The sequence below is a fragment of the Azolla caroliniana genome, unplaced genomic scaffold (assembly GCF_043228905.1).
Source record: "Azolla caroliniana isolate FFs.n. ecotype wild unplaced genomic scaffold, voAzoCaro1.0.p SCAF_2, whole genome shotgun sequence".
Classification (NCBI taxonomy): Eukaryota; Viridiplantae; Streptophyta; class Polypodiopsida; order Salviniales; family Salviniaceae; genus Azolla; species Azolla caroliniana.
Genome location: NW_028230437.1, coordinates 21,898,485 through 22,042,663, shown reverse-complemented (window position 1 = coordinate 22,042,663; position 144,179 = coordinate 21,898,485). Strand labels below are relative to the sequence as shown.

General features: G+C 40.5%; 5 protein-coding genes, 1 non-coding gene and 2 pseudogenes across 9 annotated transcripts; 5 read left to right on the top strand and 3 right to left on the bottom strand.

The window, feature by feature from the left end:
• The first annotated feature begins 8,074 nt into the window (after positions 1-8,074).
• LOC147867596 (dynein regulatory complex subunit 2-like) lies at positions 8,075-18,699 on the top strand. 4 transcript variants are annotated; one of them, XM_087315369.1, is made up of 17 exons: positions 8,075-8,136; positions 8,533-8,577; positions 9,522-9,590; positions 9,688-9,747; positions 9,837-9,968; positions 10,060-10,194; positions 10,411-10,509; positions 11,432-11,527; positions 11,616-11,705; positions 11,812-11,966; positions 12,896-13,016; positions 14,630-14,725; positions 14,846-14,957; positions 15,700-15,753; positions 16,250-16,395; positions 16,471-16,614; positions 18,338-18,699. In XM_087315369.1, exons 2-17 carry the CDS (start codon positions 8,563-8,565, stop codon positions 18,449-18,451), a joined length of 1,638 nt encoding a protein of 545 aa, XP_087171495.1. In that variant the 5' UTR covers positions 8,075-8,136; positions 8,533-8,562; the 3' UTR covers positions 18,452-18,699. The 4 variants fall into 4 exon arrangements, with proteins under 4 accessions (XP_087171495.1, XP_087171496.1, XP_087171497.1 ...); XM_087315370.1 differs by lacking the exon at positions 15,700-15,753; XM_087315371.1 differs by lacking the exons at positions 8,075-8,136; positions 9,522-9,590 and having other exon boundaries at positions 8,540-8,577.
• A 17,919-nt stretch (positions 18,700-36,618) lies between these two features.
• Positions 36,619-38,731, bottom strand: LOC147867595 (putative polyol transporter 6 pseudogene; annotated as a pseudogene).
• A 30,095-nt stretch (positions 38,732-68,826) lies between these two features.
• LOC147867594 (tubulin-tyrosine ligase) lies at positions 68,827-90,671 on the top strand. The gene is made up of 15 exons (XM_087315368.1): positions 68,827-69,220; positions 76,393-76,623; positions 76,708-76,832; positions 77,739-77,943; positions 78,279-78,404; positions 79,020-79,276; positions 79,953-80,060; positions 80,289-80,430; positions 82,319-82,487; positions 82,686-82,843; positions 83,081-83,404; positions 86,231-86,305; positions 86,376-86,445; positions 90,099-90,256; positions 90,339-90,671. Exons 1-15 carry the CDS (start codon positions 68,903-68,905, stop codon positions 90,486-90,488), a joined length of 2,616 nt encoding a protein of 871 aa, XP_087171494.1. The 5' UTR covers positions 68,827-68,902; the 3' UTR covers positions 90,489-90,671.
• A 9,792-nt stretch (positions 90,672-100,463) lies between these two features.
• Positions 100,464-102,432, bottom strand: LOC147867593 (OVARIAN TUMOR DOMAIN-containing deubiquitinating enzyme 5 pseudogene; annotated as a pseudogene).
• Positions 102,433-103,252: 820 nt separating this feature from the next.
• On the top strand, positions 103,253-104,122 carry LOC147867592 (uncharacterized). The gene has a single exon (XM_087315725.1). It carries the CDS (start codon positions 103,253-103,255, stop codon positions 104,120-104,122), a length of 870 nt encoding a protein of 289 aa, XP_087171851.1.
• Positions 104,123-123,804: 19,682 nt separating this feature from the next.
• TRNAQ-CUG (transfer RNA glutamine (anticodon CUG)) lies at positions 123,805-123,876 on the bottom strand. Its single transcript has one exon. It is a non-coding gene; the product is annotated as a tRNA-Gln (tRNA).
• Positions 123,877-133,026: 9,150 nt separating this feature from the next.
• LOC147867590 (homeobox-leucine zipper protein PROTODERMAL FACTOR 2-like) lies at positions 133,027-137,582 on the top strand. The gene is made up of 11 exons (XM_087315367.1): positions 133,027-133,301; positions 133,550-133,770; positions 133,910-134,027; positions 134,140-134,328; positions 134,447-134,917; positions 135,022-135,123; positions 135,258-135,464; positions 135,591-135,762; positions 135,864-136,138; positions 136,218-136,313; positions 136,447-137,582. The coding sequence occupies exons 1-11, from the start codon at positions 133,101-133,103 to the stop codon at positions 136,837-136,839; spliced, it is 2,445 nt and encodes an 814-aa protein (XP_087171493.1). The 5' UTR covers positions 133,027-133,100; the 3' UTR covers positions 136,840-137,582.
• A 2,526-nt stretch (positions 137,583-140,108) lies between these two features.
• Positions 140,109-143,798, top strand: LOC147867589 (pentatricopeptide repeat-containing protein At1g03540-like). The gene is made up of 2 exons (XM_087315365.1): positions 140,109-143,113; positions 143,168-143,798. The coding sequence occupies exons 1-2, from the start codon at positions 140,182-140,184 to the stop codon at positions 143,185-143,187; spliced, it is 2,952 nt and encodes a 983-aa protein (XP_087171491.1). The 5' UTR covers positions 140,109-140,181; the 3' UTR covers positions 143,188-143,798.
• The last annotated feature ends 381 nt before the right edge of the window (positions 143,799-144,179 follow it).

Sequence of the window (144,179 nt, the reverse complement as noted above, 5' to 3'; positions counted from 1 at the left end):
TTTTTTAGAAACATATCCAGTTTCCAAGTATTTCACACATAATTACATTGTGCTTCCCATCCTTATGTAGTGATGAGGAAGTCTTAGTAATCCATGCTTTTTCTCTAACTATAGACCCCATGCTTTTCCTATAGATAGACTATATGCTTTATCTAAAGTGATCATGCTTTTTTCTAACTTGTGCGTTTTTTATCATGCACGCTAAATGTGTATGTGTAGCTTTTTCTTTTGTTATGCGTTTTTCTAATGTTTATCCTAGCGTGAATTTACCTTTCTATGTGGGACATCTATGCTTTAACACTAATGAAATGCTAGTGTAATAGTAAGACATTACATTATTAACATGGAGGTGCAAGGTTCGAATCTTGCCCTATGCATGTTCCATTTATTTTGCTATTTTCTTCTATTTCTTCATTTTTTATTGAATCTAATACTATATACGTTTTTCACGTAGTGTACAAAATACACTACGACACTCACCCCCTCCAAACCCGCACATCCTCCGGTATGTGCCGAAGTTGTTGGTGTTTGTTAGTCTCCTCCGTCCGGTCTCTACCCGATTGGTTTCGTTGCCGGCTCGTAGTACCCTCGACTTCTCTTGTTATGTTGACTTTGTCTCTCCATTTGGAGCACATCCATTCTTTCCACCCGAACCATTGTCGACATCCGATCCACCATAGTCTTCGTTCGCTTTTTGCATGGCCCGCTTGGTCCTTGTCATCCGCGGTAGTATCTTTTCTTGCCCTCTTTCTTTTCTTCATCAATCTCGACTTCTTTTCGGATTTTCGGTTTAGTCGGATTAGCTTACTTCCGATTCGGTCTCGTCGGATCGTCTTTCGTTTAGTTCGGCTTCCTTTCCGATTTGTATTCGGTCGATCCGGACTCGGTTGATCGGTTTTTACCGATTCAGTGCTCTTTCGGGTCGGTTTCTTTTCTTTTCTTTTCGTCCGGATTTGCTTTCTTTTCTTCGTTTTCACCTGCCTTGTCCGGTTCGACGTTTGGCACTTCTTTCCGTTGTTCGCTACGTAGGTCCTCCGATATGTGCTCGTTGTTCGGTCCTCGTGTGGTTGTAATGCATGCTTCTTTTCTCGCCGTAGCGCGTGCTTCTTTATTCGCCATAACACGCGTTTCTTTATTCGCCGTAGAGCGTGCTCTGTATTACGCGCTTCTCCCGTCGTAGTCCCGACCTCCGCATTGTCGCACGTTCTTTTAGATTGGAATTTCGGATGGATCATTTTCCATCCGAACCGACTTCCGACTTTACCTTCCTCGCCGCCATCTCCCGTCTCTCCGGTCTCACGTTGGTTCTCGGACACAACCGCCGAAGTCTCTAGATATTGTTGGCATGAATCCTCGGTATTACCTTCTTTCGTAGTTTCACCCTTAGCATTCTTCTCGGCTATCTCTTCATCGTATTCGTCGGCTTCGACATTCGTTTTCTCTCCGCCACCTTCCGTCTCTTCGGTCTCACGTTGCCTTTCGATCGCAACCGCCGGAGTCTCTGGAATCAGTGGTGGGGAAGTCTCGATATGGCAATCCGCCATTGATTCGTCCATAGCCACCTCCGATTCGATTTCGTCTTTTGTGGCTACCTCCTTAATCACATCCGCTTCACACTCTTTATCTGCATCAATTATGCAAACATCTATTATGCTTACCCCTTTTTGACCCGATGTCTCAGGCACTTGTATCCCGAAATTTCCTTCTACACTTGAATTATCGGCCTTATCCTTCGCCATCGTTCTTTCACAAGACGAGTGGGTGTCTTGTTCCACTCTTTCTCCCGTGGTACCATCATGTTGTATTTCGGCCTTCATATTGGCTTCATCGTTTTTCCTCAATCGACCATCCTTCATGGGCCATGTCGTTGTTGACGAGATTCTCAGCTTCCTTTCATCATGTCTTCGGCATACCCTTTCGACTTTGGCCCAATCCTCGGTAAGACCGTTCGCACCGTCATCATCTTCGAGTTCGATCCCGATGTCCATCCTTTCTTTTCGATCGATCGATCTTACGAACATTAAGACTTTATCTTCTCCCACCAATCTTCGTTCCCGCTCCGAGAGTCGAGCAAAACGATGCTCGAACTCTAGGAACGCTTGCGTTGCACTTCGGTGAGTCTTCTCCGACGCCACCCATTCGTCGAATTCTCATCGATCTCGTCCCGTCCATCTCTCATAGTCATATGCCTCCCGTAAAGCTTCTTCAAAGGACTCCCATGTCGAGTTTTGTTGTTGTATCTTGTGGATTCTCTCTTGTAGTTCGTCCGAGGCCACCCGACTAAAGGATATCACTTGCAATCCTTCCGGTATCCGATATTGCATCATCTCCGCCTTATATTCACGTAGGTAGCGTGACACACCCTTACCGTTGAATTCCCCGTTTCGTTGTACGAGCCGCTCTACTGCCGCCTTCATCTCCGACATCGCACGTTGTTCTTGTTGCATCCGCTCAAACATTATCATCATCATGTTCATCGCCTCTTGTTGATTCTCCATCTCCTTGCCACCCGCCTTCACGTCGGGTTCACCAACTTGTGTCGTGCCTTTCGGCGCCAGATCGTTGCGTGAGTCAGGTGGGAACCGCAAGGGTTTTGGACTAGGAAGAGGAGAGTTTTAAGGCTAATAAGAATATAAATATGTTGTAAGAAAGAGTTATAGCAAACTCGTGAATCCCACGAGTGTATTGTATTAGATTAATCAATATGAATATAAGAATATAAACTTCGGTTGAAAGAGAATGATATAGAATTCTCGTGAATCCCACGAGTATAGTTTATTAATTGGTGTTTTTTAGAAACATATCCAGTTTCCAAGTATTTCACACATAATTACATTGTGCTTCCCATCCTTATGTAGTGATGAGGAAGTCTTAGTAATCCATGCTTTTTCTCTAACTATAGACCCCATGCTTTTCCTATAGATAGACTATATGCTTTATCTAAAGTGATCATGCTTTTTTCTAACTTGTGCGTTTTTTATCATGCACGCTAAATGTGTATGTGTAGCTTTTTCTTTTGTTATGCGTTTTTCTAATGTTTATCCTAGCGTGAATTTACCTTTCTATGTGGGACATCTATGCTTTAACACTAATGAAATGCTAGTGTAATAGTAAGACATTACATTATTAACATGGAGGTGCAAGGTTCGAATCTTGCCCTATGCATGTTCCATTTATTTTGCTATTTTCTTCTATTTCTTCATTTTTTATTGAATCTAATACTATATACGTTTTTCACGTAGTGTACAAAATACACTACGACACCGGTATTATGTGATATTCATCAACGACTTCTCCATGCACACCTGGATCTACCATATGCGGTAGAAGAGCAAAGTGTTCAGACGGTGGCAAGGATCTACCATATGCGGTAGAAGAGGAAACTATTCATCCGGAGCGAATCGAGAGGACATCTATTCATCATAATTTATCTGCACGACTTGGTCATTGGAGGAGAGCGCATTGGCAATATCGAGCATACCAAGAAGCTACTCGCCGGCCGATTCTAAATGAAAGACATGAAGGAGCTTCATTACTTTCTAGGGATAGAAGTAATTCGAACTCCTGACGGCATCATGATCTCCCAATGACACTATATCCTCAATCTTCTTTACAAGTTTGGGATGACAGAGTGTAAGCCCATCGCTACCCCTCTCAGTCGAAACCTAAAGCTAGATGTCGATTCTGACACAGAAGAGTGTGAGCCAACTTTCCATCGTTAGCTAGTCGGAAGCCTAATCTACCTCACTATTACTCGACCCGACCTCAACTATCCAGTTGGCCTCGTTAGCCAGTTCATGTAGAATCCACGTGACATTCATCTCGACTGTGTTGAGCGAGTACTAAGGTATGTGAGTGGGACCATGGATTTCAGCATCCTCTACAGAACATCCATAACGATTCGGCTCCAATGGTACACCGATGCCAATTGGGCAGGTTACAAAGCCGACAAACGATCAACATCAGGATTCATATTCTCCCTCAGTACCGGAGCCATATCTTGGACCAGTAAGAAGCAGCTGACAGTCGCACTATCGAGCACAGAAGCCGAATACAAGGGCGCGGTTGTCGCTGCATGTGAAGTTGTTTGGCTTAAGAGAATATTAAAGGATCTGGGTGTTCCCATTAAGGATTTGATTCTCCTATATTGCAACAACATGAGCATCATCCACTTGGCCTGAAACCCAATTTTCCACGCTCGGACTAAGCACATTGAGGTGCACTATCATTTCATCTGAGAACGTGTCTTCGCCGGAGACATCGACCTACAACACATCAGCACAAATCTGCAAATGGTCGACATATTCACAAAGCCCATTGGGATCGACAAGCTGTTGCAGTTCACGACGAACCTAGGTCTCTCAACCGCTAACCAGTCGAGCTTGAGGGGGAGTATGGAACTGTCCTACACGACGTTGACCGTTGCAGAGTTACCAATCCGAAGCCGGCCATCCAAAGACAAAGCCAACCCGAAGACCAGTTGGAACCAACTATTCGACAAGTGGAAGTTGCGTTTGAGGGGGCGTGTTGAGAATCAAACTCAACTTCCCTAGTGTGGGAACACACCGTAGTATACTCAAGTGTGAACGCCCCACCTCCTAATATAGTAACTAGTGTGTCATAGAACCTTAAAGTTCTATGACACATATTTAGTGTAGTTAAGTCTCCACCACTCTTTAGTAAGTGGTGGTTGTATAGAGAGAAGGTGACTACATTAGCACCTCTCTCCTCCTATTTGTAATAGTTGGTTCATTCTTGTTCTTGTGAATACAGTTTTTCGGTTGTTTTCTATATATATTGTGTTCTCTCTCTCTCTCTCTCTCTCTCTCTCTCTCTCTCTCTCTCTCTCTCTCTCTCTCTCTCGACGACACACACACACATCTCTTCCGCTGCACAGAATCATATCTTATTCTTTACACTTAGCCAAGAATGCATGCAAGAATTTGAGGTGGAATTCCTTTGAACTATTTTGGCAACATGATACAACCAAATAGGTCTTTATAGAAAGTCAAAAGAGTTATTTATTTAATGTTTGTCTAGTTCAAAATAGCTTGATGTCACATATCCATGATTTTGTAGCTCAAACAATATTGGAAGCAAATACTAGTTTATTTGTGGAAATACAAGTCAAAGGATGGTCTCCTCATGACATGTTCTGGTAGCCAAAGAATTAACAATGTTGTCAACATAGGGGCCCCATGCATCCTTGAGATTTGTTCACTTCTTTTAATAGCTAATAATGAGCTCACTTCTTTTTACAACTTTCAAGAGCTCATTTGACAAATAAAAGTAGAATGGCAAGCACCACCACTTCTCCCTAGATGGTCACTTAGCTTCCACAATTATTATATCATAGTTTCGCATTTACATGTTACAACAAGATGAATTCTCGTCTTTTGCAATTGTATATCTTTTACCCTATGATCCTTCTAATCTGCATTGAACTCATAACACTTTTGTTCAAGTAAAGTTAGCTCTTACCATTTGGGCTATGTTTGATTGTCACTTTAATATGCAACTCACAAGTTCCAAGTAAAGTTAACTCTCATAATTTGGGCTTTTTCTTGATTCTTTCACTTTATACCATGGAATACTCTACCTATGGATCATGAGCCAACACAAGAAGAAATGACACTTTCACATTTTCAAATTCACTCATTCACTCTAGTCACAATAGTATGCAACTCACTCATGTTCCATGTAAAATTAGCTTTCATAATTTGCGCATTTTCTTGGTTCTTTGACTTTATACCATGGAATACTACTACCTATGGATCATCAACCAACACAAGAAGAAATGACACAATAACACATTCACATTTTCAAACTTGTAGGAAGCATTGGACACCACTTGGAATTTCCAAGGTTAAATTGACATAGCAAACAACTACTAAAGAGTACCAAAAACATTGGCACCTATAACATTTCAATTCCACATGAAAGATTCCATATTAGCGTGTAAAAATAAATTTCCATACATACATCTCCCTAGAGTACCAGTATCAATATATTACTACACAGTAGAAACACTAGAATTGTGTTCATTCCACCACCAGAGCAATACTAACGTGATTGAAACAATGAATCTAAGGTAAAAGAAACTATTGTGTTCAATATACCCATTATATGCCAATTTCATGGAAGATTGCAACTAATATGGTTGATATAGTCTTGAACTTCTACCAGTATTAGTTTCATTACCATGTCCATGTCTCTGAGACTATAACCCATGATCGAAACTCCGGTGATCTCTGTATGGAGCAAAGCTTGTGATAACTTTCAACTACGAGGTCCTTGATAAGGAATCAACAACCTCTACTAGTGTCATTAGAAGGTTTCTATATTCCGCACCACACCATCGATCTGCATCATCTCGCAATACTTCATTCAACCTCCCTTCAAGTTTTCCAACCCCTTTCCTCATCATAGCTGCAAACTCATCATAGTTGATTCTTCCATCCTGAAAATGCAATATAACCTACCATATTCACAAATCCATGTTATCAAGACAAAAACATCCTGTACCTTACATTTCATATCTAATATCGAATTATGTTATATATATAACATGAATTTGAGTATCAATGGTTTTTCTTTTACCCAAAAAAACAATTTTGCAAAAATAAATTGGAGTTCAATAATAGTAATAACTAATTTTATCAAATTATCGTCTAAATTTGTCAAGATAACTTAGAATTAGTTCCTTTATAGTTTTATTCCAAAACATCTTGACATTTGGAAGTTCCCTAAACCCTTCAAAAGTTACATGTGCTTTTCCAAATATTGAAGTGCAAATGATACTGCAATGTGGGTGCTTCCAAATACTACCTCCTGAGTCCTAGGACAACACTCAATGTTCATAAGTGAAAACTTGGGGTTACTTATTACAATACGAATTAAAATAAAAGAAATAGAATCTAAATTACACTATATTATACCTCGTGTTCTTTGAGTAAGCATTATTGCCTTGTCATTATCTTCAATCATGTTCCCACCTTTGTGAAGCATCAATAACTTTGTGAGCTCAAGTTACTAATAGGATTAACTTCTATATGTGTATTGTTCACACCTGCAACTATTCAGGTCATCATCTCCACATTGTCCAACTTGCAAATGATTATATGATCCTTGCTTGCAAAACTTGGTGTTTTTTATTCCTTGCCAAAATTTTCCCAAAAAACTGCATTCACAAAGGTTCCATTTGAGCCTATATGAAGTGAATAATCAAAGAATGTTGTTGATGATGAGAATCAAACTCAACTTCCCATGTGTGGGAACACACTCTAGGATACTCAGGTGTGTGACCATCCCACCTCCTTGTATAGTAACTAGTGTGTCATAGAAGTTAATATCCTATGACACATATTCTTTAAGTAATTAAGACTCGACCTCTTTCCCAAGAGGCGCCTCTAGTGAGAGATGCTAGAGAGAAGTGACTACAACTTCTACCTGAACCAAAAATAAATAAATGAAGAGAGGGTGGAAAACAAAAGAAGAGAGAAATACCTGACTGACAGAATCATTAGCAACAACCTAAACCTTAAAACCCTAAACCAACTGTTAGGGTTTCAATTTGCACAATCATGTTCTCTATTTTCCCCGCCCTCGCTCAACATAGAAATAAAATTTCAAAATTCTCTTCCCACACCACAATCTATATATATATATGGGTCAGAGTCGGGCTCCTACCTCAGGTAAGTCGAGCTCCTCGGTCTACTACCTTAGGTGAGTCGGGCTCCTCAGGCTCCTGCTTCAGTTGGGTCAGTCTGCTTGGGCTCCTGCTATAGTTGAGTTGGGCTCCTAGGGCCCTTGCCTTTAGTTGAGTTGGGCTCCTCTGGCTCCCCATAAAGTGAAATTTTGAGCGTGCTCTTTTTTTTATATCCACATCGGACAATGCAAATCGCACGCGAGGGACCTGCACCGTCCGTTCCCTCTTTAATATTTGGTAGTAGTTAGACACGTCGATATATACACACACACACATATGTATGTATGTATATACATATGTATATATATATACATATGTATGTATATATACATATATACATATATACATACATTACATATACATACGTATATAAATAACTGTCTCTGTCTCTGCTACAGCGTTCTCTCCCGAGAAGACGACGTGCAGGTAACGCTCCCTCTCTCTCTCTCTCCTCAAAATATATGAATAAAAAGTAAATTCTTGTAGATATATGGGAGAGGTAAATTCTTTCAGCCCATGGCCTCTCTCATAGGATGATGATGTATGGCATCAGTACAGTCAGTGATTTTCGTGGGGAATTGTGCTCGATCTTGGGCAATTCATCATTTGATGCATGCACCATCTTCTATGTGATCATCTGCATACCAAAAGTGTCTGGAATGAGACAAATAAATAGTTGGGTCAAGAAATATCCTTCTACTTGCCAGCTATCTTAAGAATCTAGAGTCAACATGGCATATCAATGTTGAGGAAGCTCCCATATCCTATGAAGAAAGAGAGAGATTCAGATTGGTTTATTGATTGATTTTTGGTGATTTCAGGGTGTTCTCTAGTTAATCTTTTGGACAGAAGCTATGGCCTCCAAAAAGGTGTGTAATGTCTAAGCTTAAATATATCTGCAGATTTGAGTACTTGCATCAGCATTTATACATGATAAGAAAATACAAAATCTAACATCTGTACTAATCACCAGGATTTAGAGATGAACAAATAAATGATGTAGCTATCTTTGGGCAGAATTCATGAAAATTTAATATACGTTTGGGGCAATAACAATCTTGACATATCAGCGAACTTGGAATTGATTATGCAAAACAATTTATCATTGCATCCTGCCATCTCCTGGTACATGTGAAAGCAGGGAATAGTCCTGAGTTGACCAGCATTTTGCATGGGGAAAAGTAGCTAATAAGTAATCTACAAGAGTTTAAGGCTTAATATCCCTTAATAGCACATAAGCAAGGTAGCAAAATGAGAATTTAGTAGGTTTCAATTGCAAGCCTTTGCAATTGAAAGACAATGTATGGCAGCTCCTCTGGCAACAATTTGGTAGGTTGACATTTCTGAGTAGCAGCTACACATTCTTTTATATCCCAGTGGATCATAAATTCTAGCCAAGAGTGGAGCTTTCCATTGAGAATGATCCTCTCATGATATATAATAAAACTTGCTTCCTAACCCCTGGTTCAATAGTGTTTGAATATTTTTTCTAAAACCTCCTTTGTATTCATTCCATTGAAGATATAAATAGTGTGCAGAATGTTTGCATCAATAGAAACCTACATGTCTTTGTCTTGTAGTGGCAAGTTTGCATTTTCTAGATGTTCCCTAATTTTGAATGATGTTTGATGTTTGATGGAAATATGCACAACAATATAATTAGCTGTATTTTGAGGCAATCATCTGTGCTCTACACAATTTTTATCTATTCTTATCAAGAATATCATTAACTTACAGGACGTTAATGACGTTATGAACAGTTGCATCCATAATGTCTCCATTAATTGATTTACATTATATATTGTAGTCAAAGGAGAAGAAAGATGCCAAGGAGCTTACACCAGAAGAGAAAAAGGCTAAAGCTGATGCCCTTGCTCTTAAGGTAGGAAATATAATAGACAATTAGCATTTTGGATTGTTTTTCATAGCCTGGTTTTGATATCTTTATGTTACTGATGTTCTTGTATTGTTTTTCACAGGCAGAGGAAGCTAGGAAGAAAAAACAAACAGCGAACAGAACTCGCATCCAACAACTCAAGGTCTGATATCGCAGCATTTTATGTCTGGAATAATGAAATTGATGTCAATATCATACTGTGATGTTCACCACTTATATATTGTGTTTCAGGATACAGAAGAGAAGTATAGTAAGGAAAATTTACAAAAAATTCATGACACATGGCGTAAAATTATGCGAGCTGCTAAAACTGCAGAATTGCACAAAGACATAGAGGCGATCTCAGAATGTTATGAGCATGAGGTATTCTGAAGCAGCTGTTGGAGATGTTTTTATGGGCTGTCACAATCTGGATCTGTATTTGATTCTTTGTTTTCCAGTTTTTTCAAATCAGGTAAAACGCAAGGATGGAATTATTGCTAACATGATGGAGCAGTTATCCGAAGCAGAAAAGCAGCGTGAGCTGGCCTTCAGCAAGCATCTTTCTATTCTTGATGGGTTGATGAATACACATCGTACTAGGATGAAGGTGTAAAATGGGGAAAACCTCAGTTCATAAAATAAGAATTTATGCTAATATTTTAGCTCTCGTTTTAAGAAATTGTGTGTGTTTGAGTACGAATGTGTAGAAAATGTAGTTTTTAGAAGCCAGTCACAATCCATTGAGCATGAATATTAGTATATATTTATAACAAGGAAATGAAATAAAAAAATTGTATTTTAATTTTTGAGTGCTTAATATCAGGATATGGAAGAAGAATTCCAAGGTAATTTACAAAGACTGAAGAGTTCTTTTGAGCTGGAAAGACAACAGATCGCCGTAGCTCATGAGAAGCAGAAAAAGGTATTCACCATACCCTGACAATATACTTGGTTTACAGCTAGAGAGAACTGTAACATAAGTAATCAGGTAAATTATATCAGTATCGCTATGTATGATTTTCACTTCTGAAGACCAATGGTCTGGATAAAACAACATCCTGTTTTAGATCTGATGCAAAAGATGAACCATTTCTAACAAATAATGGGTATAAGGTGACTGTATATCACTGAGCCTTAAGGTGGGGGAGATCATAAAATGCATACTCAGCTTAGGTTACTGCGAAAACATGGATGTACTGCTATATACACACGAAATCTTGTCATGCCTGACATTTTTCATGCAGGATTGGATAGCACAGATTTTCATGTATGTTTAGTGTTCTTTCAGGTAAGTTCTCACTTTTTGTGTTTCTAGGTTAGCCAAGGATTCTTACATAACACCATTAGCACAAGCCTTTGAAGTTTATACGGTTATTAACCTTGGAAGATTCTCCCTCTTTTGTTTATAGCTCTCTGATCCTACCTGAGCAGCACTTCAGGCTGCCTAGTGCAGAGGAAAATGTGGAGGAATTTTGTGTTAAAGCCCAAGGCTGTTGGGGATAGTTGATAACATAAATCTTGAGTAGAATTGCAACAGCTGACAACGTACAGTTATATGGATAGATTATTCATGTATAATACTTTTATGTGGATTTTTTAGGTTCTATCGCATTGTAACGATACATTTATAATAGCTCCTTTTCTACATTAAAACTCATGCACCACAAAACCTTAGCATCCCATGCATTTATGGTTGCCATCAGGAAATGTTTGTTCACAGTTTCCACTTTGTAAAAAATCTGGCACTGTATTAATATGAATGAGAAGACCGTTTTAATTGTTCCTATCTAAATCATTGATGCATGTAATAGGAACTGAATAATGAAGTCAACTCATTTTTATAGGAATTGAATGATATGGTTCATGCCATGGAAAATGAATGCAAGGAGGCAGAAAATGATTTGCGTCAAGAATTTGAAGCATCACGGGAAGAGATTAAGGTTGTAAAAATGTTTTACATTTTAACTGACTCCTCAAGGATCCTTATTACGACCAAAACTTAAAGTAAAACTTTCTGGTCAAACTTAGAACAAGAACACCGAAGAGTACAACGTGTTGAAAATTTCCTTAGAGAGATCAATTGAAGGCCTTGAAAACAAAATTGAGGAAACACATCAGGTAACGGAACCAAACAACGGTTATCAGTCAAAATGATGCCTATAAAATTCTCCCTTATACCGGAAATACTTCTCTTGATATGAGCAATATTGAACATATATTTTAGGCTTACTTGGAAAGTACGGACTCCAAGACGCAAGCCTTCAAGCAGATGATGGAGAAGGACAAGATTACTGCTCGGTTAATTGAACAAAGGATGAGAAAACTTCTCCATTTGCATGAGAATATTGCGTATAGAAGAGCAAAAATAGCCACTGACAGGTCTGAATCCATGGTTGAAGCAAATTTATGACAAGAAATATGCATATATTTGTTGTTATTTTTATCATTGTTGACAGTATGCACATGAGTCACCATGATTCACCATTTTTTCCCTTATTATTCTTGATGTTTAACAAGCGTAATGTATCCTTGTTTTTCTGATTGGTGAATGTACATCAAGTCTTCAAATTCCTGTTATGGCAGATACTGACCTCACATTGGACATCTCCCTCTCTTTTAACTAGTTTTTATGCACTCTTGTGTTCTGCTTGTTGAGGTTGCAGCAAACTTTCAAATTGCAATGTATGAAACGGGTTTAGTTTCTGATTAAATTATTCTAACTACTATAAACATTATCTTTAAAGTTTGAGGAAGAAGTGGTACTTGTTTTAGCTTGTTGATATGCATATCAAGAAAAAGAAATCTTCTAGTACCCAATAAGAAAATTTATTCCAAAATACAAATAGAGCCCCCTGTCACACGAAAGGATATCTTGAATTCAAGGAGGTGTGCTCTGATCAAATCGGCTCAAACAACACTGGTAAACTGAGCTTAATCTTTGTCTCGATGGATGAGGTTTTGTAGGATAAGTCCATTGGGAAGTCAACCGACATGGAAAACAAGATGGTGGAGGTAGTGACAAATAGTAGCTTGCTAATGAACTCACAGTTCTGTTGAACGAATGAGGATAACCCTCTATAGCTAGACTAACTTCTGGGAAAAGCATTCAAGCTTGTTTGGATTTGTTTTCATTATTTCATAACATATCCTATCCTTTTCTTCTGATCACATTCTTCAGAAATTTTTTCTGCTTAAATAAAACCATAGTATATGTCATTTTTCTAGATGTTTGTGTCACATGTGATTAAGCAAAATAGAAAAACAAATTCTCATCTTCTATCTCTGACAACTTAAGGGTGATGTCTCAGCCGTGAATGGGATTCTAGAAACAAGGCTATGAAAGAACAGAAAGATGGAATGAATAAACATTATCAAGTTCTCAAAAGAAAAATAGCCAACCTTCGAATTGATGCACACCAGGAACTAAAGGTAATTGTGTCCAACTGGTACAATAATACTGTCATTGTTTTCGCAAAACACAATATGTGATCTAATTATATAGATAAGATAATGGCGCAGCTCCAGCCAAGTGTGATGCTCCTGCTCAAACACATTTGGAATCTCACAAAATTAGTGGGATCATGTGTTTGGATGATAAAAAAGGGAAGGATGAGGAAATATTATACTAAAACACTTCCAAGGACAGTGGATGTGTAACCCAAGAAAAAGCTTGCCTGTTATTTGTGAACTACAGACACATGATCTCAGTTAATCTCTCTTCGTAGAGACTATATCTAAGAACAGGAACTAATAATAGGCAAAGAAAGGACAAAAACCATGGTACAACGAAAAAGTCGCAACCATGTTAATGAGGTTGAAGATTTAGGTGGGGTACCTTGTCATTTGCTGAAAGATTTTCTGCCTGCTTTGGGAGACAGAGTTTGTTTATGTTAGATTGGGAAGTCATCATGGATTATCAGACTTAAAGTTGACAGAGTAAGGGGGAAAGCAGGTCTACTCTATGTATATTTGTCTTCCATCTCATGCCATACTTCTTGCATCTCTAAAGAACACCAAATTTCTACGTGTAGACGACGTGGGTCTTTTGAAGGATTTGTCTTTCAAAAAGTTGTAGCTAATCACCAATTCAAAGGTAAAGTTTTGAACATGTATGTTAACATAAATGTGGATGTCCTTAGGCAATTGCTAGGACTATAAAATCTCTCACAACCGATTTTTCTTTTGCCTATCAACTGGTGGGTAATGATTCTTTTTTATGTATCATACATGTTACTAAAAATTGTTCCTATCCCCATACTTGGTATTTTCGAATCATCTACCTTATGATGGATTTCTATTATTTGTGAATGGGTTAGGTGTAGTGGTTTGCACTTGCACTAGATTTTGCACTCTTGCTCTGCTTCTGACATTTATGAGCTGCTACTCCTTTTCCTGTGTGCTTTGCGCCTGTGATTCTGGCAACCGATGCATTTTGCAGTATATCAATGGGGGAGGTAAAGAAGTTTAGGTAATTGTTAATTTCCTACTATGTGCACACTCAATCGCAAATAATTATTGGATAATTATTGGCTTGTTATGTCCCACTATGTGCACTCTATTCAGAAATTCTGCAATTGCTATTAGTTACCCAAAATTAGGTCTCAATGGCATATGCAGTTTTCATTGTGAAGAATTGTTGGTCTGTACACACATACATTATGATTTTTAAACGAGCTGGTAAATATTTTATTTTCGGATTTGATCTAATAATACAAATAAATACCTGCGCATGTGCCAGAACATGGATCTACTGGGGTCTGACCAATGATGGCATATTTCTTGAAGTAGAGAGAAAGCTGAGAAACATTTCTGCCCCTCAAGCTTTTAAAATCTGATTTTAAATGTCTGAGGACTCACATCCCAGTCATCATAATCTTTCATTTAAAGATCAGAAGGCAATATCTAATTTTGATAGCAAATATATTATTACCCTGAGTGAATAGAGTAGAAAGAGTACCATGCATTGTAGTATTGTTTATTTTCACAATCCAAATATAGCGCCTCATTGGTAACGGAAGAGTTATGTATGTTTGAAATTACAGGCTATTTCAAAACTAAGTGAAGAGATTCAAGCTGACCTACGGAAGAAACTGAATACAGCTGAAAATATTTTGAAGCTAGGAAATGTTAACAGCAAGGTGAAAATGTTCCTAAGCCTAACCAGGTTAAGCTGACAAATTTTATTTAGCATTGAAGTATTTGTATTTGATTCTATAGCTTTACCTATCAATTCTGAGCGTAATTTGTTTTCACTGCAGCTGGAATTGGAGCAAGAAAAAATATTTCCATTTGATCCATTACATCTATCCTCTTTACCTTCAACCCTGGTAAATATAATGAGCTTCAAACCAGATTCACTTGGAGAAAAAGGTGAACAACCCTTCAAACTTCGATGGAACTTCTGAGAACCTTGTTCTGGATTCCAAGGAAAGTGTATGAACGGGTGGAAAATGAAATGTGCAAATGCAACCATAGATTTAATGTTCAATACTTTCAATACTCATAAAACATAACCTTTACTGATCATACGGAAAGTGACTATCACTTCAATTTACACACAAACTTGTAAAAAGTTTGGAACATAGTAAAAATGAATGACTGACCTGCCCTATCGCATTGATAGGGGTCAGCTATCAATGCACATTAATGACATTTTGGATGTTGAGGGTATGCCTGGGATGTGGACGTATCTGGGTTGTTACGTTGCAATAAGATATTAAATGACTTGTACAACATGCTAGGAGACGAGGTTATGAATTAGTAATGTCTGTCAAACAAATAAGCTAGTGTTAAAAGCATCCTTTTTTTTGAGTTTGTGATGCTCCCTATTAAAAGCACATGATTCCTTCAGCCCTTCAAACATTCAAAAAAGTAGGATTTCAGTAAAGTTGGAACTAGCAGGTTAAGTTTCATGGCTGCATCCAAGCTGTGTGGCATGTTCCCCAGAATTACCTTGCTTGTTTGTTTGTGTTTGTGTTTGTGTTTGCGTTTGCATGTGTGTGTGCGTGTGTGTGTGTGTGCACGCTTATGCATTATCTGTTCTGAGGACTTCTTTTTTCACTTTTGCTTCAAATAATACAGTATGCTATCTAAGCAGGTTTCTTGAATATAGGTTCAAAGCAGGAAAATATGAAGGAAGGCGCAAAGCCTGAAAGTCCTGAAGAGGGTAGGTCTCATGTTATTCTGGTGATAGGTTTCCTTTTGCTCTGTTAAAGACAAATTATTCATTAACCCATCAAACATCCAACAGAGTAAGATTTCATCAAAATCCAATCTAGCAAGCAGGTTGAGGTCCATGGCTGTACTAGAGTATGTGGGACATGTACCCCAGAACAAGCTTTTTTTTTGTTTGTTTCTGTGTGCATGCATCTATCTGTATCTTAATATTTCGTTATTCTCTTTTGTAATTGTTTAGGCCATTTTGGCTTCTTAAAAGACGTAAATAATATTTCTTTCTTTCTATCTTTCTTTTGTGGCTCTAAATAAGTCGGTGTGCTATTGAAGCAGTTTTCTTAAGGTTCAAGAGAGGAAAATATTTATCTGTCAAATAGGTCAGCATGCTATCTAAACAGGTTTCTTGGATGTTAGGTTCAAAGTGGAAACAAAATATTGGTCTATAAAATAAGGCAGTATGCTATCTGAACAGGTTTCTTGTATATTAGGTTCAAAGGAAGAAGATATGAAGGAAAGCTTAAAGCATGAAAATCCTGAAGCGGGTAAGCCTCAAGTTATCCTTGTGACAGATGAGACAGGAAAGGAAGTGGAAGAGTTTGAGTACCTGTCCAGGTTTCATAACAAATTCAATAAGGTACGCTAGCACCTGGTATTAATAGTAAAGCAAACTTTTCCAGAAAGCTTATATTCTCTTTCATTATCATTGTAGGTACTGCTGGATAAAATGGCTCTAGATACCCAAAAGAAATCCCTTACCTCAGAAGTTGAAAATTTGAAATTTTCACTCAAACAGATTCTGGAAGGGCTCAATGGATGTGATGACCAAATGACTAGGAAGCTTAAAGTCCTTCTGGTTAGTCTTTCTCTCACACACAGAGGCCATTTTTGGTCTCTAGTAGACGTTAATATAGTATTCTTTCTTCTTTCTCTCTGTGCGTGCAGTTTCCTTCAACATGGGAATATTTCTATATGAGAGTTTGCCAAGCTCATGGACTTTTTTTATATTTCTTTCTTGAAGATCAATAATAAGGCACTGACATATTGCATCATCTGTCTTATAAACCTAAGAAATTACGTTTGAGATTTTCAATATCCTTAATTTGTTTAAATATGCTGCTTTAGTTGGTCTACACTGAGTTCTTTGAAGAGTAGTATCCAATGAACTGCATATTTTTGTAGAAAAAATTGACATACAAGATCATTTAGAGTTTAATTTTTGAGATGCTATTTTATCTGTAGAGTAAGTTAATTTTAACCCATTACAGCCAACTTTCTCAGCCAACTTGCTTATGTACAGCTCTAAGAAACCAGGCACCAAGCTATGGTGGCTCAATACATTTGTCAAAGCTACTTTCCTGTATGGAGCAGATAAATGAAGATTGGAAAAACATAGAAGGGCCACTACGTACAATGATTGACCACATGATAAGGAACAAAAACATCAGTGCACAGTACCATAAAAGCTAGTCAGATAGGCACTGATGTTCAGAGTATTTCCAATGGTCACATAGGCACTTTAAGCTGTGACTTAACCAATTCTGGGATTTATCTAGGTACAAAGAAGGCCAATTAAAAGATCCTCTTTTTATGTGCAGTCTCATGTGGTTCCATTATTTAACCAAATATATGGAGACACATGTCACATGCATTTCCCACAATGATAAGGCACCAGTGTCATTCTCATCAGCTGATGATGGATACTGAATAATGGGCACATATAGCTTTAGAGAACCACATTTATCAAATTTGAGGGAGAATTATGTGTCATTGTTTGTCTCTTTTGAGGTCAGGGGACGACATTAATCTCTTTAAAAAAATATTTGGACATTTGTGTGAAGTGATGGAGTCGTGACAGCTGGATCCATTCCGCCTTGTGAGCATTGCCATTGGTAACACCAGCCTGAACCACAACCTGTTTTGCACAGCTTCATAAGACCAAAGCCATCGTTGCAAAGCATCTGAAACACTCCACCAATATTTCCATTTAAGTTACCCTATGATGGATACTTTCAGAAGGCAGAAACATTATGCTCCAATGATCAGGCACCAAATGCATTTCTGGTTACTCATTTTCTGTTTCAAGCCATTTAGTTTTAAGAAGCTAGAGTAGAGAGAATTTTCTTTTACTAGGGGGACTAGGTTTACATTAGAAATTATAAAAAAATTCAGGTGTTATAAGCCATTGTAATCTTAGAGGCATTCGTATATTTGTCATAAACCAGCAGACATTAGAAGGCAGAAGTCTAATCTTGTTTGAGCCCACATTGCTCCTGGACACAGTAATATGATTGTGCGATAAGTTATAGCTAGCTAGTATAGTAGATTAGGCAGTTGGTGTAATCATTGTTTACTTTCGTCCTATGGGATATGAGCATGAAAAATCTAAACATATATTAAAGAGCTGAGATTGCACACTTCTTTTGTCGTGGTTTAAAACTTATTGAAGTATGGTATGATTGGAAATAACTTCAAATTCTTTGCAAGTGTATTAATCAATTCATAAAACCATTCCTCAGTACTAGAATCCTTGTTTTGTGAATGGTTTTCTTCTTAACCTTGTTTTTAATTGTGTACAGAATCAAGATCAATCAGTGCAGAATGTGAAGCCAGGTATAATTGATGACATTATACGAATGATGAGGAGATCAATCCTCAATGACACTTCAAAGCCCCAAACACTGCTAGTTTAGTCATAAACATTTTTCTTTTCCATTTGTAATAATGACTAGTTTTATTGATTGCAAACAGAGGTGTTTTAACATAACAATTGATGGATCTATGATACGAAGGTTATGATTCTTCATTGTGATCTTGCATAAATGTTTCATGCATATCTAAATAATACATAATAATTTCTTTCGACCTTATATTTGGATAACTCTAGATTTGTCATAGCTTTGTAGCAAGAATATATTAGAAATATAATCTTGTAAGTCTCTATTGGCGTAATTGGTGAAACCAATAAGCTAGAGTGGCCTTATCTTTATTTTGGGTCTTCCTATATTAATTTATATTGTTATTTAAATCTCCTGATGTGTCGTTGAATGATTATGTGAAACGTTTATTGATAATGGTGTTAGAGTGTTTCAGTTACATGTTAGATAAATGTATATTGCATGTGTTGCATCACTTATATCCACAGGCAAATGATACAATGTTGGAATGCTATTATTAGTACCATCTGCACTTGTATTCTAGTTCATGTGCCAGGAATCCAATGACTTCCTACATCTAAACAACAATGTTATGAACCTGACTTTTTCATGATGATTGATAAAATCTTCTCCTCTGTGTTTGCATGTAGCATTCTTGAATATAATACCACTACCATTTATAATGTAATCCTTTCCATAAGTTAACAAACTCTTTTGTCGATTAAATAGATTTGACTTAATACATCTAAACAGCAATGTTCTGAACATAACAATTTTTTCATGATGCTTGACAAAACCCTGTTCTTCGGTTCAAAAAATGACTTCCAAAAACCCGCATGGATCTTTATACACATCTTCCACACTATTCCTACCTACCATTGCATTTAGCCATTGCGCTGCCCAATTTGCCAAATGATTTTTGCCTATAAAAACGCAAATAATGCCTCTCTCATGAAACATTGAAAATGCCTTCAAATTTTCCCTTTGTGGCATCTCCACCTCTACATTCTCCACCATATCTATATTATTCGGTAAAATTTTATGGAGTGCTTCATTAGCAATTGCATGCATTACTTCCCAACATTGATCATTCCTCTCCACCGCACCTTCTCCCATAACATGTGTGTATGATGGTTTTGACATCATATCTATATCCACCTCATGCATATTATTAATGCCAATCTTTTGCTTCTTCAGAATAGCATCATCTTCTCATTCTCCTCTTTGTCGTTGTATTTGTCTCTCATTTATACATTCATCCATCCCTTCCATAGATATTATGCCCCAATTTTAAGGAAAAAGATAATAATAGGAAGATTATTAACCTAGAATACACAAGATAGACATTCAAACTTTTTGTAGAAAAAGAATGTTGGTACAACACTTGCCTAGTTATGTTGATGTAACCAATTTGTTGTAATTTCTTCTTCTTTGGCTTCTTCTTTATTCTACCTCTCACGCTCTCCTAAACATACTTCTCTCTCTCTCTCTCTCTCTCTCTCTCTCTCTCTCTCTCTCTCTCTCTCTCTTAGAACTTGCAATCCCTCTCATTCTACCTATATCCTAGCCTCTGTTATCTCTCAGAACGTGAGATCTCTTAATCTATCTCTATTTCAACCTCTCTCTCTCTCTCTCTCCAACTCTATATGCTTGCAATTTCCCGAATCTATGAGAAGGTTATATGTTGTGTGTATAATGGCAAATGAAACTTCAACTTTTTTTCAATAGCACTATTGGTGTTAAGTAAGGATACCCACCTCTCACTAACTCTATTTGGTTTATGCATTAATGAATTAAATCAAATGTTTTCCAAGGTTGTAAAGGAAGAAGGCGTTGAAGAGGGAGCCATTGGGAATGTGGTCATCATGCTTTTGTTGTACGTGGATGATGTGGTGCTTTTTGCAAATACATTTGGAGATGCATTAAAGCTTTTAAGGGTATTTGAAGAATTTGCATGCATACTAAGTGTCAACAGTTCTAAAGCAAAGATTATGCCTATGAAGAGTCCAAAAAAAAAAGATAAGCCATGCATTATGTACCATAATTATACATTGTGAAAAGCTCCAATTATGGTGGCCTTAAAAATCCTTCAAACCATAGATGGAACAAATATGTTACCCACCGCTTAGGGGCAAGAAATATATCATAGTATGCAACAACACATGCAATCATGGGGGAATTAAGTGTTGGGTCCTCAAGAAATACCTTTTCAAAACTTTGGTGACTTTCGATGCTTCTTTATGCATGGGTGGAAGTGTGGGGAGGTGGCATCTCTCTAAGTCCACTTCGTAAGAGTTTGAAAATGTCCAAAAACATTTTCTTACAAAGTTTCTCCAAGTCAAGAAACAAAAGTCATACACCATCCTACTTCTTGAGACAGGATCACTTCCCATTGAGATCATGGCCATGGAAATATGTTGAGCGGACAAGCTCAATCTGGCCATTTTAGCTAGTCGATCAACCACAACCCAGATGGCATCATGGCCTTTTTGGGTGCGAGGAAGGCTAACAATAAAATCCATGGATATACTTTCCCACTTATTATTGGGAATGTCCAAGGGATGTAAAAGTCATGCGGCTTTAAGTCGCTTGGCTTTGTTAACCTGACATTGGTGACATTTAGTCACATAGCTATGTATGTCAAGACACATCTTAGGCCAATAAAATTGAGTGGAGATGAGAACGAGTGTACGATGTATTCCAGGGTGCCCTACTGAGGGTGCATCATGGCATTCAAAAAGAATCCTCTTTTTGACCTCGGGTAAATCTGGAACACAAACCTTCCCATTACGGTAGAGCAGACCGTTAGCAATGTGGAAGTATTCCTTCGAGGATGTGGTGGTGTCTGTTCCAGACTCAACTCTTGCCTAGTATTTTGCGAAATAACTGTCATCAGGATACTTTCCTCGAAGGTGATCATAAAGATCTGATGATATTTCAGTGAAGCTAAGGGTGTTAACTTCACGGATGCGACTTAGTGCATCAGCGACAGTGTTCATGGAACCTTTACGATATCGTATGGAAAAATCAAAGTCCTGGATGAGATCAGCTCATCGTGCCTTACGACCTTTTAGGTCTTGTTGGTCACAAAAATATTTCAAGGACTCATGGTCTGTAGTTACCACAAAGCGATTTCCATAAAGATAATGGCGTCATGTTTTGAGCACATGTATAACTGTAAATAATTCCTTTTCTTGAATGGTATACCGACATTGAGCAAAATCAAGTTTCTTCCTCTCGAATGCTATTGGTTTACCATCTTGATATAAGACAACACCTATAGCATAATCACTTGCATCGGTTTCAACCTCAAAAGGTTTTGAAGGATCGGGTAAAAGAAGTGAAGGAGCCTTGCATACCAGGTCCTTGAGTTCCTTAAAGGCGAGGTCTAGTGTAGCATTCCACACAATAGGTTTTGTAGACTTACGCGTTTGACCTTTTAGAAGATCAGTAAACGGCGTCGTAAATTGGGAGTAATTACTAAGAGATTTTTGCAAAAACCCGACAAAACCAAGGAATGATCGAACTTCTCGAATATTCCGAAGAGTGGGCCAAAGCTTGATTTTCTCGATGCGAGAAGGATCAATTTCAACTCCTCGTTCGGTTATGAGATGTCCAAGATAAGTAATTGATTTCTTGAAGAACTCACATTTTGAGATCTTCACATAAAACTGTTTGTCACGCAATGTTTGTAAAACAAAGCGGACATGTTTAGCATGTTCTTGTAATGTACGGCTATAAACTAAAATATCATCCAAGAAAATAACGACAAATTTTCCAAGTTGTTCTCGGAAAATGTCATTCATTTCTTGTTGAAATGTAGCCGGAGCATTGGTCAATCCAAAAGGCATAACCAGAAACTCATAATGGCCATAGTGCATACGAAATGCCGTTTTAGGAACATCGTCCTCACTTATACGAATTTGATGGTAGCCAGTACGAAGATCAAGTTTTGTAAAATACCGAGCTCCCTAAAGACGGTCAATTAGATCGTTAGCCCGGGGCAATGGATATGAATTCTTGATCGTCACTTTATTCAAGCGTCGGTAATTAATACACATGCGCCATGTGCCCTCTTTCTTTTTAACCAAGAGAACTGGTGCCCCCCATGGAGATTTGCTATAACGTATATAACCCATTCGTAAATAGTCCTTGAGTTGCTTAGCTACCTCATCCTCTTCGGATCGACTTAAGCGATAAGGAGGTATACTTATTGGTGCAACACCAGGTACAATATCTATACGATGGTCTATATTACGTTTAGGAGGTAAGCCATCTGGTAGTTCACTCGGAAAAACATCACGAAAATCATTTAAGATTTCATCAAGTTGTTGTTCAAAATATGTTAATTGAACCGAGACATTATCGATATTGTAAACGTGAATGTCCGGATCAAGTACACAATAAAATAGAGTAGAACAAGACAACTCGGATATTGATGGACACAAGGAAACAATCGAGAGGGATTGTTTTTTTACACATTGAATAAAATGAGTACAATCATTCAGTACAAATGTAATTGAATGATGAACCCAATCAATAGATAAAGAAGAGTTTTTATTATAAAACCAGGGATAAGCCAGTATTACATCGGTGGTAGAAAGATTCATTACATGGAAGTCTACTTCCTCTATATAAGTATCAATAGAAATTCCTAATGAATGAATCACCCCGTTGATGTATTGTACTCTTCCATCAGCCAAGTGCACCGTATAGGTGTGATCACTTATGGTGGGTTGGATTCCCCATATCTGAACCAAACGATCATTCACAAAGTTGTGTGAGCTTCCCGAATCAAACAAAAATTGTACGGGAGATCCATTGATATACCCGTTTGCACGTAGTAAATCATTGGGACCCAATACATAGTGAGGGAAAGAACATTGACAATTACTTAAATGATGTGCATAGACCTAAAGGACATTAGGAATCTGACCTTTATGGTCTGCAGTTTTAGCTTTGTTGTCGTGCTCTTTCCGTTGGAGCTTTCGACATTGCTCTTTTGTATGACCCTTCTTTTTGCAGAATACGCAAAAAGTATGTTGTCGCTTACAATCGCGATCCATGAATTCGTTGGGTGTCTTGCGTTTCCCAGCGAATTGCAACTGCTTAGTCCCGGGCGCTTCGTCGGGTTTGTTGTGGTCCTTCTTCGAAGTGCGTTGATAGCGAAGAACTATTTCAACGGCCTCTTCGAAGGATTTTGGATCCTTATCGTGCACTATCCAGTGATAATCCGAATTGGGGATACCATTGACAAAACAAGCTATTAACCAATTGTCCCCTTCTAGACCCGATTTTTGGATTTGGGTTCTAGCATGGTGGACATAGTCTTCTAGTGAGGGAAACTTCCTGCTAGAGAGGTTCATTAAAGCTTGTGCTGCCTCAGTTCGAGAGGGAGGTTGCAAAAATTGGCCCTTGCAAACTGTGACAAAATCTGTCCAGGTATCGGGCAATTTCCCCAAAGTACGGAGCCCACGCCACCAAGCGGCTGCCTTACCCCCTAGTTCTCGGCCGACATATGCAATCTTCGTACTATCTGGCGTGGGATAGAGCTCAAAATGAGACTCCCATCAGCCCAGCCATGTGCAAATTGCTTCTTCGGTTCTTTCCTTTTTGTCTCCCATAAACGGCTTAACGACAAACAATGGTTCACCCTGTCGCTCATCAAGTCTATTAGTCTCACGTTGTAGACTAATGACACGTGCCTCGAGAGCACTTTGAGATTTCCGAAGTTTGGTCATCTATTGAGCGGTGAAACTAAGGTATTGGGTTATTTGCGAAAAATACATCTCAATGGACATTTGTCCAAGAGGATTCCCTTGAGTTCCTTCCGCTTGAACGGATGACATCGGGTCGTTATTTTGAGCCATTAAATGATTATTTCTGGAAAAGAAATAGGATAAGGTCAGAGAGATAGTCATAACATCATGTCGTGATGTAAACCTATCATGGGCGAGCATTAATCGATATCATTATCTCACGTCAATACCCCTCTAGACGTATGAGATGAGGTTCAAGATCAGGTTACTATGGTAACACAAAGGTGTTTTAAAAACCATGGGGGTGACAAATAAATGTCTTTCCCTGATCTTTATATCGATTTTTTCATGGTGTCTCCCCGAGGCTCAACCATGTATGTTCGTGTCATGAATAGTTTATACACGAAAAAAATGTTAACAATAAACTATGTTTCGATGCCCACATATGTGGTTTCGGCTCTTTAAGTCCTATTATGAGGACCCCGAACTGCACTTAGACCTCAAGTCTAAACATGTGTTATAATCATATGTATCAACGATGTTGTATAGTCATGGTCATATTTGAACTCGAGACCCCGAGAACAAATGCATTAAACATTTGAGCCAACCAAGTAAGTTGCTCTTCTTGAATGTTTAACGTTTCATGCATATAAGAGATATGCGAGGCATTTGCCCATATATGTTTTTTTAAGAGAAACATATATGTCAAGAGTCCTTATTTCGCCCTCATTTACTACAACTATGTGGGTACGTTACCTAACCTCAAGTCTTGTAATTACGATGGCATACGCCAAAGTGCAACCTAATGGTGAAGCCAAATGAGCCCTCTTTTCGTAGTAGGCCCACGTGGCCCATCACATGGTCACGTCATTACAAATGCCTCTCGTAAGAATGATCTCATGGTGGCATCGTATCCATGTATTGAGGGAGGGATGTTGGATACGTGTGTCATAAGAGCAACCTCACATGAAGTAGGTCAAGCCCTACGTACTCAAAATCATTATGGCTATAGCATTTCTTTACGTAATGAAATATCGAAGTCACCAACGGGGATTTCAACAATAAAAAATTGTTGAAAAAAGGGATGGTGACAACGCTATTCTCACAAAAATGTGAGGATGGCCACCAAGATCCTTTCCCCAAAAAGGAAAACATTCGATTTAAAATCATGTAATAACTTATATACACATATGTATATTATCACATATATATGATCAACTACATATACACGTGATCACATATGCCTATATTAAAGAAATCGTTATATTTAATGGCCAAAAATGACGTAATCGAGATACGTAATCGAGGCATATACCTCTACGCACACGAGACATCCAAAAATAAGGGTTCAACATAATACGCAATTGAGGTATTGACCTCTTACGCATACGAGACCAAACGCATATCATTTACAACAAAATCGAGGTGTTGACCTCATACGCAAACGTAACATATGTTCGTGAATGTAATACGTAATTGAGGTATTAACCTCGTACGCATACGACACTCATCACATATTATTTATATGTCAAACGAGGTATTGACCTCGTGCACATATGTAAGCGTTTTAGATAACCAATTAAATACCACTACAACATCATTTGATTAATGAAAATAATCTACATATTAACCATACACATGATTAGATGGGAGAAGAAAAAATAGACAAAAAATAACAAGAAAGATTACCGAAGTTCCTTGTTGATCCTCATCTGCATGAAGGCCAACCGCACAACGATCGATCGCCATCCATCGAGAAGATAAGACCAACAAAAGAAACATTAGTACAAAGGCTCGGATACCAAATATTAGAGACATGTACTAAAGTAAGCATTAGATAAGGATAGATCTAGGTAGATAGAAAGAAAGGAGAGAGAGAAAGAAGGGTGTCGATCCACCCGACCACCCCCGAGCGAAGGGATCGAGACAGACTCAAGCCTTGATCGTCGTCCCATACCACCGTCGTGGCGTCGAGTCGTACCTGGTGTTGGCGTGCTCGCTATAAGAGTTGACCCACCACAAGACAGAGTCTTAACGTAGTCAACCAGATCTTGAAATGAGGGTAGCTAGGCCTCTATTTATAGCGATACCCAAGGCCCCCAGCCATGTTCACACTTGGCCTAATGGGTTGTCTCAATCCCGAGGATTAAAAGCAATCCTCCCCTTCTTTACACTCTCGTTTAACCCTCACACTTATCCACGTGTATAGAATACTACGATAAATTCTCACGACGGGATATTATATGGTCATGCCCGTAATAGTATCACACTTCAATGTTATGCTCTCATGCCTTTGATCACATTCAACAATGCCTTCCACACATCTTCGACAACCTCGACCCTTGCACAAATTTCTCTCACAATAACAATGTGTACTCTTGATTGAAATATTCATTGGTAACGTTCTTGAACATTGAGAGTTGCTACTCATTTTCACATGTATTACGTGAAACATAACATTTCTGGTCTTATAGGTCATCTCTGACCTCCGGAAACAATAGCTCTCTCTCATACCTTTGATCACATTCAACAATGCCTTCCACACATCTTCGACAAACTCAACCCTTGCACAAATTTCTCTCACAATAACAATGTGTACTCTTGATTGAAATATTCATTGGTAACGTTATTGAACATTGAGAATTGCTACTCATTTTCACATGTATTACGTGAAACGTTGTTGCGTTGTTACGCGCGTGCGTGGAGAACAAGGCGGGACCACTGGGGTCTTGGACTGAGGAATAGGTGGGGAAAAGAGAGAGAGGGAGAGAGAGACACGCTCACACACAGATAGACAAAGAAGCGCGCGGGAACGCAGCCCAATCAACACAAGAGACACAAGTTGGGCAGGAGATAGAGTATAAGAACGCATATATAAATATATGTATGCAGATGACTCGAACGGTTACAGCCGATCAAGTCGGCGAGACGGGTGTCGACGCCTGATCACCCACGCACACAGGGGAGCAAGATGGAGATTCTGCCGGAAGCACACGGGCGTTCCACGGAGCAGAATCAGCCTCTCGAGAACCTGCGCAAAGAAAGCTTATGGAGAACGACAGAGGAGAAGAGCTCGGTCCCAGTCCGACAGCACTTCGTCCCCTCTAGCGCGCGATCCCCTCTCTCCCCCCGTCTCCCTCTCCTTTATAGCTCAAGGAGGGAGGTCGTTTCACCTGTTTACATCACATTAATTCTCTGTCCTTTCGGACAGAAATACTCCTCGATTTCCCTTATAGAATATTGCTACCTAGGATCTAACCTTTGTGCCTACCTATCTACCATACGACAAGGGACGTGCCCACGTGTAAGGGCTGGTTCACACACATAACACACGGTTTGCGCCTGGGGACGGTTTTCTTCACGACAACGTAACATTTCTGGTCTTATAGGTCATATCTGACGTGCGGAAATAATAGCTCTCTCTCATACCTTTGACTACATTCAACAACGCCTTCCACACATCTTCGACAAACTCGATCCTTGCACAAATTTCTCTCACAATAAAATGTGTACTCTTGATTGAAATATTCATTGGTAACGTTCTTGAACATTGAGAGTTGCTACTCATTTTCACATGTATTACGTGAAACGTTACATTCCTAGTCTTATAGGTCATATTTGACCTCCGGAAACAATAGCTCCCACCCCTCCCTCTCTCTCTTCTCTCTCTCCTCTCTCTCTCTCTCTCTCTCTCTGCAACGGTCGTGCGCCAGCAGCAACGGTCGTGCGCCACGCTGTCATCGCTGCCGTCTGCGACGTCTGTCGCCGCCTGCTACCGAGCTGCAGTCCCCCCCATCGTGCGCTGCTGTCGTCTGTTGCCGCGCTGCCGCCTCTGACGTCCGTCGCCGTTTGCTGCCGTCTGTTGACGTCTGCTGACGTCCGTCACTGTCCGTCGTCGTCTGCTGCCGTCGGCGTGCTGGACGACCTGCTGCAGTTCATCATCATCCGTTGTAGTCGCCGTTGCCGTTGCCGTGCTCTTCTCCACCTTGTTTCTTGAGGTTGCCGAGTGTCGCGTTTCTTCTCTTGGCGGCGCATCCTTGTTCGTTTAGCGTGCTCGTCGTGTGCGAAATGCCAATGTGACTACGACATAACACAAACTCGGCTAAGTCTCGAACCCATTTATTTTATCCCCTTTTTTTTCTTTTCTTATTGACACTACAATGTCTAAACGAAAGGAACACAAGGATACACAAGACGAGGCTATAAGTAAGGAGGACTTTTTGGATATGTTTAACCGTTTAACGAAAATAGAGACGGATATGAAAAAATGGGTGAAAGACGCCGAAACCCACAAGAAAAAAGATAGAGAGGAAAAAGACACCCTCAAGGCCGAAATAGAAAAACTTAAAGAGGAAAACACAAACCTCAAACAACAACTTAATGACATCAAGGTATCCCGAGAGGATGGTGAAATATCCTCCATAGAGGATATAAAAGATGAGATCAAAAAAGTTAAAGAGGAGGTTAAAAATAACATAGAGTTAACAAAAACGGGTTGGGTAGATGTCGTTAAAAGAAACATTAAAAAAGAAATAAAGGATGAAAATATTGTTAATACCACCATAGAAGAGGAGAAAATGCGTCAGGCCCGACGCCTAAATGTGCGTGTCACTAGGCTCAAGGAAGGTGCATCCCCGGACGAGGATGCACAAACACTCGGGAAAATGTTAGGGTACACAACGACCCTACCTATCACCAAAGCTTGGAGGGCCGGACGCGACACAACTAGGAAGAGAGCCTTAGTTCTTCAATTTAAAGACTTAGACTCTAGAATCACTTTCTTTAAGAAGAGACCAATTCTTCGAGGATTGGGTGGGGACCCTATCTATCTCGATGAAGACCTCACCAAGATGCAAATTGAGCATCGCAAAAGTTGTATGCCAAAGGTTATGCAAGCTCGCAAAGACGGGCATCGCGCCTTTTATCGAGATGGGCGAGTGATCATAAATGATCGCACTACTAATTGACGGCGTGTGGCCCATGTGACAGAAAACACACTTAGGATGACCTTATGGAATTGTAACGGCGCACTCTGGACACACCCCGGCCGCCTAGAGGGGATATTAAAGGAATCAGATATAGTTTACCTAGTAGAAACACACCAAAGCCCAAATAGGGGACTCCCACGAGTCGAAGGATTTCGTTGGGAGTCGGCTTTTAGACAAACCTCACGTCGATGCACTACCAGGGGATCTGGAGGTGTCGCAATATTGTTTCGGAGGGAGCTACATAATAGGATAGAAATACTGAGCACAGACCCAGAAGCTCGTTTTATGTGGGTGAAAGTCTCCACAAGCAAGGACAAGGCAGTAATTTTCGCCATTTGTTACTTCCCCCCAAAAGGCTCTCGTTATAATCTGGCTGGCGAGGCGAGATTAGTTGATGACGGAGTGCCACATGGGCCTTCCCCATATGAACCTCTATCGGATGACATAATCCGATATTCTTCCCAAGGCGAAGTATTCCTTGTAGGAGACTTTAATGCGAGAACCCAATCTCGACAATGCACAATATTTCAAATGAATAGAAACCTAGAAATGGTAAACGTCGATCCTTCAGACATAGACACCACACGTAGATCAAAGGATCAAGGTGCAGACGCCACGAGCTTTGGCCATCATTTGCTCGAACTCGGTAGTCGGCACCAGATGGTCATATATAATGGTTTAGCCAAGTGGCCAGGTTCGGAAGAGCTCACATGTTTCCCACATGGAGGAGGGGAAAGCACAGTCGTTTATCTAATAGGACGCCCTGAAGCCACCCACATGATTAACTCCTTCCGAGTGGCCCCATGTCCTATTGGCGCGGACCATAGTTTCTTATACTTCGAGATAAAATGCGATATCTCTAACGTCACCAACTCTAGTCAACCACGCCATGACATCACAATACATTTCACACATGAGCTCTCTGACATATATGCTCGACATGTTCAAGCCCATCTCTCCTCCCTTGATCCCTCCCTACCTTTAGAGAGCCTTAATACGAAACTCACACACATCCTTCATTCTGCAGCGGTTAGCAGCTTCCCATACACGAAACACTCCAATCAAGGTAAAGTAGGATCTATGCCACAAAATAGATGGTATGATGAGGATTGTAGGTGCTTACATCGACAACTTACAATATCGCAACTCAGTGGTAGTATTACCTCAGTACAAGCTCGTAAAGAAATGCGCAAGATGACACGTCGTAAGAGACGAGCATGGGAGGCATCCCAATATTGGGAACTCTACCACATGCTCATGAGTAACGATTGTGCCACTGCATGGAAGAGATTACGGGAACCAAGACCACAAACACCCATCGAAGATCCCGAAACTTGGCACACTTATACAGAGAGACTTTACCACATCCCAAACCAACCACCCATTCCAATGCCTTCCACACCCCGACCTACTGTGGGGACACTCTTCACGACCTCTAGGGTCACGAAGGTCATAAAGAAATTACAACATAGGAAGTCCATGGACCACACAGGATTGCGAGCAGAACACATCATATACGCGAGAGAGTGCCTAGCTCCCTTACTAACTCTAATCTTCAATCGTGCCCTTGCAGAGGGTTTTCCATCACAATGGACCATGAACACAGTGGCCCCCATACATAAGGGGGGGGACCCCATGGACCCAAATACTTATAGGACCATTATGATAGGTCATACCCTTGCTAAATTATATGGTGCAGTAATGGAGGCAGAGCTTAGCGAGTATATGGAGACCTTAAATCTTCGTGCACCTGAACAGGCTGGCTTTAGACGAGCCTTCTCCACTATTGACCATATCTTCACACTTAGATGCTTAATTGACCAGACTAAGGCTCGCAAGAAGAAACTATATTGTTGTTTTGTGGACTTTCGCAAAGCCTTTGACACGGTCCCTAGAGAGCGGTTGTTTGATAGGCTTAAGAGCTTGAGGATACCAGATGACATGGTTTGGGCCATCTACGCACTATATGAACAAGTGTCCGGGTGTGTTCGATGCCCAGGCGGCATATCCGATAGTTTCACTAGCACTATTGGTGTAAAACAAGGTTGCCCCTTATCTCCGACTCTTTTTGGGACCTACATTGATGAGATCACAGATTTTATTGCTCGTAAGGGAGGCAATGGAGTAGTCCTTGGAGATACGCAGGTGCGTATCTTGCTCTATGCAGATGACATAGTTTTGCTCTCTGAATCCGAACACGACCTACAAAGGCACCTTAATGCCTTAGATGATTTTTGCACACAACGAGGATTGGTAGTGAATCTAGGGAAAACTAAAGTCCTTATCTTCCACACGTCGGCCCAAGTTAGAGCTAAGTGTCACCTAACTATCTCCCATAGCCCAGTTGAGGTGGTTGGATCATATGTCTATCTCGGAGTCACTTTCAGTGCCCGCTCAGGTAAATTTTCGATGACACAAGCAGCGAAGGATAGACTTACAAGAGGACATGCATCCCTCTCACTCCTCGAGAGACAATGCCACCAAGCATACTTCCAAGAGCCACGAACTAAAGGGTGGCTCTTTGACTCATTAGTGACTCCCTCTCTCATGTATGCATCAGCGGTTTGGGCCCCAGGACTACCATCTTTCATGTGGACGCAATTAGAGAGACCATTGGTGATGATGTTATCACGCCAACTCCGAAGCAAATCGTCGGTCCCACATGACATTATTAGGGTTGAGTTCACCCTACCCCCTATGTTAGTAGAAGCACTTTTTCAAATGGTAGTCTTTATACACAGGATACATAACCAACCACTTGATAGAATATCCCACCAAGCCTTTAAGGCTTCTCGAGCATTGTATGAGTCCGGCTATACTAGCTCATGGTATGGCATGATGGTGAGTTGGCTTCTTGCCAACGGTCTAGACATTACTAACCTCCCCCCCCTTAAGTACGACCACACGAATGATAACACTTTACTCTCTCATGAGGACCGTAATAAAGTAATACGCCAAGAAATATGGCAAATTTATACCCGGTATAAATGGATCACCCCACTAGAGCCACTCCCATCTAAAATGTCGTACTATAAGGAACACTTTATGCACTTCTCTGAGTTAGGTTTTATCACGCGCCCAAAATATCTAGATGTATTCTTACCACATGCACTAAGGGTTGCCATTGGTCACCTTAGAATATCATCTCACCAACTTGAGATTGAGAATGGACGTACTAATGGAGTCCCTAGGGAGGAAAGGATATGTAGGTTATGCCACATAGAGATAGAGGATGAGTACCATTTTACATGCAAATGCCCCACCTATGCCGAGATAAGGGCAAAATACCAAGACATACTTGGTTCCTCTCCCACCCTCCCTAAACTATTAAATACACTAGATATAAAGAAATTAGGTAGATACATCTTAGAATTGAAACACCACAGAGAGAACAAATTACAAAACGTTGATAATAATGTTGCTAATGTTTACCAACATATAACAAATGAAGTTTTTCAGGAACAGGGGGAGACAATGAATGTCGACACACCTGCACCACTCGGACTTCTCCTTGATGAAGCAGAAAATCAAAGAAGAACCAAACGCCCTCGGATGTCGGGTTTCAAAGCAACTCGACGAGATGTAGAAGCAATAAAGAAAATAAGGGAACGTGAACTACACCGCCTAGAAGCCATGGCTAGGGCACTCTATGCATCGGGACCATGGGTCACACCCACACCAAAAACTTTTGACCTCCCACTTCTTTTTGAGAGACTTGGGTGGAAATGAGATTAGGCTTGGTGCAAAGTTTTGTACAGTACTAGAACTTTCTTAGCTTAAGCTATTTTCTTTTATTTTTAGTTTTGATGATTGGATAAACACTCATTTTTTGTTGTAACCTATTTGTCTCATGGGCCAAATTTGGCCTTAGAAGACGTTAATATATCTTTCTTTCTTTCTTTCTTTCTCATACCTTTGATCACATTCAACAATGCCTTTCACACATCTTCGACAAACTCGATACTTGCACAAATTTCTCTCACAATAGCAATATGTACTCTTGATTGCAATATTCATTGGTAACGTTCTTGAACATTGAGAGTCACTACTCATTTTCACATGTATTACGTGAAACATAATATTTCTAGTCTTATAGGTCATATTTGACCTCCGTAAATAATAGCTCTCTCTCTCTCTCTCTCTCTCTCTCTCTCTCTCTCTCTCTCTCTCTCTCTCTCTCTCTCTCTCTCTGTGTGAAAACACGCAATTATATTAATAAATGTGTGTCAAAAACACTACTTACAATGGGTATCACAATGGAGTATGGTCACCCAGTAACAACATGGGTAGTGGAACATGTTGAATTGCCAATAGGAAAGATGAACACTCCATTGATGAAAGAATTTTCACTTGCTCCAATAAAGAAAATTGCCACATTAGTACTCCAACTTTCGTAGAAATGCTTTGACTCCATGTCTACCATCAAATAGAAAAGCATTGCACATATTCCAATTAATACGCAATTCCCAATACCTCAAAAATAGGAAACGATCTCATCTCTAATTTTGGGTCAAAATGTGTAAACTGTGCAAACACCCATTGTGCCTAGGCATCAAATAAAACTGTGAGAAAGCTTGCCAAATTTGAGAAATGTTAAGAATCAAACCCAACTTCCCCAATGTAATGAGCTCATCCTTCGATGCCAACTGAACATCGATAGTACCGTCAATCGTAGGAGAAGCAGGAGCCAATTCGTTGGATCGTTCCCTGGGCATTAACGACGACGGTGTAGGCATAAAATCTCTTCTCGTCATCTATACGTTATTTTCCCTATTTCTGATTAAGTCGCTCTCTTGCTCTTTCTTGTTTTCTTTTTCCCCTTCCCTTTCCTCCTCCACAGACATCCTCAATAATAAAGGACATGCTATGAAAGTGAAACTATAATACATCATATTTTCCATATGATTTTTTAGAATGCATAAAGAAGTTTGTAGGAATTAAGTTGCCATAATTCTCAATGTGGGTTCCCCTTTAGTTTTCACTATGATTACCACATGCATGCAATGACATGTCAGCTTTTCAAGAAATTGTGGATTGCATTCCCATATTTTCGCTTTTTCTTTTTTTATGAATCTTTTCTATGCATGTTGATATTTTTATGCTTTTCTCCTTATCTTGGGCCATTTTAAAACTCCTGAAGAACTTATTGGGCTTCTCGTGTGCATTTCCTATCAAATATTTTTCTTTGACCTACTGTTAGCAGTGGCTTTACAAGGCAATCACTTCACAGAAAATCATTTTGACGTTGGACTTGCTTGAAAGCTTCCCATTTACATTTGCATCATTTTGGAGATTTTTGTTTTGTGAACATCCACTCAACCATCTTGGCATACAAAGTTTTTACTTTAAATCCTATACAAAAATGCAGATATTTTGCAGGATGGTTGAACATTATAGGAAGGAATAGCATTATATACATATGTGATCTTTGACCTACTTTTAGCAGTGGTTTTACAAGGCAATCATTTCACAGAAAATCATTTTGACGTTGGACTTGCTTGAAAGCTTCCCATTTACATTTGCATCATTTTGGAGATTTTTGTTTTGTAACATCCACTCAACCATCTTGGCATACAAAGTTTTTACTTTAAATCCTATACAAAAATGCAGATATTTTGCAGGATGGTTGAACATTATAGGAAGGAATAGCATTATATACATATGTGATCTTTGACCTACTTTTAGCAGTGGTTTTACAAGGCAATCATTTCACAGAAAATCATTTTGACGTTGGACTTGCTTGAAAGCTTCCCATTTACATTTGCATCATTTTGGAGATTTTTGTTTTGTAACATCCACTCAACCATCTTGGCATACAAAGTTTTTACTTTAAATCCTATACAAAAATGCAGATATTTTGCAGGATGGTTGAACATTATAGGAAGGAATAGCATTATATACATATGTGATATGCAGAATAATTTTAGCAATCATGAATGTTGTTGGATGTGCTTAAGATAGGGCACAATGTTTTTCCTCTAAATCCTGTGGCCATTAGTTAGTGATGATGAATTCTTTGCTCCCTTTTTATGTTGTTGCAAAGGCCATTATATTATAAAGTATCATTGGAAATGTATCAAATGGCTTACATTATTGGAATTGGACGCACCCTATTTTTGTATGAGATGAAGAATTTGGACTTCATTTGCTGTGATTGAAACATATCGTTGAGTCACACATTATAAAAATAAACTAAAACTAAACCCATAGGTGTACGTTATTGGCAAAAGGCAAGAAATTGAAAAGTTCACAATAGTTAATAAAGTTGAAACGATTCTTTCATTAAATAAATGAAGTTCAAAATGAATCACTACGACATGTGTCGAAACTTTACAAGAAGCATAACAAAATTGGGGCATTGTCAAACATGAATCGGATTCTATTCAATGCTTTTCTTTGTCAATTTCGTGTCAATTTCAATGACGAATAATTTCCCCTTTGAAAATGATAACGTGGTGTTTTTTGTGGATAGGATGAATCCATTAACTTATCTTCATTATATTTAACGTATTACTTATATTTTATGAAAAACCCCAAGATATAGATTTCCTATCATCGTCAAATGTAGTGAACCATTCATTGAGATCTTGTTGCCTTATAGAGTAAATAATATGTGGCTTGTATATAACATTTATGCTCTTTACCATAACTTTAAAATAGTGGATTTTCTTTTAAATTAGCCCAACAACATATAAAAAACAATACTGGCATAACCTATTTTGTTAGGGCTGATGCTCTTCAACCTAACATATGGTTAGGGCTCAAGGAAGGATTTACAATACCCAGTGCTATAGATCCTATCATATCACGGATTCCTAACATATGGTTAGGGCTCTCAAATGCTCAAGGAAGGATTTGCAATGCCCAGTGCTATAGATCCTATCATATCACAGATTCCTAATTACATAATGAATGCAATAGGGATAGTGTAATCCTTTCACGGACAAGTGATGATCTTATTTGCTTGCTTGCTCATCTCAGATTTTTAAGTCTAGACTCTACAACAACACTTTTCATGAATTGGACCTTTGCACTACAACAGGCATTTTGAAAAAAAAATTCTAGTCACAACTAGAAGGTATATAAAGCACCACCATGTTTATGAGAGAAGACATAGATTCATGAAGTGATTGGGATGGAGGGCACGACGTACAAGCATGTTATGAACATTAAACTCAAGTGTTCAAGGTGTCAACATGCATGCAATATGAAAACGCTTCATATATTGATTGTACAAAGCCAGGAAGAACCTTTCTATTTATACCTTAGCCAATGTGCATGTTGAATACTAGAGCGAATGTGAGGGAGCACAAAACCATGTGCACAAGCCCCATTCTCGCTGGCTTTCATCTATAAATTGATGGTCTAGAACCAACAATGCACACATAGAGCATTAGATATATAGCAACATTTGAATGCATCAAGAATATATTTACATACAAAGCTCGAAAAGCACTTATTTTTCGTTATAAACAATAGAATGTGAGGCATTACAATACACTGAGTCGAAGGGATATGATCGACATGACAGGCAACACATACTATAGGCAGGCCCACGTGGCTAGTGTGTCGATATGTAGTACAAGTTGATGGGTGTCGTGGGGAGACACACACATAGACGGACGGATGGACGGACAGACACATGGGCGCCTCATTATCATTACATACATACATAATGGACGGACAGATGGACACATGGGCTCCTCATTATCATTTACATACATATGGCAATGACCATGAGTGGGGTGGACACAGGAAAGAAAGAACTTTGGGATAGGTAGACTGACTCTATAGAGTTTGTTTTAACAACCGAGTCATGTGAAATCAAGAGGAGGAACCATATGCGTAACATTGCCCACTTGAGCAAAAGGGAAAAGAGGCAAAGTCTTGGGTCCAAATGTGAGCTTCCTAACTGAGTTGAGTAGCCATGGCAAGAGATCAGAGCTTGTGAGCCAGCTGTACAGAGTTGGCCGACTCGGTTTGATCATTGGCACCGGAGCCCGAGTCCGAGCCGAAGAGGAGGCTGATTTCTTCCAATGTCTTGCCTTTGGTTTCGGGTACGAGGAGCGCGACGAACACGAGGGACAAGAGTGTGAAGCCGGCGAAGAGGCCGAACGTACCGGCGGGGGTCAAGGCCTTGGCAATGCTGAGGAAAGTGAGGGCAACGGTGCCGCTGACCGCCCGGTTCACGAAGACCGAGAGCCCCACGGCGGCGGACCGATGCTTGAGGGGGAAGATCTCGGAGGTGAGGACGTAGCTGATTGGCCCGAACCCGACCGAGAAGAAGGCGACGTAGGCGAAGACCGCCACTATAGTCACGGCCACGCCCGCTGCCGCCCCATGTCCGCCCGCCGCCGCCTTCTTGTCCGCCACCGACAGCAACGAATCTCCCTCCGCAGAGTTCAATCCCAGCAGCACGAATGTCGCCGCCACTGTGGTCAGGCATACGATCACACCCCCCGCGCTTATGTACAGCAGCTTCTTCCTCCCCGCCCTGTCCAGCAGATATGTCGCCACGAACACAAACCCTAGCTTCACCACCCCCATCCCCACCGTCGCCCCCAGCATCCCCATCTTCGTCGTCACGCCGGCTTGCTTGAAGACCACCGGGCTGTAATACACCAGCGCGTCGATGCCCGATGCTTGCTGGAAGAAGTTGATCCCTATGGCCACGATATACATCCTGGTTAATGGCGACAAGACGCCGCTGAGGCGCCGAGATCCTCCTGTGTGGCTGGTGGTGCAGGCGCAGGCGCAGGCGCAGGAGAAACAGCCGGAAGTGGTAGATCCTCCTTCCGCTTCGTTGGCTTCCATGATTTCTGCGAGGCGCTGCTCTGCTTCAATGGCGTCCCCGCCGCAGACGACGTCTTTGAGGACGGTGCGGGCGAGGTCCAGGTGGCCTACGATGACGAGCCAGCGCGGGGATTCAGGCAAGACGAAGATGGTCCCGGCGGCGAGGAGGATCGCAGGGAGGGCGCCAGCGCCGAGCATGAGGCGCCAGTTGAAGGAAGGGCTGAGGAACTGGAAGGCGAAGCCGATGAGGTAGCCGAGCAGGATGCCGACGTTGACGAAGACCTCGGTGAAGGAGACCAAGAAGCCGCGGACGGAGGCGGGGGAGATCTCAGCGGAGTAGAGGGGCGCGATCATCATGGCGAAGCCGACGCCGAGGCCGGTGAGGAGGCGGCCGGCCAGAAGCCAGGCGAAGGACAGGGAGGCCGCCAGCAGGGCGGCGCCCAGGAAGAAAAGGGCGGAGGCCACCAGGAGGGCGCGGCGGCGGCCCAGGCGGTTCGCCACGAAGCCGGCGCAGAGGGAGCCGAAGGCGGCGAAGAGGTTCAAGGAGCCGACGGTCACCTCCTCCTGGAGCAGGCTGAGGTGGAGGTCGTCCCGGATGAACAGGATGGCGCCGCTCATGATGCCGATGTCGTAGCCCATGAGCATGGCGCTCACCGTGCTCAGCAGGACGCAACACCATGTGAACAGCCCAAGGCGGCGAGGGGCCACCACCACGGAGGTGCCGCCCATCATGGCCTTCTGCTGCTGGCCCGAATGGTCATCACCTATCATCATCACGGTGCTGCTGGTGCTGCTTCTTCTTCAATGTTCCGTCCAATTCAATCCAAAATGGGCTCTTTTATCTCCCCCCCCCCCCCCCCCTCTCTCTCTCTCTCTCAAGTGTGAGTGTCAGTGTCTTAGTTGTGTGTGCCTCCTGTGTCTCTGCGTGTCTGTCTCTGCTGTGGTGTGGGCGTTGGCTTTTTCAAAAGGTTTCCTAGTGTGAACGCAAAAAGCAGGCAGCATCAGGAAACGCAACCAACCGCACGTACGTATATAGTATGTATGTATGTATGTCATACATCTTTGTATGTATGTATATGTCTGTGTATGTCATGTATGTATGTGTGCGTACGTCTGTGTATGTGCAACCAACCACACGTACGTACGTATATACATATGTATGTATGTGTACGTCTGTGTATGTATATGTATGTGTATATGCAACCAACCACACGTATGTATGTATGTATGTATGTATGTAGAAGAAATCAGTAGTTTGTGTGTGTGTGAGAGGGTGGGGTTCCGGTACATACATACCACTTTGTCAACAAAAACGTCTCTCAAGTGAACTCTCTCTCTCTCTCTCTCTCTCTCTCTCATGGGCCAAATTTGGTCTTGGAAGACGTTAATATATCTTTCTTTCTTTCTTTCTCTCTCTTTGCGCTATGGGAGGGAGACACTTGTCCCCGTCCCCGGCCTCTTCCAATGCGGACAAACCGACCTGCCAACCACTCCTACTACTACTCCTACTATACTTGCTCTCATCTTCTTTGGTCACGCCACGGAATTCGTGGGTTCCGACCTCCCTCTCGTCTTGTCTCTAGTCCCCCCCCCCCCCCTCCCCCTTCTCTAATGTTCCCTTCTTTAAACCCGACTTTCTTTGTGGCTCTTTATTACTTCTTCTTCTTCTTCTTCTTCTTCTTCGTAACACGTAATCTTTTTTTTGTACAATTTTTAACGTGATCGATGCTTGCAATTTGACTTCCATTTTTTGCATCCTTTCTTTATGCTTAACTCTTATGTCTCTTGCTTTTTTGACTTTTCACATCCCAAAAGTTTTGTATTTAAATCGCCAATCATCTTAGTTAAAAACTCTTTATAAAAAAAGCATGCTACAAACAAAACAACAACTTGCAATCACAAAACACTTGCTCTTCATGTGACTTTTACAACCACATTGTTTGTCCTTTAGCTAGTAAACCATGTTTCATATTGCAACCAGCATGCGAGATTTCTTTCACAATCTTCTAAGAAACGCTAGTGTACTTGTTAAACTATAAATAAGCTTGTCAAGGCCTCCTCAACATGGTTGTTACCCCTAAGGCCTCCACTACCTAAACTTGTATGCTATCACATGAACTCATAAGAAAGGGTGTAGATAAATCATGGGGGCAATGAATGTAATTATAGTCAAGGGATTTGGGTATTATGTGAATATATATTTAACCAAGGACTAAAAGGTACAAAAGCCCAAAAGATGATGCATTCAAACATTACCTAAATTTGTAGGAGCATACATACATGCATAACATGGGCATCACATACATATGGCATAAACATTGCATCCATGCATACTGACTAAATACGAACACATATACAAAATACACTAGATATATATAAATACATGCATATATGAACCCGGTGCATGCATGTTAAACATATATACATACATATTATATACATTATAGTATGTATACAAATACATACTTAATAAACATAAAAAATGTACATATATTACATAAATATTGTACATATTGGGGCGAAAAAGTTAAAAACGAGATGGAGGAACAGGGAAGAGAGAGAACGCAGCAGAGAGCCACCTCAACGACACAACAGGGGCACTCTAAAGAAGCAGCCCCGCCAACAGAATCTGAGGAGCGGCCTCTACCGATCGTATTCTCGACAGAAGAAGAGGCTGAATTCAAATCAGAGATTCAGCGCCTAACTCAACTCTCGGTGATCTGCAGAGTGGTGGGAGCTCGGCCGAATAGAGGTGAGTGTAAAGATTTATTACAAGCATCTATGCATGGATTAATTGGTAGAATAATAGATGTCCAATTCATGGGACGAGGATTTTATCATGTGGAATTGGATACAATCGAATCAGTGGGAATAATGTTGGAGCATAGTCCTCTTGATGTAAGAGGTGCCCGTGCATTTGTGATGCCTTGGAAACAAGGTTTTAATCCGGTGGAGGCAATACGGAAAGGAGATCGGATATTTCCGTTAACGATTGTCTTCCCGGGATTACGTAAGGAGTATTTACCGATGCTTGAAGCAATAGCTTCAAGGATCGGAACTGTAGTGAGGGTCCAAGAAAGTATGGCTATGCGATTAAGTAAAATGTCAGGATTTCCGTCAGCCCGAATCTTGGTAGAATCACTCGAAAACTTACCGACAAAGGTAAGGCTACCAAATGAAGAAGGGGATTTTATAGAACAAAAGGTGGAGTTTGCCGGGCTCCCTGGACAATGCTTCTATTGTCGGCAAATGGGACATTTAGCCAAGAATTGCCCAAGGAGAAATATTAAATTGGGGGAAAAAAAACGTTGTTGCGAATATTGTAAACAAGAAGGGCATGAGGCAGATAAATGTCAAGAGAAACTAGCCTCAGATTGTATGGGTGTACGGGCACAAGGGGAAACAAGAGACACTCAATGGATAAATGTAAAGGCTAAGCATGGATGCAAGACACGTACGGTGCCTATGCAAGAGACGTGTCTCACCCCTAATGCGTATAATGCATTGGACATAGAAATTGATACACAAGAACAACCAACATCCACTACTGAGATAAGGGGGAAAATTGTTAGTACCATCCAACCAAATGATGGATGTGTCAAGGCAAAAACATTTCGTTCAAAAAGAACAATACAATCACAAAAATTGGATAATGCGATCACAATAAGAACATGTGGGATGTTGAAGGAGGATACCGGAAATGGTGGCTTTTCCATACTTGATTATGCAGCCCCCTTTGGGCATGAGTTCACAAAACATTTGGGTGTTAAAGATGTTCATGAACCCAATGCAATAAGGGTCCATGTTTTATTTAGACAAAAACAAGTGGAAAACTCATTGGTCGGTTATTCCTTTCCATTATGTGGTTATGAGAGAAATGACATATGGAATCAACCGAATGTTATGTTGGCCATGAGAGGACAAGTTTTGTATTTTGCCAAATACGTGCAAAATCCTCAATTGGGGGAAACAATATTGAGGGGGTTAGAGAATGCAAGTTGTTTAGTGGTTCCGTATTTGGATGCAATGAACCGCAAGCATGTTGTATTGGATGTCCCTTCCGATATATTGTTTGATTTTGGATATGTTTATATTCATGAAGATGATGTGCCGGAAAGCCAAGCCAAGGCTCGGGCCCATCATCATTGGAGATTCATTAAAGAAGGTTGTGACATACTCAAAAGCCAAATGGTGATTATGGGAGATGGGGGTGGAGTAAGCTCCCTGGAACCATCCTCTAAGACTCGTAGGATCGGGTCCGGTTCGGCCTCTAACAATTGTTGATGAGGCTCCTCACATGGAATGTTCAGGGCTTGGGAGGTCCCTTATACCGAAGATATAGAGGTAGGTTAAGGCAGGAATTACAAAAGTGTCTCACGAATGGATCATTGGACATTATGATGTTTCAAGAACATCATTTGAATGAGCAAAGAATAAGGAACTATGGCACTATATTACCTGGTAGTTGGGAGATGTTTTGGTCCCCGGCTATTGGCACTAGTGGTACACAAGGCGGGGTGTGTATGGCAATTGCACATCATTGGAAATCAAGTATTATATGCAAAGAGATCATTGTGCCAGGAAGAGCACAATATATTGTATTACAAGATTTACATACAACTTGGGGTTACTTGAATATCTACGCGCCAAATCATGCATCGGCTAGGAAACACTTTTGGTGTGAAATTACAAATGCATTACCAAATGTGTCTCATTGGTGTGTTGCAGGGGATTTTAATATGCTTGAGGACCCAGAGGATAGGAAAGGTGGGAGTGTTTCAACAATTCATGGGGAGGAATTAGCAGTATGGGAACGGATGTGTTTGAAATTGAGTATTTTGGATGCATGGCATATGCCTAATGTTTATAGATCTCAGAATTCCTTGAGTTTCTCACGTTCGGATAGGAGAATAGCTGGAACCAATCTTTCAAGATTGGATAGATTTTATGTGGGGGAGGCCTTTGTCTTAAATGGGGGAAATATCACTATTATGCCAGGCACAACTTTCTCTGATCATGCTCCTGTTATATTGAGAACCTTTGGGCAATCGAAAAGGGAGTCCATACGATTTAGGATACCCGAAAAAGTAATGTTACATGATAGATGGTATAATCAAGTGACAGATATTTGGCAGAACAAAGATAATATGGATGCTCCCATTACAATCAAAGTGGCTTGTGCTTTGACGGAGATATCACAATATTTTGCGTTAAAATCAAGATCTGAATATATGGAATATCTGGAGAAGGAAAGAAGGATGAGGGCAAGATTGCTATCTTTGCAAAGATTGCAACAGGGTCGACCAGAGTGTGTGTGGATAGCTTCACATCTTGAAGAAGCCCGAAAACAAGTTCAACATATGGAAGAATGTCGTAGTCAATTTAGGTATCACAATTCTGCTTCAAGATGGACGCAAATTGGGGATAGATGTACAAAACAATTTTTTAATATTAAAGGCCCCAAAAGAGTCTCTAATGTAACCTGTTGTTTGCGGAATGAAAATGGCGAACTTGAAATGGATCCAAATGTTGTGCGGGTAATTGCCACGAAATTCTACGCTACCCTTTTGTCAGAAGAGCCTATCTCTGAGGAGATAAGCCAAAATAGAATGAAGGTCTGGGCGGAAATTCAACCCAAGGTTACTCAAGCAATGCAAGATTCATTGTTGTCACCTATTACAGAATTGGAGTTGGAACAAGCGCTACACTCTTTATCGGACAATAGTTGTCCTGGAGTGGATGGACTTACACCTAAATTCTACAAGAAATATTGGGGGATACTGAAGAAAGACTTAAAAGATGCTTACCAACATATGTTTGAAAGTGGAGAGATGCCCATGTCGTTATCTGAGGGGCTTATTTATCTTATACCTAAAACAGAAGGAGTTTCAGAAGATATTCGTAAGTGGAGGCCAATCACCCTCTTGAATACTAGTTATAAGCTATTTGCAAAGTTGCTTAGTTCTCGGTTACAAGAGGTATTACCAAAGATAATTCATGTATCGCAAACTGGTTTTATGAGGGAAAGGAGTATTATGGATAATGTTTTTACATTTTGGGAGGCTACTGCAGTAGCGGTAAAAAACAAACAAAATCTAGCCGTGTTGCTTTTAGATTTTGAGAAAGCGTATGATAGGGTTGACTGGAATTTTTTGGAAGGTACTATGCATCACTTGGGCTTCAACACGGCATGGATTAAAGGTGTTTCTTGTCTTTATAGAAATGCACACAGTCAGGTGTTGTTGGCAGGTGGAGTAGGACCTCGTTTTAACATTACTCGATCAGTTCGCCAAGGATGTCCACTTGCACCATTTTTGTTCCTTCTGTTTGCGGAAGCAATGCATGCATTTATATCATCACAATCTATAGGCTTGCGTGGTTTGGCAATGCCAATGCATGGACAAGATATATTGGACTCGGAATTTGCAGATGACACTGCATTATATGTGGATGGGACTCTAACGAATTTGCAACAAGTACAAGGGGCTTTGTCACAGTTTTGTATAGCGTCTAGAGCTAAGCTAAATTGGGAGAAAACTGTTGCATTTTGGGTAAGCAAGGAGCTGCCGCCTTGTTGGGCACCGCATCATACTTTCCAATGGACTCAAAGAGGAGTTGCGGTTCGATATCTTGGAGTGTAGGTTGGGATTGATTTGGTTCCAGAATTACATGCTGCACCATTACTATTAACTTTGAGGAAAAAATTATTCTTGTGGAGTCATGCTAAACTATCTTTGGCCGGTAGAGTGATAGTTGCCAACCATGTGCTACTATCTACGGTGTGGTATATAGCCTCATCTTGGATCTTTTCAAAATCGTGCATTGGACAAATTCGAAGGCTGGTTAGGAATTTTATATGGGCTGGGGAAGATAAGAGTCATGTAAGAGCGAAGGTGGCTTGGAGTACATTGATAACCCCAAAACAATACGGTGGTTTGGGGATTATAGATCCATTAGACCAATGCATGGCCTTGTTAGCAAAACTAATAATTCGTGGCCTTTTACCAGGACATGCTCCTTGGAAGCAATTACTTATGCAAAGATTGTATAGTTGTGCTCCGTCGATGGGTGGATTATGGGCTGATAGCATAAGGTGGATTTTTATACCAGACAAGAAACATGTTATGTCTAGGAATTGGGAAGACAAATTTTTTAATGGTCTTCTACGAGCATGGGAGCATGTACATAAAGGGTTGGAACATGGTGTACCAACATGTGAGGACGAATACTTGAGACAAAACTTAGTGTGGAATCCGAATATGCGTTTGCCATCAGGGCACATGTTGGGGTCCCGAACGCGATTGGATTGGGCCAAGCTCGATGTAGGGCCAAGAGTGTCCGTTGATGCATGGAAATCATTTCATACTCTGAATATAAATGACAGATCAGAATTCTTGTCTTCCTTGAGAGGGGGGCTGATTATGTGGGACCAAGTGCAGTCAGTTTTGGGGCACTCTGACGTTACGATATGATCCTTTAACCCTCCCAAGTGGGAAGGAGCATTTACGAGGCTTCAAGTGCTAGTGGGGGTAAGGGGACATTTGTCTTGCGGACGATGTCAAGACTATGAGGTGGAGGAAGATGGCAGTATAAGTAGTGCAACGATACAAACAGAGATCTTGCAATATGCTACATTTTCTAAAATAAGGGTCCTTGCTTATGACGGATCTAAGTGGCTCATCGACCCACAAGTTGAGGCGGTCAAGGAGCATTGGAAACTGAGAGTTTTTGAAAAGAAACCTTTGATAAGGTTGCAATGGGATCCGGGAGAATTTTGGTGGAAAGATCCGTTTGATCGTATGGGAAAAAGGTATGGTTTTTTTCAGTATTCAGTTAAGATGGGACGACACATTTTGGCAGCTCAACGTAGGACTACACCACGAGCTAGTCAATTTTGGAACCACCAAGGGATCACATCGGAATTCCTAACAAAGTTTTGGGGAACATTATGGAAAAGGAAGCAAGATATGAAAATAAATGTCTTCCAATGGTTAGTAATACATAGAGCATTGCCAATTGGCCAATGGTTGCAACAATCAGCTGCACCGACCGCATGCATCTATTGTTGTTGTCAGATGGAGACATTGAAACATTGCTTGTGGGAATGTCATGCTGCACAGCAAGTTTGGAGGCGAGTGTTCCGAGTTCTTGCCTTTATGTTTAGGGATTGCAGTTTTTCGTGGGGTATGGTAGTATGGGCCACAGTGGCACAAGTGGTGTGGCCATATGATGCATGCCCAAATGACACGATTATTAGAATTCAAAGAGGAAGGATAATGGCGGTGCAACAAAGTCAAATGGAGGCTCCTTACATGTTAAAGACAATGCAAGAGGTATGGGAGCTACTATGCACCACCACAATGTGGTTTATTTGGACTGCTAGGTGTTCTAAGGTGTTTGGTAATACTACTATTCATCCAGTGGAAAGTACACGGAATGTCTGGATGGAGATGGTACATACCTTGAAAGGACAGTATGAGGATATTAAAGGTGAGACAGATGTTGCAGTGTTGCAACGTCTCGAATTTATTGTCTATTGGAAGAAGACCCCTTTTCTCACAATACAAAATTCAAGACCTAAATGGTGCTTAGCGCCACCAGTATGGTTGTTCCCACCACCAATCACATAACTTGGTTAAGGAGTGGTGGAGTGTTGAGGGATGGGACCTAAGGAAGAATGCACCAGATCAATGGTAGCTTGATGGTAGGTCAATTTTTTGTAATGTTGTTCATAACTAATGAAAGGATATTTTTCAAAAAAAAAAATAAAAAAATATTGTACATATTGATACACATCATTTGGGTTGCCACTCTATGAATAGTTGGGTGGTTGTCTTTTGAACTTTGATGTGTTGTGTTAAAACTCTAGTGATGGTCATTGACTTGAGGTGATTATTCTACATGCCAACTTCAAGACTCATGATAATTGCCTTACATTCTTGCCATGTGATAATAGAATATAAAAATTAGTGTGGGTTTTAGGGTTTTCTTGATGTATGTGTAATCGTTTATGCACTAGACTTTGCCATTTCAATTAATGTGGCACTTTTTAAGTATTGGTAGGACCTTGCTATAATGTTCAATGTTCTTTCATAGGTTGAGAGTGTGAGAATCTTGTAGGTTTCTTGGAACTGTAAAAGTGTGCATGCGTTCGTTCCTAGTCTCTAGGGCATCCAATTTGTTGGTTCATGCATAACATAGATTTAGAGGCTTTGGGAATTGGAACTAAGTATTCATGCAACCTTGAGTTGCAAAGTGCGAGAGAGGTTTATGCATTTCAACGATTTTGGACTATGTGTTTGTTTGTTAAATGTCACCCTTTAGGGTCCAAGAAGACGTGAATACCTATGTCCACTTTCCCAAAATCTCCAAAAAAGTAAATTGTGTATGATCCATACACCATATAATCCATGAGCACATGAATCCATAATTTCAATTCCCTAAAACCTCCAAAGCTATATCATGTATGATATTTTTATCAATTGTTTTCTACAAAAAAGGTCTCTAAAACACTAAAAACATAGGAATATGGGCTTTGAACGCATGTCATCATGAAAATGCACATACATGTGTGATGGAACCACGTGAGCTTTGAGCCAAGAGAGGTATCTAGCATTTAGTAGTTTGGCTTCATTCCTAGCTAGCCTTCTCAATTTTATGTTCCTTTCTTGCTCTTAGTCTCATTGCACTCCTCGCTCCCTTTTCAACACTAGATCCCTCCCCGCTTCTAAACTCTTGTCTCACCTTCAATCTCTTCACTCCTTGCTCTTGTCTCGCCAGATAAAATGCATTGAGTGCAAATTGAGTGAGCGATTTTTCCCTTTTCTTGCTCCCTTTATCTGAGTCCCCAGTCTAAAGTCTAGACCCACACAAATGAGCGCACAAATGAGGCAACCCTTCTTTTTTATAGTTGAAATATTACTATTTTTGGGTTTGCATGTATCAACAAAACATATTACAAATGTTGGTTTCTCTTTCATACAAGACTTGAGCCTACATCTTCCCATTAGCAATAGGATGTTTTGACCCTTTTTAAAATTTTCTTACAAACTCCTTAGCTTTCCTTAACTTGTCTCGATCTAGAGGCTTTCGTGAGTTTCTCCTCATGACCGGACCATGTGTTGATAACGTGCTACAAATTCTTTACTTAGAGTAGAGGCCAAGGGATTGTTACATCTACACACACATAACTGTGATATGTACAAAAAGCTATACTATTGACAACATGTTGATGTGTATGTGTGTGTTCAAGGATTAATGAGCATTATCAAAGCCTATAAACAACAAATATTAAACTTTGGCTCCAAGTATGGCAAGTCATGTACAAGAATTACAACTTTAAGAGTTGCAATCGAAAATGGTTTGATTCAATGTGAGAGTGGCAAACTCAAATTGTTTTAAAATTTTGAAACTAAAACTGAACTAAACTGAACTAAAACATGAAGTCGTTCAAACTGAACCACTACAAAAAATTTAAGCTCAAACCACTGGCTTTAGATATTTTCAAACTATTACAACTACACTTCGGTGTTGGTTTAAGTTAGGTCAAACTTCAATTTTTGAATTTTCAAAATGTTAAAGATTTCTCCGAAAATTAGGCGTTGAAATTAAAAGGTTGTTCAAAAAAATAATTAAGAAAATAAATTATCAATCAAGAAAATGTCAATTCTAAACCGTTTAGACTAGAAACCGTTAAGTTGATAAAGGTTCAAATCGAGCTAAACTAAACCGTTACAAAGACTTGAACTTGAGCCAAACAGTTAAGTTGTTAAACTGAGGTTTCGCAGTTCAAGTCGTTCAAACCAAACTGTTGCCCAATTGCGACTTACAAGCTTGGTGTGCTTGTTGACTCACTCCAGTTTGTTATTATCAAACATTGTGGAAATTCATTGAATATCATAAGCACAACCGATGAACAATACGAGCCAAAAAGCTTCCTTTAGATCATTGATAGTATGGTTCTTGTGCCGCTACCAACAATAGGATGCCTTGCTTTTGACCTCTGGGTCATGTGACCTTACCAAGTCCCTATATTCATTCAAATATCCTGCTCCCATGCAACAATTATTGCTTTAGGAAATATCTCAAGTAACAATACTTTACAACCAATCTAGTAATGCCAAAGTGGGTTAACGGTTTTCGGCTTAAACCATACTATGGGCTAACTCCGACCAATCCATTTCTACCTAAAGAGTTGAATGACCAAGCCGACCTAACAATCAACACTACTATGGGTAGTCGATCGACCAACCCAATGATGGTCGATCAACCATAATCAATTAAAAGGGTTATGTTTGTAAATGTTGAGAGACAAGCTCAACATTTGTGCGTAATACAATGCGTAACCAGTGCGTAGACTGGGTGCACAAAACCGGTACGCAAACCGGTGCGTAGAAAGGCTGTATCTGTGTGTAGACCGAAAGGCCGTTAGAAAGATATTCCTCGTAAGGAATAGTTTTGGGAGTAAGTGTCGAGGCTCATTTATGAGCAGTCAAGTACTGTCAATACTTGTGTCAGCCCATTGTCAGGGCTTGTATAAAAGTGCTCACTGAGCACATCCTATGTACAGTGTGAGTATTATTTCTTAAATTTAAGTTCTTGTGTTACTCTCTCTCTGCCTCTCCTGTGCATACTGTGAAAACCTAAGCTCTCCATTAAACCTGCATTTTCTGTTGTTCAGTTTTCCTATATTGCTTCCGCACACCATTCTTTTCATGGTATCAGAGCGAGAGGGTTGAGAACCTCTGCAGCTGAATTTGCTTGAAGGAAAAACCAACGAAGAAGAACAAGAAAACCGATGGACAGAGGAATGGCTAGCTCGCTTCCAACGGAGAAGCTCGACAGAACCAACTACGCATCTTGTTCCTACAAGATGCACCAGTACCTGCTCGGACATGGTTACTAGAGTTATGTCGATGGAGCAAATGACACAACACCCAATTCGACACACAAAGACTTCCCAGCGTGGGAACAATCGGCGAGCAGAGTGCTATACTACTTCGCGTCTTGTGTGGGTGAACAGCTACTAAGCTACATTCGGGATGCAAAAATGCCCAAGGGTGCATGGGAAAATCTAAAGAAGATTTTCGCCACGAGCACCACAGCCAGGAAGCTTCAGCTTCAACAGGAGTTGAGCAACCTACGACAACGCGATTTGTCGGTGGCTAACTATACCTCGAGGATTAAGGACATATGCGACTCCTTAGCTTCCATCGATGTGAACATCGAAGGAAAGTGAGATGGTCCAGGTCGGTCTCGAAGGTTTGGCGTCGAAGTTCGGGGCGTTCCGAACTGCAGTGTGTACCTGGGAGAATACGCCGTCCTTTTTCGACTTACAGTCGATGCTCTTGGTAGAGGAGAACCACGTGGGTGCGTCGACGAGCACGCACACCGACAACAAGATGTTGTACACAGAGGGAGAAAGGCCCCGTGGTCATGGTGGACGAGGTGAGTCGGTACGCAATGGAAGCGGCTGATGGGATCAAGGAAGAACGCATCGAAGTGATGCCGACAGCAATTCCAGACCCTCCGGAAACATGGGGAGTCGAGGTGACGAGAACCAGAAAGGGAAATCCGCCTCGGAATGCTATTACTATGGCAAGAAAGGCCACAGGGAGAGCGAGTGCTGGAAGAAGCGCACCGAGTCGGAGAGGTCTGGTTCCGGACATACCGACAAAGGAAATCGGCAGCGATCGCACTACGCTGAAGGATCCGGAAAAGCCGGAAAAGGGTCAGTCTTCGTGACGAGACACGAAGCAAACTCAATGAAACAGTCCGCCCCGAAATCAGACGAGGTGTGGTATGTCGACTCCGGTGCGTCAAACCACATGACGTGCCACAAGGAGTGGTTCTCATACCTTGAGAAACCGACGCAACCAGGAGTAGTCGCAACTAGAGACGACCCTTCGCATCCGATCGCGAATGTCGGTGAAGTTCCCTTGAGCCATGTAGGGCAGAAAGGGAAACTTATGAACGTGTTACACGTCCCGACCATCACGAAGAATCTGGTGTCGGTCGGACAGATCGTCAACTAGGGGATGCAGGTTCGGTTTACGCATCTTGGGTGCTTCATTGAGGAAGAAGGCCGTATTATTGCGCAAGGGCGCAGAGATGGGAGGATGTTTATCCTTGACTCTACTGACGGTGGCACCGCAATGTTCGCGAAGGGACAAAAAGTCGAGTCGGACATCGACTTATGGTACAAACGGATAGGCCACGTCAACTACCAACGGCTTCAAGACCTGCAATCAAAACAAGTGGTGTTTGGATTGCCCAAATTTAGTGGCCGGAAGGCACAAATTTGTGAAGCCTGCCAGCTTGGGAAGCAACACCGACTTCCTTTCCCAAACGAGCGTAACCGGAGCCGGAACAAGCTAGACTTGATACACTATGACGTGTGGGGGCCGGCACAAAACGTTAGTCTTGGCGGGAGCCGATATTTTGTCTCCTTCATAGACGACTACACGCGACACACGTGGATCTACCTCATTGAGAGGAAAAGCGAAGTCTTCGACTGTTTCCGGGACCTCAAAAGGTTCGTGGAAACGGAAACAGGAAGAAAGATCAAGTGCCTGCGGTCAGATGGCGGAAAAGAATACTTTTCTGGTCAATTCAACGGTTATCTACAACAAATGGGAATTCGGCGCGAATTCAGTTGTAGATACACGCCAGAGCAAAACGACGTGGCCGAGAGAAAAAATTGATCGATTGTGGAAGCTGAACGCGCAATGCTGGAGGAGAAGAGCTTGCCCAAGTTCTATTGGGCCGAGGCGGTAAGAACTGCAGTATACATCTAGAACCGGATCGGAGAAAAAGTGTCGGCGCACGAGCTATACTTTGGAACAAAGCCGAACTTGCGACATTTACGAGTTTTTCGTAGCATTGCGTATGTATATGTGCCGAAGGAGAAAAGGAGGAAGTTGGACGCAAAAGCCAAGAAGTGTATCTTGGTCGGCTATTCGGATGAGCAAAAGGGTTATAAGTGCTATAACCCACGTACCAAACAACCGCGTGTGAGCCGTGACGTTGTGTTTGATGAGTCTGCATCCTGGTACTTGCCTCCGACACCGGATCTCACCTCCAATCTGAGTTCTGACGATGAGGACAGCGAGGCCGAGGTGCCTCCGGCTAAGCCTGAAATCGGGACCCCCGAAGAGAGTTCGATTTCATTTCGGTTAAGTGGACCGAATGGACGACTGAGTTGGTACGACCAGTCCGATGAAGAGCCGACGAGTAGTGGAGACTCGGCCGTGCATTCCCCGCGTAGGAAGCCGAGGAGAGGGCTTACGCATGAAGAGAAAGGGAAGAAGAAGATGTCGGATTCCGGCACGGATAGGAACAAGTCAGACCGACGCGAGTCCGACTCCGAGGGAAGTGGCGATGGGCCTTCAGGAACGAAGTCCGGGTCGGCCGAGAAGACCTCGACATCGGCAAATGACCGTTTACGCCGATCTACCCGCCAAAAGAACCCAATTGTGCGGTTTGGATACAACAAGTACATGGCGCATCACTATACATACATGACCCGTGAAGCGGAAGTGCGTGAGCCGGGGAGCTACGCAGAAGCGGCGAAGGACGCGAATTGGCGCGCCGCGATTGAGAAAGAGATGCACGCGTTGGCGGAAAACGAGACCTGGGACCTGGTTGACGCACCGAAGGGTGTGAAGCCGATCGGATGTAGGTGGGTGTACAAGGTCAAGTACAACACCGACAGCTCGGTCAACCGATACAAGGCCCGGTTAGTGGCACAAGGCTACGCGCAAAAACATGGCATCGACTACGATGAGACGTTTGCGCCGGTCGCAAAGATGACGACCGTCCGTGTTTTGCTCGCAGTAGCTTCGGCCAAGGGGTGGCACCTACATCAGATGGATGTAAAGAATGCATTCCTGCAAGGTGAGCTTGAGGACCAAGTGTACATAATACAGCCCCCCGGATTTCACTCCGGACCGAATACGTCGGCAGTATGCCGATTGAAGAAGTCCCTTTACGGATTGAAGCAAGCCCCGCGTGCCTGGAATGCAAAAATCACACATTGGCTGCGTCATATGGGCTTTGCGACGTCAAAATTGGACTCCTCGTTGTTCATTCGGAAAGGTCGACTCAGGCTGGTCAGTATTTTACTCTATGTTGATGACTTGGTCATCACCGGCGCCGACCTAGGTGAGATCAACCGCGTGAAGCTCCAGCTTGCAGCATCATTCGACATGAAGGATCTGGGGGACCTTCATTACTTCCTAGGGATCGAAGTGATTCGCACCCCCGAAGGCATACTAATCAGCCAACGTCATTACGCGCTGAATATGCTCTTCAAATTTGGGATGGCAGACTGTAAGTCCGTCTCAACTCCTCTGGACAGAACTGTCAAGCTTCGCCCCAATTCCGGCAAGGTTTGCGATCCGACAAGGTTCCGACAAGTTGTCGGAAGCCTTATCTACTTGACCATCACCCAACCCGATCTCAGTTATCCGGTCGGGGTGATCAGTCAGTTCATGGCGCGACCTACCGAGGAGCACCTTCAGTGTGCGCAACGTGTACTGCGGTACGTAAGCGGCACTAAGGACCGCGGACTGTTATATCGGACCGATACAACCCCGTAGTTGGTCGGCTACACTGATGCCGACTGGGCCGGCAATGTCGTCGATCGCCGATCCATGTCCGGACATGCATTCTCTCTTGGGAGTGCCGCGATAGCGTGGAGTAGCAAGAAGCAGCCAACAGTTGCACTGTCGAGCACCAAAGCCGAGTATAGAGGAGCGGTTGTCGCAACATGCAAAGCCATATGGTTGAAGCGGCTACTTTAGGATTTGCAGGTGGAGGTGTCCGATCCAACGACGATCTATTGCGACAACCTCAGCAACATCCAATTCGCGAAGAACCCCGACTTCCATGCACGGACCAAGCACATTGAGTTGCACTACCATTTTGTCCGTGAGCGTGTCCTTTCTGGTGAAGTCGAACTTCAATATGTTCCGACGGATCGGCAAACCGCTGACATCTTCACCAAGCCTCTTGGTCTGGACAAGTTGTGGTAATTTTCGGGTGCGCTTGGGTTGCGTCACTTCGACGTGCCGAACTTGAGGGGGAGAAATGTCCCAGATGACCACGAAAGGGAGCAGGAAAGGAGCGGAAAAGACCTCGGATCGGCTGAAGAAGCCGAGAGCGGATCCACGGAAGAGTCTGAAAGCGGACACAAGGGGAGCAGCCGAAAGAAAGAGCCAAAGCCAACCAGGCATGGGGGAGGCGAGAAGACCGGAGACGAGTTGGAAACAGCCAACTCAGACGAGAGCGAAAACCGATCGGAGGTAGCCGAGTCGGTTCGGATGTTTGATTCAGATAAGGGTCGAAGCGCACGGAGTCGACCAGGCCGAGGAGTGCGAGCGAGGCGTGGAGCTAGGAGAAGCCGGAGCGTAGGTCCGGCAAAGCAGGCGGAATCTCAAGTTGAGCTTGAGGGGGAGTGTTGAGAGACAAGCTCAACATTTGTGCGTAATACGATGTGTAACCAGTGCGTAGACTGGGTGCACAAAACCGGTACGCAGACCGGTGCGTAGAAAGGCCGTATCGGTGCGTAGACCGAAAGGCCGTTAGAAAGATATTCCTCGTAAGGAATAGTTTTGGGAGTAAGTGTCAAGGCTCATTTATGAGCAGTCAAGTACTGTCAGTACTTGTGTCAGCCCATTGTCAGGGCTTGTATAAAAGTGCTCACTGAGCACATCCTATGTACAGTGTGAGTATTATTTCTTAAATTTAAGTTCTTGTGTTATTCTCTCTCTGTCTCTCCTGTGCGTACTGTGAAAACCTAAGCTCTCCATTAAACTTGCGTTTTCTGTTGTTCAGTTTTCCTATATTGCTTCCACACGCCATTCTTTTCAGTAAACACTTTGTATTAAGGGGTTAGTCCAGTAGTAAAAAAAAAAAAAAGTTTTCTTGGCATATATACTTTCTTGTCACTATCTCTTTCACGCCTATTTATGGAAGGGCACATCAATCATTAGAATCATTTATAATGAGTGGTTCTTAAAGATGTCATTAATAGAAGATTCTATTCTTGAAGCCGTTTTCATCTTGAGATATGGACCACTTCTGCACCGATACAAAACCTTATTTTTCCCATTGTCCTCACACAGAAAAGCACAGAGAGGCAAACTTGTTGGGAAACAGGTCCCTCCGGATGGGAAGGGAGAAGAACAGTGCCGATGAACAAACTCGGCCAAGGCCGATAGGCCTCGGCCGAAACCGGATGAGGAGTACCCGGCTACGGAGAGCCGGATGATACAGACCCGATATGAACCGGATGAGGAGTACCCGGCTACGGAGAGCCAGATGGTGCAGGCCCGGTGTGAACCGGATGAGGAGTACCCGGCTACGGAGAGCCGGAGGACGCAGACCCGGGGAGAACCGGAGGAAGAGACATATTCGTAAATATGTTTCTGAGAGCCCATCGAGGGTATATTTGTAAATAGCCGAAAAGTCATATTAGTATAAATATGACTTAGGGCAAACCTTTTGTTACTGTTGTTGTTGTGATTTTCTTGTTGCTGCAAGAAGAAGGGAGAGCGCGTAACTGTACAGAGAGAGAGAGAGAGAGAGAGAGAACGAGGTTGTTGCCTCTGTTGTAACCGCCGCCTGTGGCGAAGATCATGAGCACGAGGTCGTTGCCTCCGTGAACTCACTGTTTGTTCATTCTTACATAGTGACAGTTTGCAGCCTGTGGGCTGCCGTGGTTTTTCCCCCTAGTTTGGGGTTTTCCACATAAACCTCCTGTGTATTGTGTGTATCTTCTCTCACTTCGTGTTGTGCATTTGTTTCCCGTTTTCTGCGTATGAAAAGAAGCTCGGTTGTGGCCGAGTGTTGGACATAAGGAGCGTTGAGTTCCCGACAAAACTTTCATTTCAATAGAGCTCCTAAACTACTCAGACCCTCACATTCTTGCACAGAGAACAATACTCTCACCTCAGACGACAAATCAACAAGAGAAATGTTGATCGAGATCTTAGTACATCTTAGGAACTGGTTGCAGACCAATGGGTTGGATGGATTTATCAGGGTGGCTGAAGCCCCACCACATCAACATGCTATGGAAGTTGTCAACAAGATCAACGTCGACAAACTCACCAACAAATAGGTACGATAGATTTTAAATCTAAAAAATGAGGGGATAATCAAATGGACGCGGTTGTAGAGGACATTCTTCAATCTTATTTTGGTGTGTATTCAACTTCAACAAAAGCATATAGAACTCAAGGATGCCCTGATGTTTTCTTTAGAGAAGTTACAAATTTTTTATTAGAGGTAGCGTATATGAACCTGAAAACTTATTGAAGGCCAAAGAATAAGGCAGGATTCATCATAGCAACCTATGAGGGAGAAAAAATCGACTAGAGATACATTGCAACAATGCTTCGAGTGCATCTAGTGGTGATTAAAGGTGGGAAAGCCATGATTCTGATCATTGCACAATAATTGACTCTGTTATGCCCAATGTCATTGCCCATCAGAGGATGTAAGACCCCGGAGAAGGAGAAGGGGCAATCATTGATGTCATTGCCCAACCAGTCGTCAAGATGACAACTATTGATGGGGCCACATGACGAGTGGCAAGAAGGCCAGCCAACAACAGAAAGCCAAAAACCGGGGGTCGAGGAACAAGCTTCCAGGAGACAACAAGAAGAGAGTCGACCATAAGAAAACACGATTGCGATCCAACTACTCTCTCTCTCTCTCTCTCTCTCTCTCTCTCTCTTCTGTGTGCCCATCTCTCTCCCACCATCGTTTTCGGCATTCTATACCTCATTGGAAAGCTCTTTCAGAGAGCTTTCTAATGAATGTTTATTTGCTGAATTCCATTACCATGGTGAGAATTTATGAGTATTTTCTTCTACAACCCTCTTTGCCCCGCGGTTCCTCAAACTCAAGGTAGATTTTGAAACCCTAAATCGATTGAAAAGGTGCGTTCTACTTTTTCTATCATTTTATTAATAACAAATAGGCAAAGAGGAGTAAAAGTCAATGATGATGTGATTGAAAGACCAAACAATCAAATGCATACTTTATCAATGGAAAAGATGGGAGCTATGTATATCTCATTGCAAGAGATAGTGATGCATATGCAAAGCGAAATGTATGCTTGTAAGGAGAGAGAATTAACTCTTCAACATACAATGGAAATGCAAAAGTTAGAGATTAAAGTTTTGCATGAAGAACTACATGCAATGAAGAACATGAATATTCAAATGCAAGATAATTGGATGCCTGAAATAGAAAGAAAATTGTTGAGTCTTGAAGCAGAAAAAGAGATTTTAGTGAAGGAAAATGCCGAAATAAAATCTACAATTGAAGGGAAGGAAGATGTGATCATGACAAGGTGGAATGATGTTCTCTTGAAAGAAACACCAAAAATCGCGCAAAGGCATTCTAATACCATGGATGTGTTAGATGCAAAGGAGCAATATGAAATCAAAAGAAGAAAGAATAATATTGTGATTAGAGGTATGCAAGAGAATAAAATAGAGAATGCATTATCTCTCAGAGAGAATATTACAAAATTCTTTGAAGATCACTTTGTTATGGGAGATGTTATTGTATATGCCACACATAGGGTTGGCAAAAAGCAACTAGAGGGAAAGTCATCTCGAGCTATTGTTTGTACAATCCTTGATGAACGTAAAAGGGCAATGATTCTAGATAGTAGTAAGGTGTACTTAAAAGGGACAAGTTTTTTTGTAACAGATGATAGAACTCCACAAGAGCAAGATTGTAGAAAAATCAAAATGCATAGCAAACAATGACCTATGGGACTAAAAGTGCTTCACGATTAAAAGTAATGTTTTGGAATTGTAGAGGATATCCATGGAATAAGGGTTTAGGACTCAATGGTGTAGCTCAAGGTATGAATATTATATTTTTGGTTGAAACATGGGAACATGAGGCAAAACGTACACTAAGATAGACGGATACCTCATAAAATGGATATGGCCTCACTCCAAAGGGAATATTGGGCGTGCAGAGATAGCATGTATCTACCATGAGTGCTTAGATAATTCTATCAAAATATGCAAATAAGATGACTATAAGAGATACATATGGATAGAGGCTAATTTGGGGAAAGAGAAGTTGTATATAGTTGCATGTTACATTCCTCACAAAGACTCAAACTACTATAGTAGGTTTGGGTTAGATTGTGATGATCCTTTTACAGAATTATGCCATGATATACTTTCATTTGAGAAGATTGATAAAGTTTTAATTATGGGAGACTTCAATGCAAGGGTTGGAAATTTCCAAAATGTGACGACATTTAAAGAAAATGTAGTAGAACATTATCTATTGCACGCGTGACTTAGAGGATTGTGTCATGTCAGATTATGGAAAACTTTTGATACATATGCTAAATTGCACAAACTTGATTATCCTAAATGGTATAAAGGCATTCCCATTGACAAATGTGTTCACATGTTTACCATCCTCGGGTGGAGGAAGTGTGGTTGATTATGCATTAATGTTGGCATGTGATCTATCATTGGTGAATGTGTTTAAAGTTGGTTCTCTATCTCCAGACTTATACCACAAGCCATTGTACTTAGAGCTTGCAATTCCACATTTCACCAATAGATGCCATGGAGTGAAAGAGGAAAATAGATGTATCATCTGACCTTGCTACGAAAAAGCTAAGATGTATGCAAATGAAGTGGAGAACCAAATTTTGTTAAATTTTTCTCTAAGCAACGATGTTAAAGAAAATTGGTTACATTTGAAGGATATCATCCTTAAGGTTGGATATCAATACTTTAAAAGGCATGTGGGTGGGCATAAGATGTGTAGTTTTCCACATAATTCTTGGTTCGACGATGAATGTAAGATGTATCTCAAATGGTTTAAGTCCATAGAAGGGGAAAATGAAAAGATTGTTGCATGGCACCTATATAAGAAAGTAGTGAGGAGAAAGAAAAGAAGATATTTCCAAATGCAAGAGATGAAAAAGAAAAACTGGTTTAAGCTCAAACGAAAATTAGCATGGGGACAACTCAAGGGTAAGAAAGAAGATGTGAAAGGTCACTTTACAAATGAAGAGATGTTAGACTATGTACAAAGGCTATATATGCATGAAGGTGTGGCGCCTATGGTTGAGAAAATTGAAACACCATGCACTACATGTATTGATATTGATGATGTCAATAAGGCAATAAAGAAGATGGCGAGTGGGAAAGCAACAGATGCAACATACATCTCAAGTGAGCTTTTAAAATGGACAATGCCACATACTCGTCATTGGATAATGACAATTATAGAGCAAGCTATAAAACAAGGATTTCCAAATTATTGGCTTATGAATTGGATTAAACCAATATTTAAAACCAGAGATAAGAATCAAGTATCAAATTATCATACAATAATGGTGAGCTCAACTATTGCTAAATTATATAGCACTATTATGGGGCAAAAGATACGCACATGGGCTGAAAGTACAAGCAAAAGAGCACTTGGGCAAGTAGGATTTAGACCAAAACATTCCATTGTGGATCATTTGGTCACATTGAGAGTAATCATGGAAGAGAGTCTACTGCAAGGAAAAAAACTTTATTGTTGTTTTGTTGATTTCAAGAAAGCTTTTGATACCGTACCACGAAGTGAGCTTTGGAATAGAATGGTAGAGATTGACATGCCATTAGAGTACCGAGTTGCTATTGCATGTCTATATGAGCAAGTTAAATGCCAACTAAAAATGGATAGTGGATTCTCAAAGCACTTTTTAAGTAACATGGGGGTCAAGCAAGGATGTCCACTATCACCCACACTCTTTGGCTTATGTATTGGTAAATTAGAAGAAGTGGTGAATAAGGTTGCAAGAGAAGAAGGATTGAATGCCCCCAAATTGATGCAACACGTCATCTTATTGCTTCTATATGCAGATGATGTGGTACTCTTCTCATATGATGTTGATAGTATGCAACATTTACTTAGAAGAATTTTGCCATAGTAGTGGACTAGCAGTGAATGTGGAGAAAACAAAAATGATGGTAGTGCAAACCATCCAACCTCATCATTACCCTATGCTCACATATAGAGGAGAACATATACAATTTGTTCAATGCTTTAAATATCTTGGTATTGACGTACCTGCCACAAATAAATGGAGTGCATGCTTTGATTCTAGGCTCCAAGGCGGTTGGAAATCGTATGATCTTTTGGAGAACCAATGCAACCAATGCAACCAAAGTGATACTTGTGGATGGGAAGTAAAACTAATGTTGTTCAATGCCATGGTAACTCAAGTATTGCTTTATGGAGTAGAAGTATGGGGTGGCACCATCTCTCTTAATGCATGGAATGAGATAGAGAAAATTCAAAAGATGTTTTTCAGGAGGCAATTAGGAGTTAAATGCACTACCTCTTACCAGGTTATGCTCTTGGAAATAGGTGTTCGACCCATAGAACTATTGGCACTCCAAAGAGTATATAAATACATTACAAAAGTTGAGAATATGTCGAATCATCAATTACCACATTGGAAGTTGGATGTAAGCTACAAAAGAATCATAAAAGTGAGCTACAAAAGAATCCGGTTGGGTTTTTGACATAAGGAAATGGTTTAGAAGATGGGGTGTGGATGATCTTTTAGAGCTTTCGGGCAATGCTATGTAGTATGTAATGATTGAGAAAAGGTTGGTGGAATCATTAAGGATGAAGTGGGAAGATGCTAAGAGGACAAAGCTAGAATACTACATTGCAAATGTCAACCCTGAATGTTGGTCTCAATATAAAGCAAGAATGCCTATTGATCATATCCAACCTTATCTCATTACCAATATGAGTAGTAATGCTCATAGAGCCCTTACACTGCTTCGCACTCAACCTCACAAGTTAGGTATTGAAGTTGCATCATGGTATCAAAATGTAACGGACTTGAAGATATGCAAAGTACGCAATGAAGGCATGGTAGAGGATGAATGTCACTTGCTCTTCACATGCTCGACATATAGTGCAATTCATTCAAGATATGTTGACATACTAAAAGGGAGTGATAACTTAAGTGTCATACTTAAGACACCACCGAGAAGGTTGAGCTCATATGTGTATGCTTTAGTCACACATAGAGACTTTGTGCTTCAATGTATGAATACCCCTTCTTAGGAAGGAGACGCATATCAAGAACACATGTATACTATGGTCCCATAGGTCAAAATTGGCCTCTTTATGGACGATAAAAAATTATAATTCTAAATTCTAAGTTGGTCGACTTCACAACAAGTCAACAGAGAGCAACAAGAGCAAACCCAAAGTCAACAGACAACCCATATTTTTAATGGTTCAGATTCGACTCCACATGCCGAACAACTACAAATAGAAAGTCAACAAGCCACGGACAACGGACCAGAATGAAGGTCAAGGCGAGAAGGAGCCCAATTTGCTGGACATTCTAAATGAGGACAAACGGGAGGATGTAAATGGGAATGACGATGACTAAGTGGCAAATTTTTGGGGTTTGACCGTGCAAGGCACCGTCCCATGAGTGTGCCATGTGTTAGCTGGTCGGATAGACAGACTAAGCTAGCCAAGTACATACGTCAACAAATTAGTGAAGGATAGTCAAAATAGGAGTCAAAGTCGTAGTCGTAATAGGACAAGTGTGAAAGGGAATAGTCGAATCGCCAAGTAGGAAAATAGGACAATTAGTTGTCACTGTAGGTTCTTGCCGAATGACAATTGTATCATCTTGGTAAAGTCTCTCAAGTCGCCTATAAAAAGGGACCGAGAGCATTGTAACATCATTGGTCTTTATTGTTATAAGTTAATAGAATTTTGTTAGTTAGAGTATATTCTGTGTCTCTACAATTCAGAATTATCTTACTTGGAATAAAGATAGTTAACAGTCGATCATAATAGTATATGGTAATTCGATGTATGTGTTCTGTTTAATGGTGTGTAAGCAAGCATTGAGTAGAGTCGTCTGACTCCAATCTCCGACCACAATTCCATTGATAGAATGACTCGGTAAGTAAGTCGTTCGACCCTTTGTGTCAGTCCACCAAGACAAGAGAATCCAACTTTTGTCTCTAATCCACTAACAAGAAGAATAGACATGCAATGGATGGTTTTGAAAATAAAGGAGTAATCCATAAGTCCACCCATCCAAAAGAAAGCTACCATCAAATCAACTTTTGACTCAACCTAAGTGAATAAACACCACTACAGTACTTGAAATGGTATGTTAGCCCCCTTAGAGACTTTTGACCCACCCTAAGTGAAGAAACACCACTATGATACTTGACATGGTACATTGGCCCTCTTACACTACAAGGTGGCTTTATTAATCAAGAACCCTCGAGGTTCAATGACTCAAAAGTAAGCTATGGTCAAACCAACTTTTGACCTACGTTAAGAAATACCACTACGATACTTGACATGGTATGTTGGCCCTCTTAGAATACAAGGTGGCTTTATTAATTGAGAACCATTTGAGTCTACCTTGTTTCAAACAATGTATGGCAATGAGTGATTACGAATGTTTTGATAGAAAGGGAGAACACGACACACATCAATTTAGTAAGGTTATCTACAAACTAAACCATCATCAATGAACTAGATTCAATCATCACCATCCAAATCCACACCTATAGCTTGTTTGGCATGATCTTCAATGAAGGATTTTGAGTCAATGTTCTTAATGAAAAAAGTGCCTTTGCATTGGACAAAAAGAGGGAAGAAATGCACAATGTGGATTTAGCGCCAACGCTTGCACAATCCCTCCCTTTTTTAGTGCTCCTTAACCAACTTACACTAGATTTGGGTGGATATTGGGCCTCCAATATATATGTAATCATTTGATATGTGAGAAAAAAAATGCAAATTAAATGCTCTTAGGATGACCATGGCTACGTACCACCTAGATCAAACCCAAGTAGTCATAAATGTCATGACATTTTGTCAAGCCCAACATAAGATCTCCATGTTCAAACAAAATAGATTGTGAATCAAAGATGAATGTGCTCATGTGGATGATATTAACATGCTCAAAGGCTTGGAGGAATCCGATGAGAAACTTGATCAATATCTAGTAGTTCTCCTGTTTGGAATTGATGTTCTTTAACAATATTTGTAGGCATTGCTAAGGATAACATTGACTATGTTGATCAATCGTCCTGACACTCCAAACCAACATCACAAACAAATCCCTACTAAGTAAGAGGCACAACATGCAACAAAAGTGGCGAGCAAAGGACTATCTGTGGAATGAAGAATGTATTTGAGTCCTAATAACATACGATTCAATGCCAACCACACAAGCAAACAACATTGTGATAGAAGTCATTAGAAACTCCCCAACAAAGATTAATGTGGAGAAGGTACAAAAACCACAATGGAAAATATCAAAGGCTATATTATGAATAGAACTCATTGCATCATCCATGTTGGTAGCAGAGAAAGAAGTGGGTAGCGAAGCTAGCCCAAGGGTTGGAAATCAAAGATGACTTCGAAGATTGTTGGCTAGAACTAGCATATTGGCCATTTGAACAACTCTCTTTATATTTGATGGTGGCCAAGTGACATATATTGGGTTTAACTATATTGGAGATAGTATCCCACAAGCATGCAAAATTGTTTTTCTCTTTTGCAGTTATTGCTATGTTTTCCCGATGTATTAAGCGTTAATCAAGAGTGAAGTGCTCTTGTTTTTTACTCTTACATTGTGCTATGTTCTAATTTTTCTTGTCCTATAATCCAATCAAGGTGCATCATCAAGTCCAATTGTATTATCTAATGTAATCTTTCCATAGTGTTAAGGGTTCAATCTCATACCTTGCAAAATAATAGAGAAAATATTTGATGTTATCTTGTCTAATTATAATTAATTGTGTTGGCCTCTCCTCGACCATACACTTAGTGCGTGCTTATCCATGTGCATTTGTGTTGTGCATGTATCATGACTAAGGATGTACACCAAAGAACACAATCAACAATCTTATTTGAAGATATGTAGCCTTCTGAATAGCTAAAACTTTCCTCATAAGAGTCGTTTGTGTTGAAAAAGCTCTTGAATATGTTCTTTTCTTTTATAGGCTTATAGTGTTTCTATATGCAAAAAAAGTTTTGATTATGTTTTTTCAGTATCCATTTGGTCTTTGGAAGTCAGGTCTTCCAGTATTTTTGCATGTTGATTTTTATTTATTTATGAAACTCTCAACTTTTATGATACTTATAAGTTATAGCACATTAACCTTTTATTTAATTTTTGCTACATAAACTTGTATCCCAAGTGCTTCCAAAGATATATTCAATAATTCAACTACAATAATTTGCAAGATAATGTAACATAGTAACATATTTTGGAATGAAGGAAGTCCTATGCACACTAGACAACAAAAAGGGTTGTTTTTTACGATTATACTAATAAATTTGTTCTATAGTTCAAAATTTTGAAACTGTCATTACATAGAAAAATTGACACAATGTCCCTAACTAATAATGGCAAGATGGACCCCCTTATCCCTTATTATCAAAACTTTTGTTGAGAAAATTTTGTCATTAGGTTGGACCAAATTTTTGGACACTTTTTTATCAAATTCTTTTCATTGATTGAATGTAAAAAGTTATTTATCAATATAAATATTATTTAAAATATTTAAAATATAAATATTATCTAAAACTAGAAAGAAATGGATGCTTGATCCTTATCCTTCAATTGCTCATATGTGTGATATATTGTAGTTATACGCAAAAGACCTTGTTGCAAGATTAAGATGGGATCCGGGGGGTTGGCTTTGGTCACACTCCTTCGGTGAAAAGATCGTAAAGGTCCCCTTCTTTCAGTACTCAGTAAAACTTGGAAGATCATTACTGCTCTCTCGGAATGTAACGATACCAACAACTTAAAAACATTGGACCAACTGGGTGTCTCAACTTGGCATTTGAGAACCTATTGGAGATGGATTTGGTCATTTAAAGGGCCAACTAAATTTATTCTCTTTCGATGGCTATTAGTGCATATGGCACTACCGGTCAGTCATTCATTGAAAGGGAATGCAACACCCAATTTGCAGGCAATGTGGATTTTGTCATGAGGCTCAGGAGACTACCAAGCATGTCCTATGGTCTTGTCCCTTCGCTCAACAAGTATGGAATAAAGTCATGACTTTATTCCTAACAATCAATGTCAGTTGCCTATTCTCTTGGGGGTCAGCGATGTAGGGAGTGTCACATTCCAGCTTGATGTTGTATGAGGCAAACGATGTTCAGGAGACAATGACAATACATAATAGAATATTGATATTAGTTAGTCCCTTTTAGCAACCTCAAAAGCAGGTGCGATCTATCCAAATTTGGAAAACAATGACCATAGTAACGTTATGGGCATTATGGAAATGTCAATGTAACCGACTTTATGATGCAGCAGACATTAATCTATGAGACGTGTTGCTTGAGATATGGGAGAACTTGTTGGCAGTTGTCCGTGGCCAGTATGATCATATGCACGGTTCCCCAGACACTGTGAACAAGAGAAGGAAAAAGCTTCTTCAGTGATGGAAAAAGTTGCCCCTGTTTACAATGTCAACTCAAGAGCCTCAATGGCACTATCGACTTCCATGGAATCTTTCTTGAATATCAACAAATTTCAACACATTCTACAAAGTTTGATATTTGGTCCTAGGTTATTCTACATCATTATAAAAAGTTGTAACCTCCTAGGCAGTTAGGTTCAAGTTGTAGCCTTCATGCGTTGTTTTCTTAATATTGTTGAAGAAAATATTTTATAATAATATATATATATATATATTATTTAAAATATGTAAGCATGCATGACTTTCCATCACCTCCTTGGACCTTGATGAAAATACATATAAGCCCAACTCAATGAAACACAACCAAAAAGTATTTTTTCCATTTGTATACATATACGACAATATAAAGGATCTAATGCATACACCATTTTAAGATGGGCACATTTTATTGTAGAGTTTTGAAGAAAACAATTATTGTGAACATAACAAAAGAAAAGAAGAACATATGACCATTAGCATAGCCACCACTAACCCTTATTTCTTACTTTTCATTGTCTTGTAGGAGAAAATGGATATGTGCACAAAAAAGGGGGCATTCCAAGAGAAGGGGGTGTATACCAAAAAAAAAGAAACATGTAAGAGAAAGAATGGAAACATATTGATACATCATACAACATATAACATGCGAGACAAAGAAAAAACAATTAAAACATATGTACCTTAGAAGTTAGGATAATGTAATTCAATCAAAAGATTGAAATTATCTTTGAAAACGAAGGAGCCAACTATAAGCAATTTAGAATCACCATTAACTCGATGAAATGTATACAAGAAAATGGCATTGAAGAAAGAGGGAGTATAAATACAAAAGGAATTAGACATTATTATAGAAGGCATTGACGCATGTTAAATGAATGGATGTAAGGAAATGCACAAAAACATGTAAGAGAAAATAGTGATGGGAATGGGGGAAATTTTACAATAAACCCTAAATCCTAAGCAGTGTACAATAAGCTTGCTAGAATGGAGAAACTGAGAACAAGTATCTTGCATTTGTCGTTTAGGTCAATATCAAAATCAACCTCACAATAGAATTTAAATTGGTCTTCTTCATCCTCATCAATTATGTCATCCTTTTTGTTAAAATTCCAATTGACACCTATATTGTCAAACTCATCTATTGATCTAACTCGTCATTTGGCGCACCATAAGCATTGCACTTTTGATTAAATCTTGCTTTTCAAAAGGTATTTGCACCCTTGGGGCCACTTGAACAACATCACCATTTGCACCTTGATCATGTGGTGATGAAGGAAATGCCTCATCTATAATACCTTTTGAAAACACATTCATGTCCGTATGATGTTCAATGAAGTCAATTGTAAATAAACCATTAGCATTAATTCATGATATAACATTGTGTCCTTAGGAAATTACCTCAAACCACTTCGCATCTGTTACTCCCTCCCTAGAGAACACCTTCGATTACTCCTCCTGAGTAATCGGGTCAAGGTATTGTGGTGCGAAGGAGAGTGGGACACGACGTCCAACCGAGATCGTCATGGTTATATGACTTCCTGGGGCTCGTGATCGTTATTTAGATTGTCCCAGTTGGGGAGGGATTTACGACCGGGGGAAACACGAAGGATAAGCTACGAAAACGGCCACAACCAATTCTTGGATACGTTCCTTACAGAAACCGAACTTACATAGATAGATCGATAGAGATCGGAATACAGACAAGACAGGACACAGAAGTTACCCACAAAACGTATATATATTCGATTAAAGTGTAATATGCACATACAAGCACTGAGTACTCTCAGTTACACTCACTCAATCTCAAATTTTCTATCCTTATCCTTAGTCCTCTAGATCTCCCCCTTTTGTGTTTGCTAATCCCGATATATATAGCTCCCTTTTGCTCGGCACTTTCCACCCATTCCTTCCTTGATATTCGGCTTTCTTTGTTCGATTGTTAGTGCTCGGCTCCTTTTGATACGTTTCACACCTGTCACACTAGTCCCACCAGTAACACCATCCAACATGAACATTGGCAATGACCAATAACCAATTTCCATGATATCATCTATAATACCAAAAATAATGAGAGTATTTAAGCATGGAATTTGAAAAGTCAACCTACTAAAATTTGTATTCACCTGTCGACTTACCCCCATATGCAACTCTTCCTCTTACAATAATGTTGAAAACTCCTTGGAGAGAACCAAATGATTTGTCACATAAGTGATAAATGTTGTGACCATGTCATCACATGTTGCAAGCAAGATGCAAGTATACTTTTGTGCTAACATTGATGCTTACGTTCACCAATTCGACTATTGCCATTTGATCCTTGTGATGGAAATAATTATCTTCTTGCTTTTTCCATATGTTTATAGGTAACCTTGTTTTCCAAACATTCATTACCTTCACTCATGATGGGGAATAATATTTACTAGATTATGTTGATCTACTACAAAACTACTCCCAATGGCTCAACATAATGTTTGCATATGTTATCAAGGAGCTTGTATAACTCCAACACGATGAAAAGTTTAAGTTTCCATAGTGTGCAGTTTGTCGTGTAAAACCATATATCCTCCTTCACAACTTTACTACACAATTATAACTAAATATCAATGTTAAAATGTCAAGCTAACTTTTAGAGATGTGAATGAAGCACACATAAGTAATATAATAGCGTCCAATATGAATAGAACCCAAATATATGTGTATTCGGCAAATTGAAGCACCAATCGTTACAAATAAGATTTGATACAATGACATGCACCTTGTCGGAGGAGGAGCTACATTAAAGCTTAGGTGTAGCACAACTACGTTAACATTCGGCAAGGTTTACATGGCCTCAAGGTTGTTGAAGTATCACGGGAGGAGGAGGAGGATATCATCATCAACAACAAACAACAACAAACAAGGTTTAAGCAACAACAACAAACGAGGTTTTAACAACAGACAAAGATTTAACAACAACATACGAGGTTTTAATAGCAGACAAAGATTTAACAACAACATACAAAAAGGTTGTAACAACATCAGACAAAGGTTTGATGAACTGTCGTGTTGTTTTTAAACATGGTATGCGATTGTTCTTCGAAAAAGAAACCGAAAGCCGGAGGGAAGGAAGCGAGCGGGTCCGAGGGCCCTCTATATGGCGAAGTCATGAATGAGAAGAGCATAAGAATTAAAGAAGTTCATAGGTAGATAGATTTTACCCTAAGTAGTTTTCCATATCCTTCCTCACCCAAAGCTTATATATACATACATATATGATATATATGTATATATATATATCATTGTATTCCCAGCTCTCTTCAGAGTCCAGACACCTACCTACCTGGACAGAGATAGAGAGAGACCCACAGAAGAAGGGGACATAGAGAGAGAGAGAGAGAGAGAGAGAGAGAGAGAGAGAGAGAGAGAGAGAGAATGGGCAGGATGACCAGCTTCGACGAGTTCCTGCAGGTGCATGGCGTCCTTTTGGCCTCCTCTGGCCTGCCCCCCTCCCTCCACAGACAGCTCTTCCACAAGCTCACCAATGACACCCTTGATGCTGGTAATTTCTTCAGCATCGAAGAACACGAAGAAGAAGATGATGATGATGTCGCTGTCGTCGCCGCCAGTAGGCGGCCGAAGCAACGCCGCCTTTTGCTCTCGTCCTCCGCACACCCGCATCTGCCCCGGCATTCTCAGGTCTTCCTCATTGATCATGCGTGGTCGTTCCGTCTGCCTGATGCTCGGAGCCAGGTATGTTCCTCATATTTATGATGCAATTATTTTCACAAACCCACGCGAATCTGTGAATTTGGGAATTACCCATCAGTTGTGGCACCGGTATGCAATAAATTATGGGAATGTAGAAGAGGAAAATAATTCTAAAGGCGAGTGTTGTATTTGCACATAAGGTTGCACAACCTTATATGCAAAACTCACCAAAGTCTAGGTAAGTTTGACCTGTCGTTTTGTAACTCATCATCTGTTTCAAATGGCCCAAATTTGCTCCATGAGCCATATCATCATCTTTTGGACTGGCATTGACATGTGGGGTTTTCATTTCCTTTCAGTCTCTTGAATCGTCTTCTGAAGTTGCATTCATTACTTCTATATTGTTCATACCATTGCATTGTTTTTCTTAACTACAACAATCCATGAACCACATTGCTCATTATGGGGTCGTTGTTAGATCAATACATTCTTGACAATCGTTTGAATACATCGAACTGTTGATAAAGCTGAAAACTCATCCAAATTTCCAAGATACTGTTTTGGTGCAGTTGGACTAGAAAAAGAATACGATTGAGTTCAAATCCCTTAATCTGACCTTTTCATTAGATCAAAATTCTTTGTCTTACATTATTCTTAATGAGAAAGGGGGGGTTACTAATGCCATCAAATTTTCTTGTTTTACTGCACAAGGATGGGTCTGAAAGTACCCGCTTTTTTTTTTCTACCCCAACAAACACGATGATCATTATGTTGATGAACTTGGGAAACGCCCGGATAATTGTTTGGTTTTCATTATCTCGACTCTTGACACAGTTTCAGTCATCCTAATGTGTAGCTTGAACTGAACTTTTTGATATTCAAAGAACTCATGTCACATTGCATCACATGTTGATTTAAGATGAACAAAGTTATATGTGCTGGGTGTGAACAAGTGCCACCGACATTGAATATGGTAGATGGTTATTGTTGGGACTATCATCCTATTGTATAAATGGAACATTACAATTCATTCTAGGGTTAGTCCACACTTCACTTCTTGCCTTGTTTTCCAATTTTCTTGGTTAGAAGCACATGAGCTACAACTCTTGTTGTAATCATGCTTCAACTCTCTGCTAGTAATATACATTGCTTCTTACACTTTCATTTTCTGATCCATTGCAAGCATCTGTTTGTTCAATCCTTATGTTTCTCCTGAATATAACATGGTTGCAAAGCTTTGAGGTTCTATGTTTGTTAATTAAATAGAGCTATGGGGAAGAAATAGTTGCACTGATGACAATGATTAAAAGAGGTTCTGTGGTTGCTTGGGCAGTGCAACCAAAGAGTTCAACAAGTGCAGAGGCATGGGGAGACAGTCCACCAATACATAATGTCTTGACTGGATTGGCTGAACATGCTGAAAAGTACGAGACATGTAAAGTTGGTAAGTGGAATTGAAAGTCTTTCTTGGAGAAGGTCAAGCGAGCAAAGTCTTCTCTGGAGTTAGTCCACATAGACTTCTGGGGAAGAATGACAACAAAATAAGGTGGATTGTCCTATTCCCTGATCGAAGCAGTATGATGGGGTATATTTCCAGAAAGGAGGATCTTCGAGTTGAGGAATATGAATGATCAGATGAAGCCCAATGTAGTTGATGGCGCTACAAGTTAGTGGAAAAAAAAATGTTGATCATCATTGAGTGGAGCTGCACAATTCTTTCTGATTGGATGTGGGTAATACTATGGTCTACATATTCATCTGTAGTTTTATAATAACCGGGGAGTAGGGCCCCACATAAGTCTGAGTGAAGGAAGAGACATTACCTGACAAGATTGATTGATGTAATGAATTAGGATGAGACTAACATGGACCCTATAATTTCTGTTGGATCAGCAGTAGGCCTTGTTTCTATTCGTCCTAGCTTTGTCAAGGAATCGTCGAGCACCCAGAGGTAGAAGGTAAGATTCAAAGTGACATGTACGCTCATAACTTGCCTAATTACTGGCCATAGCATATATATGAAGGGCCCTGTTCTAACAATCTCTTCGGTTTTATGTTCTCCATCCTTGGAGGTATTCCTCCACTATTTGTTTTTTTGGTCTACTTCTTGCTCAATGAAGGGCCCTGTTCTAACAAATTCTTGCCCAATGGCGATACAAGATTTACTATTTGCTAACAATCATGATTTTGGCTACTCAATCAGGTTTTTAATTGACATAGTCGTCTAAATATCTTGAAAAGGTTTGACAATTGTTTGGTTATAGGCAGGACGCGCAGAGTAGGGGAGGCATATTTGTTAGACACAACTCAGAGTCTTAGGTTTGTAGAGTCTATGATTTGACTGGAAGAAGATGACGCATTGTCAGGATGTGGATCCACATACCTCAGATGTGATATCTAAGAACTCAAATGGTGACTATATTATGAACTGGAAATAAAAGGTGGAAGAGGTGCAAAGCTGGGATCCTTAGAGATCTAGTAGTATCAACTGAGAAGAACTGACAAGCATGCTAGAAAAGTCAAAATTCCAATTTTTTGAATGGAGTTCTCAAGGTGTTATATGTGGAGATCCACCAGGTTTTGAGCTATCCAATTCAGAATCTGAAAACATTAGAGGATTTCTCACATTGGGCACATTTTGGATATGTCTAGTGGATGTAGAGTTTGTAATGGATGATGTGGGAGTTTGCTATGTAACGAATAAAAAATAATTCTGAATGAGATCAGATGATTGGTCGGTGTAGGTGAAGCTCTTGAAAGAGGAGTGTTGAGGGTGAACAAGTGCGAACAACCCTCATATATTTGTGGTCAATGGTGAAAGGAGGCTCATTGATTATGGTAGATGGGTTAGTTGTTGGTACTAACAACCTATCTTTATGAAGGGGACACTACAATGTATGCTAGAGTTAGTCCGTGCTTCACTTCTTAAGTTGCTTTATATTTGCTTACTTAGGAGCACACAAGCTATAACTCTCATTGTATCAAACTCTACTATTTAATCATGTGTTGGCATTCTGCTAGAAATATATATTGCTTCTTGCTCTGTCATCATCCACTACGTTGCAAGTTTTTGTCAATACAATGCGTTCGTTTTATTGCAAAATATTGCAATCTGGTCAGGTGTACCTTTGTGAGATCTTAATGATGTTGAAATCAACATCTAGAATGCTCCTCACTAGATCAATCTAAATTGAGAATTTTACATGTATAGATAACTGGATTCTTTAAGTCACGTTTACTCTTTTACTTAGTTACATTTATTTTGGTTTCTTGTTCTTGTAATCTCTTGTTTGTTCTTATAGGCCATTTTGGCATCTTAAAAGAGGTTAATATATCTCTCTTTCTTTCTTTCTTCTTTATACATCATTGAGCCCTTAACACTTGAGATTATAGAGACTAAACAATCCATGTCATCTATCTTGCATCCTATTGTTACGCCAACTCTGTGAGAGTTCCTTGGATAGCCATTCTCCAAGGGGTTGTATTATGCATTTCAAAGATAGATTTAGCAAGTTTCGTAGCCATTGATGGTATTTCCTAGCATTGTTTCCTTGAATATTTGGGCCGTGTGATTGATGGGCATCCTTGATCAATGGATTACATAGGGTAGACCGTACATGTCTGCGATTAGTTTAGTCAATGTAGATGGATGTGTAGGTGACTATTTCCACTCATGTGGTCTATCCACCAAGCTTGTCATGTAGTTAGCCCTCTTTTATTCTTTGCAAACCATCCTTGTACTACATGTTATGGCGTTAGTTCTCCTTTTTTAGACAAACTCTTTTGTTGTGTCCAAGGTAACTATTACGGGCATGATAGTAATTTATCCCATGTGTAAAATATTACGGTAAAAACTACTACAAGAAGTGTGCTAAGTTACCCCACGGTTTTGTGGATCTTTCACAGTTATCAAATGCATTAGTTCATCAGCCTATCGTCTTGCTCATCTTGATACTACGGTAATTGTTACAGGCATGACCATAATTTATCTCGTGTGTAGAATACTACGGTACAAACTACCACAAGTAATGCGCTAAGTTAGCCCCACGGTTTTGTGGACCTTCACAGTTATCAAACGCATTGGTTCATCAACCATCGTTTTGCTCATCTTGATGGTGTTAAAATCCATCCGGTTTTTCATGTAAGTTGTCTAAAAAAATTTATTGGTTCTAATGATAATATAGTTACAACTAAAACTCTGGTTACTTCTGAAGATTTAGTTTCTAAACATGTACCACAAAGCATTTGTGTTCTAAAACAATTTGAGTAAGTCTATAAAAGATGCTACATGAAACAAGAAAACACCATTAAAACTAACTTACCTAATCTCTCATCGCAAGAATGCAATGTTGTAAAGAGAGGGAGAATGTTATGGGCATGACCATAATTTATCACATGGTAGTCTATACCTTAGTATTCTACACACAAGGATAAAAGTGTGAGGGTTAATTGAGAGTGCAAAGAAAGAAAGATATATTAACGTTTTTTAAGAGGCCAAAATGGCATATAAGACCAAATAAGAGATTACATCTTAAGTGTTGTCTCGTCTTTGAGAACAAATCAAAATAAAATAAATATTACACAGTAAATATAAAAGAAAATAACATAAAAAGAAAAGAAATGAGGGAATCTGGTTTTTGGTACATGTGAGATCCTCAAGTTAGGTATATTGCAGCTTTTGTCTTCGAAAGATCTCTAGCATAGGTCGATCTAGAATGGAAATGTCTCCGAAGTGAGGGAAGCACCTACGTTGGCGGGAGATAATGGCTTTTATCTGTCGATGACAAGGGTGTCGAGGTTGTGGTCCATGGGGCCGGGGCCTACGTGCACGGCAAATTGCCATTGCCCGATCAATTATAACCCGTTTGTTATGTCCTGGTCTGAAGCCCATTTGTGTATCCCGTGATTGACTTGTAGTGTTAGTAGGAGTGATGGGGCTAAAGAAAGTTGTGATTGTTCTTTGTGCATAAGCTTGTGTGGCTGTATTCTTCAACAACTTTTCTCGATGTCTCTTGAGCTCTAGCAAGAAAAGTCCTAGGCATCGTTGGTCCTCATATTCCATTACCTTGCGTAGTGGGCCAAAGCCTTGTTTAAAGAGGCAATGGTATCTCCCTCTGATTTCATAGAAGACACTACAATGACAAACATAGTGTTCTTCAGATTCCACTCCTTGATGACACAATTGGCAAATTCTCTCTTCTAGAGGTAGTCGTGTATATCTGCCTACCTCAATCCGTAGCTGATGTGATGAAGTTTGCAACTGCCCTATCACACTACGCATCGCATAGGATAGATGTATTTCTATGTAAGGTGGCCTCATGACACCATCCTCCGATGTATGTAAGAAGTGTGTCTTATAGTGGGCCATCTTTGTACCAAGTGGTATTTTGGGGCTGATCCATGTTATCTTGTTTTCCAAGTTAATAATATCAGTTCGGATCACTCTATTCTTTTCCACTTTGGTTATATTTAAATGGGGACAGTCCAAGCTATATTGGAATGGGGGTATTGCATTTATACTCATGTCATGTGACTCGAATCATTGCTGCATTTCAGCATACCAACAATGAGTGTCTCCATTTTCAGCCAGTTGTCTTGATGACATAAGTGCCAACCTTGGGTACCTTCGTTTAGGGAGCTCCCAAAGATGTTGGATAAATGTCATTGATCGGAACAATGCCTCGGTTATTATAGGTGCTGCTCCCATCTTTGCCCGGATTATATCGTGGGGCACCGATGCTTTGCTCCTGATCATGCGAGCAATCATTGACACTAAAGGTCTCTCTAAATCTTTCCAATGATTTGTCTTGTTAAGATTCAGTCCCCATGTCTCTACTCCATAGAGAAGTGTTGGTGTGACAAGTGTATCAAATAACCATAGCTTAGTCCGTGGCTCTTGGAACTGCAAATGTGCACATTGTCTCTCGAGAGCACCAAGGGCTGCATATCCACAAGAAAGCTGGGCACAAGCAGCCTCCTGTAAGGAGAACCTAGGTCCTGTAAATGTTACTCCTAGGTATGTGTAGGAGTGTGTGTATTCCACCTTTTCCTCTCCCAAGAAGAATTCTGGTTCTGATCTTGTTACCCATGCTTGGGTGGTGTTAAACACCATCACTTCAGTTTTATTCATGTTGATTGACAAACCTTTGTCCGTACAAAATAGTTTTAAGGCATTTAGATGTCTTTGTAGTCCCTTCGGAGAGTCAGAAATCAGCACAATATCATCAACATATAGTAATATTTGTATAGCTATACCTGCTAGGCGTGGTCTGGAACCTCCAAATCTCTCTATGTATTGTGATACCTCATCCTATATAGAGACCGAGAAGAGTGGGGGATAGTGGGCATCCTTGCTTCACGCCGATTGTGCTAGCCACCGCCTCTGACTAGCCCTTGGAAGACCACACTTTTCCTGACATGGATTCATAGAGTGCATAGATTCCCCATTGCATATCTATAGGAACACCAAGGGCTTCTAGCCGCTGCATAAGCCGAGCACGTGGCACAGTGTCAAAGGCCTTTCGGAAATCCACAAGGCTGCATACGAGTCTATTTCAGGCTGGCCATCAAGCTGGTAGGGTCTTCATTAGGCTGTCCATGGTTGGCTCTGGGCAGCATTGGCTGGCTTGACTTCTTCTCAAGAAGACTGGTTATGGTGTATAAGCCTTCCTGTCTTCTATGTAGCAACTTAGCTTTGATAGGAAGTCAGTGAAATGGGTGAAATGGGACAGCCAACATTCATAGAGATCCAATAATTGAAAAGGTGCATCAATTATCTTTCTTTTTTCTTTTCCCTACAATCTATTCAAGAAGGTAGAATAGCTATGAGCTCTCTTGGAAGGCTTATTGTTCATATGTATAATAGTATTTTCACACACGTATACTTACACACATATAGATATATAACTATAAAAAAATGTATGTAAATCCTTCGAGGACTGAAATGGGGTGTTTTGAGGATGAAATATTTCGTGACAAGGTTTTTTAATAATACAGCCTTTTTTGGTTTTGTTTTTTGTCATAAATTTAGTATGTATTTTGCTTTTAATTTCCTTATAGGTTTGCTAGTTCTGATGTCCATGATGTCGTCGTTACATGATGTGTTCACGCGCAGTCACTTGTACAGTTTCCTTGTTTTTTGTAGTTTCTTATTTTTAAGTAGTTGTTTTATAATAAATACTCCCACCTTCTGGTTTATGTGGTTGTTCATGTAGCTTGAGCAACACCCTAGCTTGGTTGAAAGGCTAAGTGCAATGATGTGTGTCTCTGATGATCCGGAGGAAATAGAGGAGCTATGCAGTGTGGTACGTACAGTAGAAGATGCTATTATAGAAGCAAAAAATCAAGCAACTGCTGCCGGGGATGATTTATACTGGCTGGAGCTTGATGAGACCGCAATTAATGATGAAAAATTGAAGTCATTGGAACTTTCATCCAATTTTCCTGTGAGTACTTTCCATATCAGTTGCTGGATATTTGGATGCTGATCTAATAATATGGATTTGAGAGAATCATCTTTCTTCATACAGAATTTGGTGGGCCTTAGCTTATGGGGAAATAATGTCAGTTCTCAGGGTGCAGTATTAGAAGCAGTTGCTGGATTGAAGCATTTAAAGGCGTTTTGGATTAACGAAAACCCTATTCTAGTGGAGGGGTAATATTATCTTATTGAGGAATAGCTCTTTCTTTTCTATTAATATGCTTGAAATAACATTAAAGCATTGAAATGCATTTTACCACCCAATGAGGATTGTTTTATCATTGGTATTGATTGATATAGTTTTTATTGTATGAGCCTGTTTATAGGGATATAGAAAAAAGTATATAAGTGTTTCTTTGTCCCCTTGAACAAGTACTACAATCAATGCATGCCAACTTATCTATTGAATTATGCTTCAAATAAGATTTCCGCTGTGAATTGCATGTTACCACTCAATGAGGAGTGTTTTTTCTTTTATTGGTATTTGTTGATATAATTTCTGTTGCCTGAGGATATGGAAAAAAGTATATAACTTACCCGAACCTGTCACATGTGGTGCTGAATTGTTGGTTTCTTTGACCCCTTGGACCGTTCTATGATAAGGCCTTACCAGTAATACTATATAGCTGATAATCTTTGAGAGGCTAAAAATATTCTCCTCACTTATAAATTGGGAGTAACAGTTAACAACAGATACATATGTAAATATTTACAGAACCAACAAGGATAAGTACATACTTTTAAGAAGACCAATGTGCGCACATGTCATATGTTAATTGCCATTGTATTTCTACTCCCTATAGTCTATTATTTTACTGGTGCTTTTAGTCACTGTACATATGTTGTTTTATATTTATTTATGAATATAATGTGGTGCCATGCGCTGGTGTAATGGTTTTTTTCTTTGAATGCATCTTATGTTACACTGAACTGATTTACATTTGTGTGGGTTAATTAATTAGCCATGTGGTTTGCATGTGTAATATGAATGGCACCTCACATGATATACACGTAAGTTATGAATGGGACATTAATATGCCAATTTGAAACACATCATGTTTTGTTCCTTTTTTGCTTTAGGAGCGATCAATTTGAATCTGCCTTGCTTTTGTCAGTACCCCAGTTAGAAATTTACAACAGCAAATTCACAGAGAACTATGGTAAGTGGGCGATAGAATTTTGTGCTGGGATACCTTCAGCCAAATCACTTAACATTGGTGATGAGTTAAGGGCTGTCAAAACACTGGATCTATCCAATCGGAATATTTGTAGTCTTCACCCTAAGGTTTGCTTGTATATCATTCTTCGTTTTCAGATTTACTAATTTGCATGGGCAAACATAAAAATTAAATTTGTTTTATGTGTACCACGTACACGTCCACGTCCACGTACACATAGGCATAGGCATAGGCATAAACATACACTTACTGCACATATGCATACACATACACTTATTATGCATACAAGGTTACATTTGGGAGTCATACACATGTTACACATAGGAGGCATACACATGTTACACATAGTAGGCATTTACATGTTACGTATGCGAACATGCATACACTTACACACATGCATTTATATTTATATTTTCTATATAATTATATTTGAATCCTGCAGGTTTTTAATCCTGTGGAGATGCCTTTACTAAGCTCTTTAAACCTACGGGACAACCCTTTAGATAATGATTTGAAAGCAACTCTGGTTGAGACATTAAGGAGTTTTTCCAGTCTACAGTCACTTGAGGTAATTTCACGTTTCTCTGGACATTAACATATTTAGCTTCCGCAGGACTTAAATGTAATTATTCGAAAAGTTTTAAGGACAGTACCTGTTGTCTGAGAAATTAATGCCAAAAAGAGGATGACATAAAATATCTAGCGTTATTATAGTGCCAGAGCTTGGCATCGAATTTATTGATCATATGAAAACTGTACAAAAACAGGGCATCTAAATGGAACTATATATTTGACAAGTCATGTTTATTTAGATATCTCACAGCAGTCATAATCATTTTGAAACTTCTCCCAAGTATTCTCCTTTAAGATCCAGTCATGTTTTTATATAAATGTTTTCTTGCATAAACATTTGTTCAAACTTAAGTCATGTCAACAGAAGGGTGAAAAGAGAATATAAAAACAGGCTAATTGGATGGATATTTCTACAGATAATATAAACTTGGCAAAAACTAACTGTTTTATGAAACACTTTAACTTGATCACTTCCTTTATACAAAATAGTAGTTCTTTTGTATCTTTTTAACAGACAGCTCGCAAAATAAATGCATTATCAGGATTTTTTCGTTCAAATGCTCTGGTGGACCGATTTAATTTAAAAACACATTTAGTCATATTTGTGCAGGTAAATATACCAGGACCTCTTGGAAGAAACGGGATAGAAATTTTAGAAAGCTTACCCAACATCTCTGAACTAAATGGTGTAGAAGCTGCAAAGGTTCTTGAAAGAGGAGAGAGTGTTGTAGAAGGTAAACTTATTCCAAGTTTCCCTCACTGGTCTAGCAAAGAGCCTGTGGTGGAAAGGATACTTCGGGCAATGTGGGCATTTGTAATGACATATCGGCTTTGTGACGAAGAGAAGCTTGATGAGACCCCAATATGGTATACATATGATGATTCCTAAAAATATATCAGCAGTAATTTATAAAAATTAGCTGCCTGAAAGATGTTTCATTGTATGCAGGTAGTAGCTATTGCAAATCATTGTTTCAAAATGATTAAAAGTTTCATAAATGCATTACTTTAAGGATGGTTTAATTTATGGGTAGAGGAGATGTTGGAGAGGTATGAGGGACGTCCGAAAACCTTTAGCTGCAGAGAGCTCAATTTGTCTTCTCTTATTATGCCTACATAGTCATCGACAAATTGCAATGGGAGACAGTTTGATTCCAATTCTAGATATTATTGTGTGAAGCCTTTTCAGTATAAAGAAGTTTATAAATTGAGGAATGGAAGGATCCATTTAATGGGCATGCAAAGAAGCTTCCTTGTTTTGTTTACTGGGAAGATATGTCTAGTGTCAGAGTAAATTATATTGGAACCAATGATGGCCATGTGATAGGCAGATGTTGTGAAGGCATAAATTATTCACTGTCTCATTAGTATGGATTGTATATCACTGTCTCAATGCTGTAAGCTGGAGCTATAAACTTTCACCAAGGAAAAGATTGAGTGATATGGAATCTGATGTTCTTACATAGTTATGTAGATCATTGTCTCAGTAATGCACTTTTTTGCAAAAACTTAAAAAATTAATATACCTTGATCTGTATTTCAGGTATGTAATGGACGAACTGGGCTCTGCTATCAGGCACAACGATGAACCAAATTTTAGAGTGGCTCCATTTATGTACATGCCAGATGGAACTTTACAGTCTGCTATCAGGTATCTTTTCATATTGAATATGTAACAATGTTTAACTGCAAGACTGTCAATATACATGTTATCATCAAACTATACTTGACTGTACATCTGAAAACCCCAAACGCACTAGAGTTAGAATTATTGGATGATGTGAATATGTCATCCAATTGTGTATAGAATAAATAAATATTTTTCTTGGGAAATATTTCCTTTTGTAACATAAATTAAGGGAGGTATCTTTGGATGTAGTTACTCATTGTTATGGCCAGTAAAAGATGTCCTTAATGGAGATGAATGCACTCGTGACTTTTTGTTTGGCTTTGGAGAGGAGAAACAACGATCTGCACGGCTGACAGCATGGTTCCACACTCCTAAGTACTATTTTGAAGAGGTTAGAAATATGCATTGGACGAGGAAGTTTGGTTTTTAATTCACTTTCTTGACAAATAAATGCAAACATATATTTTCACAAGTGAAACTTTATTTTGTTTAGAATTAAGAAATATTTGAAATTTAGTTTTCAGTACAAGTCAAGCAGTGGAAGAGATCAATTTCCAGTAAAATGGAATTGTCATTGGTGGTATATAAAAGGAACCATGCACATGATGAAAATACCATGCCCCTTTAACCAAATACCTTGTTAGAAAGAAATATTAATGTTTCTAAAGTCCACAGTGGCCTACGAGAACTGACAAATGTTAAATGTGTTTAACTTACCAATGGGACTGACTATCTTTCTGATCTTGAAATGTAAATATGGATAACGAACAAAAAGATTTGATCTCTGATTTTTGGATCTGAAATTGCTGCCCCCTGAATATATGTATCAAGAATGATCCAATATGGAAAGTTTGGTGGGACAATGAGGGCATTTCTGAGTTCGTTGATGGCTTTGATCTTATGAAGTCATAAAGTCATAAGAGCGTAAGAGCATAAGAGCATAAGAGCATAAGAGCATAAGAGCATAAGAGCATATGAGCATAAGAACATAAGAGCATAAGAGCATAAAAGCATAAACTCATAAACTCATAAACTCATAAAAGAATAAAGGCATAACAGCATAAGAACATAAAACTTTTAACATAAAAGAAAATGCTTGCTATTGTGAACGTGAACATGAAAATTCATAAAACTGTATATTCATGAAATTGAGTCCTAAAAAACAATGACTGCAGTATCCAATTTAAATGGCAACAACACTTGTAGGGCTCATGACTGATGAGATTCAATAATGCTTTGCATTGGCATGCCAACGCTCTCATCTTTGTGTATGGCTTGAGTTGATAGATTGAACATGAATTCGAAATATAGATCATGTGGCATTTGTTTTTATTGAGAACTTTCAAGCCATTGGTTAAAAAAAGGAAGTTTACGGCATTCCAACACAATTTGACCCTTGTTTGATTGTCTTTTGCAACATGGAATGTGGTGATTTTTATGCAGTGGACTTTCTAGTTATGTATTATTTTGTGTCCAAATTCAATGGAATGCATGGATTGATGAATGACCCTGTTGTAGGATACCATTTGTGATCGTCTAAAAGGAAATTTGATCTATGATTTTCTATGATCCCATTCCAATTCAGCTTTAAATGTGAGAAAAGCTGGTAATAGCAGCAGCGGAATAGTTGTTAGAACAAAATAGACACAACCAAGCTGTGAGAAGGCTGTCAGACAGCAGTAGCAAAAATGGTTGCAAAGCGTAGAGACATAGCCAAAGAGTAGAGCTTGTTTGCAAGTAGCAGCAAAAATAAAGTTTTTACAAAAGAGGCACCAGCCTATTTATACAAAATTACAGAACGTGGCCCCAAGGATGAAATGGTTGTTTGGTAGTTAAGTGACTCTTGTACTACCAAACAGGTACAATAAACTAGGAATAAGAGGGAATATCTTGGAACAAGTGGAAGAGAGAAGGCATTTAAAGTGTTGCAGATTCTAGAAAGAGAAGGCATTTAAAGAGTTGCAGAGTCTAGAGAGAGAAGAATCTAGGAAGAGAGAGAATGTAGAAGAGAGATAATAAAGATGAAAGAGAGTGCAGGTCTGGAGCTGCCACCCTCTAACATTAAATTCGCTGTATGAAAGTCTGTAAATACTATGTTATGTATGGACTTTATACTTTCACCAGTGGCAAATGGGGTGTTACAAGTTTTTAATAAAATTGGACGAGTGTATAGTTGGATGGTTTTTAAAGGAGAAACAAGTTTTTAATAAAATTGGATGAGTGTATAGTTGGATGGTTTTTAAAGGAGCTAACAGTGCAATATGATTGAATTGTTGTAGGTGTATAATAATCATCAACGCAAACTCCAAAGAGCACGTATTAAAACAAATACTGTCAGTATTGCACCTATAGAGGAAAGCACGCCAGTGCTTGAGCGCAGTGTTTATTTAGTTTATACAGATTTGCCTCAAGTGTTAGAAACATTGAAACGGCCAGAGTTTACATTCTGTAAGTATTCTCATGTTTAGCTTTGTACATTTCCAACGCGTGAAGAGGAAACTGTCCATGGTGTAAAAAATAAACTGTTCCAGATTGACTTTTGTAAAGCTATCTCTTTGTGTCACTATTGAAGAACTAGCTGTTGACGCCCATCTTGTTATTTATGAGTAACTTTATGATTGTGCTACAATGTTAATGCTGATTTAGGCGATGATCCTTCGGAAGCTGACATCCTATGGGCCAGCTCACAAATCGATGATGAAATTAAGAAAACAATTGGTTTAAGGGATGAGCAGTATGTAAACCAGTTTCCATTTGAAGCCTGCATTGTTATGAAACATCATCTTGCCAAAACCATCCAGCAAGTAAGTTAATGCTAAATTAGGAGTGCATCTGAAAGGAAATAAAATGTGGTGCAGCCTTGAAATATCAATCTTGAAGTATATATCCCAATATTATATATTTTGTGATTTGGTTAAATATGTTTGACTGTACACTCTCTGTATAAGGCTGCACTGCTTGTAATTTTTTGATGTTTCATTCGCCCAGAAATTAGAACAATTGTTTTTCTCTTAATATAAGGACTACTATTTACTGTGCAGGTCTATGGAGCTCCTGCATGGATTCAAAGTACATATGATATGGAGACAGAAATGGCTGCTTTTATTGGTGACTACCTTGTTAGGCAAAAAGAAGAAAGAAACAACCTTTGGATTATGAAACCTTGGAATATGGCACGCACAATTGATACTTCGATAACCGATTACTTACCTGCTTTAATCAGGCTGGCAGAAACTGGACCTAAAATATGTCAAAAGTATGTTGAACATCCAGCACTTTTTCAAGGAAAGAAGTTTGACTTGCGATACATTGTGCTGGTTCGAAGCTTGAAGCCACTCAAAATTTTCCTTAGCAATGTCTTTTGGGTAACATCTTTATCCTTTTTCTAGATAGAAGGGTAAACTTTCGAAACATTAAACTTTGAATTGGAACCTATGGATGTGTTCTTAAAAAACATCCCCATTGTCAAAAATATCCTGAATGGATGGTTCATGGCTGTGAATTCTAAATGTTCCAATATTAAGCAACAGAAACAAGAGAGTTGTGATGAAAAGTTAACAGTTTTTTTATTTGCTTAGGGTATGCTTACCATCTTATGTTATTGAGGTTCTTTAACACACACACACACACATAAATCTCATATTTCGTCTTTAAAAGCACACCTACAGCAAGAATCCCCTACAGCCCACAGCAAGCCAAGACCAAGGGCTCAGGCCACTGTTTGTATCGTTGGATCCTGTTGTTTCATGTATTTCTTGGTTCTCTTTATGAACCAAATTTAAAACATAAATAGTGTTTCCCTTACAGGACCCTCCCAGTCACTTGTGATACAAGTTAGTACTGAGACTACATCACATTGCTAGAACAAAAGTCTTTCAGTAAGATGACTGCTTTTGAAGAGCCTTATCTCTCAGTCTGCCAAGAATATAAAAAGATGACTTGGTTCATTCCAATGAGTGATCTGTGGATTGCTTCCATCTTTGTTGTGTACAAAAAAGTGAACTTAGTCACACAAGTAATTAATCTATCTGTGTTATGATTTGAGGCATAATGGCTCCCGAATCTTGGTGTAACCAGTTGCTAATGGTTAAGGCAAACACCTTGTCCTTTAATTAATGCCGCAGAGAATTCTTCTTATGTGCTGGCTTTTTTAATTGATGATTCTAACCGGTCCTTGCATCGGACTGATGCACAAGAGTTTACATATGTGGTATATCCTCCTACATGATATCATTCAAGCTGGATTGGTTGCGTCCCTCTTATGGTAGAAGTATTATTCAAAACAGAGAAACTGATCAGCCAGATCCAAACCGTGCCACCTCAAAGAATCACAGATAAGGAGTTTAAAAAATTAAAGAAAATGGTTGGAACAAAAGAGGGAGGTAGATTATGGTGTTCACATGTGACAAAGCCATTCAACAGCAATGGCCTTCACAGTGGGAATCTGCCATCTTTCCCGTACTCAACACTGTCTCGAGATGGTAAAAAGAACAAGGTAATGGGGCAAGAATTATGGAAACTCTTGACCCAAAAATCTTGATTCACCCACCCAAAAGAGCCTTTTTTCATAAGGATGGTCTGCTATAAAGATAATTCTGTGAGGTCTCAAAGGATGAATTCATATAAAGACCAAGGTACACAAACATCTACTTGCTCTGTATTTCTTAAAAAGCAATAGGCAACTCAGAGTTTCCTTCACCAGCTACAGATAAAAAAAGGAGAGCATTTTAAAAACTATGTCAAGAAGAGGTTGAGAGTGAGTAAAACTTCATTTTGAGTTATCCGACCTACAGAAGTATGTGACACTCTTTGCCAAATACATCACCTTCGGATACATGACGGAGAAGGCTGATCTGTGAGACTTTGGCCCAAGCTTACTGGAGATTAGTACATGGGGCAGAGGCAGTTACACATCACTGACTTCTTCCCTAGGCCAGTGCTCCACCAACAATGTGTTGAGATGTCAACATTGAGCACACAAAGCAATACAGATGATAGGGACTGTAAGTCCTGAGCTACGGCATGTATGTCATACTAGAACCAGATTCTGAACATCATTGCTTATCATGTCTGAACTGCCTGAGGACACCCAGGTTTAATCAATGCACTTCTTCGTTGCTTTGCTCTGCTATACCAATCCTTACCTGACATGGTATCTCCTCACAGAATTCGTCCTTCAGATAGTAGTTTTGCGATTCTTGCTTGTAAAAGAGCATCAAGAGTCATTACTAAATTTAAAGACACCTCTTAGTATAATTAAGAATATTATTATGGATCCTGAGGAAACCTAGACTATTCTTTCACTATAAAGAATCTGGCGCTATCCATTTTGTAATCATGGTTTGTCTCAGAGGTGGATTTGAAACACTAACAGGCTCTCTTGGCAATGGCAATTTGCCGTGCACGTAGGCCCTGGCCCCATGGACCACGACCTCGACACCCTTGTCATCGATAGATAAAAGCCATTATCTCCCGCCATCGTAGGTGCTTCCCTCGCTTCGGAGACATTTCCATCCTGGATCGACCTATGCTAGAGATCTTTCGAAGACAAAAGCTACAATATACCTAAGTTGAGGATCTCACATGTGCCAAAAACCAGATTCCCTCTTTTCTTTTCTTTTCATGCTATTTACTTTTATATTTACTGTGTAATATTTATTTTATTTTGATTTGTTCTCAAAGACGAGACAACACTTAAGATGTAATCTCTTATTTGGTCTTATAGGCCATTTTGGCCTCTTAAAAGACGTTAATATATCTTTCTTTCTTTCTTTCTTGCTTGCAGATTTTACAATATGTACATGTTTGAACTAAGGGTAGGTCTCATCTAACTCTAGTTTATTTGAGCTCTAAGCATTGCAAGGATATTTCTTGCCCTGCACTCTAATGTACTTTTGACTTTTGCACAGACTCTGGTTTAGGATGGCTAGACCTTAAATTCTCTCTTACAATATACGTTTATCATGTATTCTAAAGTCATGCTTCTAACTTACATGCTGATGCCTGAGTAAGCCTTTTTGACCAGCTCATCATAATATTCTTCTTATGATGCATCTCAATTTTTGTAGTTTTTACAAAATTCATAATCATAGACTGTTGTGAAATAATGTAGTGCTTTTGCATCTAGATAAATTTGTATTTCTCTGGGCCATGATTCCTATTTACATCAAGGTTTTGTTGCTGTTTCACAGGCAAGAATATCGAATAACAAGTACACACTGGAAGGCAGCAGTTTAACAGATTATGAAACACACTTTACAGTGATGGTGAGTATCATATCATTAAAGTTCTTAGCCATTTGCTTCTGGTGGCTAATGTTTCCTGGGTTATTGATAGAACTATGGCAGAAAATTAGTGCATGTCGACACACACGACTTCATCCCAGCATTTGAGAAGGAACATAATGGTTAGTAAAGGGAAATATTTATATTCTTTATCATGTTTGTATATCTATTATAGAGTGTTTGGATCCCCTTGTTTTATCGTTCTGATGCATGTCAGAAATTTTTCTGAGCTCAAATTGCAGTAGCATTCCGTTTTTATTTATTAGTGAGAAATAGGGTATCATAGTTCTTGTTATGTTAAAAATAACCAACACCTACTCTCTTTTTTGGGCATGTGCAAGCCTTTTGGGCATCGGTAATTAGGTTTTTTTCTTGTTTGAATATCTTTGTAAGCAGTTCTCATTGCAGTATCCATCACCAGAAATGTCTGTTTGTCATTTAGTGGTAACACATATCTGGCGTATATGTTCCTTATTGGGACATTTGCAACAGATGTAGTATAATGATGTTTGACAGTGATCTTATGAATATGTATTTATAGGGTTTTGTGATACAAAACTCTTAATGCAAAAGAAGAGGCACCATGCATGTATAGGCCTAATGTAATAACTTGTATGCTGTACTTGCTTATTTGTGGTTTCTTTTTGGTAAGCATTCAGTTTCACATGCTGCCTCAGAAGGTGATTTTGAGGCATTTTCGTTACTTTCATTATGCACTTACCTTTGAAGGGACATTAAACTTGATTGGCTTTATTCAGGTCTTTAGATGCATACGTGGAGTATGGGATTGTGCTTTTAATCCCCACATGATGGTGGAGAGGATCTTTTGCAACTTTGTGGATTCCTGGAAAGTCTTCAACATTGTACTATGTTCTCAGTATCATATAGTGAATAAAAGACCTCAGAGTCCCAATAGATATGCAATGGGGAATCTATGGATTATATTGATCAGTGTCAGATGCACTCCAATTGGATTGTCTTAAGTCATTACTAGCATGAGCAGTAAAAGAAAATGCCAACTATCAGCGATCCACTTCAGTCTCATATATGTGGTGAGCACAGTGGCCTGTCCTTTCCGCACATGTTTTTAGGGCCATGGAAGAAGGTCGTCCCAACACATGGATCATGCACATGATTGTACCTATTCATAGCTCAGGGGACTCTCCTCCTACCAGTGAACTATTGGACTATGATGATTGGTCATACACTTATCAAACTTTATGAGACACTGTGCTGAACTGGCAGCATCCCCTATGATGGTAGACGTTGACATAGAAAATTTACCACCCTTCCAATATCGTACACCTCTCCAAAATGATGAAAGGAATTAGGCACTGCAACGAGATATATGGCAACTTTTTACCCAAAAAGGACTTGGGTCACACAAGGGAGCCATTTCCCCAAAAATGGCTACTACGAAGATAATTTCATGAATGTTTCAGGCGATAGTTTCATGAATGGCTCAGACAGCAGTAGGCCAACTCAAGTTTCCTCCCACCAACTAGAGTATCACACATGACTGATTTCTGCTACAGCTCCTTACCTTCACTAACAATGTGCTGAGAATTCACCATAGAGTGAGAAAAACAATGGCAATGACAATAGAGATTGCAACTACCAAGATGTAAGGCACATGGGCCATACCATCACCAGATCATGGATATTATTTCTCACCATATCTGATCCATATGGGAACACGTGGATGCACTTGTTTAACATTGCCATAGCGTTGTTTCTCTGCACCAACCAACCTCAGTACGAGGTTTAGTCACACACTATTTTCATATGTACTAACTATGCACTTCAAGCTTATAAACCATCTCAAAAAAAATTCCAGCCACGTTAACTTGTAGGCCACTGTTCATAAAATCTATGGATCATGTTTAAAAGCTTTTGCAGTCTCACCTGAGATTATGCCAAAAGCACAACATTATCTGCATAATCAGAAGCAATACAATGAAACCAATAGCTGGTTTTTCTTGATGTTCTCCCTGTACACTACGGATGAGCTCTCTCATCATCGACAGACAAAGGTCATTATTACCCAGTACTACCAAAGGTGCTTCCTGCAGGCACTTCTGAGATCTCTCTATCATGTAATGGCCCATGTTGGAGAAGACAAAAGTTTCAGTCAATATAAATTTAGAATCTTTAGTGCTTAGGTAACTAGATTCTTTGTATCCTATTGTTAATTATATTTATTTCGGTTCTTTCTTCTCAAAGATGCAATCTCTTGCTTGATCTTCTAGGCTATTTTAGCTTCGCAAAAGACATTAGTATATCTTTCTTTCTTTCTAGTTGATCAATGCATCAACCAAACCAAGTATGTAATAATAGGCATCCTGTTTTCATTTCCATGGTGCTCATGAACTCTCTAAAAACCCTTGATTTATCCTTAACCTGCATCTTACTTTGAGTATAATATAGCCGTTGTTGCTTTCACTGGTGTTTGGCAACATTTTTCCACTCTTTCCCATAACTTTGCCCTTGTGTTTGTGTTGAAAGCCTTCTTAAACCTTTTGATATTTCGTGAGCTGATTTGTATTCTCTCCTCTGTATAATGTCTTGATCCAATTATCTTGCCAATATCAACAATTACATTGTGCTATTGCCTGTTTTGGTATTGCATGCGTTCACTCTTTAGCCATTGGACCATTCCGTTATATAATCTCAGCATATGTAAATTGTAGCTGCAGCCTTGCAATTTTAAAGTTTTTTCACACTTAACATTACATTGGTTGTAGGTATTTTTTCCTTCATTTTCCAGTGAGATGAGTGTGAAGCTCCTGGGCCAGTTCAGTTTAGCATCTGAGCATAGATGAATTGTACCTGCAACTATGCCACTTCGAAGTTTTTTAATGCTTTTCATTTCATTGATCATGGTTTCCTTGATACTCTAGTAAGATGGGAGAGAGCGGCCATTTATTTTGAAGTTTTTTCACACTTGTTAGATTGGTCATGAATCTTCCTTCCTTCATGTTCTAGTAAGAATGGAGAGACATAATATGTATTTGAGAGTGAACCTAGTTGGATGTTTTAGGTAGCTCTTTGAATAGAGACCTCGTTTGGTAAATTGTACCCAACTGAGAAGATTTTCTGGAAGGATGCAGGTTTAGATCATCATTCATGGTTATTAAGCCCCCTCTTAGACACAGGAGTGCTGATTCAATATATCTAAGTTATCTAGGAGTTTCAGTAACTGGCCCCAAGTGACTATTGTATGTTCCATCTTATTACTGCATTCCCTGATATATTCAATGGCTACATTTAAGCAGTTTAAGGTGCGTTTGTTGTTTGCTCCTGAGTGGGCGTTCCGTGCGATGTTAGTTACATAGTTTGCATATGGGTTCTGCTCATGACCAGCCTGACTATAATAGGTGTGAGTAACAGGATTTTCAGAAGGCAACCAAGATCTGATCGTAACTGGTAGGATGGTTAATTAATATACCATTCAAATGCCTTTTTGGTCCAAAAGCAGCTGCAAATTACTGATATTTCAGTGTGCACGTTCTCCCCATAATGAATATACACCTGTTTGCCAGCCATGCATTCTGCAATTTTGGAGCAGGCCTATCTGCATCTTTCAAAATTTCACCGTAGGATGTACTGTGAGGCTTGATTTGTATTGTTTGACAGAGTGCTAATTGTAACCAACGAATAACTGATTTGATGAGTTGGTTAATGGTCTCTGGTGCATGGCAGCCGAGGTTTTTTGAGTCTGTTTGAGAAGGATGTGTATTGCCACAAACCTGTATTCTTTATTCTTTAACTGCAGTGAGCTGGAAGATTATACATGAAAAGGTTCGGAGTATGTTGCGGTTGATATTTGAAGGGGCCATTGCTCTGCATCCCGAAATGCATTCCACGACAGCTAGGGCAATTTATGGAGTCGATGTTTTACTCACGAGTGACTTTGAACCCAAACTTTTGGAGGTAGAAACAGCAATCTTTAGAGTTTACACATATATGTCAATCATGGAGTTAACAAACAATATATTTTCTTTACTTGGTTCAGGTTACTTACTGTCCGGACTGTACTAGGGCATGCAAATATGACGTCAAAAATGTGCTTGGAAATGGTGAATTGATCAAGGCTTCTGAGTTCTTTGATGATGTGTTTGGCTGTCTTTTTCTTAACTCTTGCAGGAATGTTACTCCTTTGTAAAACTGGGAGAAACATGAGAGCATATAACACCTTTAAAGGGTGTATTCATTCTTGTTTGGATGTGGTTGCTGGATTTCTAATAGAGCATTAATTCAATGACTACATACATAGGCACCAAAAGTAGAATGTGCTGAACGGAGCAAGATCTAGTGAGTTTTTTGTTTATATGTTGTTTCTTTCCAAGGTCTCTCTTTGTAAATAACCAAAATATAGGCACAGATTCTTGTCATCAATGGTTAATTAACCTGCATACTGAACAGAATGTGCCAATAATGCATGCATTTAAAAACAATAGATATGACTACAATTCTAGAAGGAACAAAAAACCTTCGAAGGTATCGCTGTCATTTCCTTTGTTTTCTACTCACACAACCCCTGGGTCAAAGAGGACAATATATTGTCGGCATAACCCCATTCTTTAGTGACATAAACCCATTGTTTGTCGACCTAACTGCAACTACTGGTTAAGGACTATCCCATACTGTGATATAATTTTAAAATATCTACTTTATAAATGATCTAAATTTAAAGTTGTGATTATGGAGTAAACGTCAAGGTAAAACATTGTTTTTTAAAATGATTTTATAATTCTTGTAAAAACAATTTTGAAAAATGTACAGACAGGTTGCCACACGCGCACTTGTATTAATGTTTTGATATTGTATTCGGACATTGTTAATCCTGTTTGTGCTATTAAATCATGCTGAATGCAAATAAATTAATTGTGGAAGATGTTGGCAAATACTGTACTTCTTTTGAGCTGTACTTGTTGACATTGTTGATCTTAAAGGAATATCAATTTGTTTTGAATAATGATTCTAATTGATTTGGTAGCTCAATTTAGTAATCAGGCTGCAAATTATTTACCAAATTTATCTGTTCATGAAAAGTTAAATATGTTAAATCATAGTATTTGAACTGTCACACTTTGCTAAGCAATAGAAATTTAACGTATGACACAGTTTTATAATCTATTGTTGATATATTTAACAGCATGGGGACTGGAATTGGTGAACTTGGTATTATGGGTGTTTTTTATAATGCCCCAAGTATGAAGAATAAATGAGCAATGCTGTTCTAATTTAATATCATGGGTTTGATATTTTTATATGCTTGTGGACATAAAAGGTAATGGTCCTTTTCTCAATTTGATGTTGAACATACAATGCACAAGGGAGCAAGAATAATGAGTTGAAGTAGAGTTGATGTTACTTGTTATTCTAGGCTGTTTTTGATAGTACCCTAACTCTTAATGAAAATGAAACAATTCAAAGTTTAGCAAAATATATCGTAAAGTAAATCTTCCAGTTTTTACATTTCACTACAAAAGTCGACATCAATGAAACTTTTTTTGCAATTTGGTGTTGAGTATGGAATGCACATGGTCAAAAGGTCAACACCCTCTGATTGAAGATGTGAATCATGGTCTCGTTGTGAAGTAGGATAACATGTTTTGCAATTATCCATGTATCAGAGCATGTAATTGGGTCCTACATCATCGAATAGTTCTTTTATGACAGAAATGTGACATGCATTGATTGAACTTTTGTAATTGACATATTTATCCCCAGAATCCTTAAATAGTCAAATAATTCATTTTTTAGTATAGTATATTATTTATTATACCTAAAAATTGAATAGTATTGTCATCTTCATTTTTATATTCTAAGTAAATTGAAGCTCATTTTAGTTGTCAACTATGTTTCAAATTGTTGACTAGTTAACTTTGTCATATGTTATATTCATGTTATGTTAAAAAAACCCAAATTTTGTGTTACATTGATGTCAACATATTTAAAAGTTAAGAAAACTTATAAAAACTCATGAAATTATAATCAATTTCACTTTGTGCTTTAGCATATGATGTCGAAGATATGTTATATTATGTGTAAAGGCAATTTCACTTTGCTTGGAAAGCCTTGTGTTATTGTTCACCATTGTTTGAGATCAAAGTGCTAGGTTCAAGGTACAAAAATAATCATTGTCAAGTACTTGCATACATGCATGAAAAGATGGTCTATGAAAACTTTCATTAAAGGAGGCATTGTGTGAATCATTAATGGATTGGAGACCTATAATCCTCATGCCATTCTTGTCTACCCAAAACTTTGCAATAAAGTTGTTTATAGAAATTGTGTAGAACAAATGTTTACGACTTGCTAGATATACTTTGTATCTATCTTGTATGATGCCAAAGGTCAAAAGTGAAGATAGAAACTTCCTCACAAAGTTCCCTCTTATACATACGAATCCTTTATACCTCAAAATGTTCCCCCATGCAAACCAATATACAAAGTGGTTATGATTTCCATCGTGTATCTATTGGATTTCAAAGGATGAATTTAGCTAGAGGCTGTGGGACTTACTTGACAAGAAGGTGGTGAGGAGTCGGGACATTGTGTTCTTGGAAGACAAGACAATCGAGGACTGGAAACAACAGAAGTAAAATGGGGACGATGGCAACTCACCCAAATACAAGGCCTGAATCATAGTAAAGGGGTTTCAACAGAAGAAAGGGGTCGATTTTGATGAGATTTTTGCACCAGTCGTAAAGATGACATCCATTCGAACAGTACCAGCTATTGCTACCAGTATGAATATGGAGATAGAGCAATTGGATGTGAAGACAACATTCTTGCATGGGGAATTAGATTAAGAGATCTATATGCAGGAGCTCGAAGGCTTTGTGGAGAAAGGAAAAGAGAATTTGGTGTGTCAACTAAGGAAAAGCTTCTATGGTCTGAAACAAGCTCCATGCCAATGGTATAAGAAGTTTGAATCCTTCATGGTGGAACATGGGTTCCATAAAACACAAGTTGATCACTATGTGTTCGTCAAAAGGTATAATGAAGGTGACTTCGTGATTCTCTTGCTATATGAAGATGTTAGGATCATGACCGGCCACAACCGGTTTCTAGTACGTATGTTTGGGTGCAAAGAATCGATAATGACAGTGCACAGACAGAAAAGAACAAAAAAGAGACTCAAATATTTAACGTGGAAAACCCGAAAGGGAAAAACCACGGGAGTCCTCGAACTCCGAATGTTGGGAATTCGGTCCCTCCAGCTGGGATCCGGATGAGAACCGGAGGAGCTGGATTAGACGGATCCGGAAGGTAGCCGGATGGATCCAATGTGAGCCGGATCCAGGAACATATCTGTAAATATGTTCCTAGTGTGCCTATCATGGCCATATTTGTAAATAGTCCTAAAGTTATATAAGTATAAATATGACTTAGGGCAATCACTTATAATGATGATGTGTATAGAGATATTTTTGTATAGACAGAGAGAGAGAGCGTGAGATATAGAACGCTTTTCTGTTGTAACCGCCAGTTGGCAAAGACATAGAGCTCGAGGTTGTTGCTTTGAGTCTCGCATTGTACCCTCCTCTCATAGTGATAGTTGGAGTTGTGGGCTCCCGTGGTTTTTCCCTCTTAGGGTTTTCCACGTTAACATCTCGTGTCTATCTTATTTCTATTCTCTGTTTTCTTCCATTGAGTGAGTAAGACTTGGTTGTGACCGAGCACTATTCCTCTCAATATTTAAGGTGGAAAACCCGAAAGGGAAAAACCACGGGAGTCCTCGAACTCCAAACGAATCACTATAAGGAGAGGAGTACAACGAGAAGCTCCAAGGCAACAACCTTAAACTCTCCTTCATCAGACCGACAATTGTAGAGTTACTACTCTCACTCTCTCTCTCACTCACTCACCGTTGCAGAGGCAACTACCTTCTCTAATTATATGACAACTAAATCACTTGATACACTTTGCCCTAGTTGTATTTATACTTATACAACTTTCTTGATATTTACAGGTATAGCCCACATGGGGCACATTTAGACTATTTACAAATATAATCTCCCGAATCGGCTATTGAATTGATTTTTTATTTCGGTTCTCGATTTCGATTTCTGCCTTGGTCGAATTACCCATGTGTCTTCGATTCGGTTCGTTCTCTTCTTCCCATACGGAGGGACCTGTTTTCCCAACAAACTCCCCCTTCACTCCAGCATGGGGTACTTCACCAATCCGACCCTCTGTCGGCACTTGTTCAGCTTTTCAGCCAACAACACCTTCGTTAGCATGTCTGACCTGTTCTCCATTGTATGCACTTTTACTAGAGCAAACTCCTTCTCCTCTACTCGCTCTCAAAGCCAATGTATCCTCTAGATGTGCTTGGTCCTCAAGTGGTAGGCGGCATTTTTTGCAAGGTGGGTGGCACTCTGGTTATCGCAATGGAGTCGGAATTCCTCTTGTTGAATTCCCAACTCTCCGATAAATTCCTTCATCCAAATGATTTCCGGCTTCAAGAGAGGGAGAGCACGCGCACACACACCGGCTTTTCGCACCCTCTTATATATAAATTGATGAGCCTCCATACCAAAAGAGGAGACACACCGCGACATAGAATGACTCAACACACACACACATCACAACACGTGCACCCGTGGGATAAAAGACACTAAAGACACCAACGCCAACACAAATACACAGAAGCTTTCTTATATGTATGTATATATATTATAAGAACAATTACAACGCTAGTTACGAGCTCGTCCGATTCCAAACAGGCAAGGGATTCATCCACAGGCAAGCTCCAGTTGGGGAGCACACGGGCTCGCCTATGCGAGTGGAGGCCTTGCACTGGACATGGTATTCCTGCTGAAAACACAACAGTCGTCAGCCGCCAAGCCGCCAGTCGAGAAGCACACGGGCTCGCCTACATGTGTGGGGTCTTGCACCAAAGAGGGGACTGCGAAATGGAGCCCCAAAGCACACGAACTAAGCAAACCCTAGCATAGAAGAAGCAACAACCCTAATAGAGGAACTAACAAGACTCCACTCAGAAGAGAAACAAAACCCACATGACGACGAAGAAGAAGAAAACCCTAAAAGAAAGTAAGAAGAAGAGACAACTACCAAACCCTAGATCTAAGTGGTATACCCTCCTAACTCAAAATGGGCAACCCCCCATAAGAGCCCCTTCCTCTCCTTTTATAGCCCAAGGAGGGAAGGGCGTTACAATGTGGGATAAATATCCTCTTTTTATTTTATGCACATTTTCGAATGTACATGTGCACACGGTGCACATTGCCGACTTTGCCCATTCCATCCGGTTTTCTCACTGTGGCCAAAATTCTTCATGACACCGTATATTATATAACCTTCCAATGTGGGGTTACTCAAGCCAAATAGGAGACACGCGCTAGAGGTGCCTCTTAGATACTGAAGTATCAACTTGATTGTTGCCCAATGCTCTCTTTCGGGTTTGCTCATATATCGACTTACGACTCCGACTACATAACCAATGGTTGGCCTAGTGCAAACCATTGCATACATTAGGCTTCCAACTGTCGAGCCATAAGGTACTTTTGACATCTCGGCCTTCGCGGTTTTCGATTTCAGACATTGATCTTTACTTAGTTTGTAGTTTGTCAACAGTGTCGAGCTGATCGGTTTCGCGCTTTCAATGCAGAATCTCTGGAGCACTTTGTCACATATTTCTCCTGTGACAACCATAACAATTTCTTTGTTCAATCCCGAATAATGTGCAATCCCAGGATTTGTTTCGTTGGACCCATATCTTTCATCCAGAACGACCTACTCAAGGCCTTCTTCAAACTTCCGATTTTCCTCGGGTCTTGTCTGATTATCAACATGTCATCAGCATACAACCGGAGGATGAGAAATCTCCTCCGTCATACTTCTTGACAAAGACGCAATGATCATCTTGTGTCTTGCCGAAACGGTAATCCACCATGAAAAATTCGAACTTTCGGTACCATTGCTGATGTGCCTGCTTCAGCCCGTCCCGTGTACATGCTCTTTCTCAATCAACATACCAGGTTTTCTTTACGTTTTCCTTTGAATCCTTCCGGCTCTTGCATGTATATCTCCTCTTTGACATCCATTTGTTTTGACTTCGAGATGCATGTTGGCTGCTATGCTCAACATCGTTCGGATGGATGTCATCTTTACTACCGGAGCAAACATTTCGTCGAAATCGACACCCTTCTTCTGCTAAAAGCCTCTCACAATGATTCGGGCTTTATACTTGAATGAATTTCCGCTTTCTCCCATCTTCAATTTGTATACCCACTTGTTGTGTAGTGTCTTCTTTCCTTTTAACAACTCGCCCAGTTCATACGTGTTGTTCTCATGCAAGGAATCCATCTCGTCTTGCATGGCACTTAACCACTTTCGACTGTGGGTATTGTTCTTAGCTTCTTTGAAGCTTTCCAGCTCCCCCTCATCGATTAGCAGTACACGGTCTTCATCCAGAAATCTTCGGTGGGGCCTTCTTTCTCTTAGGGGATATCGCCTAACTCCATTTGGCACAATCGGTTCTTCTTCGATTTCTTCGGCCGAGTCGAATTAGGTTCCTTGTTCGGCTGATTCCCCTTGTTCTTCAGTCAGTTCTCGATTTTGCCAAGTATTAAATCGGTCGACTGGCTTGAATTCGATTTGGATCAAATCGACTTCTACTTAATTTGGCCAACCGTCAACTCTACTCAATTCAGTAGTCGGAGACTTATTCTCAATCTCTCAATCGACAATCGTCTTCTCTTCCATGAAGATGATGTCTCAGCTCCGGATCACCTTCTTCTCGGCTAATTCCCATAGCCAATAGCCGAATTCGTCGTCGCCACAGTTGAGAAATATACATGGCTGAGATTTCGGGTCCAGCTTCCCCCCCTGGTCCTTTGCAACATGCACATAGGCAAGACAGTCGAACATCCTTAGATGTCGGTACAAGACGTCTTTGCCACTCCACACCCTTTGTGGAATATTACCATCCAAGGGACTGAGGGTGATCGGTTTATCACATCCGTTGTTGTCATCAGCGCCTCATCTCAGAACGTCTTCGGTAACTTCACATGTGCAAGCATACTTCGGACCCTCTCCATTAGGCTCTGATTCATTCTCTTGACCATCCCGTTAAGCTCTAGCGTCTTCGGCACGGTAAACTCGGGCTGGATTCCCTACGCTTGGCAATATTCTTCGAACGGTCCACGGTACTCTCCGCCATTGTCCCCTCTGACTGCCTTCAACTTTCGGCCGATTTCCCTCTCAACCCTCGCTTGGAACTCTTTGAAGAAGGATAGCACTTGATCCTTCGTCTTTAGCATAGAAGCCCACGACTTCCGACTACAGTCATATATGAAGGTCACGAAATACTGTGAACCAGCATGCGACTTTGTATGCACGAGTTCCAGTGGCAATTTCTTCCTCATCGGGGGCCTCAATCGGAAGGAGGTTCAATTTTGTTTGCCGGCCAGGCAATCAGCACACTTGTCCAGATGCACTTTCTTCATCTCTGGCAGGAGGTCTTTCGCACCTAGTATTTGCATTCCCTTCTAGCTCATGTGGCACAACCTCTTATGCCACATCTCACCGGTTGTGTCGGCTACCATGTTTACTTCCCCTCGGTATAATCAAGCATTCATTATATATAGTGCGTTGGTCTTTCAGGATCGACCCATGATCAGGCTCCCCTTGTAAAACTTCATGACATCAATCCGAATGCTACCTTTGTAGCCTTCATCTTTCAACCGACCGACTGATATCAAATTCAATCTTACTTCCGGAACGTGTCGAATATCTTTCAACACTAGTCAACATCCAGTCGACGTTACCAGATGCACATCTCCAATCCTGACAATTCGGCATGCTCCTTCATTTCCCATCTTTATAAGACCGTGGTCTTCAGCCTTGTATGATGAGAAGCACTTTCGATCAGGGGTTAGGTAAAACGATGCACCCGAGTCGTCCACCCATCTCTATTCTTCGCCGGCGAGGTTGACTTCATTCTATTCATTAATGAACAACAACTCCTCTTCACTTGCGGCGATTGTTGAGGTGTTCTTTCTGTCCGGAATTTTCTTCGTCTCTACACCATCAGCTCCCCTTTCTCCTTTTGAAAGTGTTGGCAGTTCTTTTGGAAGTGCCCCGACTTCCCACAATAGAAGCAGGGCCTTCCCCTCGACTTTGACCTTGTCCCCGACTTATCTCAATTCTAGGGACTTTGATTCCAGCCTCTTCCTCGATTCGTGTCAGTTTCTATGAGTAAGACCTTTGGGTCAGAAATGGACTCTTGGTCCTTCCAGCGAGCTTCCTGATTTAGTAAGCTTGACTTCACCTGCTCTAGGGATAGATGCTTCCCTTCCGGTCCGGCGTTGCCCAATGTGACAACGAGCATTTCCCAACTGTCCGGAAGGGATCCTAGCAACAATAGTGTTAATACCTCGTCGACAAGAGGTACTTGTAGAGAGGTGGTTTGATTCATCACTCCTTGGAAGGCATTAATGTGCTCCACCATTCTGGAACCATCCTGGTACCTCAGTCTCACAATCTTCCAGAAGACTGATACTTTCTTAACGACGTTTTTGTTTTCGAACATGATGCCGATCTTCTTCCACATCTATTTCTTCACCGAAGTTGTTGTACAGACTGATGTCTATAAAACACCTTATATATGCGGCCGCCTTCCGATGCAACACTTCCCAAGTCGCTACATCGATCTTGTCTGGCCGTTTATCTCCAAACTGCACCGACAACCAGAGGTCTTTGCACACGAGCATGTGCCGCATCTTCAATTTCCACATCGAATAGTTGGAGCCAGTAAGTTTGAACATGCCGCTGAATGAGTCTTCCATTGCTCTAATACCACTTGTTAGGATCGTTACCGGCCAGAACCGGTTTCTAGTACGTATGTTCGGGTGCAAAGAATCAACAATGACAATGCATAGACAGAAAAGAACAGAAAACGAGAAACTCAGAAAGAGACACAAATATTTAACATAGAAAACCCGAAAGGGGAAAACCACAGGAGTCCTCGAACTCCGAATGAATCACTATAAGGAGAGGAGTACAACGATGTCGCGGATATCCGCAGGTATGTGTCGTCTTGGGCGGGACCACTGGGGTCTTGGACTAGGGAGTAGAGGGGAAATTAGAGCTTATCCCTTACGGCCTTCGAGCTCAAAAGGGTAGGGGAAAGAAGAAGAGATTAACCCAGTAGAGAAATAGATGGAGACCAAGTTCATCAAGCTAATTCCATTATAGGGCACGAAAGGCACAATACGATTACAACCGCGGTCATATAAGCCAGACTCAAGCACAACTAAAGAAACCCTAACCAAATAGGAAGAGCAGGAAGAAGAAGAAGAAGAAGAAGAAGAAGAAAAACCAAAACCCTAAAACAAAATGGGAGAAGAATAACTAAAACCCTAACGATCTACCTCAAACGACAAAATGACGGCCCCGTCAATGGTGACCCCTCACCCCCTTTTATAGTAAAAAGGGGTGAGGCTCAAATTACAAAAGGAGAGGCCAAATATTCCACTATTTTCAAAGGGGAATATTTGCCTTGATCATACTAGGAGGAGAGATTGATGGGGCCTTAACTCCCTCTCGTCTCATTTTCACACACACCACCATGCCCTCTACTCATTGTTGCCTTTTGACGGCCGTTTTGACCATTTTTGGCAAATTTAACCGTATATTCAAAGGTTAATTTAAAAATGAAACCGTCAATCTTGACGAGCATATGTTTTATGAAAACGTAAAAATGAAGGCTTAAAATTTCCTAATACCATCAAATTTTGCTAAGACCAATACAATAGTATTATAGACCCAGGAACAATGTTAACGTTCCGGTTGCATTGGAACTAATGTTTCTCTAAAAAGGTATAAAAAAGGTAAAAAAACTAATGTTTCTCTAAATTATGAATCTCCTCTTCCCGAATCCCCACCTAAGACCTTCCTTTCCCTTTTCCCCCCTTTTTCCCCCTTTTCCCCTTGTTTGTTCATTGCTCCCTCAGCCCTCCACCTTGTTGGAAGCTCGCTACCCACTATCCCTACTCGAAGCTTGTTGCTCGTTGCCTGCTACTCATAGATTCAGCAACATCTCGATTATCCTACTCACCCATCTAAGGTAGCTCTCTCTCTCTCTCTCTCTCTCTCTCTCTCATCTGAAAAAGCTTTTGCATATAATATTGAATGGAGTAGTGGCAAAGGCTTCCTAAGCAATGAATTAGTTCACCATGTTACAAATGGCCTCTCTTCTTTTTGGTATTTTGACAAACAATACAGTTTGCTTGCTATACCATAAGATATAGCATCTCTTTCACTTTTACAAACTAATGGAATATGCAATGGTTTGAGTTTTCTTTTTTTTTAAATGAGTTAAATAGCTGTGAAAACATATGGTTTCCACAATTTCATTCTCATCTAAAGCTACTATCAAATGTCTTTTTACTCTTGAGTTGTCTAGCAATAAAGGAACAATTGAATTATAGTGTTCTCCAAGACCGAAAGCATGACGATGATATGAGAGCCAGAGGGTAGAATTCATATTTTTGCCATATTGTTTACCCATTTCAACCTCAGGAAGGTTGCTTGAGTACACAATTATATGCTTTTGTAAAGAGTGTGCAAGAGCATCCAATTCTAGATGTCCTCCCCATGATGCCATTGACTCAACTTGATGACAATATCTTCTTCGTTCTCATTAACATCATTTTCATCAGTATCCCCTACCACAACAAATGGAGCAGAATCTTTGGCATGACTCCACGTATAAGATGTTGCTATCTCTCTCAATTTTTGGAATGAGAACTGTATAGAAGAAGTATCTGGGTAGAGTGCTAGTTGATCCTCTAATGCTCTATACAAGCAATGCCCATCCGGCTTCATCTCCTTCAGTGCTAACCCAAGTGGTCGTATCTTTCCTTCAAGCAATTCGTTTTCCGCCATCCGATCACTCACCACATTGTTTTGCTCTTCTTGAATTCTTTGTTCTCTTTCAACTTCTTGGTTTGCTCTCTTGTCACGCCTTTTCTAGGCTTTCATTGGTTTTAGTGGTTGAGTTCCAAATGAAGTAGGAATACCACCAAATTCTTTTACTAGTCCATCAACATCGGTATTGCTCTCCTCTTTATTGGCTCCTAATTCTGACAACTCCTTCACATGCCTCTCACGCATCTTTGTCTCTTGCTTCAAAATATCTTCTTCCACCTGTCTTTTCTTTGCCTTTTGTTCGGCTTTGCTCCCTTTTGCTACTGCTTTTTTTAGAGCTATTTCTCGGTTTTGAAGTTCTTTGATCTCTTTCTGATGGTGAAACAAGATTTGATCTCGAGAAGAAGATCATGATCATGAAGAAGATGATCATGGCAACGATGTTGATGGTCTTCTATCTTTCTTCAGTGGCGAATAACATGAATTCTGGAACTAGAGACAATAGAATAGAATTCATTCTTTATCATTCATAGGAGATGGGGTATTTTAGGTTTATTGCGTTTGGGATGTAGTAAACTCATAGCATCCAAAATTTGGCTTCTAAGGATTTTTAGCTAAAATGAGCTAATGATCCTATTCTTTCATGATACAATGATCATTTGGGGTGTATTGCTTAGACAACTCGTGAAAGAATTAAAAAGTTGTTAAAGTATAAAGCCTATAACAAAGGATTAACCCACATTATTCTATATGAGATTCGAATCTTATTACTCAGGGTGTGGATCCATCAATAAGGGCAGAAGTTTGGGAATTTCTTCTTGGTTGTTGTGTAGTAGATAGCACACACTAGAGTGTGTTGCAATTCGAAAGGCTCATAGATGTCAATCTCTTAACCTTAAATAATCTCTCATATTTCATACAAAGTCTATATGACCCTTGTTTGTGGAGTTGTGATATTAACATGCTAATATGGACATATGACTAAGTTTTGGATGCTTGGAGTTGTATGTCATTACTCATATCTTAGAGATTATCCTTTTCGCTTTAAGGTATAATCAACAAAGTATGATCTTTTTGCCAAAGAGAATTATATTCATGTAAAATCTCATTGCTCAATCGGTCATAACTAATATGTATGGGTTTAATGATGCTAGTGATTGTTTTGAACTGATGGCATGATCTTTTCTTACATGATCCATTTCTTCTTATTCGGCATAATTATGGCTCCCAAAAGAAAAAATCAATGAACCATTAGTGCAATGTTTGCATGGAAACCACTGAATGATACAAATGACATAAATATAAACAATGATTTAAATGTGGATATGGATTTGTTTGGGACTGATTTAGAGAGTTTAACTCAAGAGAGTTGTTCCTCTAAAATAACCAAAGAAAAGCCTAAAAGAAAATTTTGTGATGCATGGAGAGATAAATTCCCATGGATACGATGCATTATGCAAGGAGAGAAAACATTAATGAAATGTACATGGTGTGAGAAATACGCTAGTCCTGGGCCTTGGGGTGTTGGTTCTAGATGCATTACTTTGCAACTTGATGCAATTTTGACCCATATTAACTCAAGTGGCCATAAATTATGTGCATCAAAGTGGATATGTGATGTTGAAGGGAAAGCAATGTCCATCCCAAAGCATGTATCACAATTGGATGATATTAACAAAAATAAGGTCATAACAACAATGAAACTCATGTACTTTATTGCAAAAAAAGATTTGTCTATCGCTACATACCAAGAATTATGTGATTTGGTTGTGCTACTAGAGGTGCCTAATATGCCTAAGCAACATGGTTATATATCTTATACTAGTAGATATGGAGGATATGAATTTTTGGTTGCCTTTGGGAAATATCTTCTAGAAATTCAAAGCTCAAACCTAATAAATTCCCCATACTACTCTTTGATGCTAGATAAAAGTATTGTCAATGGGTTAGAGTTGCAAACTCATTGTGTATGTTACATACTTGCAATGTGGTGGTTGTGGGCCTAAGCAAACTAAATATATGGGTTTGCTAAAAATTCCCAATGGTAAAGGTAGAACTATATATGAACATGTTAAGCATCTATTAGGCGATCGATGCCTCAGCATGAACAAGTTGATTGGATTAGCAACTGATGGTGCGTCATCAACGATTGGTAGTGAAATTGGAACAGTAACATTAATGAAAAATGATGTCCCAAATTTGGTTGGTGTACATTGTATTGCTCATAGAGAAGCATTGGTTATTTCAGATGTATCTAGAGATATCCCTGAGCTCATTCTTGTAGAAAAAATTGCAAATAAGGTATATGCATGGGCTAACAATAGTACCAAAAGGACACATGAAATTTTAGAGCGCTTGGAACAAATGCAATTGGATGCTCATAGACCCTTACAAATTCATAATATTCATTGGTTGTCACGTGGTCAAGTCATGGAAATACTAGTGACTATAATGCCTGCAATACTTACTATTTGGAAGAAAGAGAACTTAAACGAGTGGTATAATAAAGCTTGTATCTATAGTGTGCAATTTTGCTTTTGTATGATGGTTGATGTGTTTCATTTGATGAATATTTTGAGCTTGAAACTTCAAAAAGAGAATTTGGATGTAACTTCAATTGGTGCAGAAATTTATATTACTATTTCTAATTTGCGGAGGTCTTTCTTGAGAAATGACACATTTGCGGATGGAACAATGTATTTATCCAAGTTCTTAAGATGTTCTAAAGTTGGGTTTTTGGGAATTTTGATTTCTCACTTACAGCCAAATGTTGATGTCAATGCATGTCTTCAAATTTTACATGATGCAAAGGCTTGTGAAATGGAACTGTATAGGTTTGTTGACACTTTACGTTTAAATTGTGAAGGCTATAGTATGCATGAAGCTTAGCGTATGTTTTGCAAAATGAAGGATTGGCAAGATAGTTTCCCTCATTTGTTGAAATTATGGCAAGCTACTTTGGTTATTCCGTCTAGCATAGTTTCGTGTGAGAGAGGGTTCTCTAAGCAAAATCTCATCAAAGAGATGAAAAGAAATCGATTGAATATAGAGCATTTAGATTATTTAATGTGAGTCTCATTGAATGGGCCACACATTGAAGAAATACAATGGGATCGTGTACACGAAATTTGGAAAGATGCAAAGGATAGAAGGGTATAATATATTGTTTAGTACGAATATTCGATGTATTTACTTTTTGAAACGTTCCGGTCAGAATTCCAGACAACGGCGATGACCTCACGGGCTCAGACTTGCACACAACATGAACATATAGGGAATAAGAACACGATCTCCGAGCGCAACAAACCGCAGCAAGTAGGAACCACACGGGAGTACCCAAACACAAGAAGAGACACAGCAAAACTCTAATGTTTAATAGAGAACGAAAGGATACAACCAAACATGGCCGGCAACAGTGCTTCAGACTACGACCACCCCAAACACACACAGAACGATGAACCTCTAGTTGGGAGTTCACGAGCTTCCTACACGAGCATAGGCTTCAACTTCTTCCCCGGATCAGCACGGAACACAAACAGAGAGGGAGAGAGAGAGAGCTTGGCACTCAAACCGACAGCACTTCGTCCTCCCAAATCGTGGATGCCCAAAACAAGCTCAAGCCTCCCCTTTTATAGCACAAGGGGAGACCGTTACATCGTGATCAGTGTCAAAGATCCCCCCGATTTCTTCACATCAAATCCCCGTACCCATTAAAACCTGCTACCTAGTACTTACTAGTCCTATGTTATATACATGTTTTTGTACATTTCCGTGTGCAATCCTTGCACACCCCCGTTCACACACATCCGGCCCCTTTTCTCCTCGTAGCCGGAATCCTTCACGACATCCACCCCCACCAAACCGCACATCCTCTAGCATGTGCCAAGTAGTGTAGCGGTGGGGATTCCGGCTCAGCCTTTACTCGTCTTCTCCCGATCCGTCGTTGGTCAGGTTTTCATCCGACTCCTCGGTGGTTCCGTCTCCGGTCTCCGAATTCAGTTTCGCTTTGTGCCGTTTCTTAAAGGCCTTCATCCATTTACCTGCGATTAGAACCGTGATCCTCGTCCCATCGAGCTCTGCCAGGTGGTATGTGGCATTGTTGTTTGTGCTCGTCACCACAATCGTGTGAATTTCCGGGTCGACCGGTGATGATTGTCGAGGTTGATGTCATAGACCAGCACCCAGTCGTTGTTGTCTGCCTAAGTCGTCCTAGTGAGAAAAGGAGGAAGAAAAGGAAGACGTATAGACAGAAGCAGTCGTAGCATAATTATGAGGCCGTAGCGTTATGAACACATGTAACGGTTCACACTCCAAGCATAACCGACCATGACTCTGTATATAAAGGGCATGGGAAACTTGTAAAGACTAGCTTAGTATTTTTGGTAATCTCTTAATATAGTTTTGTTGCTCTGAATCGTTGTGTCTCTCAGTTATTGCGTATACTTTGTGCGTGATTAAGTGTGTAAGTGTTTTTAGGTAAAGCTTACGCATCGTGCGAGGAATTCAATTGTAGCCGTCTTCCTGCGTCTCTTTCCCCTAAGCTCACGCCACACTATGCACTACAGTCACAACCATTCGTGAATACCATGTATACACTCTCCATTCCTTGCACCATAATCTTCTTAAACCATACCCCGATGGACTGAGGGTAGGCCGTGTTTACCCTACCAGCACCTTCCTCAATCTTCCCCGGCCGGAGTCGGTGTGTCTGATCGAACCGGACCTTGTTCCTCTTTCTCGCTTCCTCCGTTCTCGTCGTCACTCGCTCGACGTCTTCCGGCCTCCGCTTGAGCTGTCAGATCCACACCGCCAACAGCTCCTCTCGGCTCATCTCCTTCGCCCAGCAGACCGCCATCCATGACGAGATCGTCCACTCCATCGGCATAACCGGCTTTTTCCCGAACTTAAGTTCCGCTGGCATGTACCCGATTACCGAACTGTGCGTAGTTCGGTCGGCCCATAGTGCATAAGATAGGAGCCTCGGCCAGTTTCCCACTCGGCCCGTGCATAGCTTGTACTATGGCCTTCACGATCGGCATGTGCCCACACTCGACCTTCCCGTTGGCTTCCGGATTGTACGTCGTCATGAGTGAAAGCTTGACCCCTAATCGGTCGAACAGCTCCTGAGCTTCACGCATGTCCAGCTCCCCTTAGTCGGCCACGATCTTGCTCACACACCCGTACCAGCAAATCACATCTTCGATCAGGAATCGGCATACGGTGGTGGTCGTCTTTTTCGTTAAGGCTCGACCCTCCACCTGGTTTGTCATATCTTCCCGCGCAAGTACCAGGTACCTCATTTGCCCTACCCCCATCGACATTGTCACTAAATCGACCATCCACTTGAAATGAATGGTTGATGGGTAGGTCAGGTGTAACTCGTCTTGGTGCCGAACTCGAGAATGCACTTGGCAACTCTCGCATGTTGTTACAAAATCGTGCACGACCCGATACATCCCCGGTCACCAATACTTCTCCTTTAGTTTCTCGAACGTGGCCCATGTGCCCCGGTGTCCGAACTAGGGACTCTCATGGAACTCCAACACGAGCACCAATTGTTCTTCCTTCTTTGCCACCACCCGGAGCGGTGTGCCAATTCGCCTCTTTGGGTGCTTCCATATCTTACCATTATGTAGGAAGAACCGGTAATCCTTCTTCCGAATCCAGCTCGTTTCTTCCTCCGTCCATGTTGCGTCTACCGTCAACATATTACTTAGGAACCGCCTGATTCGAAGCCACTCCCCGTCGTAGTTGGTCTTGTCAAACTCGCTCTAGGCCAGAGTGCCCCTCTACTCACCCTCAATCAGGCCGACTCGAAAAATTCCTCGCCGACTTCTTAACCTTTAGACACCATGTCGTCCTCGTTGTCGAACCGCGTTCTTGAAAGCATATCGGCCATGGCATTGTCTTTCCCAGAGATGTCTCGTATCTCTGGAACCAAGGACTTCATGTACGCATCCACCTGAGCATCGCCAGGTCCAGAGTCGCGCATCCGGAAACCATGCCGAGAATCGACAGGCAGTCCGTCTCGAAGATTACTTCCGCCCCAATCAAATAGTCATTATCGGCCTTGACCGTCGAAACGATACCCCAGAGTTCGCGTTTAACCTTGGGCGTAGCCTCGTTGCCACTTGCTTAGCACCTTCGCACCGAACCGGAAGGGGAACCGTGTGTCATCCTCATCTTCCTGATTAACCACCCACCCAATTCTGGTTGAACTCGTATCCACCTTCAGATAAACTAGAGTGTCCTTCTTGTACACCGCTTTCCGGAGAGCCGATATCGCCACTAGCTTTTCCTTCAGTCTCCAGACCGCCTTCGTGTGCTCGTTGCGCGATTCGAATCTCCGGCCTGTCTTCAGCAAGCCATAGAACGGCTCCGCGATATGCGCATAGTGCAGGATCCAAATATGGTAGAAGGCGCACGCCCCCAGGAACTGTCGGACTTCCATGACCGACCGACACTCTTCCTTCATTGCCGAGATGGCCTCTATCTTCGCCGGAGACGGTTTCCGGCTGCATGGCCCGCACAAGTGACCGACTACCATGATCTCTAATTGTCTGAAAGTCGACTTCTCCCAGGAGAAGGTAAGCCGAGCGGCCTCTAGCCTCTGCAGTATCTTCTCGGGGGCGAAGATGTGGTCCGCGACAAACTTCCAGCTTCCGTCCGCTCCGATTGACTCCTCCTTCGCGTCCTCCAGACATCCCTTGATCGGGATGTCGTCCAAAAATGGCATGGTGATGTCCAGGATGCAGTCCCTCAAAACCTTGTTCATCGCATTCGCCATGTGTACCACCGAATTGGTTCCCCCTTGCGGTAGGGTAGACATCCAAACTAGGCCAAGAGGGGTTCGCATCGTCATGATGTCCCTACTCTCCACGAGTGGACGATCCGAGCGGAATCAAGGACGACCCGACTCGAACCACTCTCCAATCGACAGCCAAATCAACGTTGCGAACACCCGATCAGGAGAAATTCTCTCCTTAGAGTATTCAATGATCAGAGAAGTCCTCTACATTGCACAAGATGGACACATATGGTTATTGGATTCTGGTTCCACATTTCATGTGACCCTAATATTGAATGTTTTTCGAACTATTCAGCCGATGCCAGTGGCACAGTCCGACTAGGCAACAGGCAGGAGTGCAGAATCACAAGGACCAGAGAGGTTCCCATCCGATTGCCCAATGGCAACATGATCACCCTACACTAGTCTGGCATGTAACCGATCTGAAAGGGAGTCTGGTCTCCATCGACATGTTAGCCGAAGACGGGTACCGAACGACTCTAAGTGAGTCGGTATGGATGATCAGCCGGGGTAATCTCAGAATTGGGAGTGGATAGAAGTACAATAACTTGTATCCAATGATGGCGATCAATCCAGACGGGGTCGTGAACGTAGATGAAAAGACCGACCCGAACTTATGGCATGGATGACTCACCCATATGTCACAAGCCAGACTCGATTGGCTGATGGCAGTCGGGGAAATCCCTAAACGTCATGCAAAGACGGATTTCTGCAAGTATTGTTGATACGGGAAACAAACCCAAAGTCTGCACACTCTCCATTACGAGACAATACGACAACCCCTCGAACTCGTGCACACAGATATATCATGCTAGAGCGAGCACTAGGAGGCTCCCGATACTTCATCACATTTGTAGATGATTGTACATGGAAGACCTAGGCCTACTCCATCAGGTCCAAAGACGAAGCGCTCGCGGTTTTCACTCGGTGGATATCAGAAATGGAGAACCGGTCAGGATATAGGGTGAAGACACTCTGATCCGACAATGGAGGTGAGTACACCTCCAGAGCCTTCAAACAATACCTATCCAACAAAGGCATCCAACATCAAAAGACTATTCCTTACACACCGATGCAAAATGGAGTGGCAGAACGGATCAACTGAATGATCCAGGAGAGATGGGCATCCTTGAGTTGTCGAGTGCTCCTTATTCAAACCGATGGTTTACGATGCCGAAAAAGAACGACACACTGCGCTTAATTCAGGACCTACAACCAATCAACAAGGTGACCATTCAAAATGCTAGAGTCGGTCTGACAATCGATGAGTTTGAAGAGGCCTTCGCCATAAGGTCTATCTACTCGGTCGAAAACTTGTCCTCCGGGTATGACCAGTTCCAGCTGACCACTCTCTTTCTTCTTGATCGACGAGCAGTCGAAAACATTGTGGCCAACTTTTCTGCAATGTGTGCAGAATTCGCCTGATCGGCCCATTCTCGACTTCGACCGTTCTCAGTCTCCCCTCGTTTTCGATCGACTATGCTATCAATCGGCTCTGTCGGCTTGTTCTCTTGATTGACTATGTCTGTCAATTGGTTTGGTCAAGTGGTGGGCTTTTGCCGACTCCTCGATGATGAGTTCCATCGATTTTTACCGAATGTCCTCGATGAGGACTTGGCCAATTGTCTCATCCAGACTTAGGGTTTATCGGATATTGGCATATGTCGTGCAGAATACCTCCCAACTCGTCGGCAAGCTCGATAGGAGGGCAAGGGCTTTCACTTCTTCTTTGAAGTTGATCCCTTGTGAGGAGATTTCTGACAACACCCGGTTGAAGGTGTTGATGTGGGAGGTAGCTGGATCAGTCTCTCTCATCTTCATGTTGAACAATTAATTTATCAAAATCAGTTTTGAAGATGAGGACTTTTTCTCGTACACATCTCGTAGCTTCTCCGACAATGAGAATGTTGTCGTCTCTTTTGGCATGCTGAAGTAGACCTTTTCGGCCAGATGCATTCGGATGGTGGAGCATGTGATTTCGTCTGTAGATCTCCACTGTCATCGAGGCAAGTTTTTCACTATGTCGAATGGCTTCAACTTGTCTTCTAATGATCAACACGTCTTGCATCATCTCCTTCCATAGGGCAAAGTTTTTGGCATCGGATTTTCTGATTTCAACTCCTGTTCCGGATGTTGAAGCCATGTTCTTCTTTGAAAGTGAGATTTTACTGACCTGGAACACGTTCATGTTCACAAGTGGAAAGATCGCGCATAAATGGAAGGATAAGGAATATTCCATTTGATTTTCGTACTTTTTCAGTGATAATACAAAACACATTGATACTAATATAATACATTCTCAAATACACTATGAAAAAGGTTAAAAATCCTTTCAGCTTCTCTACTGCTCGTTGCCGCCGAACCACAAGTCGCTCCGATACCAGTTGTCGTTGTTGAATATGCGTAGAAATGTAGGTTTGTGTATATGAGGACCTATCGTATGTGTTCAGCAAACTACAAAGAATGGAAGCAAGAAGATACAACAGAAGATAGACACGGTTTAAGCTTTAATGGAAGCTCTGTTATTCTGTACTCTTTCTCTCTCTCTCTCTCTCTCTCTCTCTCTCTCTCTCTCTGTGAGACGCTATGCAAGATGATCCAGAAGTTCTTCTTTCTCACTGTTAGGTTATTGCTTATATATTAAGCCCTAACTCTTTGGATGAGTTCACACTAGGATACAAATTGGAAGGAGTTGGCCTTTTATGCCAACATGTTCTACGATAGTCGGGTCTACGCATCCGATCTCCCCCGGCGAGAATGTAAAGGCTTTCTCGTGCCTTTCGAGCATCCTCCGAAACCGGTCCTCCTCCACAAGCAGTAGGAAGCCACCCCCACTGATCTTGAGCTTCCGCAACGTCTCTCGTGGTTCGGCCAGACTATCAAGAACTGAACGGAGTGTCGGTCGTCCTGACTCTTCACCTTACCATAGGTTGAACCGTTGTCCAGGACCTTTGTTTCCATCCAGGCTGTCGTGATATAGGGTTCGTTGACGATGACCGGATGGGAGGATCTCGACATCCCCGACCTTCACTCAAACGTTCGAGCATGCTCTGTGTAGCTCCTTCATGGCTCGGGTCACCACGCGTATCTTCCACTCGTGCTTCGTGTTGATTGGCCATTTACCCTTCTTGTAGAAGTCCATGGACATTAAGTTAACCTCTGATCCGTGGTCGATTAGCGCCACCACTGGCTCTTGCACGTCCCGAATCTGGACCGGCGTCTCTGTGATAGCTCTTGGCCAGTGCGGCCTCATGTAGTGGCTTTCGTCATATTCGTCCTTTACTATCATCTCATCGATCAAGGTCGTCCTCACTTCGATTGGCTTCTCGGGCTCCGGCTCCATTGACAGCCTCTTCCTTTTTACGGAATCAACAATGCCATCAAGGAACTCCTTCTTCCCAATCCCTAGCACCTCCCTTAGGGTGAGCTCCACCCGGCTGTAGAGGATCAGCTCCTACAAGACACTCCGCAAGTCCGTCGTCCTCTCTATCTCCGAGCTCAACCGAAAGCCTGGTAACCTCGTCTTCTCCTGTGAGCCGGTTGGGCCTCCGTCATTCTTCTTCAGCCCACTCTGGGTCTCATACCGGTTCAAGCGACTGGCCCCTCCGGCCTTTCCGGCCCGTTTATCTTCCACCAGAACCTTGTAGTTCTGGCACGCGGCTTCCACGAAGCCGGTTTTCTCTTCTACTGGATCGTCCCATCCGGTGCCCTCTTGGACTCGCTTCTCCCCGCGGTTAGCTTCTTCCTTCCTTAGCCTCACCTCGGTCAGGCCCTCTAGCACAAGCGGATAGAGTCCGGTTTTGCTTCCGGATCTAATGCCTTTCTCTCCTCCTACCTGGATCCCTGCCGACACCGAATAGTGGATGGCCTTGGCGTTTCGGGCCGCAACTTCCTCCATTATCCTTTTCATCCCACCCCGACCGGTATTTACCTCCAAGGCCCTCCACGTATCGTTGGCATGCACTCGGTCGTTCCAAAGGTACACTATGTTACTCCTAAGTGCCTAGGCGAAATTGGCACAGTCCCTCCGGACGTGGCCGACAACGTCGCACCACATACACCTCTATTCGCACGACTAAACCCAGTCGTCCCTCCGAGCCTGTGCAATCTGGAGATCGCACACCATCTTGGTCAGCTCTTCAAGAGTTATGCCCCCGGATGGTCCTGCTACCACGTTGGTCGATGTCGTGCCCTGTTGGGGACAAGGCCGTCAGTGCAGAAGTGCAAGCAACATTCGTGATGAAGGAATCTGTGTATGCATGAGCAAGATAGACACAGAGGGGGGGAGAGAGAGAGAGAGAAAGAGGCACAAAGGAAACGTTATATTCCAATAGCAATAGTTACAAATGACAACCAACCTTCACTAAAGGTTACAAAGTCACTTTATATAGTGACTATCCTAGGGCAACTGCCCTTTATGCTATTTACAGAAATAGCCCGAACTTGGGTTGTCCAAAGGGACAATGTGAATATGGCCATTATACACTCGTATTCGACACTCCCTCGTAATGGGCGTATACATGGGTTATCTTAAAGAATTACAGGTATATATACAAGGTTTATCGGACAAATTAGTTTTGTTAGAGTCGGCAAGATCTAAAGACAGAAGACTGAATCGGTCGGGTCGGAAGAGCTAAAGCCGATCCTCAGAGAACCGATGTCGGTGGTCCGAAACCATCCTGTGTTGTGTGTCTGACTTTAACCAGACCGATTTTTCGTTATGCCCATCTGGTGCCGAAGGGACCGAAAGCGATCCATCGAAAGACACTTGGTCATTCCATCTGCGAAATTATCGGTTGTGGATATCTTTTCGAGACCGATTTTCCCTGAAATGACGCAGTCCCGAACGAAGTGATATCGAACGTTGATATGCTTAGAGGCGTTGTGGTGGACCGGATTTTTTGACAAAGCAACAACACCCTAACTATCGTTGTAGACAAATAGAGCCGAGTCGGAGTCGACCTGTCGAAACGTGTGCGCCAGCTGACCAAGCCATAAAGCTTCTTTTGCCGCGTCAGACACAGCTACATATTCTGCTTCGGTCGTTGAGGTGGTTGTGTACTCCTGAAGTTTTCACTTCCACGAGATTGCTCCATTGCCAAATTTGAAATAGTATCTGGTTGTTGATTTCCGACTGTCTACACAGCCGGCGAAGTCCGAGTTGGTGTAACCAACTACACCTGAGGTTGAGTTCGGGCCGAAAAGAATGTCGTGGTCTTTTGTGCCAACTAGATATCTGAACACATGCTTGACTGCGTTCCAGTGCGATCAGTCGGGGTTGTGCATGAATCTGCTGACGACTCCTACAGCGTGAGAAATATCATGTCGTGTCGCGACCATCGCGTACATGAGGGAGCCGACTGTCGGTGCATAAGGTACCGACTTCATATCTTCCCCCTCCGGACCGGATGTCGGACAATCTCGCTGAGATAGCCGAAGGTTAATGGGGATGTCGGACAGTCTAGTCCGCTCTTTGAGCTTTGTCAGTTTTTGCTTTGAGTGCTCGACAGTCGGCTTTGATGTGTCCCGGTTTCTTGCAGTAATTACAGATTCGGTTGTCCCGGGACTTGCTCCAACTTCGTTGATTGTTCGGCGGTCAGGAAGAACTTCTTCCCCGGTTGTTCGATCGATCGGTCGAACCTTGTACTATGTAAGCTTCGTCTGTCGAGTCTTTGGCGAAAGACTTTCTCCGAGCTGCTTCAGTCACGATTGCGCTCGTGACTTCGGAGTACTTAACTGCAGTTGTTGAAGCATTGCACACGGTTGTAACGAAAGTTTCCCATGAAGAGGGGAGACTACTCATGAGTATCATTGCTCTGATTTCATCCTCGATTGTTGTCCCCTGAGACGAGATTTGGGAGTTTATGCTTTCGTACTCGTTGAGGTGTGCCTGAACCGAATCGGATTCTTTCATCCGCAAGTTGTAGAGACGCCGGATCAGATACATCTTCGTTGCGGCAACCTTCTTTTCATAAGTTTCCGACAGTGTTTTCCAAAGTTAAAACGTTGTCGTGCATGATTGCACTATGAAGTACACTAACTCCGACAAGTGCATCCGAATCGTGGCGCGGACAATTCTGTCCAGCTTTAGCCACTCATTTGCCTTGTATGCTTCTGGAAGATTTTCATTCTCAATCGGGTCTATCTGACCCTTGACTATGAGATAGTCCTGCATTTGTTCCTTCCAGAAGTTGAAGTTCGAACTGTCGAACCTCCTTAGACTCATCTCTGATGAGCCGGATGTTGATGCCATCTGCTTCGATTTCGGTTGGTAAGACTCGGTTCGGAGTTGACTACGAACCTTAGTGGGGTGCATCCGGTCGGCTCACCCGATATCGTTCTAGTCGGTTTTGAACCCGATTCGGTTTGGTTTCGGATACTTGTTGCTAAACTTGCTCGGAGTGACTCCGGTAACTTGAGGAACAGAACCAGCTGGTCTTCCCGAATGTTGCCGAGTCGGAGTGAGCCCGGTTAGCTTCCGATTGTATGTCGAATACCGATTACACAAAACCGATTGTTTGGGCCGATTCTACTTCGGATGATTGCAGCGATGAGAGGGACGGATCCAACTCATCCTCCTGAATGTCGATCAGCCGAGTGAAGCACGAAGTGGTTGTTGCCAGGAGACCAATCTGCAACGAGTGGTTACAGCAAGCGGGTGAATAGCGTCTAGTGACCTATTCGGATATTGTTTAACCGAATGAAGCACGATTGGGTCGGTTGTTGCTCAAGGAGCTCCCCTCAAGTGATTACAATCACAGGAACAGAGTACAACCGACTGGCTTACTCCAATTTGTGATTTAACACAGTGAGATGCGAGCTTTTTGTTTTTCTTCTCCCTTCTCTATTCTTCAAAGAAAACGAAAACAGAATGTTGTGTTGTGCAATGACGGCCGGCAGCGGGTTGAAGAACCTCCAACGCTCTGATACCAAATGTTGGGGACAAGGCCGTCAGTGCGGAAGTGCAAGCAACATTCGTGATGAAGGAATCTGTGTATGCATGAGCAAGATAGACACAGAGGGAGAGAGAGAGAGAGAGAGAGAGAGAGAGAGAGAGGGGCACAAAGGAAACGTTATATTCCAATAGCAACAGTTACAAATAACAACCAACCTTCACTAAAGGTTACAAAGTCTCTTTGTATAGTGACTATCCTAGGGTAACTGCCCTTTATGCTATTTACAAAAATAGCCTGAACTTGGGTTGTCCAAAGGGACAATGTGAATACGGCCATTATACACTCGTATTCGACATGCCCGACTCGAGCCACCGTCTTGTTTCGTCCGTTCTTGTCAGAACCGATTCCTCCGACTTCCTCCCCACACTCGGGCCAGTCGTCGACGACCCTACATCGTTCCAATCGCACTGTTTGTCGAAACGGCTGCAAACTCTTTTAACCACTGCCTAGTTGGCCGTGAGACCCTCGTCTATCTCCAAGAGGAGACCCACCTTTTCGCGATCGAGCAAGTCGACCAACTTCATAAATAGCAAGACCTTGCTCGTGTTGAGCATGGTCCGGTCTAGCGTCGAGAGCCGTGTGAACCACCTTTCGAACTCCTGAAGCAACACTAACGTATTCCGTCCCTTGCCGGGGGTCTCGACCCAATCCATAAACTCCTTCTTCGACAGCCGGAGCAAGTCGTCGAAGTCGTACCTTTCGAGTAGACGCCCCTCGAATTCTACCCAAGCACGGTGGTCTGTTTGCACCTCGAGCACCTCGCATGGATGCTCGGCGTAACAACTCAAGGGAATCCGGCCAACCGTCTATCCTCCAAAATAACCCTCATCATCATTTCGGCCCAATAGGCCTCTAGGTAGCTTGTCGCGTCTTTGCCATTGAACCGGCCAATCGCACTGACTATCGCCTCTATGGCTCTGTCAAGGGTACCTGTACCCTCCCTTGCGTTTACTATACAATCGACAGTTACTGCCATCGCATTTGCTAATTCGCTTCCTCTCATGTCGAACTCCTCTGCCATGGTTTTACACATTGGAGCTTTATAATCTTGACCTTTCAATGCTTTAATTAATTTTGTTCAACTTCATGTCTTATCATGTTGAACTCCTCTGCCACCCCCTCTCACGTCAGGTTCACCAAAGATGTCGCGGTATTCCGCACGAACATGTGGAAATGGAGCCAGACACGTGCCCGATTCGGGACGATTCCCGGATATCGATCGGTTAGCGCTCGGGCTTGAAAAAGTGTAACATTCCAGTCAAGATTCCGGACAACAACGATGAGCTCACGGGCTCATGGGCTCAGACACGCACACAACAAGAACAGATCAGGAATAAGAACACGATCTCGGAGCGCAACAAACCGCAACAAGTAGGAACCACGCGGGAGTACCCAAACACAAGAAGAGACACAACAAAACTCTAATGTTTAACAAAGAACAAAAGGATACAACTGGACTTGGCTGGCAACAGTGCTTCAAACTACAACCACCGCAAACACACTCAGAACGATGAACCTTTGGTCGGGAGTTCACGGGCTTCCTGCGGGATGAGAGGCTTCACCTTCTTCCCCGGATCAGCGCGAAACACAAACAGAGAGAGAGAGAGAGAGAGAGAGAGAGAGAGAGAGAGAGAGCATACAACAAAACTCAATTCAAAAAATAACACTCTATACATCACAATGTGCTCAATGAGCACTTTTTATACAAGCCCTGACAATGGGCTGACACAAGTACTTGAATGCTCATTTAAGAGCATATGACACTAATTGCCTATTATATTCCTATTTCTAAAACTGGAATATAGGCCTCTAACGGCTTGTCGACTCCTAGCCAATCCAACTGTCAGCTTCTTCAGCCAATTCTTCAACGAATCCGGCTTTCGGCTTCTTCAGCTGATCCAACATGTTGAGCTTGTCTCTCAACAAAATGTTCATGTCGTTATCATATTTGTTGTGCAAGAGGTCTCGTGTTCAAATCTCTTTACAACCTAAGTTACATATTTACCCTATTCTTCTACGTTTCTTTTGTTTAATCTAAAGTCCCAACCCTAAACATGTAGGTGGGACATATAAGGAGACAAAGAAAAACCTTATAAACCTTTAGAACAAGTGGTGCTTACAAAAGCACCATAATTTTAAATTTGCAAAACCTTTTGTTAATGAAGTATGAAAGTAGAAATACAAGCTTTCGAGTTGCTTCTCCGATAATCCTTTCGGGATTGTTTCTCAATTATGAGTTATCAACTCCTCGTGGGGCTTCGAACAATTCTTTGAATTAGGAGTTAAGTATGTGTGCAAGGTTACCCTCATCAACTTCAATGATCATGGAGACTATTCTTGTATGTTGTTGAAATGCCTCCATTCTATAGAACAAATTCTCATGGATATGATAATGGGCAAAAAAACACTTTAATAGGAGATGAGTTTAAAAGCACAAATGTCAACGACAATCATGAATGTACATGAACAAATGTTAACTTCAATAATAAAATTTTAATAATTTATCTTTCACTCTTAATAGTACCATAGTATTTACTTTCTAACCCTTTCATTGGTAATACTACCTCATTTCTATTTATAATCATATGAAGAATTAAAGTTTTTTTTTTAACTTTGAATAGTTTGCAAATTTCTAGGTTCCATTCATGAGTGTCTGCGGCCCGAAGAGTTGCTTCTATATACTAGATGAAAGAAAGTTAAATAAAGAAAAATGGTCTAAAATTTTACAAGTTGTATTAAATGTGGAAAGTAAATTAGGTTACAACTTAACATGTTAGTTAGTATGACATGTCCAGGCTACCATGATTGTATATTATGAAATCATACCATGGAATTTGAGCATTCTAAGTGTCGCAAATATTAAATCCTTAAGCAACATAAACAAGTAAACACATGATATTTATTATTTGATGTAGTGAGCCAAAAGTTTTAGTCTTGTGTTGTGGGCCCAACCAAAATATAAATCAATTAAGCTATATATATACACATAATAAGATAAGGAAAATCATAAGATCTTGCCATTTATTGCTTGCAATTTTACTATTTACCACTATTATTAGATAATAAGACACTCATCATAAGGCATATATCACGAGTACTAGTACCCTCCTCCACGACATTTCTATGTACATATGTATGTTTCACAACTGGATGGATTGTAACCAACATGGGCCATCGGGTTGTGTGCATGACATAACTTTTGCCTTTCCCTTTGAAAGAGTAACACAATACAATAAATATCATGATCCTAATTTCAAAGGTGAGCATGAAGTGTGGAAGTTCACAACGTTTTGGAATAAATTATATTATCAACTCCCATAATGTTTCCTATCATGGAACCTAGATAGGGGGACCAATACCTATCTTTAAGCAAACAATCAAGGCTATTTTATGTGTATTTGTATGTTGGTGTTGTGTACGTCTCCATGTGTGCGTGACACATGAATCGCTTGAGAGAAAAAGACAAAGTCACTAAGATTTCAATATATATTGGAAAAGTAAGCCTTGAGTGCAACCACCATTTTAGAAATATGCATATCAATGCTATGATGTATATATTCTACTTAAAGAAATACACCATATAAGTAAGCACATGACTACATGCAAGAATACAAACAAAAAATGACTTTGATATCACTTGAAAAAGGTAATGCAATTTTTATCTAACAAATGCAATATAGAATGCATGTATATGTGTGCTAAAGGTATATTTATCTTGCATGCAAAGCATTGGCCGAAGAAAGTTTGGGGAACATTCATGCACAAGAGATAGACAATTTGTATAATCGTCCTCAAAGGTCCAATTTGACTATAGGACCAAACTAAAATATAAAACATTTTCACAACCAATGTGCATGGAGATTGTTAGTGACTCTCAACATTCAAGAGTTGTACTAATGAACTTCATAATTGAGTATGGACGTTGTGATTGGAATAGAAACATGTGTTAGGATAGGTTTGAGTTGAAAATTAGGAGAAAGAAAACTTAAATGTGGTTGAAGATGGATGGATTAGACTAAAGTATTTGACTAAGGAGAAATAAGCATAGTTGATGAGTCTTTCTTAGCGCCTTGTATGGTTTGTGGTTAACCAAGACACATTTGCATGAACGAATTATATTGAAAGTTTCACATTTGTATTATAGTTTATTTTGGAGCTTTATCTTTTGTACCATGTCCCAAACCATATTCTCATAGATATGTATAGAAATCATATATGTGAATACGCTCTTGCATCCATGAGATATGAAGCATGAAATATTGTTGTATGTAATGATGCAAAATTCTTGTATGACGCCCATGTCACTAAACATAATAACCTTTTCCTTGGGAAGTGATTGATGTCGTCTTCTAGATTGAGAAAAGGTTGATCTCAATCATAGAGAGAGAGAGAGAGAGAGAGAGAGAGAGAGAGAGAGAGAGAGAGAGAGAGAGAGAGGTTTTATTATTGTTCACAAAGATCAATGCGAGACTCCACATCTTTCATAAGTCGCCAATACATTAATGTTTCAAAAAGGCCTCATTCACAAAGAATCCTATTGGTGCATCATGAAGCAAAGTGTAATGTATCCCATCCTACAAACAAAAACTTTATTTTGTGCACTAGACATTAGAAACTATGGCTAGTTAGAGAATTGAGAAGCCCTCTCTTATTTAGGTTTGTGTCCACCACTTGGTCAAAGCATATCCCATGCTCTAAACCTTACACATTGACTCTTTAATCATGCATGTATGTGCAACGAAATACCATGTCATGTGCCTCATTAGGGCTCTCTTCTTGAGAGCATTCCAACTATGTCGACATTTAAACATCCAACTTCATAACACTAGGAATTTCTTGATTAATAAAATACGAGGTAGTTGGTTTGGAACCCCATTGAATACTTTTCTATAGGCGTGAGAAATCAAATGAACCTTACAAGACAAAGGTAAATATGAAACTTTTGATTGCAATTTGATAGAATTTCTATAGTCAACCCATACATACAATGTAATATCCATGATAATATGCTAGCTCCAAAACCATTGAATGTACATTTTTTGAGATCACTTTGCACATATTAGTAAAGTCTTACTACTATCATTAGAAGCACCAAAAAATGAACAACAAAAGACTATATAGGCAGTAGAACCTTGTATTAAGAATAGCGTGATTTTCTAAATGCAAAAGTGCTACACACGTCATAGTGATTTAAGTACCAACATATTATGGGGATAAAAACAAGGAAATAAAAGTTGAGGGCGTACTCTAAGTGCTTAGTCTTGATATTTATGTAGGAGACCCTTATTTCAAAAATGGAAAGAGGTTGAAAGAGGTGCATGATAACCAAGAAATCATTTCCAAAATAGGAAAATCACCTCCATAAGGCCAATTTAGTTGTTGTCTCATCACTAGCATGTTATGCCCCTAGTTTATGGGGGTCTCAAAACACAATTGGCACACTAAAATTGGGACACATAAGAGGATTTATATTATATCCAAGAAAAAAGCTTACAATACTCCCAAATTTGGGACAAACCAAAGACGGGGTTGGGATGAGTTGGGACAAATTGAGACTCAGTCGAGACAAGTTAGGGACTCAAGACAACTCAAAAGTCAAGAATGAATCAAAATGAGGAGAAGCTCCTCCTTGTATAGGCCAAAGGTGATTGTTGGGCCACCCTAACCATTAGGCCAAGAGGTGGATTTGGGCTACCCTAAACCCTAGGACTGGAACGTTGGGATTGTCCCAACTATGTTTGGGATTTCTTGGGTGCACCTCCAAACCAAGGTGGCGCCTTCTTTGGGATTGGGAGTGGGCTCCTTAGTGTCAAATACGGGTGTATTATGGGCTATATTCACACAATCCCACTCGGACATACTAGATTTAGGACATTTCTATAATTAGACCAAAGTGCAATTGTCGTAGGTAAGTTATTATATAACTAACTCTGTAACCTAGTTCATGATGATGTGCGTTGCTATATTTTGAATAATACAGATTGTATTCCCTGTGCCTCTCTCTCTGTCTCTCTCTGTCTCTCTGTCTCTCTCTCAATTTCTCTATACAACCTCCTTGATCTTGTTGATGTTGTCTTACTTTGTTTAATGTTGTTCATCTTGTTCTTGATTCTTCATCACGTAGTGTTGTATCCTATTCCGCATCATTAACGACCGTTTCCAACACTTGGTGAGTCCCTGTTTAGTTTGGGACAACCTAGGGACACCCCAAACATCTAACGCAAACCTTTCTAAAAAAACATGTTACGTTGTTGAACAAACATGAATAAAATACTAAAGTTTATATCCTTCAACTTGAAACTAAGACTTTAACAACTACCACCTAAATGATTTGGTATAATTTTTGTGGGTTGTGGACAATCAACCAATAAAATCCATTGAAATCCTTCTCTGATTTACATTCAAAATTTGCAAATGGATGTAACAAACCAACTTCTATGAAGTATTCAATTCGATTCACTTGGCAAATAGGATATTCGAGTACATCCATGAAGAAGCATGATCAATAAATTTGACATCCCCAAGTGACATATGTTTTTACATATCTCAGGATATACAAGGATATGACACCTAATGGTCATGGTCCAAAAGGACATAGCCTCTTTCCTTATGAAGCATAAACTTCAACGATAAAATTCTTCCGCTTTCTTAGCTCATTTGTACTAAAGGTGGGCATAACAATCACATGGCCTTCAACATAAATGGGATTATATCATTTTTGTACGTTGTCTTATATTTGGAATCACTCTCACATTAACGACACAATCCATCTAGAAAATAGCCTGCTATGTGAATAAATGATAAAGCATGCATTTTGGTATAGTACTAAATCCATATAACACTACATAAAAGTCTTGTTGGGGTCTAGAGTTGGTAACATTGGTGTTGTTGACAAGTTTATACTTGCTATCTCAAAAAACTTATTGTTTTTAATCAGTCAATGTGCACAAACAATCTTTATCTTCGCATAGTTGTGAACACTTTAATCATTATCTTAGTATTATCATTATATTTTAATCGATACACTACTTTTCACAAAAAAGAAAGAAAAAGCTAGAGTCACTACAACTAAGAAATTAAACATCAAAACAGTGTAATGTATATGCAATTCAAAAGTATATTGAAAAAATCTACATATATAAATAGAAAATTCATGTGGTGACAACTTTTATGAGACAAAAAGTGTTAGTTTTGGAGCCACATATTAAATGTAACTAGATAAAAAAGATAGAGATGTAAAACATATTATCCAAAGACTTGATATTAGCGATTAACTATTTTGGAGGAAGGAATATACATACATACATACATATATATATATATATATATATATATTTCCTCGAGGCTTATCTTGCAATGCTATACAATGACCAAATTTGTTTTTGCAACTTCGAAATGTTTAGTGTCATTGGATGCATTACTTTTTAAACATGGATACAAAATTATTTGTCACATCAATGTATCAAAACAATTTGATCCATGTGTGAACTTACATTTATTTTTTCATGTGACCCATCATTATTCTAACATAAATTCCAATTTTCTCGTACATTCGAGTTTCTCATACCCACGTTACATTCATCTATTGTTATACTACAACTATTTAGTGTAACTAGTTTTAGAATATGAATTGCTAACCCTATTACATTTACTCTTATTCGGCTTGCATAACAATGTGCATCCTTCACGAAATTCCATTACCATATTTTTTATATATATTATTGGCCAAACATTAAACACCTAAACCTTAAAACTCTCATGGTATTATTTATTTCTCATATTAGCTCTAGCTACATATTATTTATTTATCTCAAGATTACAATGAGAGATTTAAGGTTAACGAAAAAAGGATGTTGGTAACCTTAAATAGTACCATGAGAGATTTATTTATCTTATGGCAATGTTGCTTGTTTCATACACAAAAAAGGGATGATGGTAACTTAGAGTGATGCTTAATTGCTACCCATTTCAACTTTACTGGTAGCAAAACATTGGTTGTAATGTGTAGGTTTTTGGTTCTAAGGTATGCCCATTTAGTCATTGAGCAAAGCTATGGGCACATATTTACTACGTGTTGGGTATGAACAAGTGCCAAAAACAATTACACGCGAGACAACAAAGTGGGGATGTAGATGAATTTGGTAGTTGCGGCATAGTCCGGTAGCAATGTATAAATAGGGAACCTTTAGAGAGCATGTTAGAGTAAGCCCAATAAATATAGCCAAATGTTCACTTTATGCTTTAAGTTGTATTTGTATATGCTCACTTAGGAGTTTTGTAACCAACCTCCTTTGTCATCCTTTGTGTTTCTCTGTTTTCTGCAAAAGTTAACATGGTAGCATAGCACTAGATCTTGGGGTTGTTACTTAATAAGAGTTGTTGAAGGAGGAGAAAGAAGCAGAGATAACACCCATTAAATAGGTTCCTCTTGTTTTCTGCAAAAGTTTACACAGTAACATAGCACTAGATCTTGCGATTGTTACTTGATAAGAGTTGTTGAAGGAGGAGAAAGAAGTAGAGATAACACCCGTAGGTTCCTCTTGTTTTATGCAAAAGTTAACATGGTAACATGGCACTAGATACTGCGATTGTTACTTGATAAGAGTTGTTGAAGGAGGAGAAAGAAGTAGAGATAACACCCATTAAATAGGTTGGTTAGTGTAGTGAACAAGGGAGAACTAACTTTATGTCTACTCTGATGCAACACACAAATGGTCATTATTATTATTGAGGTAGTGAAGGCCGGTGTGTCATTGTTTATTTCTATGGATTAGGATGCAAAGGAAAGGTGATTGTAAAGTCAATCTAGGTCCTACCGAGACTTGAACTCGGGCTATTGGATTCAGAGTCCAATGTCCTAACCACTAGACCATAGGACCATCTCAAGGTGATTGCAAAATATAATATCCTAATAACAAGATGAACTTAGAGATTCGATCTCCTTTGAGGAGTTCTCGTTGCACCAAGAGGAGGCCTTCTCTATTTATAGACGGGGAAAATGAATTAGCAATGTTGGCCCATTCATAGCTTGTAAAGGATAGGTTGGAGTTTTAAATGAGTTAGCATATGATGAGCAATAAAAATGAGTTCAAGAACTTAAGGAACATCAAGGGTTTATCCATTTCAATGGGCAACAACCAAGGTGTTACCATGTCATAAATATTGGAGTATTGTTTGCCAATCTGATCAAGGTCAAATATGTATACATAAGTTAGTTAGAGGAATTCCTAACTACGTCTTTATAATGTTAGTTAGAGGAATGCCTAGTTAGGAAAGGTTTTGCCTTTAGGAATATAATGTGATTGTGCACATTTAATGTAATAGAATCTAAAGTACGTAGAAGGAAGAATATGGACACAAACTATAAGGTTGTGTTCAATGCAACCCCCCCCCCCCCCCCACTACATTTAATTAGAGTGTTTTGAGCTAAGCTTGTTATATGTACCCAATTTTAATCTTTCCATTGTTGTATCAACATTTAAATATCGTTATGCATTAATTCTTGTACTTTAAGACGGGATCAATGTGTACTTCAAAGGTCAATGTAGTTGACTAAATAATTAAATTTGATGACATAATATAAACAATACTTAGTGAACAAAATGAATTTCCCACCAAGTGACAAGCAAACATAATTTATTCGAAGTGTAGTGAAATTTCAAGTTAAGGATTTGACAAGGGGAACTTAAAGAGCAAATTGAGCACGAGAGGACACCAATCACTATATAACAACATAGTGTTCAAACCTAGATTAATATGTATTCCAATAACTTATATGAATCCAATGAAGAAGTTGAAGAGTCAAGACCATGTTGGAGGAGACCTAAGAGGTTTTGGGGGACATAATGCAAAAAGAGATGTCAATGAACCTAGGACTCAAAATTTACTCAATAGATCGCAACATTGGACCAATACACACATTAGCTTGTTATGGAATACTAGAAGATTATGTGTTATACCCCCCCCCCCCCCCCCCCCCCTACACAGTTCTGTGATCGAGAGTATCAATAAGAGCATGTCACATCATTCCTGATCATTTGGAATTCCAACCACACAAACTTGATATATGGCGGAATAGTCAAACAAGTTAGTGAAAGAATATGGTGCATCAAGAATGAAAACATGGTCGTGTTGGACTTTGATCAAAATCCAAATTGTCCTACTATCTCCAATGCCAACTAGGGATGTGACATGGTTCCAACAAAAGTTTCGATGCATTATCTATTTCACTGTCAAAAACTCATCCACGAATTATGCATTAAATGAACAACAATATGCAACCTGCCATGTGTAAAACAAAACCAAGATCCAAAAAATTAAGTACAAGTGGATTTCAGTAGTGATAAATGTGACTTCTAAAGGAACTTATGGCAATTTGGCTAAGAATTCCAAATGAACAATGGAGAACTTAAGCGAAAACAAGGAGATTTCCACATGAACTATGCCCACTTCCAAAGCAATTATGTAAAATATGTTTGAATTGAGGTGATTTCGACTAGAATTGGGGAGAATTCTAAAGGAACCAAGGGGAATCTCAGGGAAATAGGTGGGACTTTCCAAGAGTTTGAGGAAATTTCCACAAATGGAGGAAATGGTCAAAAGAAACGAGAACAAATTTAATATTGTGTTACCATTGTTAGAATGAATGATAACCTTGACATCAATCCTCGTTGCACTAAGTAGACAAGAAACGCAAACAAGTGCCAATAAAGCTAATAGAAATCCCAAATCCTCTAATAGATGTATTGTAGTCCATCACATGGCCGCAAGGCAAAAAGAACAACACGTGGGCAAAAAAAGAATGAGTTTATTAGCAAGCATAGTCCTAGGTTTGCATGTGCCAACCAATTATATGTGGAATGATCATCCAACCATAAAGCCGCCAACATTCAAAATCAAAGGGAGTAATGAGTCCCAACCAAATAACTAAGAACAATAAATAGTTAGAGCATTGTTCAAAACAAGTGCCAATTCAATTAATAGAAATTCCAAATCATCTAATAGATGTATTGTAGTCCATCACATGGCCGCAAGGCAAAAAGAACAATACGTGGGCAAAAAAAGAATGAGTTTATTAGCAAGCACAGTCCTAGGTTTGCATGTGCCAACCAACGATATGTGGAATGATCATCCAACCATAAAGACGCCAACATTCAAAATCAAAGAGAGTAACAAGTCCCAACCAAATAACTAAAAACAATAAACAGTTAGAGCATTGTTCATGTCTCCCACCACCAAAGAATGCAACACCAATTGGTGTAACCAAATGAGGTATTGTATACCCTCTTCGACTATAAGGTAGCAATAAACATAAAAGATATTTTGCAAAGGACTTCCATGTTCAACCAACAAGTGACAAGAATTATAGAGAAGATAGTGGATAACTCTAGGAAAATTGATCAAGTAACAAAGGTAGAAGCGGATATGAGATCATACCAACATATTCGTCTTCCAAAACTAGTTGTGCAAGAGAGAAGCTTTGGATTAAATGGATCAAATGTTATAAGATCATCACAAATTTGAGAATGGAACTTACCAAGTTAGACCCTAATCCATAACAAATTGAAAAATAATTGATTAATGGAGTCTAACTAAATATAAAACTATGCCACCTAACCCCTTTTTTTGAGATAAGGAGCTAGTTGTTGACCTTGTGGATAACTGCCAAGATGACCCAACCATGAGCAATTGTGAAAAATCCTACATTAGGCTCAAACAAAGCACATCACACCATTCACAATGATGGATGTACGGAGGGCATTAGAAACATTATGAAGAGGAATCTAATGTTGGAAAACTAGTACTAATCTTCTAGGCATGATCAAACATTGTGTTGGGAAGGTTCAAATAAAATGGATCAAACCCTACCACATTGTCAACAAAATCAAGGTACTTACCAATGATAGAACATTGGATGGTGGAGTCACAAAAAAGTTAATCATTGATGAATTCTAACTAAAGTTATACTATGAAACCATGTCACCCAACCCATTCTTCCAAGACAATGATCCAATTGTAGAGTGGACAACAAACAAGAGAACCCAACGATTGGCAAGTGCGAAGTGCCACAATAGGCACAAACTAGACAAGTCACATCCTTCACGACAATGGACGTGACAAGACATGTAAACATTGCGGGACATGAGTGTTCTATAGAAAAGATGCATGCTCCAAGTGACAACTTGGAGGTGAAACCCAAACTTCTAATAACTGGCTAGCTAATAAAGGAGGTGGAGGCATAACTAGTGACTATGCACAAACATGTTGGGTCTTCAAGGGGTATTGTATTAAACAAGGCACGAGACAACGAGGCAAGACCAATATTGGTTGCTTGAACTTTTCGATGATGAGTTCCATGTAAAGGAAGCAAAATTCCATGATAGAAAAGTAGTAGGAGTAGGACAAATGTATTAGATGGATCCAACCCTTTTAACACTTTGTAACCATGAGTGTGAAACCATAACCTTGCTAATGAAAATGAAAAGTTTGGCTATACAAATGCAACCTAGAATAATTGATGAAAAATGTAACTGATGCAATGGGTTTGGGAGGCAAGAACCATGACAATGATATGAATCGAGATGTTAACTCAATGACGTTATGGGTATAGTGACACTGTGATGATGACGAAGAATGAATCAAAGAAAGAAGGAAGATATCATGTGAAAGGAATGACTAAAAAAAGGAAAAAGTAAGGAAAAGAAGAGGAAGAATAAAAACAAAAGTGGATACCCACGGGCCACTACCTACAAAACAATTTCTATGTTTCGTGCTATACAAAACTGAAAATAATACTAGTGATTTAACATAAGGATATATTATTATATTATAGTGATTTTGTTATTAGGATTATTATGAAAAAATAATGGATCCTATTTACCTTCATTTGTATTCACTCTAGTAAATATCACCTATTTTTATTTTCTTCTTTGAAACTCGATGTCATCAACACATATATGAAAATCATGTGTGTAAATATAAATGAGTTCATACCGAGTAGTGCAAAGTGGAATACATGAGAATTACAAAGATGAGTGTGATACAATGGATTATATAGTAGAAAACTCGGGAGTCGACAAGGAAAGCAAATACTAGCAAGAGAGAGTCAACGTAAAGGGTAATATTTGAGGAGGAGAAGACACCCACAAATTTATGAAAGAGGATAGGGTGTACCTAAAATGTTCAAAGTGAACACATTTAAGGTGATGATTTGAGAGGATAGTCTCGTGCTAACGACAAAAGGATATGCATGGACTTAACACACTTCATTATTTGATTGAGGGCATCATGTGAAGTTGCAAAAAAGCAACAATGTATGTTAATCATGAAAAAGAACAACATAAGTTGCTTCTTTCCCAACCCTCTTATGGAGATGAGGGCTCTCTTAGCTCCAACCCTCTAAGGTTATTGGTTGTTGTCATTGGGCACTAGGACCTTATTGACCATCACCATTTGGCGCCAGGAGCATCTATTCTATAACTAGTTGGTTCTCTGATCGTGGGCCACAAGGGTTGTCATTGGTCATCGTTGTTTGAAGTTTATGTTGTTGGTTTCTAATCGTTCCCCCCACTTTTGTAATATGATTGTATTCAAGATGAGAAGTTGTAGCTCCACTTGTTTCGTCCATTTTTGGACATGCAAGGTTGGGAGCAAGTGCTATTTAACATCCATGTTACATAAATCAAACTTTTTTTCGATAAAAAAATGCTCCATTGGTATTAAAATTAACAATGCCAAAGGCAATGTACAAACTATACATAATAGTTTCCACTCCATAATATATATCATCAAAAAAAGGACTAACTATCAACGATGGCATTTGGCAAGACTCAGCCTTTGCCAACACCACCTTTGTTACAACAAGCTAGGATTCCATGAGACCATATCTGTAGTATGAAGTGTCTGAAACCCATCTTCAATTGGCCCTTGTTATGGTCTCTAAAAACCTTTCATGTTGCAGCCAACATTGCTTGAATGTGATTCCGCATATACTAAAGCTCTTCGCTCTATCCATACTCAACATATATCCCAAATCCTGTAGTCCAAGAGAATACATATCATGGTGGTAAGACTCTTGCTATTTGTCAAATGTTTTATACGACAATATCTTCTTCAGTTGCAACACGAAAATAGTCCATGATGCACCTACCGCTTGGGATAAAATGTGATGGGCCGCCTTGGAATCACAAAAATGTTTTATGCATAAATCAAACTTGAGGAATGAATCTGTATCTCAAAAAGAAATCGTGGCTATATAAACTTTACGCACATTGTAGAATGAAAACAACAATAGAGAATTAAAATGGATTTCATGATTGTAAGTTTTGTTGTTATGAAAGCTTAATCTTGTTCAAAATGATTAAGATGTATTAAACTAATTAGACAAAAGGGGTTAACCTATGCCAACAACCCTAAGATTCAAGAAGTGAGATTAGTGAGTACCATCAAACTTTATTAGCAAAAATTAGTTCAAAAGCTCGTTAATTGTCATTAGGTTTTCATAAGTTCAGCTTAGCCCTTGACTACATTCGAGGCTTAGCCAAATCCATTAAACTCTTACTTACCTTTCACTCCCAGGCAAAATTGTCAACCCCAACAAATGATCTGAGAATAATTAAGTACTTTCCATGGATGCTAAAAAAATATCTATTTTTCTATCTTGCAAGCTTTCCTTGTTGGTTACCACCTTCACTTGACCAAGTTCGCTTCTTCCATTGTGCCATTGAGGGCCTTGTTAGTTCCTAGATTTTTATGTTGTGCTAGTTCTCAACCTCTTATGGCATTTCATGCATATTGTGGACTTTTTGGGAGTTGAACTTCTTCAATGCATTTTTACAAGAAGGTATTTGTGAGGTTTTCATAACCATTACACTTGTATGGTCAACTATTGAATTGGTAGAGCACTCGTTGGGGAAGTTGAGAACCAATCCCTCGTTAAATCACGAAGTTCAATTATTGTTGCATTTAGTCTCTTTCATGCAACTACATTTTAGTAGTAAGAAAACCAACCCACATGTAGGGATGCTAGATTTTTTTGGAAGGTTTCCTCCTAAACCCTAAACCCTCTAGTTGGAGAAATCATCTATTTCACTCCTTGCTCATGAATTATTGTTTTCAACTTGTTTGAGTTTTTTGATACCATGCCCTCCACAAAGGCCACTATGATGGTGGTTTGGAGAGGATGAGTGTTTTTTTAGTAGAATGTTAAAGTGTTTCACCTGACTAGATGAATCTCACAATGATACGTCAATGTATTTTAACATCTATTGAATGCTTTGAGCATCAACTAGAGCTTGATAGTTGGTTTCATTATGTCTCTTGTTGTTGAATCATGAGCCTACATGTACACACATAAATTCTAGAGAGTCTCTAGAATGGGATGTTCTCCCTAAACACAATGGCAAACTTTCTCTCTCTCTCTCTCTCTCTCTCTTTCCAACTCTCTTGCTATTAATTAATAGCCAAAGTCATGGGCATACATAGGAGGTTTACATACATGCTCCCTCCTAGTCTTTAGGCTAGGGAGTTGGCCTTTAACATTTGCAACATACGCAAAAGAGTCAACCCTTCGAGTATTAATAACCAGGATCCAAGGCTGATGTCGAGTAGTGCGCTTTAATTGATTGCCCATGGGCTTCTTCTAGGGGCCAGTTCCTCTGACGATGACAACAAAAAGAATTTCTCATTCCAACCATACACAAACTCCATGTGCGTCTCTATGAGATCACTGACGAAGGAAGCAAAATATTGGTTCATTCCATTCATAAACAACCCCATCAATGACCTTCATGAGGTCATTGGGTTGGAGAGAGAAAATAGCTTGTTATGTGAGCAAGGACAATCAACAACTGCATGTGCAAAGGTGAGATGGATAAGAGAGGTTTCAACTTTCAATACGAGTAAAGTATTCAAATAGTGATGCGAATTAATTAGACTCTAGAGAGAAGGAGTCGAGTACAACCCAGTGATATGAGTTGATAGCGCGAAAAGGTAAAAGTCGGGGTTGGGAATGAATGCTCATCTCAGAAGGTAGGTTCACTTTTTTTTTTTGATGGGCAAAAACAATGTCCACCCATTCTCACAAGGACGAAAAATGTAACTTCCCTCTTGTTTCGACAAAAGATTTTAAGTGCCGACAGTTTGCGAAAGAACAAAATATGCTTTTGAATTTCTTATTGCTCCTCTTTTTGGTGGTGGTTGTTACAGTTCAACAGTGAAAATCGCGCTTGTACACGTTGATGTTGATTGAGGAGTGGTAAAAAGAAGAAGAGGGGAGATCATCTTCGGAGCTTGGCTCATATACATACTCCCTAAAACTTCGAGGGTAGCTAGAAATGTGGGAGGAGGATAGATAAGACATATGTTTAAGAGCAACAAGAAATCAATGGGATGAGGCGAGGCGTAGCACTTGGTGACAATTGAGCTTTCGGGTTCTCTCATTTGTATGACTTTGATGCTATAGTGTAAACTACCAAGCCAATGACCAAGGACACAAGCAAGACCGCGAAGTGAGCGAATGCTATGTATCTATCTATTTATTTCTACACCTTCGAAAGGGCAGGCCTAATTAGTAGTAGTTAAGTAATAGCAGTAGTAGTAGTAGTAGTAGTAATAGTACATTCTACTACTATATCTACTACTAGGATTGGGGGGTGGGAAATGGAGTGTTCCTTCCAAATGAGACTGGAGGATCCTAAGAAAAAGGTGCTGAATAGCAGTCATATGTACGGACATGTTCCATGGTAAATTGCAATACCATAAAAACCATTATTATGTTTTATTGTTGATTTCCATGCAAATACATATGTTTAAAAAAAAAAAGAAAAAACAAGGGGGAAAAATAAAGAAAAAAGAAAAGATATTTTATTTGTTTATTTTTAAAAAACTGATTTATCATCATCGTATGTATATATGCGACCAGTACAACGAAAAAAAAAGAAAAAATTGAGTTGTTTTGTTTGTATTAAATAAATTGTTTTTATAAAAGAAATAAAAAGGGAAAAAAGGAAAAGGAAAAGAAAAGAAAGAAAAGATTGATTGATTTGCTTTAAATATTTGGTGGGGGAGGGGGGGGGGGGGGGTCAGGCCAGATTTGGCGGGAGAAGGGGGGGGGCCTCCAAATTTGGAGGGCCCGCCAAATTCAAAAAGAAACAAAAGGAAGGGGAAAAAAAAGAAAAAGAAACAGAGAAAGAGGCAAAAACAGAGCTTTGGATCCCAATCCGTCCGTCCGTCCATCCGTCCGTCTATCCGTCCGTCCATCCGTCCGTCCGTTTGTCTATCCGTCCATCTGTCCGTCCATTCTGTCGTGGCCGTCTTGAGAAGCTTTGCCGCTCTCTCTCTCTCTCTCTCTTTCTCTCTCTGTTTCTAGCCTGTCTCTGTTCCTCTGTCTCTCTCTACCCCCTCCTTCCCCTGCCTCTTCTTTCTCCCTGTGTCAGAGAAAGCTTACCCCCCCCCCCATCCCATCTCTGTATCCGCCTTTTTATTTACCCCCCCCCCCCCCCCCCTTCACCCCCTTCCATCTCCATCTCCATCTCCATCTCCTCAGGAAACCACACCCGTATAGAGATGCTTCACCCCTCCATCCTCATCCTCATTAGCCCTCCATAGCTTCTCCTCCTCTGTTCCTCTGTTCCGGCTTACTCTTGAAAAACAGTTAAAAGGATAAGAGTAAGTACACAGTGAGAGAAAGAAAGAGGGAGATAGATAGATAGATAGATAGTATATAGAGTGAGAGAGCTCTCAGAGTTTGTTTGCTGCCATTGCTTCTCCCTGCAAATTGAGATCGAAGAAAACTTCATCTCCAAGCTTCCTCTGTTTCCTCTCTCTCTCTCTCTCTCTCTCTCTCTCTCTCTCTCTCTCTCTTTGTCCACTCCCTCTTTCCTTCTGTCTCTTGGTACCTCTTATCTCTTCCTGTCGCCCACACCCTAGCATTGCCCCTTCTTTTTTGGTTCTCAAGAATGGCTGTTGCAGACAGATTACAGTGGCAGTAAGACGTGCAATGCCTCATTGCTTCTTCATCCCACTGAGTAGTTGAGACAGGAAAGAAGGCATTTTTGTCTACTCTGTGGCTAGTAGCAGCAGGCGGGGAGATAACACACAGAAAATGATGATGTCTGGAGGAGAAACAGTAACCCTAAGCAGCAACCCTAACAATTTTGGTGGATTCGGTGGCGCATACAACAACAGTAGCAGAAATAACAGCGGTAGCAATGGCGGCGGCGTCACTGCAGGTCTCATGCATCATCAGCTCAGCAGCATCAATGGCAGAAGCCTCTACAACCCTTCCAATTTGTCGCTTGCTCCCGTAAGAAGAATCTACGCCATTTTTCTTTCCGTTCCTTTCCATTTTCTTGTTTTCTTGTCATCAGGCTATCACTCTCATTGTCATGTCAGCGCTGTGCTGAATGTAATCATTCAATTAATCCCTGCGCACAGGAACCCTAGTTAGCCTGCTGCATTCTCTTTTCTGATTTTGCGTCTATAATTGTTGTCTGAATCCTTTTCAAGGTTTTATCTTCTCATTTCTTGCGAAATTTCTGTCTTTTTTGGCAGGCGAATGGTGGTAATGGGGGGTTCCTTCTGGATGGAGTAGTTGATATGGCCGAGAGTGAGCTCATGGCCAAGCAAAGAGAAGAAGATTCAGACGACAAATTCAGCAGTGACAACCCGGAAGGTGGAGGATCTGGGGAGGATGCAGATGGAGACGATACAAGGCCAACGAAGAAGAAGCGATACCACAGACATACACTTCGTCAAATCCAGGAGATGGAAAGGTATAAGATCGGTCCATATTCTGCTGCAAATCAAACACAGACACAGACACAAAACACATTGAACGATTGACTACATCTAATCCGATCAATTCATGAGGTGTTCTTCGTCATCAATTCTGATTGATATAATGTGGTGCAGGTTCTTCAAGGAGTGCCCTCACCCTAACGAGAAGCAGAGGCAAGAGCTTGGAAGGGAGCTGGAGCTATCAACGAGGCAAATCAAGTTCTGGTTCCAGAACAAGAGGACCAAGATGAAGGTATTTGATTGGTCTTACACTGTTCAGCCTTTTGCAAATACTGGTATATCATGGCTCTCTGTTAGGGAAGGCCTGACAATAATGGCGTGGCATTTTGCTTGTTTTTGGGCAGGTTCACCATGAGCGTAATGATAATAGTGTGCTGCGAACGGAGAATGAGAAGCTGAAAGCGGAGAATTTTGCGCTTCGTGATGCAGTCAGGAATCTCTCTTGCCCTAATTGTGGAGGCCCTGCAAATATTGCAGAGATGTCCTTTGATGAACAGCAGCTGAGGATAGAGAATGTGAGGCTCAGGGAGGAGGTGAGATATTATCCAAGTAGAGGAAATAAATAAGGAAAGACAGATGAAAGGATTCTCTGGTCTTTTTTTTGTTCCTATCTAACCAACTTCTTCTGATTAATTTGGATAACAATTGCAGATAGAGCACATCACGGCCATGGCATCAAAGTACATTGGAAGACAGGTTCAGTCGGGGACAGGGGCATTATCTGTTGCTTCTCCTTCAGGATCTGCAAGTTGTCTAGATGTCCTCCCGCCAGGTGCATTGCCATCTTTGGGCTGCAGCACTGAGCTGACCTCGGGCTCCATCGCATCGGACCTGGCCGCTACAGCACGCACATTTCCTCTCACCGAAATGGAGAAGCCCCTTGTGGTGGAGCTTGCTGTAGCTTCCATGGAAGAGCTGTTGCAGGTTGCTCAAGCCGGAGAGCCGCTATGGACCGTCCATCCTACCAATCCCTCGTCGGAGATAATTGACCACGATGTTTACCTCCAGAAGTTTCAGAGAGGCATTGGTCCCACTCCAGTTGGCCTCAAATCCGAGACATCGAGGCACACAGGATTGGTTATCATGAACTCTGTTTCATTGGTCGAGACCTTCATGGATGTTGTGAGTCATCCATCCATTTCATTACTCCCCCCCCAGCCATGCAATGCTTGCTTTTTCTTTTGATGTATCTTGTTTATCTAATGAGTGCTGTTTGCATCCCACAGAATTGCTGGACAGAAATGTTTCCTTCTGTTGTCTCGAGGGCTCAAACACTGGAAATGCTGTCGACTGGAGTTGCTGGAAATTATGATGGGGCCATACAACTGGTGAGGAAGATCTAAACATAGTCTTATGTTTGATGTGAATCTGAGATATTGATTGTCATGGGGTTTTCTGATGTTTGATGTCTTAATTTCATTAATGTGCTAAGGTATTCTGACTTAATGGATCGTATGGTCAGATGTATGCAGAGTTTCAAGTGCCTACACCTCTTGTCCCGACTCGGGAGTTGTACTTCCTCCGCTACTGCAAGCGTGTAGACCGTTTGTGGGTAATTGTTGATGTGTCCGTAGATAGTTTGAGAGGAAATCTTTCCCCATCTCAACTTCTGTGCAGAAGGCGCCCCTCTGGATGCCTCATACAAGAAATGCCCAGTGGTTATTCCAAGGTATGCATGCATGCACACATATATTCTGTTCCACAGCCTTAGTATGTGGTCACCTATGAAATAGATCCTTCTTCATACAGACATTTGTGTGCCCAAACCAAAACCTCACAATGTTTTGTTTTGTAGGTGACTTGGGTAGAGCACATGGAGGCTCATACATCGGCTGTCCATGGATTATACCAGTCATTTGTGGAATCTGGTATGGCATTTGGTGCTCGACGCTGGATGTGCACATTACAGAGGCAATGTGAGAGGATTGCCAGTGTGCTTGCGAATATTGCTCCCAGAGATATGAGTGGTGAGAGAACAAGTTGTGTTGTTAAATGGGCTTTGCTTTTGTATATTAGAATCATGTCATGTGTCATCCTCTGACATGCTATTCTGTGAAATTTTCTACAGTCATTCCGAATCCTGAGGGTAGGAGAAGCATGCTGAAGCTGGCTGAAAGGATGACCAACAACTTTTGTGGGGGTGTGAGTGCGTCCACTGCTCACACTTGGGTAACCCTGGCTGGCAGTGGAGGTGTGGACGATTTTTGGGTCCTCATTCGCAAGAGTGTGGATGACCCTGGCAGGCCGCCTGGCATTGTTCTCAGTGCTGCTACATCACTCCGGCTGCCTGTACCTCCATCTAAGGTTTTCCAGTTCCTACGAGATGAACGTTTCCGGACAGAGGTACACCGCAGATATATATCTTTGCATCCACTTTCTGTTTGTTTGTGGTGGATCTAACACTGGTTTCCATGTGTTTTAGTGGGATATCCTATCAAATACTGGTGTTGTCGAAGAAATGTTCCACCTAGCCAAAGGCCAAGATCCTGGGAACTGTGTCTCTCTATTGAGGGTCAACGTAAGCTTCCCAAATCTTCATTCGCAGCCCTTCATTTTTGCATCCACATTGGTGGCATGCTTTTTCTTGTTGTGATAAGTTGTAAATTATATTCAGTGGTCACTAACCTCTACCCTGTTGTGTTGACATTCAGCCCATTGCAGCCAGTCAAAGCAACATGCTCATCCTACAAGAATGCTGCACCGATGAATCTTGCTCTCTCGTGGTCTATGCCCCTGTGGATATTGCTGCAATGAGTACTGTTCTGAATGGAGGCAATCCTGAAGCTGTCGCCCTTTTGCCTTCTGGTTTTGCTATCCTCCCTGATGGACCACCTTCCAACCACGAGAACAACAATGTCATGGGTCTCACCCCATCATCCACAGGACCCTCTTCTAGTGGTTCTCTGCTCACAGTAGCTTTCCAGATTCTCGTGGATCATGTACCGACGGCGAGATTATCATTAGGCTCAGTCGCAACAGTGAACAAGCTCATCTCCAGCACAGTAGTCCGCATCAGGAGTGCGCTTGCCTGTGAAAATGTGTGACATGTTTTTGGCAGCACAGCTTTTTTTTGATGGAGGGGCAGGGGGGGGCTTGTGGTTAGCTCTTTTGTTTTGTCAGCCATGAAAGAATCATGAACTTGAAACATGGATTTTAATTTTAGGTATTGTAAGTAGTGTAGAGAGGTATGGCCTATTCTTCTATCAAAGTTGTCTTTCTACATCCAGGTGAAGGTCTTCTTGAGGGGAAATCAACACATTCTATTATTTTTTAAACAGAATGAAAGGCTGTTGATATCTCCCTCAAGGATCTAAACATGAATCCTGAAAACCCTAAAACTTCAAAAGCATGCCTAACATGCTACTTGATAGAGGAAGAGGCCATGCCATCTTTGATAGTTGTAGTTGTTTAGTGGAAGAATGGACAACAGTCAAGAACGCACCATTAGGTCAGGCTCCTCATCCACCACACATGATGTATACAATGTTAGTTGTTGTATATGCATAATATGTTGTGTGTGTGCGTGTCTTCTCTCTTAACCACACAAAATAGGTCAAAAGGGACGTGGTTCGGGTATTGACTGTTGTTGGGTTTTCTTTTATTTACCTTCATCACCATGAATTGGATTGAATCGAATTCAGTTTCGAACCGATTCATGTGGTTTACTTACGATTTTTCTTCCAGCCTCCCCCCACCTCTGTAAAAGCTCTCTGCTGCCTTTTGTACCATTGTACACCACGCTCTTTTCATCGAATGAAATTTTCTTAATGGATTGGTTTTATACACACATACATGCATGTTTATATATCTCTCTCTCTATATATATGTGTTATGCTGAAAGAGAACAATGCTGTCATGAAATTAGTTTTGTCTCTCAATCCAGAATACTCTGACAAGAAAGATTTTGTTTCGTTCATTAAATGTTTCACTTTCTTTACCATGAGATTGAGTAGCTTCTAGCTCGTTGTCTGGTAAAAAAAACCCCCCACTTGTGTGAACTGTCTTTTGTATGTACAATATACAAATATATGAACTGTCTTTTGTATGTACATTATACAGATATATGAACAGTCTTATATGTACAGATATATGCATTTGCCCTTTCCATCTTAAAAAAAGATTGTTTTTCTAGAAATCAGCTTTTTATCCCACCCTTTACATATGTAGTAGAACAAGATGTAATGGAGAATGCTCAGGATATCTATCACTACGCATGGGATAAAAAAATTAATTCCCTTGGTTTCCAAAGTCTGAATGGAGAGATGCTTGCCAAGCCTTTGCAAATTCTAATGCAATCCAGGCACATTTATCATGTAGTTTCTTCTTGCATTGAGGTGTAAATGAATTGCCCAGGCTAACCATTTTGATGTACAATTGTACATTGACATACATGTCGCTGCCTTTCTCGGATAAACATAATAAATGCTAATTGCATTACTATTTTGCTACTCCTATACTGTCAGCCCATAACACACCAACGTGCATCCAAATGCTCGACTAAATTAGTCATTAGATTCATAGCCTTGAGTAATTCATCTCATCCTTGGATAACATCAAACATCAGCATTTGAGATTGTCTAGGTCACATGTCTTTGTCCAACGAACATTGATGAATATATTGTGGGCTGATGCCAACTCTTGATTCTTAGTCTCTCAAGATTTAGCCAAACTAAAAGTAGTGTTTTAGATAGAGAGCCTATTACATCCACGGAATGGGGTGAGGCCATGGCAAGGATCAAACATATAGAGAAGAAGGTGGTTATGTAGTTTGGTGCAACATATGTAATATGATATGTGAATAGAAAGTCCTTTAACATAAGGGTCTAACCTTTGGTAGCAAATGTTGAACGCATGGAGAGGATGTAGCCCCATAAGGAGAATGGATGTATTGTAAAAGTCAAACATCCAAGGCCGTGTAATCATTGTTAAATCAACTGCATGGCTATTCTTAGACTTTGATTTGACAAATTCCTTTCGTTAGCGTATTAAGACTTTCTTGTTGAAAACCACCCTCGTGCCGAATTGATGATTAATCATGAGCTTTGGTTGGACTTGCTGGTGCAACATCAACTTGGTGAGTGGGTGGTTGAATGGGAGGGTTTTTGTGAGGATGACTTCTACAAGTGGATTGCAAGTGGCTTGCATATGTGCGACATGGATTGGAATGTTATGTTTTTGTGCACAATGGGTTGTAAGATGTGGTGAATTTGTGCATATGATTGTGTATAAAGGGTTAGGGACCTAGAGGAGATGTGGCTTAAGGTTCAAAAAGAGGTGGGGACCTAGAGAAAGAGAGCATAAGAGTTCAAACTATAGGAAGAGAGATTGAAGGTGTTCATATGCTGCAAATACATGGGTAGTTCAAGTTTCTCGATTAGATATCTGGACTCTAACTTTTGTGGTGCTTCAATCACCCCAAATATCCACCAATTTCATGTATCTCAACTAGTTGCATACAACACTAACGCTCTTGTCTACCCCATTGTTCTTGGCAATGATGGTGAAATTTGAAAAGGGTGAAAAAAACAATCTAGGAACACTATGTATGAACATTGAATAAGAGAGTTGGGCGAAAAAAACATACATACCTTGTATACAAAATTTTAAAACAAATATGTATGAAAGGCCTTGGAGCAATCCAAATGTAGGTGTATGCATGATATGATGCCTCATTTACATCACCATTTGCGCATTGCTGGATATTTTGAATGAGAGGTTTCGATAACGTGTGTGTAAACCTTCGGACATTAGTTGAGATGGATGTACATACACATACACATGACATGTCATTTCTTATATGCGTACCACACATGTTGGATATTGCTTTCTAGGAAGAGGTTTGCTATGACCATCAAATTAGGCACATCTTTTCATATTTTAACCATGGGAAACTCTCCTCGAGGAGGTAAACCTAGAAAGAACAGAACACTCCAAAAATTTGCATTCCTTCGTAGGCATGAAAATTAGTTAGTCGAAACTTATCATGGGGAACGAGAGGGGGCTTTTTTGGTCGTGTTTTGTAGTTTTGGCCGATCGAAGAAGAGTTTAAAGGTTTTGTTGTGTATTGTGGCAAGCTTGGATGTAGGCTGTGCGGTGGGAACGCAGGGGTCCCCGGTCTAGGACGTGTGCTGAGACATATTTTCTTCTACAAGAATACATACACATACACATACACATACACATACACATACACATACACATACACATACACATACATATACATATACATATACATATACATATACATATACACATACATATACACATACATATACATATACATATATGATATACTGTTATACATATACAGAGATGGTAGTTCTGGCCCCTTGTCATGGAAAGAAAGAACTAGAACCAGAACCAGAAGTGGCGATGGCTATGAGCCAATGCAGATCTGTTGGAGACAGGGTAGGGGCTGCACCTCAGCTCCATTCCTCCATCCTCTCAGCAGCAGCAGCAGCAGCAGTAGCCATGCCTCCTCCCCCTGTCCCGACCCTGCTGTGCCCATCGCTGATAATAATAACAGCCATTGCCTGCTCCTCGAGGCCCTCCGTTTGGGAAAAGAAGAAGGAGGAGGAGGAGGAGAAGAAGGAGAAGAAAAAGATGGTTTTCGTTTTCGTTCCAGGCGGCGGAAGCAGCATCCGTGGCCACATCCATGGCTTTCTGCTGTTGCTACTCCCCTCCACTACTCAAATCACCCCAGGTACCTGCTTGCACCCCATGATGCTACTGCTATCCCCAATGATAACGCTCGATTTGAGAGTATTGTTGAAAGTTGCACCATCGGCCATGAGGTGTGCCATACAATGCTGGATAGACCTCGTGCAGCAGCCCCGACATGGGCTGCCATCATCTGTGCATATGTCCAGAACAACAATGTGGACCAAGCTCTATGGATATATGAATGCATGCAGCGAAGCGGCGTCTCCCCCAATACTTATGTATTGGTCAGTTTGCTAAAGGCCTGTGGGGCTAATTTGAAGCTCCGGCAAGGAATGAAGTTGCACCAGGATGCGAACGCTCACGGCTTGGCATCGAATGTGTTTGTTGTCAGCACTCTTGTGAGCATGTATGGGAAGTGTGGTGCAGTTGTGGATGCAGAGAACGTGTTCTGTGAACTCAGCAGCTGCAATACCACATCATGGAATGCAATGCTATTGGCATACATCAATCAACGACAAGGGGTCAAGGCGTTGCTTCTGTACAAACAGATGGACGAACAGGAGGGGGTCGATCCAGATTGGCGGACATTCGTTATGGCTATTCAGGCATGCTCTTTCTGTGTAGAGATGGATAGTGAATGTTTGGAAATTGGACGGGCCTTTCATGCAAACGTGCTGAGAAAAGAACTCTTGTGCACGAATGCATTCATTTGCACCGCCCTCGCTAGGATGTATGGAAAACAAGGGGCGGTTCATGAAGCAGAACATGTGCTACGTGTCATTTCACAACCAGATGTTGCTGTCTTCAATACATTACTTTCAGTATATGTGGACAATGGGAAGTCAAAGGAGGCTCTTCAAGTGTACAGTGGGATGCAACTGCAATATCAGGTCTCCCCTGACCACTTGACGTTTGTGAAAGCCTTTCAAGCTTGTGGTATGCTTGCACAGTGCAGCCAGCCACATGCCATGCTGCTGCCTCTACACATTGGACGGGCATTACATGCAGATGCTTGCAAGCAAGGCTTCACTTTTGACGTGTTTGTTAGTAGCTCACTCATGAGCATGTACAGCAAGTGCCAAGCAGTTCTTGATATAGAGCACGTCTTTAACAGTTTGCTCCACCGCAATATTGTTTCGTGGAATGCTATGTTGTCATCACTCATTAGAAATGGTGAATCAGAGATGGCTTTGCTCTTGTACAGGCAAATGCAAGACGATGGTGTGGGGTTTGATGAATTCACACTTATGTATGCCCTTCAGGCATGTGGGATTCTAGCTGAAAAATCAGAAGATGTTGTCTCGACTGAACGAAGGTTATCCAAACAGGACTACTTAAAGATTGGGAGGGCATTACATGCAGATGCTGATAGGAAAAGCTTGGCATCCAATGACTTTGTCGGCAATGCACTCGTGAGTATGTATGGTCGGTGTAAATCTATGGTGGAAGCCCAATGCATGTTTACTACACTCTCGTGCTCTGACGTTGTCTCATGGAATTCAATCATTGCCACTTTTGCAGATGATGATCAAGGGGACAAAGCATTACAATTGTATGAGCAAATGCAACGGGCAGGTGTATGCTCTGACCGGTTAACTTTCGTGACACTGCTTTATGCATGTGCTACCCTTCCAGAAGCACTTGAGAAAGATGGTTCTAAATTCGGTAGCAGGCAGTTGAATGCAATATGCCTTGAAATTGCAAAAGCTTTGTATGCTGACATGTCTTCCAAAGATCTTGCATGTGATGCCTTTCTTTGTAGCTCATTAGTGAATGTGTATGCTAAGTGCGGAAGTATTCCCGACGCAGAGAATATGTTCTGTTTACCCATACTTTTGTATGACACTGTAGCATGGAATGCAATGCTCTCCGCATACATAGCTCAAGGTCATAGCAGGAAGGCTCTAGAGCTGTATAGAGCGATGCGTGAGCAACGAGTTGCATTGGATAATATTACCTTTGTGTGCATTCTTCAAGCATGCACTGCCATTGGAAGCTTGGACTCATGTCGATGCATAAACTGTGATGCTGTTTGTGCTGGATATGATAACCTTCTCCCGGTGGCAGCAACCCTTATTCGAGCTTATGGGACATGTGGCACCACAGCTGAGATACAAGTATCATTTGATGAAATTCCCAAACCGGACATTCTATGTTGGAATGCATGTATAGCTGCGTATGCAGGAAATGGTGATCTGATTGCAAGTTTATTCATGTTTCAGAAAATGATACTAACAGCCTGCAATTCCCCTGATGAATCAACACTGTCGTTGGTTCTCTCGGCTTGCAGTCATGCCGGGGTGATGTATGGCATTGATTATCTTGATTACATACAGAGGGGTCATTGCATACTGCCAGACTTGCAACATTATGGGATTATTGTTGATTTGCTTGGACGCACGGGTGACTTCAAGAGGTTAGAGAGTGTGTTAGAACGAAGGACAGGTGTGCCAGATGATCTGACACTTTGGTTGTGTGTGCTAAGTGCGTGTAAAAGACATGGTGGGCATGTAAAGCTAGCGAGAAGTGCATTCAGTCGTGTGATGACATTACATCCAAAGCAGGATACCGCATATATTCTGATGTCAAACATATATCTGGATGCTGGGATGCTTGGACATGCAGCACAAGTTGATAACTTGAGAAGGGGCCAAAGTGTTAACTCATGTGCGCAATACTTTGACATGAAAGTCTAGCAATCAGGGATAGCTGTCAACTTTGTTGGGTGATGGGCTGGCTACATCATTGGTAACTTACAAACTGGGACATGGCAGACATATATTAGATACAGCCCCTTGGCCTCATTAAGCACCTCATTGTCTTTGCAGGGGTTTATCCTTTTCACATTTTGGTTGTTGACCTTCTAGTTGGTTGTTGCCCTCTGGTTAACCATTGCTCTTGGGTCACCTAGAACTTCATATGGCCCACACCAAGAATAATTGGCAACATGGCCAAATTAGCTTTTCACTGGAGCAAGGCAAAAACTCAGCGCTGTTTGACTCTCAAGCTGCTATGCCCTTAGCATTTCAACACCCTTCCATGCCGAGGTCATAAAAATGGTCGAAGGGAGAGTTCACGAAGACCTCAATGCTTACTTGGTGGTCAATTGTCCGATGATGATTCCCCTCATCCAGATTGACGTTGACCCACATCCCTACCAATACATTGATGGAGATTCTCGCAAATGCACCATGGTCAATGCAGCTTGTGGTACTAGAACCATCAGTCGAATCGCATGTCGTCGACAATTATTGTAAGAATCTAAATTAACATTAAGCGAAAGGGTGCAAGTCCACTTAACCAACCCTAACGAAAGTGAGACTAATTCGAGTACCCTGTCGATGTCATGAATATTGCGGTTATGTGTCAGAACTGCTGGGGTTCTATGACTCGGGGATGATTGGTATGACTAGGCAATGGCAAGAATATGAAATAGATGCGAAGTTGTTGAGAAAAGTCAATTAATTGATTAAAAAACACTTAACTTGTTTTGGCGAGACTTAACTTAGCTCCTCCCCTTCTAGAATAAAGGCTTTTGTTTTGTGGTAAACCACTTCAACCTCTCCTTCGAAAAAAGTGTGTGAGATAAACCACTTTAACATACCTCCTTTTCTTCTTTTCTATTCTTTCCTCTAGTTTTTGTAATCTATTGTGCAAACTACACACCTCCCGCACAAACCGTCTTGAGCAGCCTCCTTGATAGTGCACCTTCCTCATTCTT

Coding starts and splice junctions, on each gene's coding strand:
- LOC147867596 (XM_087315369.1), top strand. Junction 10,195..10,410: donor CACATCGTACTAGGATGAAG/GTGTAAAATGGG, acceptor GCTTAATATCAG/GATATGGAAGAAGAATTCCA. Junction 14,958..15,699: donor AGATTCACTTGGAGAAAAAG/GTGAACAACCCT, acceptor TCTTGAATATAG/GTTCAAAGCAGGAAAATATG.
- LOC147867594 (XM_087315368.1), top strand. CDS start 68,903: ATGGGCAGGATGACCAGCTTCGACGAGTTCCTGCAGGTGCATGGCGTC. Junction 79,277..79,952: donor CTTGATGAGACCCCAATATG/GTATACATATGA, acceptor TCTGTATTTCAG/GTATGTAATGGACGAACTGG. Junction 80,061..80,288: donor ACTTTACAGTCTGCTATCAG/GTATCTTTTCAT, acceptor CTTTGGATGTAG/TTACTCATTGTTATGGCCAG.
- LOC147867592 (XM_087315725.1), top strand. CDS start 103,253: ATGGGTTTGCTAAAAATTCCCAATGGTAAAGGTAGAACTATATATGAA.
- LOC147867590 (XM_087315367.1), top strand. CDS start 133,101: ATGATGATGTCTGGAGGAGAAACAGTAACCCTAAGCAGCAACCCTAAC. Junction 135,465..135,590: donor TGCCCAGTGGTTATTCCAAG/GTATGCATGCAT, acceptor TTTGTTTTGTAG/GTGACTTGGGTAGAGCACAT. Junction 136,139..136,217: donor ATGAACGTTTCCGGACAGAG/GTACACCGCAGA, acceptor CATGTGTTTTAG/TGGGATATCCTATCAAATAC.
- LOC147867589 (XM_087315365.1), top strand. CDS start 140,182: ATGCAGATCTGTTGGAGACAGGGTAGGGGCTGCACCTCAGCTCCATTC. Junction 143,114..143,167: donor TAACTTGAGAAGGGGCCAAA/GTGTTAACTCAT, acceptor AATCAGGGATAG/CTGTCAACTTTGTTGGGTGA.